Consider the following 144,179-nt stretch of genomic DNA (forward strand, 5'->3'; position numbering starts at 1 on the left):
TTTCTTAGATCCAACACTGAAAAGCACAACCAACCAAAGAAAGTAGTTCACTCAGAACATTCTCAATGTGAGAAGGAATGAACTTCTCCATCACAGGTCTATATTCAAAGCACTGTATTAAACACAAGAAGTCATAATGAAAGCCTACTTAATATGATTTTGTTAATTTGAAAACCTACATAGGTAAATTCACAATGACAGAAAAATAAACAATAGTGAGGGGCTGGAAGTAGGTCAGCAAGTGTGTGTTGATGGGCATGGAGTGCCTTTCAGTGCCTAAAAAAGTTCTAAAATGTACTGTGGTGTTGACTGCATAATCATAGAAAATACTAAGATGTGTGAAGTATGAACTGTAAACCCATGAGCTATATGACATAGGATGTTTCTCAATAAGTCTGTCTTATAAAAGCAGGCATGTGCCTATGCTAATGCCCTGACCTACAGTTCACAGTACAGAAATAGCAGCAGATACCACGGTGTTTGCAGTAACTAACATTAGCAGTACTCAGTGTCACAAGGGCACGCTGAGCCCCCAAGCTACAGTCCCTGGATTCTGACCTTAGTCTCAAGGAAACACTGCTACTATTTTTATAGAGATCAGCCACGATGACTGGTGGGATCAGAATCCTGTGCCCACCTCCAAGGTCTGAAATTCAGGTCCTGGGACAGATAGTCTCTCATCTAGCCAATGGCCCTTGTACTTATGAACTTTAAAGACAGGAAAGAACTACTGTGTGATGTATAGTTAGAGCATGTGCCCAGCATGCTCCGGGCCCTGGGTTCCATCCATAGCACTACACAAAGAGAGAAGTGGGAGCAGAGAGGATAGGCCAATGTGGTATGTGGGGAGGAGAATTTAAAAAAATTATTGCATTGATTTGTTTCGTGTGTGTATGTGTGTGTGTGTGTGTGTGTGTGTGTGTGTGTGTGTGTGTGTGTGTGTGCACAGTAGGGCCTGTGTGTGGAGTCAGAGAACAACTTGTTTGGGTCAGTTCTTTTCTTCTACCATGCAGGACTCAGGATCTAATTCAGACTGTCAGGCCTATCGGCAAGCATCTTTACCTTTAGAGCTGTATTTCCAGCCCAAGGAGGAGGACTTTTAAAAACACAGTGGCAGCCGGGCGGTGGTGGCACACGCCTTTAATCCCAGCACTCAGGAAGCAGAGCCAGGCGGATCTCTGTGAGTTCAAGGCCAGCCTGGGCTACCAAGTGAGTTCCAGGAAAAGGCGCAAAGCTACACAGAGAAACCCTGTCTCGAAAAACCAAAAAAAAAAAAAAAAAAAAAAAAAAAGAACATAGTGGCATTGAACATGCTTCAGTGCATAACCATGGAGATAAACATAGTGGGAAGCCATGGAAGACACAGAAGAAATGGAGCCCAATGATAGACCCAGGCCATCTTTGTATCCCATGTCCCCTCAGAGAAATGTATTCAATATAGAATCTATTCTTCCTAGACCCTTGGAATATAATCCAGGCTCTTTAACTTTCCCTTTTAATATGTAGGTAGCAGAGTTGAATCACATCTGTAAATCACATTATACTCTATAAGGTAAGACGTCAATGCCGAAGTTGTTGTTAACACTACAACGTTCATTAAAAATAAGATTTCTTGCTGGTGTGGTGGTGAATGCCTTTAATCCCAGCATTTGGGAGGCAGAGGCAGGCAGATATATCTGTGAGTCCAAGGCCAACCTGGTTTACTAGTGAGTTCCAGGATAGCAAGGGATACATAGAGAGACCCTGTCTCCACAGCAGCACCCCCCAAAAAAGGTGTGGTATGGTGGCACCATGCCTGTAATCAAAGCCACCCAGGAAAGTGGGAGCAGGAGGGTCAAGAGTTCCCAGCTGTCCTCAGCAACATCGTGAGTCCAAGGCCATCCTGGGCCACATGAGAATTTATCTAAAGAAGTAAACTAAAATATGAAATGCAAATTTAAATAAAACAAGAGTCCCCTGCTTCCTGCTCTACAGGACTGGTGTGTGACAATCGGACCACCCGCCTGTGCTTCCTGCTCTACAGGACTGGTGTGTGACAATCGGACCACCCGCCTGTGCGTCCTGCTCTACAGGACTGGTGTGTGACAGTCGGACCACCCGCCTGTGCTTCCTGCTCTACAGGACTGGTGTGTGACAATCATCGGACCACCCGCCTGTGCGTCCTGCTCTACAGGACTGGTGTGTGACAGTCGGACCACCCGCCTGTGCTCCCTGCTCTACAGGACTGGTGTGTGACAGTCGGACCACCCGCCTGTGCGTCCTGGGCAGCTTCTTGTCCACTGAACTCCCCCATTCTCTGCTGACTCCTCCTCGTCCCTGGAGCACCAGCACAGGGGAGGAGGGAGACAGAAGGTGCTCGGCCAGCTGGGTGCTATTTTAGGACGGTTTCAGGCTCTGATTGGCAGGTGCCAAAAGCTGAGTGAATCCTTCTTAAAGGTGGTCTCCTGGGTTCTCTGTAGACCATCCTGTAGATCTGCAGCTGTGGCTCCCCCACTTCAGCCATTCCGATGCTAGATCCCTGCAGCTGCCGGAAACAGGAGCCCATTCCTCAGAATCTTAGAAAAATGTATTGGTGTAAGACATTAATTATATAGTTCCCTATCAATTACATTAATTAACCACAGTTTTAAGATATCTGCAAGACAAAAGCACTCTCCCTGGTAACTCCCCTCTATTTTTTTTTCTTCCTAGTGTTCTTTTATTTTTGAGGGGAGATATGCTAGTTGTTTTTTTTTTTTTTTTGTTATTTTTATTTCTTTTAGGGAGTATCAGTGGCACTGGCTTGGTGGCTAAATCTTAGTGTTCCTATAGCCTCATGAAGAAGAATAACAAGAAACTTACTGACTCCTTATGATACTGAATAAGAAGTGTAATGATGGGGCTGGCATGTTCCTTCCACCTCAGCACCACATAGCCCAGCATCAGAAAGGTGGTGGAAGCCAGAGGATCAGAAGTTCAAGGTTGGCTACACAGCATGTTTGAGGCCAGACCAGACTATACAAAACACACTCTCAGAACAAACAAACACAAAACCTAGTGAAGAATTACTTGTTGAAATATTGAGAGCTGGAGTTGGGGAGATGGTTCAGTGGGCAAACTTATAAACATGGTGGACCTGAATTTTGGATCCTATCTTAGTTACTTTTCTATTGCTATGAAGAGACACCACGACCAAGGCAACTTACAAAAGAGAGAATTAATTGGGGGCTTGTTTACAGTTTCAAAGGTGAGTCCGTGCAGGATTGGTGCTCCGGTAGCTGAGAGCTTACATCTGATCTACAAGCACACAGCAGAGTTGCAGAGAGAGATCTGGAAATGGCAGGGGCTTTGACACTTCAAAACCCATCCCCAGTAACACATGTCCTCCAACAAAGGCCACACCTCCTAATCCTTCCCAAGTAGTTCCACTGAGGCCCAAGTATTCACATACATACTATGGGGCCGTTTTCATTCAAGCCACCACGACTCTGCGGCTCCCAAGTCAAAGCCAGGCACAGCAGTACACATCTGTAACCACAGTTCTCTTGGGAAATGGAGACCAGAAGATCTTCTTTGCAGCTTGAGGCCAGCCAGCCCAGCCAAAACTGCAAGTTCTGAGTTCAGCAAGAGAACCTGCCACAAAAAATAAGGTAAGGGCCAGGTGTGGGGGCCCACACCTTTAATCCCAGTACTAAGGAGCCTGAGGCTGGAGGATCTCTGTGAGTTCGAGGCCAGCCTGGTCTACAAAGTTAGTTCCAGGACACCCGGGACTACACAGAGAAACCTTGTCTTGAAAACCAAAATAAAAAAAAAAATGGATAAATAAATAAATAAGGCAAGAGTGACACTGGAGGAGGAGGCCTAACAGACCTCCCTCCTCCACATGCACCTGAACATACAGAGCACACTCATGAATATCAGGAGCCTTAACCCAAATCCAACCAAAGGCAAAATTCTCAGACCTTTCTCTTTAAACCGCCCTAATTTTTTCCTGAGTCAGCAAATTTATTTTCACTCTATTCTGGAAACTAAATAGAATGACCATGTGTTTTAGGCAGTAAGTTATCTATCTGCTTTCAAAACTAACGAGAAATAAAAATATTCTAGAACAAAGAGCAATGATTTGGGGCTAATCTGTGTGCCAAACTAAACACAAAATGAGCCAAGATGAACTCTAAAATAATTGCTATTTTCAGATTTTTTTTAATTTCATAAAATAAGTCACTAATATAGTCTATTATAGAAATTCTAACAATTCCAAAGTCCACACACACATAGTTATGCAACATTACATTTCTACAGGAATAATTTATTGTGAACATAATTTTCTATGGCTTGGGCTCTGAGCTAATGATTCGTTCTGAGAAATTTCCAAGGCAATGAACAGAGCTCATGTGAACAACTACATAATAGTCCGTAGTGGACCACATATAATGTATCCATCCACAGCTATTAATGAACACTTTCACACCTTCCGCTTTTCAGACTTTACAGGAACCAGTGCAACAAAAACAGATGCTCCTTTAGTCAGGCCGTTTTTGAGATACTATCTCTCACTGTTTAGCTAAACTGTTTTCAGACTCACAATTCTCCTGCAGGAGGCTCCTATGTGCTAGATTTATGGGTGTGCAACACCATGCCCAGCAGCCATGTATTTCCATAGAATTAAAAAAATACAGAGTGTATTGGTAAGGTAACAAAATATTCCGTTAACTGGTGCTATACATTGGCTTGCCTAAAGGAGAGCTTTGATTACTCACACCCCATCTGAGCCAACATAGCACTTCCTGAACAGACAGCACCCCAATCCTTAAAAAACCAGTTCAGAATAGAGTGCCCAGTTCCTGCAGTGGCCCACCCAGGCCAGTGCAGACCGACGCTGGGAGCAGTTTGTCCCTTCCTCCTTTGCCTCCCTCCTGCACCTGTGTGTACCAGTAGCCAGTTGTTCAGAACGTCAGGACACGCCCCTCCAGTCCAGGTTCCTCTGCAGCAGATCTGGGGGATGCCTCAGAGGTTTTGGCAGCCACCGAGAGGTGCTGATTTCCAAGCCATATAAGACGCAAAGGTCAGTGGCTCTCTTTTAAGCAACAGCACTCATTACTAAGCCAAGCCACCGTGCTTCATTACAAGAGAAGACTTGCATTCCATTTTTATTGGCTGAAAGAAAACCCTACCATGCTTGGCCTGTTACGTGGTCTATAAATAGACGTTCTCATTCAGCAGAAAGGAAGCAGAAATACGATCAGTTTTACATAAGGTTCAGGGTCACCGTGGAACACCCGCTCCAAGCCTCCCTGACACCGCAGCAAGCCTTAGCCACAATTCTCCACCTGGCAACTGTGGAAGAAAACTGTAAGACAACCAGGGTCCAAAGGTATCAGAGAGTATTTTTAGATTTCTGTGGAGTCATGAGCTATTCCTTTTAGGTGTGGGTTTCACATATTAAAATCCAGTCATCAGTTTTCCAGATTTCATAAAAACCCTTTGGGAAATGCTCATACAGAAAAGCACCTGTGGGGTGGGAGGTGGGGTCCACAGGGCCCCTCTGTAACCAGAAGCACATGTTTGAATTCACCTCAGCTTTGCTTCTGTTAGTGTTTCTGCCTGTTTCCTGTTGTGCCCTGGGTCTTCCCAAGCCACTGATTGTAATGGCTTCTGCTGTCTGGCCGGTAGCCCTGGAGGAATGCACACCCTTATGCCCTGCCAATGAACACAAATGCCAGGTAATGAGTCAGGCGAGGGCAGCCGAAGATAGCATTCCCTGTTTGTGTCCGAGGAAATTGTTGAACAACGTTTCCTACAGGGTTGAATTTAATTTCACCATGGGAAAGAAATCAAACTTTCAGGGATTTTGTAAATAGTTTTCTTATAGGGGTGTAAACATGGCTCATGTCTCTTGGTTAAATGTTTTGTTTGCTTCTTTGTTTTTAAAGGTTCAGATGGGAAATGTCTCAGTGGGTAAAGGCACTTGCAAGATTGGCAACCTGAGTTCTACATAATTGTCCTCTGACCTCCACATGTGTGTTGTGGCATTGGTGCACACACATGCACACACACACACACACACACACACACACACACACTAGATAGATAGATAGATAGATAGATAGATAGATAGATAGATAGATAGATAGATAGATAGACAGATAAACAAAATGATTTTTGAAGGACTTAGCTATGCTCTAAGTTTTCAGACTGACACTCAGATCAGATCCCTCATTCTTGGGACACGGTTAGACACTGTCCTGCACTGTGGCCTAGAAGTAGAGTTGAATGCTGAGTAGACATGGGCCTTGGGTTCATTCCCCCGCACCAAATAGATACACGATATGTAATACAGGGACTTGCCTTTGAGAAGACCAACCCCAGTCCTCAGGTGCTTGCTTTGGGAATGCCTTTTTCACTCTTGGCCCTCAGGCTTAAAAATCCACATGAAACTTCTTAATAAACTCCAACTATGCTTCAAAATACACATATATAAAAAAATGAATGAGAACCAAGTTTGAATTGGATTTCCAAATGCATATACAAAATTAGAGAAAATTTTAAAAATATATCAGTAAATCCAGAGTAGATTTTGACTGTAATTCTGGTTTATTCTAAAAAAATCTAGGCACCTGCCACATTTTACAATACTTGTGTTTTACGAATAAATGCCTTTAAAAATTCTCATTGTGTTCTGAAGTTGTGGTTCAGCATTATTCAGTTTTATAAATTGTTTACTTAAGATGATTGTGTTGAGGCCAGGCATGGTGGCGCACGCCTTTAATCCCAGCACTCGGAAGGCAGAGGCAGGCAGATCTTTGTGAGCTAGAGGCCAGCCTGGCCTACAAAGTGAGTTCCAGGACCATCAGGGCTATTACAAAGAGAAACGCTATCTTTAAAAAACAACAAACAAACAAAAAGATTGTGCTGCTGTCAAGACAAGGTTTCACTTTCTATTCCAGGCAGGCTTCAAACTCACAGAGTTTGTCTCTGCCCCTGAGTGCTAGACTTAAAAATGATTCTTATTATTCCATAATAAAAAAGAAAAACTACATATGTATACACACAAAGATGAATGGGTTGTCAGGTGTTAGTGCTGCAGGAGAAGTTAACATTTGGTTCCTGTACAGGGCTACTGAGGTTGAAGTTACAATTATTACTCACTTTCTATTATGGAGATGTGACAAAATTTGCCTCCAAACTTTGGACATCTCCTTTTTATGATCTAAGGCATGGAGATGGCTAATAACTCACCCAAGCTCATACAGCATTTAAACGACAGTGCAGAAGTCACTATTTGGAAATTTCAGAGTGTGAGTTATAACAGAAACAGCCAGCTTCCTAGACAGTCCACCAGAGGTTTCTCTGCAATATTGGGGCATCATCTTTGGCCTACAGGTTTAGCATATCTGACAGACTCATTTGTGAAGCAGGATGTACACAAGGCCTACAGCTCGATTCCACATTCAGTGCGAGTATTCCATGTACCAGATAAACTTGAATTTCACCAGATTCGTGTCATGATTCAGGATTTTAAATTCTGGAAATTGCTGGTGTTTTGGAATTCGACTTCCCATTCTTTTTGGTTTATGGGTAGCTTCATCTCATTTACTACATACCAGTCTACCATTGAGAGGTTAGACTCCGGCCGCCTAGTTACTCCTCCAATAATAACTTTCAGCTACTGTTCCACTGTACACCAGAAGCCATTGGCCCACTGCCTGCTCAGCTGCCTTTGAAGGAAGGGGCACTGTATCCTTTCTGAATTGCAAAGCCACATTAGCAACAATGTCATATTGACCTAGCCTCAGAGGATGCCTGTTGCCAAAGCTGCAACCACACTTGTCTTGGCAAGGATCGGTAGTCCTTTGTTTTGTGTCCTGCTTGCCCATTTTGGACAGTGTACTGTCAGCAGTCAATGCAAGGGCACTTTGTTGCCCAGTGGCTAACTTTTGCCACAGTGAAAGTAAACTTCATATGCAGTTTCTTCAATGCCCATCATCTTCTCTGAAGTAGATTAGTGCTGCCAGGAGCAGACATGTTTCACAGTCATAAAACAAGAAAAAAATCTATGTTATTAAAACATTTTAAATGCCATATTCTGTAGATCTCTGAAAGGTTTGAAGATGACCTGTCTATCTAAAATATATCTCTGCTTGACCTTGAAAACATACCTAATACGACTACAAGTTCAATTGTAATGTCTAACTACTAACTTTCATTTCTTTATATCCTAATAGTTGGTAATAATAACATTCAAGGATCAGAAAGTTGCATTACATTGTTAAATGAACTGTATAGGTATAATATTTGGAACAAGATTAGAAATATATGTACAATATATCAATCTCAAATTGGTATCAATATACACAATTTGTATATAATATAAAAAATCCAATCCAATGTAAAATATTTAAAACCAGTAGTTGCTTTCTAAAAAGTAGATTCAATAATCTACCTTTTATCTATATTGTATCTATATTCTCTCTTTTTTCTTTTCAGAGTAGATTCAATAATCTACCCTTTATTCTACCATTTCTATATCCTTTTTTTCAGAGTAGATCCAATAATCTACCACTTATCTATATCCTCTTTTTTCTTTAAACAAGAAATAAAATATCACCACATTTCAGCACAAATAAAATGTCACCATACACAAGCCCTTGAGAAAATGGGGCAGGAGTCTGGTGAGTTTGAAGTGAGCCTAGGCAACAGAGTGAGTTCAAGTCCTGCTTGGGCTATATCGAAAAACCCTGTCTCAAACAAGCAACCAAGAACAGGGGCTGTGGGATGTCTTTCTGTATGCAGTAAATATGTGTGGCTCCCATTGGGTAATGAATGAAGCTGTTTTAGCCTATGGTAAGAAAGCTTACATCCAGGTGGGAAATCCAAGCAGAGATATAGAGAAAAGAAGGGCACCACCCAAGGAACAACAAGATGTCAGCAGACTCGTAACACCACGGTCACGTGCCAACACATAGATTCATAGAAATGGGTTGAGTTAAGTTATAAGAGCTAGCTAGGAAGCTTGAGCCATAAGACATAGAGTTTATAATTAATATAAGACTGAGTAATTATTTTATAAGCAGCTGCAGGACCACGGGTGGGAGAGATTCGCCTGGACCTCGGGGCAGGCAGGACCGGAGAAACTTCCATCTACAAACAGGAACAAAGTGGCAACAGCAATCCTAAAATACTAACATAGCTGATGGAAGAGAGATGTGACCAGTTCGTACAGTGTGGGGACTGAAGAACCCAGGGCTTCATGCATGCTAGAAAAGCACTCTACCAGTTGAGTGACATCCCCAGATGTGTTCTTTGTTTTATTTTGTATTTTCTGTAATGTTCACGAATTCAAAGCAAAATTGTGTGGGCTTGTTATCATAGATAAGCAAAAGATCGTTGTTAGTTATCTAGTAAAGGCAATGCTTTCCAAACAGCAAGTCTTGACCCATTTATGTCATCAACTAAGCTTAGTTAGCAGATTTCAGAATTTTTTTTACCACCCCCCCACCCCCACCCCCACCCCCACCTCACCCTCTGCCGCTGGAGCTGAGGACCGAACCCAGGGCCTTTCACTTGCTAGGCAAGCACTCTATCACTGAACTAAATCTCCAACCCTGAAGTTGTTGTTTTTTTGTTTTTGTTTTTTTTTTTTTAATTAGAAAAGATACAATGGATCAAAAAAGAATAAAAACTAGGAAAGCATTTGTAAGCCAAGAGCTATGCATGCCAGGAAGCTGTGTTTACTGGTGTGTGTATGTGTCTATGTGCTGGATCACCTTGAAAAGTGTGCTTCTGACTCTGGGTTTAGACTTTCAAAGGCTTCAAAGCGGTCACATTTACTTATTTGTTCCTTTGAAAATGTTCCGAGACCTTTGCATAGGATAAGAACATTCATGGCAATCAGATGTCAATCTGAAGCGACTCCACTTACCACTTACATGAAAAACCCACAAAGTGAGAGTAACGTTATTGAAAGCTTGAGGTACAAAATTCACTGAAAACCCAATGACTGTTGACCATCTTGACATCTCTACAACTAAAGAAAGAAGGTAATGCTAGCCAAACAAGTCTGTAAAGGAAACATTTGATTCATTCTCCTGTTTACCCTATTTATAGAAACCCCATTACATCTGCTGAGTGCCAGTAAATTGAATTTAAAACTTCATCTCATACTATATACTGACCACATGTTTGCTCTGCACTTAAGATAGATATGTAACTACCACATAGTCCTTGATCCTAAGAGTTTGTGATTTATAAGAGACACTTTTATAAGAGGATAGAATTAGCAATACTAATGGGCACTTTTGCCTCCCAGCAGTCTAGTGTTTCTGTTTCTCAACAGAAACTCAGCTGGTTTATTTTATAGCTTTTCAGGCACATGACTTGGTCATATCTGCAGGTCCTTAGGCGTGCTTGGTTGTTAAGTTTCCAGCGGTGGGTATGGGTATATACTAGCTAGTGCCAGCAGCGGCAGGATGTTTTCCCATTCATCTGTGGTTCCACTCAAGTTGACACAGGAACTTTGGAAAATGGACCAATGCTCTCTCACACACACACATTAATAGTAATAAATAAAATGAAATGAAAAGAAGTTGTTTCTTATCACAGTAATTACAGTGTGTGTGTGTGTGTGTGTGTGTGTGTGTGTGTTTGTGTGTGCACGTGCTCACCTATGTACCATGTTGTACATGTGAATGTGGAGACCAGAAAACAACTTGCAAGAATTAGTTCTTCACCATGTGGGCCCTTGGGATTGAACTTGGATGACCAGGCTTAGCACAGGTGCCTTTACCCATGATCCATCTCACCAACCCCCAGAAGAAACTGTTTTGAAATCTAGGGTTACTTGGCTAAACCAAACTAAACCAAATCAACGACACTTGTCTGCTGTACTTCTTGTTTCAGAAGTCTACTCTCAACTTTAGGTGACAAGAATCTACACTTTCTCATCGTTTTTCTCACTGTGTTCTGAGATTTCCTAGTTAGTAGAATATTAGACCTTTTTAACTGCCTTCTTTTTAAGTAAAAAATAAAATGTGAAGTTTGCTTCTTGGAAAGAATGCCTGGCTCATCTAGGGCTATGTGAGTGTGCCTTGCTCCAGGCTGCGTGGAGCCCAGCCCTTCTCTGTCTGGAGCCTCCCTTAGTGTACTGTATGGTCATCCTGTGCTTGCTTGCCTGTTATGCACAAGCTTATAAAGACGAGAGACTCTATACATCCCACAAATGCAGCTTATCACACAGTAGAAGTGTGACAAATTCTTGTACGGAGAACCAAATCTGGACATGTTTGTGAATTTCTCACTATTGAATATTATCACTTAAAGACACATATTTAGAGCCAGGCATGGTGGTACCCATGGTAACCTCTGCCACTTTCTGGGCCAATGTAGGAGAATTCCTGAATCCTAGGATTCTGAAACCAGTGCCCATTTGGAATGGGGAGTACCCATGCAGGCCCTGAGGTGCTGTCCTTCATGTGGACATTTTTACATTGATAACAACAGAAATAAAATAATGCCGTCAAAAACAGCCTCCACAGTATTTTTGTCTAGAAAGCTGGTGCCTTTGTGGTCATGGGTGTTTTGTGGTTTTTGCTGTTGTTTGTACAGCAAACCCAGGCCTTTGTGCTCATGGGTGTTTTGTGGGTTTTGTTGTTGTTTGTACAGTGCTGGGTACCAAACCCAGGCCTTTGTGGTCTTGGGTGTTTTGTGGTTTTGTTGTTGTTTGTACAGTGCTGGGTACCAAACCCAGGCCTTGGCCCAACCAGCACCTTTGCATGAAGGATCAAGAAGACAAAATTGGTAAGTTGCTCCCCAGAAATGCCATTTACCAAAGACACACTTTTCCCTAAGAAGATAACTCTTAGTAGATGAGAAAAAATGTTTCTCTTCCTCAATTTCCTTGAAAACTGTTTATAAAGTAAGAGTAGAAAACAAAAGCATAATGTCATTGGACTTCCAGAAAACCAACCGTGCTGGGCGGTGGTGGCACACACCTTTGAACCCAGCACTCAGGAGGCAGAGCAAGTGGATCTCTGTGAGTTCGAGGATAGCCTGGACTACAGAGTGAGTTCTAGGAAAGGCGTAAAAGCCACACGGAGAAACCCTGCCTCAAAAAAACCAAAAAAAGAGAAAGAAAGAAAACCAACTGTGATGGAATACCAGGCCTGTTTGGACGCAGTCATGACTGACTTCTTTCACTGTTTTCCTAGAGAAGTTGCTTTACTGGGTCTTTTTCATGACAAGCGAATCCTCATTTTAAAAAACAACACAGGCTATTAAAAAGAGTATTTTACACATAGTGTGGCTTTATTTTTCTTTCGAGACTAGCTATCACTCAGTAGCTCATGTTGGTCTTGAACTCCAAGTTCTCCTGCCTCAGCCTCCAGAGTGCGAGGGTTACAGGCTACACTCTACCTGGTGAAGGAGTTTTACTTATGGATAAGTGCTGAACTTCATTCAGTATTCCTCATTTGTGTCCTGTTCTCATGATTTCTTCATAACAGTGAGCTGGTATCCTTGCTGCGTGCACCTGTCTGTCTATCTATCTATCATCTATCTATCTATCTATCTATCTATCATCTATCTATCTATCATCTATCTATTTATCATCTATCATCTATCATCTATCTATCTATCAATCATCTATCTATCATCTATCTATCTATCCATCCATCCATCCACTTGCTTGTTTGTTTTTTGTGACAATATCTCATGTAACCCAGGCCAGCTTGAACTCCTGATCACCCTCTTTTCATTCCCAAGTGTTGACATTACAGGTGTGCATTACTGCTATTTCTTTCTTTCTTTTTTTTTTTTTAAGGTTTATTATGTATACATTTCTCCTCCTCTTTTTTTTTAAAGGTTTATTTATTATGTATACAGTGTGTTCTGCCTAAATGTATGCCTGAACACCAGAAGAGGTCACCAGATCCCATTATAGATGGTTGTGAGCCACTATGTGGTTGCTGGGAATTGAACTCAGGTCCTCTGGAAGAGCAGTCAGTGCTCTTAACCTCTGAGCCATCTCTTCAGCCTGATTACTGCTATTTCTAAACTTGCTTTTTGTTTTGTTTTGTTTTGTTTTGTTTTGAGAAGATAGAATGAAAAACTCACAAAATAAAAGCAAGCAAACTAGTTAAACCAGATAAAATGTTTCACTAAATCTTAACAAAAAAAATTAAAACAAAAGATTCTCTGAGCAACTCAGCTGGAGCAGCGTTTTCATCCACCTCTGCCCAGCTGCATCTCCCTGAGCCAGCGGGACGCTCCTCACACATCACCCAGTGTGTACTTAAAGCAGAACATTTTAATCAAACTCACATGCAGATTAAATGGCTCTGGCCAATTTCTCTTATCATAATCGACCACGCTTCTGCCATGCTTTATAGAGCTTTAGAATAACTTTCTTTGATGCACCTTTCATATTATTATGAAATATAGCCTTTAAAAATGTGTTTTAGAAAACCAATTCCCTATCCTCTTATTAACTTGTGAAAGCATTAGTCAGTAAAAGTTTTTCAAGTTATTTATTTTCTATTTTTTGGCTTTGAAATTTCTCTTATATCCCTCTTGTATTGGAAATTGGGGGGGGGGATTACAATTAAATTTCACCTGTGTTTCTAAGTAATTTTACTTTTTATCCCAAAATACATTAAGCAAGTCTAATGTCTGTATCATTTGTAACTACCTTTCAAAATGTCTCATGGAGACAATAAAATCAAAGTTAGTAAAGGTGATTAATGTCCAAAAAATGTGGTAAAATTGAAAATACGTTTTTGTTACTTTTTTGGTTTTTTTTTTTGTGAGAGTTTGCCGATAACCAGCAAGATGGCTTAGCAGATGAACAGATGAAGGCTCTTGCAGCCAAGTCTGAGTTTGATCCCACATGGTGGAAGGAGAGAACCAATTCCTGAGAGCTGTCTCTGATCACCACACACTCACCATGGCACAAGAGTGCCCCCCATTACACACATACACACACACACACACACACACACACACACCATACACACATATCACACACAAACACACAGCATGCACACATACACACACATCACACATACACAAACACAATAATAATAAATGAAAGATAAAAATTAAAACACTTCTAGAAATTAATAATATAACAAAAAGAAAAGCTAAATAGAGAACTTGAAGGAATTTTTAGAAAAGAAAGCAAAAACCATTTTAAAGTAGAGAAATAACCCAGCTCAGAAAGAGTGAATTGCATAAAATATTGATGTGGCAGAACTCCCCAGGGGACACTGAAGGAAGCTCAGAGGTGAGCTGGGGGAGGGGGAGGGCACCAGGCCCCGAGGAAGGGGGCTGTGAGGAGGGAAGCAGCAAGAAGAAGGGAGCTGAGCCTCCAAGACATATGCACTGATTACTCAGAGACACGAGAGACGGCAAAGCAACAGGTTAACCTAAGGGATGGCTGCTTCAAGCTTTGTAAAATGCCTGGAAAATTTATTGATTCTTTTGTTGGTAAAATTTTCTATTACAAAATTAAAACTAAAAGGGGGAGGTGGATTTTTTTCCAGAAGAAAGAGAATATTGTATACTCTATAAAGTATCTAGACTGAGATGCGTCACCCAAGACGAAGTCTTGAGTTAGTAGTATCTTAGGGGCTGAGGAGTAGTGCAAAGTTCAATTCCACTCCCAAGGCTTAGTTCCTGGCTTTAGAGTCCTAATTACACATCCACACTCTGTGTGTGTGTGTGTGTGTGTGTGTGTGTGTGTGTGTGTAGGTCAGAGGTCAACATTGGATGTTATTCCTCAGGCACCACCTGATAAGTTTTTTGCACCCTGATAGACCTCTCTGACGATGCAGCAATCCAAATCAGACCAAATTAGGAAAAGGCCCGGTTTAATGGATAAAGCGTTCCCGGGTGATTCCGGGCTCCTCAGAGAGGAGGCAGAGACAGAGATAGGAAGAACCACATCTGGGATGCAGTTTAATATATCCCCTGTGGGAGTGGTCTTGAGCCTCTCTGGGGGAGTTTGGTGGGCTTTGAGGGGACAGGTTTAGGGAAAGAGATGGGAGAGGGGAGTGGAGATAGATCGTCCACCAGAACATTCCAGACTCTTTGGGTGTAGGGATGCCAGCCAGGGTGCTGGGGCTGAGGTGGAGCTCCACCCTCATTTTTTGAGACAAAGTCTCTCACTGGGCCCTGGGCTCCCTGGTCAGGCAAGGTTGGCTGACCAACAAACCCTAGGGATCCTCCCCAATGCTGGAGTAAAAGGCATCAATCACCAGACCTGGTGTTTTGAAGAACAGAAGATCTGACCCAGGGCTTCCTGACTGCTAGGGAAGCACTTTACCTGCTAAGCCACATCCTCAAGCCCATTTTTGCACTTCAGCTAACTTCCCTTTCATTCTCTAGCAGCACCTCCCATCCAACTCTCATTCATAATCCCCCTTAATTAACTGTAATTACACTAAGATGTTGTCATGTCACAGTAAGGAGCATGAACTTTAGAATTGGAAGGATTGGGTTGAATGCTAACTTGACTTTATTTGCTATATACCTCTGTTGAGTTGCAAAATACAGCATAATAGTGTCTGTCTTAAAGAGGTAATGAGAGGGTTTGATGAAACCATATAGATAGCTGCCGTGTTCCTGGCAAGCCCTTAATTATGACTAAGCTTCGCAAGCCTTTGCTGCTAGAATCATATTAGGCACGAGACTAATTTACTAATATTTTCTACTTTTTTAAACTGTGAATTCTGAGTCATTATTGGATCATAAAATTAATTCACTGGATTAAGACCCAAAAGAAGACAACAATGAATAAATCCAAGTACTTTGCCGTAAGTACTTGATTTCAGTGTTCAATGAATGTTGGCCTAGGTGCTATTTGGAAGTAATGATGGCTCTCTCTTTTTAGATAAAAGCAAAGTTATAGAAAGAGATATAGAAATGTTGTAAATAGTTATATAAATTGCTTGAAGTCTTTTTTTTTCTTTTAGATTAAGACAGGATCTCTTTTTTGTTTATTTGTTTGTTTTGGTTGGTTGGTTGGTTGGTTGGTTGGTTGGTTTCACAAGATAGAGTTTCTCTGTGTAGCTCTGGCTGTCCAGTGCATACCTTTAATCCTAGCACTTCCAAGGCAGAGGCAGGCAAATCTCTATGAGTTCGAGGTCAGCCTGGTCTACAGAGCAAGTCCCAGGACAACCAAGCCTACACAGAAAAACCTTGGCCTGGAGAAAAAAATAAAAGTCAGGATCTCACTATGTAGTTCTAGAACTCACAGAGATCTGCCTGCCTCTCCCTATCGAATGCTGATTAAAGGCACACACAACCATGCCTGCCTCAAAGTCTTTACTATAATAGTAATTATATATTCATAAAAGTCAAAGGTCGAGTCCATGTTCCATCAAGAGAACATCTAATTCTCAAAACTACCAATGTTCCAAATGTACTGTTTGTATTCCTTGGAATTCTAGTTCATTTTTTTTAATGCTGAAGAATCAAATTCTGAAGTTTATATGTTTAGTTCATAAAAGGTCTTTGTTAAAATTTTCATATTCTAGCTGGGCCTGGTGGCACATGCCTATAATCCCAGCATTCAGGAGGCAGAGGCAGAGGCAGGTAGATATCAGTGAGTTCAAGGCTAGCCCCATCTACATAGCACGTTCAGGCCAGCCAGGACTACATAATGAGAAATTGTCTTAATCACCTACCTCCCCTCACCCCCCCAAAAAAAATCTGTATTCTGAAAGAAGAAAATATGTTCCCATCATTAGACCTCTCAGTTCCCCAGTGAACAGAGTGAGGTCTCCTAGTAGAAATGGGTAATTCCACAGCCCAGGAAGGAAAGTCTAAAATGAGTCTGAAACATCCAATGTCACAAAGATACATATCGCTCAGATATCAAGATGGGCAATGGTGATGAGCTCATATGGCAAGTTGAAGAAGTCCCATTTGCTAAATTACGACTCAAAAACTTGGAAAAATAAGTTATTCTAGGGTCAGGGCAAAAAATATAGAAAATAAACCAAGAGCATTTTATAAAAACGGAAATCAGTGCCAGGAGATGGTGGCACACGCTTTTAATCCCAGCACTTGGGAGGCAGAGGCAGGTGGGTCTCTGTGAGTTCGAGGCCAGCCTGGGCTACAGAGCAAGTTCCAGAACAGGTTCCAAAGCCACACAAAGAAACCCTGTCTCAAAAAACAAAACAAAATAAAACAGAAATCAAAAGCATTAAGACATAATAAATTAGGAGTACATCAGAACATGCAGAGCCCAGGCTGAGGATGCAACTTAGTGACATAGGATGCTGCCTGGCACACACAGTGCCCTGAGTTTGATCTACAGTTGTGCAAAAGAAGAAAAAAAGACCTGAAAGTGATGCGAATTGGGAAACTGTAACAATCAGCAAAGTGTCAGAGTGGGGTGTGGCAGTGCCAACCGGCAGTCCAAGACTCAACAGGTTAGGTAGAAGGGATTTGAGTTCCAGGCCAGTCAGAGCAGCACACGAATTTCCTATCTCAAGAGAGTAAGTTGGTAACAGAGTTTATTATGGAACAAGTAACTGTGAGTCTTCAGTGAGCTAAAGGAAGTGGATTAATCAACAGAGAAAGGTCTGGGGTTCACTTGCCAGCTCCTAACAGCAGTGAAGGAACACCATTTTCAAATTCTACCTGTGCGCGCCTGTCCTGGAGGTAGGACGTGGCTGCTCTTCTCTCTCCCATTCTCCTTGAGTGCAGGTCAGACTCAATGACAGCCAAAGAACAACGTACAGAGAAGACATGGTAGTCCTGGACAAATCTTCGCCAAGTGATCGGGGCTAATATGTCATCTTAGTGACACTCCAGGGTTAATGTGGTGAGAAAGGTACTTCCCTGCAGGGTAGCCTTCACCTAAAGCACAGTTCCAGTCTGATTATGAGAAAACCATTAATCAAACCAAGTTGAAGGACATTCTCACATTCTGAATGCTGTCAGGATCATGTAAAACAAGGAAAGAGCTGGGGGTGCTGGTGCACACCTGTGATCCCATCAGTTGGGAGATGGAGGCGGCAGATTGTGGCCTCAAGGGTACATTGGGCTACAGGGGAAGTTGAAGTAGCCTGAGCTACACAGTAAAATTTTCTCTCACAAAAGAAAGAAACAAGCAAAAAGCCCACATGCACACACAAAATATAAACAAAACTGTTGTAGGTCAGAGGAGACAACAACATGTAACCAAATGTAATTTGACGTCCACATCTGGATGCTTGATCAGTTAAAAGAAGAAAGGGGTTGGGACAGAAGAGCGGGAGGGAGGGAGAAACAAAAGTGTTTGGGGTGGGGCTATAGACACTTTAGTAAAGTCTAGAATTTAATTTTAGCTAGATTTCTTGGATTTGACAACTGTAGCACAGTAATCAATCCATTAATGTTAGGTTAAACCAGAAGAGCACACACAGGAATTTTATACTGCTCAGACAGCTTTTCTGTAAATTCAAAGGTATTTTAAAATAAAATATCATTTACAGAAGAATATTATTTAAAATATTATTTAATAAAATAACTAACAAATAGCCAAAATTTAAGAACTCTAGAATAAGGTGAGTCATAATTTTCCACGTAAACTCTAAAAAATATTCAGAGCCACGTGAGAGGCCTAACTTTTTAAAAGGATGACGACAGCATCCAGATCGGAAGACCGTAAGGTCATCTGTTTTCAAAGCCAGGCTTGGTGGTGCACATCTGTAATCCTAGCGTTTGGGAGGCAGAGGTGGGTGGAGTAGAAATTCAAGGTCAGCTGCAGCTCTGCAGTGAATTTGAGACCAGCTGGGTTCTATAAGATCCTGTCCAAACACAATCAATCCGTCAATCAAGCAAGTCTAATCTAGAGTTCAGCTTCCCTAGCATGCACTGAGCTCTGGGTTCATGCCCAATGCCATATAAATTGGGAGGCGGGCTGGAGAGATGGTTCATCGGTTACTGTCCCAAGGCTTACTGTTTTTGCAGAAGACCCAGGTTCAGTTTCCAGCATTCACATGTGTCTCATAGTCTACTGTAACTCCAGTTACAGGGAGTCCAATGCCTTCTTCTGGCCTCAGGGGGTACCTGTGAGGCCAACACACATACACAATAAATAAATAAACCTTTAAAAATACACAAATAAGCCCGTTTGTTGGTGTTTATGCTTCCTCAGCTCTAAGGAGGTACAGGCAGGAAAATCAGGAGTTCAAGGTTATCTTCAGCTACAAGGAGAGTTCAAGGCCAGTCTGGGATGCTCTGGCTTAAATGAGCAATCAAAATATATCTTCAGAGATGTTCAGCAAAATTATGCATTTGTGTATCAATACAGCTGTAGCTAGAGTTTTCCTGCCTGGCCCACAGTCAGGACAAATCTCTCTCACCTGCCAGTCCCACAGGTGCTCAGACCCAACCAAGTAAACACAGAGACTTATATTGGTTACTAACTGTATGGCTGTACCAGGCTTCTTGCTAACTGTTCTTACAGCTTAAATTAATCCATTTCCATAAATCTATACCTTGCCACATGGCTCATGGCTTACCGGCATCTTCACATGCTACTTGTCGTGGATGTGGCTGGCAGTGTTTCTCTCACCCAGCTTCCTGTTCTCTCAACTCTCCTCTCTGTTAGTCCCGCCTATACTTCCTGCTTGGCCACTGGCCAATCAATGTTTTATTTATTGACCAATCAGAGCAATTTGACATACAGACCATCCCACAGCACTTCCCCTTTTCTTTTTTTTTTTTTTGTTTTGTTTTGTTTTTCGAGACAGGTTTCTCTGTGTAGCTTTGCGCCTTTCCTGGGACTCACTTGGTAGCCCAGGCTGGCCTCGAACTCACAGAGATCCGCCTGGCTCTGCCTCCTGAGTGTTGGGATTAAAGGCGTGCGCCACCACCGCCCAGCTCTTTTTTTAAAAAAAAAGAGTAAGGTTTTAACTTTTACACATCTCCAAAGCCAGCTTGGTATATTTGGGAATTTGGGCATAGCTTCTCTTACTACTTCCTGCTGGAGGGGGGCACTGTATCTTATGGGGACACAAAGAAAATTTTAGGATTATGGAGTAGTCTGTGAGGGTGTATCGTCTGAGCCTTGAAACGGTTCTGGATGTTGGATCATCTGGGCCATGGTGTCATCAGAGACCTTTCAGGTGGTCTTGGCTAGTCAAACCTGATATATCTTAACCTGGAACAAATCCATAGCCTCTGGCTCTCTGTGGAAACAAAAACAGAGCCTCCTTTCCAAAGCAACATATCCTTACATCCAAATTTTGAAGTCAAAGTACCTTTAAAATATACATTTTGGCATAACTCAACAGCTTTTGCAATCAAATGTTTTTCTTCAGTTACGAATATCAAAGAGAACATAATCCAGATTCTCTGTGTGGTAGCCATCTTTACGTGGCTTATTATATTACCTTGAGCCTATTGCTTTAAACTGAACCATTCTAAGACTGAAAGGCGCTGTGGTTGCTGGCTCCGCCCACTTCAGCTTCCCAACATGGCGGTGGTACATTTACCACCAGCTCTGGGAGCTATCATGGGTCTATGCTTTTATCCAAGCAGCATGTAGCCCAGAAACCTCTTTTTTTGTTTTGTACTAGCAAAGGCTAAATCCACCACACAGCTTAATGTGCCACTTGCAGAGGCCTCATTCCCGCCATACTGCAGATCGAGCGCGCACGCTAGGAACCGCCAGTAGTTCAAACCGGCAGCTGCCGCTCATTTGAGAGAGACAATTAGGAATTGTTTTTAGCTCCGTTTTAGAATCTTTTTTCTAAGTTTTTAGGTGGAAACTCTTGCCACCACATTGGACGCCATCTGTAGCTAGAGTTTTCCTGCCTGGCCCACAGTCAGGACAAATCTCTCTCACCTGCCAGTCCCACAGCTGCTCAGACCCAACCTAGTAAACACAGAGACTTATATTGGTTACTAACTGTATGGCTGTACCAGGCTTCTTGCTAACTGTTCTTACAGCTTAAATTAATCAATTTCTATAAATCTATACCTTGCCACGTGGCTCATGGCTTACCGGCATCTTCACATGCTGTTTCTCATCATGGCGACTGGCAGTGTCTCTCTCACCTAGCTTCCTGTTCTCTCAACTCTCCTCTCTGTTAGTCCCGCCTATACTTCCTGCCTGGCCACTGGCCAATCAGTGTTTTATTTATTGACCAATTAGAGCAATTTGACATACACACCATCCCACAGCATACAGCTATTTATAATTTTCATCAGTCAGAAAGAGAGAAAGTAGGGCTGGAGTGATGTTCACAAATTTATTCCATCCCTTGAGAGTTTAGGTGAGACTTTTTAGTATGTTTATTGTTCACTATATTGGATTTTATGGCTATTACTTATGTCCTTTCTCCAATTTTCTATGAGATTATTTGCATCTTATAATGTAGAAAAGATCATTGTTACTAAGATCAAGTATTGAGATCAAAGGTATGCCAGCACCGAGCAGAATGCAGCTTGATCTAACATCAGAAGGTATAAGTGACCTGGAGATGGCAGTTTTTACAATGTCACTGTTTATCTCAAGAAAGTAGACAGCTCAGCCTTTAGAGTACAGGTTGCTCTTCCATAGGATACAGGTTCAGTTCCCAGCATCCACATGTTGGATCACAGCTATCTGTAATTCCAGTCTCAAGAGACCTTACACCCTCTTCTGGGCTCTGCAGACACCAAACATGCACGTGTACATAGGCATACATTCAGGCAAAATACCTGCATACATAAAAAATAATATAATAAAAACAATTTTTAAGGAAATGGCCATTTGGGCCAACAAGATGGCTCAATGGATAAAAACACTTGTTGTCAACCTGTATTCACTCTTGGGACCTACATAAAGGTGTAAAAAGAGAACCAACTCCACAGAGTTTGTCCTCCGACCTCCACACAACTTCCCTGTCATGAATACCCCCTACTATACACACACACACACACACACACACACACACACACACACACACACACACGCGCGGTAATGATGATGATGAATTTTTCTTAAAGAAACATCCATTTTTCTTTTATATGATTTATTTTCATTGCCATGCCAGCTTTTGATTATGCTCATGGCAAGTTTTCTCCCATGTGAGAAGTTTAAAATATTTAGTTAGGTATCCAGTCTTGAACAGTGGCTTCTGGGTGTTGAGCTATTGCAGAAGTGATTTGAAAGAATAAAATTTTCCCCATACAGTAGTAATGTTGCAGGAGTCTTTCTGGAACAGGTACTCTGCCACTAACGAGAGTGGAAGAGAGGAGACATCACTACTGGACTGAAGCCAGGATGCTCCTAAAAGGCTTCAACCCTGGGTCTAGTTTATATTCCCATTTCATATTTTAAAACCACTAGGTGGGACAGGTAAGCAAGTGAACCTTTACAGAAGCTTACATGGCAGTCAGCAGGTTGTTAAGGGCAACAATCCATTGTTTCAGTTACTTCTCCAGGTCATTCTGTTCCAGGTAGCAAGTGAAATCATGCTTGGCAAATAGGCAGTACAAACAGTGCTTTAAGTAAGTCACTAGATAAATCAATAAATCAATACCCAATAATTGGTTCTCTCTACCTTATTCTACTCCAGGAAGGATGTATGCTATCAGGTACAAGGTCCTTGGGTTTAATCCCAAGAATCATTAAGAAAAAAATATGCATACAACTGGCCCTCTATATCTGAGGATTCTATGTGGTTTCAATCAACCTCAGTTCAAAAATAATAATAAAAACAACACTGTGTCAGAACTGAGTTTCTGCACACCTTTCTTGTCAGTATTCTCTAAGGGAGATACTGCCACAACTCTTTATTTGCATAGCATTTATATTGCATTGGTTACTGTAAGTACTGCAGAGATGATTTATATAACACACACAGGGCTATCAATGGATCAGCAGGTAAAGGTGTTTGTCAGTGTAGCAGCCTCCCAGACCTTAGCACTACTGACTCCATGATGAAAGTAGCATTCAGACCATAAAACTCAGCACATAGACAGCACTATCTGTCAAAATGAAAACAAAGACCTAACTCTTAAAGTCCATAGTTCTGAGAAGATCTCTAAATGTACTGACAGAAGGTCTCTAAATGTACTGACCTTGCGTTTTGGCTTCTGAAGTATCCAGTATAGTTGCAGACTGACTAATAAAGACTTTCTATTGGCTTAAACCTGTGTCTGAGTAGTTTTCTCTGGTGGTCACCCAACAACAGTCACCAAGCCTGATGACCTGAGTTCAACCCCCAGAACTCATGTGGTGGATGAAGAGAATCAGTCCCTACAAGTGTCCTGTATGCTGCACCTGCCCCCGACACAAAAATAAATGTAATAAAAATTGTATCAAGTATAAAAGACAGTGTGTATAGGTTACATGCAAACACCTCATTTTTATTTCCTGTGAGGTATTAGGGCACCTGCAGACTCATGTGCTGTTGAGTACACTGTACTCAGCCCTCTCACGTGTGCTACAGGCCTGTATCTGCTTGTACAGTAGTCATGGGTACTTTTTTTTTTCTTAAATCTTTGTTCCTGCTAGAAAAGTTTTTTTGTTTTTTGTTTTTTGTTTTTGTTTTTGTTTTTTAATGTTTAAATTTTGAGACAGAGTCTCACTATGCAGCCCTGGCTGGCCTGGAACTTGCTATAGAGACTAGTCTAGCCACAAACTCAGAGGTCACTCTGCCACTTGCTGTGGAATATTATTTTAAGGTGTGTTACATTCATTTATGGTGTGGAATATTTGTTTAATGATGCAAGGGTGTGTCTCATTCTTTTATGTTGCATTTGTTTAACTCTGTGAAGCTGTGTTTCTTTGCCTGTCTAAAACATCTGATTGGCCTAACAAAGCACTGAATGGCCAATAGTGAGGCAGGAGAAAGAATAGGTGGGGCTGGCAGGTAGAGAGAATAAATAGGAGAAGAAATCTGGGAAAAGAAGATTGAGGAGTGAGAAAAGAAGGGGCCATCCACACAGCCAGACATGGAATAAGAAGGGAAGAAAAGATATACAGAAATAGAGAAAGGTAAACAAAAGGTAGATGGAATAATTTAAGAAAAGCTGGCTAGAAACAAGCCAAACTAAGGCTGAGCATTTATAAATAGGAATAAGACTCCATGTGATTATTTGGGAGCTGGGTGGCGGGCCCCCACAGAGTAAAGAGTAAGAGTAAAAAAGCAACAACTACAGCCTCTGCTGAGATTAAAACTGTGAAGAACTATGTCTGATTTCAGAATAGATTTTGATGAAAGTAATAGAGGAGGGCTGTAAACTTGTTAAACCAATTCTAACTCCTGTGTTAAATAGCCAAGTCTTTGTGGATTAACACTAGTAATAGTTTCATATAGTCCAAACTAGAAAGATGACAGGTGGGTTGTTAAGTGAGTACACCATGCTTCCAACACTCGTCATTCACAAGCCACCAACCCAGAAGCTCACCAAATCACAGGGTTGACAATGTGTATGCAATTTGTTTCTAGGTCCTTCCCCTCCTATTCTGAGGTCAGTGAGTTGATCCGGTTGAAGTACCTATTTTAAATTATTCCTCTTTAGCCTTTGATTATTAGTTCTTCACAAAATTAGGTACAATTTGTTCTAGGAGCTATTTTTTGAAAACTCAAAAGTTATTTCAGGCATCCCAATTCTTAATTTCTTGAGGGAGGAAAACCATAGTTTTAATTTAGACAAGTTTAATTTATTTCCAAGTGTACCACTTTGGGAAGATTTAAAATAAAGGTAGTAGGTAGCATATTTTTATTTTTGCAGAAGTGAAGAACACATTTCCCCCACGTTTTGCAACATTTCATTAAGACAACTTAAAGTACTGTCACAAAATTGGTCAAAATCTAGAGTTTTTATTTAGGGGTGTGTACAGATATCAAAGGAAAATGATCTGGTCATGGTGGCACACCTGTAATCATAGCACTTGGGAGGCTGAGCCAGGAGCATGAGAAGCTGGAGGCCAGTCTGGGCTACACAGTAAAAGAGACCCTGTCTCAGGAAAGAAATGTTTTGTGTGTGTCGGGCTGAGGATTCCACAGTGTCTCTACCCTAAGAAAAAATTCCTTCTCTATGGTAACCCTGGTTCACACAAACAGAGAACAAAATGACCACAGTATAGTTTACAGCTCTTGTTTGGCTTCTTTATCATCATCACCACCACCACCACCACCACCACCACCACCATCACCACCATCACCACCACCATCACCACCACCACCACCACCACCACCACCACCACCACCACCACCATCACCACCACCACCACCACCACCACCACCACCACCACCACCACCACCACCACCATCACCACCATCACCATTACCATCACCACCACCCCACCATCACCACCACCACCACCACCACCACCACCATCACCACCACCACCACCACCATCACCACCACCACCACCACCACCACCACCACCACCACCACCACCATCACCACCACCACCACCATCATCATTGTGTGTGGAGTCCAGAGTTGACATCAGGTGGCTTCCTTAATTGCTTCCTACTTATTTTTTATTACTGTGTGTGGATGATATATGGTGGAGGCGTATGTGTGTGCAGCACGCATGGGGAGGTCAAAGGACAAATTTCAGGAGTCAGTTCATCTGCTGAGAAGTCAGGGGATCAAACTCAGGTCACCAGGCTTTAGCAGCAAGTGCTTTCACTGAGCCAGCTTGCTGCCTCACTTCAGATTTTGAGACACTGTCTCCCTGAACCTGGAGGTCACTGGTTGGGCCATGCTGACAGAGCAGCAAGCTGCAGGGATCCTCTCGTGTCCAACTGCCCTGTGCTGGAACTGGGCATCCATTTCCATGCTCAGCTTTTACTCCAGTGCTGGGGATCCGAACTCAGGTCCTGCGTCTGCATAGTAAGCACTGGGCCACTGGGACCATGTTCTCCAGCTGATTTTAGAACTGGGTACTGTAGACGAACTTCTAAACAGTCTTATTACATAAGAAACACAGAGCCAAATACAGAGGTGCAAGCCTTAGAGATCAGAGCAATAGCCGCCAACTAACCTTAGCTCACCACATCACCATAGCTTCCCAAGAGAGCCTCTTCCTGTCTAACCTGCACCTTTATTGCCTTGCTGTTCTGCCTTCTCATTGGCTCTTCACCCAGCTCATCACTGCCTGTCTATACAGATCTCCAGGTCTCTATGGTTGGTACTGGAATTAAAGACATGTGTCACCTCGCTTGGCTGTGTCCCTAAACACCCAGAGACTCTGCCTGCCATGTGATCGGATTAAGGGCGTGTGCTACCACCACCTGACTTCTGTGTATGTCTGACTATGACCTCTGATCTCCAGGCAAACTTTATTTATTAACATACAAATAAAATACCACATTTCAGCACAAATAAAATACCACCACAGGGTACCATTACTTCATTCCATAAATTACAGTAAATGATGTATTTGATGAGCTGGTTTTATAGACAAAGAAGCCTGGAGAGAGCAGAAACAAAGCACAAAAAGAAGATAGGTCAAGTCAGTCACTTTCCTTCTACGATGGAGATTAAAACAAAGTCAACCAACTAAACAAACAAACAAATGGACAGATGACCATCAGATTATTCCAGACTTCTTTCCGTAATGATTAAAGGTCAAAATTGAAACAGAGGGCACCTCCCTTTCAGGCTCAGGGCTGCTGGAAAATGTGTCCTCTTAATTTCTCAGTGAGTCAGTCAACAACTTAGCTTGGTTTAAGTCCATGGAATTTCAATGTGGGTAATTCCATTTTGATTTTCAGCCTAGTTATTGGGGCCCAGTACAGCGGTTTAGTCCAAAGCAATGGTGCCTACACTTTTTACTTAACAAAAATCTCACTATGAGTTCAGTTTAATGTATAACTTTAAAAAAAATTAGCAGTGCTAACTTTTTATTTTATTTACTTATGTTTTTCTTTTTGAAGTACTGTTGTTTAGTGTAGAAAACTTGAAGAACACAAGAAAGTACAAAAAAAAACCAACCATAATAGCAGTGCTGTAAGAGACCACAGTCAACATTTGAGTCAAAGCCCCCATGCCCCTTGGTGAAGGGAGGTGAGTGCCCTACCACTAAGGTACATCTTCACCTCTGCAGAAGTTGTTACAGCACATTTTCAGCTATTGTATACATTATTTATACAAAATGACTCCATATATAGCATTTGTCAGCCTGCTTTATATAGTTAGGTAATAGGCATTTTATTGTATCTGTTAAAATCCCCCCATCACTACTTCTTCCCTCTCCTCTGTTTTTTGAGACAGTTTCATGGAACCTAGAATGGCTTCAAACTTGTTGTGTAACCAAGATAATCTTGAACTTCTGATAGCCCTGCCTGACCCTATATCCTGATTGCTGAAATTAGAGTCATAAGAAACTCTGCCTAGTTTATTTGGTGCTGGGGATTGAACCCAGGGCTTTGTGCATGCTAGGCAAATATCTCTATCAACTGAGTTACACCCCCATCCAACAAAATGTTTTCTGTAAGTTCATTTCTAGTGGTTGTAGATTTTTTCATGGTATACCATTTAAGAATGAATTTTCTTATCTTTTGGTAGTCATATATGTTCAATGCAAAAATTTAGACATCAAAACTTTAAAATATGTTTGTTAACCATAGTTCATATTCTGTCAATATTTGGGAATATTAATGCCCAGTTACACACACACACACACACACACACACACACACACACACACACACACACTCTCTCTCTCTCTCTCTCTCTCTCTCTCTCTCTTCTCTTTAAATGTGTATGTTATTTTGTAGCTTTTTTTCATTTTAATAATGAATACCTTGTGAAGATGACAAAAAAAAAAACCAGACTAATGTCACTAGTACAGGGCATATGACTGACATTCAAGCAACTAGGGAGGCTGAAGAAATTTCAGTTTGAGGCCAGCCTGGGCAACTTGGCTAGGTCTGTAAAAAAAAAAAAAGTAAAATAAAATTCACCAAAATTTAAATGCATGACTCCACCTACATAGACATCTTGGTTACTGTTTTGTTGCTGTGGGAAAGCATGACCAAGACAACTTACCAATAAAGCAGTTTATTGGGTGCTTACAGTTCAGAGCATGAATCGATGACCATCACGGTGGGGAGTTTGGAAGCAGGCAGGCAGGCATGGTGCTGGAGCAGTAGCTGAGAGCTTACCTCTTAAGATGCATCATGAAGCAGAGAGAAGGGGAAGTGTAGCAGGCTTTCTTGGACCACCAGCCCTCAAATCATGACACAGACACTTGTTATTAGTTATGAAAACTCGGCCTTAGTTTAGGTTGTCCCACTAGCTCTTATAACTTCTACTAACCTGTTTCTCTTCATCTACATTTTGCCTTGAGGATTTTTACCTTTCTTTTATTCTGCATGTCCTACTTTTCTGCTTCCTCTGTGTCTGGCTGGTGGCCCTGGGTGACTCCCTCTCTTTCTCCCTTGTTCTCTTCTCCCTTCTCTCCCTCGAGTCTAGATTCTTCCTTCTACTTATTCTCTCTGCCTACCAGCCCCACCTATCCCTCTACTGCCTAGCTATTGGCCATTCAGCTTTTATTATTATTTTTATTTTCTTATTAGACCAATCAGGTGCCTTAGGCAGACAAGGTGAAACAGCACACATCTTTACATAGTTAAACAAATCCAGCATTAAAAAAACACATCTTTGCCTAGTTAAACAAATATTCCTCAATGAGAGAGAGAGAGAGAGAGAGAGAGAGAGAGAGAGGACTCACTGGGAAATGGCATATGTAGTGATGTAGTGGTTTGATTAAGAACGGCTCCCATAGGCTCATATATTTGCATGTTCTGAAGTTGGTGAAACTGTTTGAGAAGTATTTGGATGTTTGGCTGTATTGGAAATGTGTCACTGGGGGTGGGCTTTGAGGTTTTAAAGCTCACAACATTCCCAGGTGGCTCTCTCTTTCTCTGCCTTGTAGTTATTGTCTCAACAAGGAAGCCCTCAGCTACTGCTCCAGGGCCATTCCTACCTTTCTGCTTCCATGCTTCCTGCCATGATGGCCATGGGCTCTACTATGGGAGACTTATCATGAGCATGTCAATCTATGTAACCTATATTTATGGAAGGTGTCACATATAGTCAATCTATAGAAACAATCTTTAGGGAAGATGTTATATGTACTTTACAAAGAGTTCCAACATAGTCATGTCTTAAGCTTTACTGTGCACGTGGGATGAGTTAATTGTCATCAAAGTTTTCACCAAATTGTGCTGTGGTTTAACATGTCTAAAATAAATTACTTGGGAAGAGGCTCCCAAAGTTTGAACCAACACCAGCTACTGAGTCATGTTGAACGGAACTACCTTCTTTCCTCCCACAGACCATTATTCTGGTGACCATGGTAGTCACAGAGACCACCACCACTCTACCACTCTGGACCTGTGAACTCCGAATTAAATGCTTTCTTTCATAAATTGCCTTGGTCATGGTGTCCCTTCACAACAAGGCCACACCTCCTAATCCTTCCCAAATAGTTCTATTAACCTGGGACCAAATATATGAGCCTATAGGGGCCATTCTCATTCCATCCCCTTTCCATTCTCTGGCCATATCATAATGCAAAGTGCAGTTAGTCCAGCTTCAAAAGGCCTCATAGTCTTTCATAGTCTCAACATGGTTTAAAAGTCCAAAGTCTCTTTTCAGCTTCAAGGCAGTCTCTTAATTGCCACAAAGTAATCCCTGAAAATCAAAAAGCAAATTACATACTCCCAAGATATAATGGCATAGAATTTACACTACCATTCCAAAAGGGAAGAAAGTAGGCATTGTGGGGAAACACTAGACCAAAGCAAGACCAAACCCCAGCAAGAAAAACATCAAATCTTGTAGCCCTATGTCCACTGTGAAAGGGCTTAGATGGTTCTACCCTAATGACTTTGTCGACTGTAACACACTTCTCTCATGGACTGGCTCCACCCCAGGTGCAGCTCTTCTTGGCGGATGTCTCATGGCTCTGGCATCTCCAATGTCTTGGGGGGTCTCCCATACAATCTAGGTTTCACTTTCATAGCTTCATGAAATAGACCCTCAGGGCTTCCATAGAGTGACTCTCCTGCTGTATGGCTGGACTCATTTAGAACATTAGAGCAGTGGTTTTCAACCTTCCTAATGATGCAACTGTTTAACACAGTTCCTCATGTTGTGGTGACCCTCAAACCATAAAATTACTTTCATTGCTACTTCATAACTGTAATTTTGCTACTGTTATGAATTGTAATGTAAATATCTGTGTTTTCTGATGGTCTTAGGTGACTTCCATGAAAGGTTTGTTCAACCTCCAAAGGGGTTTCGACTCACAGCTTAAGAACCACCACCAGGGTTGGGGATTTAGCTCAGTGGTAGAGAGCTTGCCTAGCAAGCACAAGGCCCTGGGTTCGGTCCTCAGCTCTGGAAAATTTAAAAAAAAAAAAAAACAGAAAAAAAGAACCACTACCGCCGGGTGGTGGAGCATGCCTTTAATCCCAGCACTCGGGAGGCAGAGCCAGGTGGATCTCTGTGAGTTCAAGGCCAGCCTGGGCTACAGAGTGAGTTCCAGGAAAGGTGCAAAGCTACATAGAGAAATCCTGTCTCGAAAAACCAAAAAAAAAAAAAAAGGAACTGCTACTTAGAGGAAGTTCCAGAACCCCCTCATTCCTGAATCTTTCGTGACGCTAAAGCTAGACCACACAAACAGCACTGCCAGACTTGACTGTCATTTGGATGGAGCCTGGCCCCTCCTTGAACCACACTGCATAAGCTTTTCCTCGCTGTTGCTTTTTAGGGACCCAAGTTTCCAGGCCTTTTCTTTTCCCAAGTTGGAAGCTTACCTGGGTAGGTCTAGTCCTGATGGCACCAACCCCTTTATTTCATTTTTGCATGAGGTCTCTCATTTCTTTCAGGACAAGCTTTTGTTCCAACATTAAATTTCCCGGGGCACTGTACATTTTTTATTTCTTTTTGCTCTGCTTTCTCTTTTTCATGGTAGACCCCGATAAGAGTGATTACTAATAACCATGTTACAGATTCAATGTTATATGCTGTGTTGAAATCTCCTAAATTAGTTCCAAACTTTTCAATTTACCTCAGGTAGTCTTAGGATATAGGCAAAAGACAGCCACATCCTTTGCCAAAACAGAGGAATGGTCCCAGCGCAGTTGCTGACATTGCTTCCCTCTGAAACCTTTTGAGCTGGGTCTCCATATTCTCCATTGCTCTCAGCAATACTATCTTCCCAGCTCCTCCTAGGACGGCCTGTTGAACCCCACTTACAACGTTCAACCATTTTCCTAGTCCAAAGTCCCGAAGTCTTCCATGGTCTTCTCTCAAACAGCACAGTCAGGCCTACCTGAGCAATATGGCCTACTCCCTGGCAAATACTATCTTAGTTACTTTTCTATTGCTGTGATAAGACACCAGGACCAAGGCAACTCATATAAGAAAGAGTTTATTGGGGTTTACAGTTTCAGAGGGTGAGTCCACTACTATCATGGTAGGGAGCATGGCAGCAAGCAGGCAGGCATGGCACCAGAACGGTAGCTGAGAGCTCACATCTTGAGATGCAACCACGAGGCAAAGAGAGCTAACTTGGAATGGTGTGGGCTTTTGAAACCTTAAGGCTGAAGCCCGGTGGGACACCTCCTCCAAGGCCATGCCTCGTAATCCTTTCCAAGCTGTTCCTCTAACTGGGGACCAAGTATTCAATATATGAGTTCAGGGAGGGGGTTCATCACCTAGAACCTCAGCATGTTTACTAGGTACAGCACAGGGAGAGGGGAAGCTCATCTCCAGAGGCTAAATCTCCTCTGGGAGGAGGAAGCCCAAGTCCCTAGTCTTTTCACACACTGATCATGAGAGGAAAACCTTGCCATTCCTCTTGAGCCTGGTTCATATGGGCAATGATGGCTTTGCCAAGTTGTACCATGGGTCTGAGGCCTTGGAGTCCTTGGCATTGCCCTGCCCATGGCAACAATACACATTCACTCACTCACATTTTCCTCTCCTCCCTACATAGCAGCATCATTCATTAAAAATATGTTCACTTCATGCTTCTAAGTGTTTTGCTAGTATGTATGTCTGTGCCCACATGTGGGTCTGGTAACTTGGAGATCAGAGGAGGGTGTTGAATTCCCTGGAACTGGAGGTATATATGCTTCTGATTGCCATGTAACTGCTGGCAATCAAACCCCAGTCTTCTGCAAGAACAAGAGTTTTTTGTTTGTTTGTTTGTTTTGTTTTTGTTTTTTCAAGACAGGGTTTCTCTGTGTCGTTTTTGGTGCCTGTCCTGGGTCTCACTCTCTAGACCAGGCTGGCCTTGAACTCACAGAGATCCACCTGGCTCTGCCTCCTGAGTGCTGGGATTAAAGGCGTGCGCCACCGCCGCCCAGCAGAACAAGAGTTCTTAACTGCTGAGCGATCTCTTCTGATCCAGCTTTTTTTTTTTTTTTTTTTTTTTGGCAAGATCTATGTAACTCTGGCTGTCCTGGAACTCACTATGTAGACCAGGCTGGCCTTGAACTTAGAAATTCTCTTGCCTCTGCCTTCTGAGTGCTGGAATTAAAGGTGTTCACCACCACACTGGGCACCCACACCAGCAGCATTACTTTTAACAGCTGGAGGAGAATATGAGTCAACTATCAACGGGGTTTTTTGTTTTGAGACAGTCTCATGTAGCCCAGACTGGCTTGGAACTGGTAATATAGCTGAGGGTAACCTTGAATTCCTGATCCTCTTGCATTCTCCACTTGGCCCTCAAATGAGTGATGAACAAATAAAAGGGCTTAAGTGGATGGTTACGTGGATATCTTTGTGACAGAGTGGATGGTTAGGGTGTGCACCTGGTTTCAATTCTCAGCACTCTGACCCACAAACACACTAAAAAACCACCACCACAACAGTGTAATGTGATGTGCTTATACAATGGTAACACTGTGACAAAAAGATTCCTAGTAATACCTGCTACAACATGAACCTTGGAAATAGTCTAAGCGAAAGAAGTCAGTCATAAAAACATGATTCGGATGTGAGACATAGGCTAGGCAAATCTATACATAGAAAACAGATAGGCAGTTTCCAGAGTCTGGGGAGTTCAGGCGAACTAGTAGTAACAGCAAGCACCAGTGTTGTTTTGTTTGTAGTGAAAATATTTTAAATTGGTCATGGTGATAGCTGAACTTTGTATTCTAAAATGGGTTAATCTTATATATTTTAAAAAATGTAATTAAAAAAAAAGTCTAGCCGGGCAGTGGTGTCGCAAGCCTTTAATCCCAGCACATGGGAGGCAGACAAGCGGATCTTTGTGAGTTCGAGGTCAGCCTGGTCTAAAAGCGCGAGCTCCAGGACAGGCACCAAAACTACACTGAGAAACCCTGTCCCGAAAAATAAATAAATAAATAAATAAATAAATAAATAAATAAATAAATAAATAAATAAATAAATAGCCAAGGAGGAGCTGGGTGTAGGGGCTCCCACTAGTAGAAATTGGTAGGTAACTTCGAGGCCATCTTGGGCTGCTTAATGAGACTTTAGTCTCAAGCAAACAACCAATATCTGTGTGAGCAGCTGAGCAGTGACAAGCCTATAATCCCACCCAGCACCTGGAGGTAGGAGGCGGGGTGGTCAATTTGAGGTCAGCTGGGTTACAGCGTGAGATCCAAACAAAGCAAACTATATATTATCGACTTTCCTTTGAAAACAGTCCTAGAAGAACGCACTTCCAAACGAATTCCTCAAGGACTATTTCCAAAGCCTTGCTTTCGGAAGTTTGGTATTAACTTTTCACAATAAACCAAGTATTAGTGTCGTTATGGTCTCAGGGCTGGGGTAGGTTCTGGTAAAGTCACACAATGTGGTTCTTGGATCCTGTTTGCAAAACTTCCCATGTGTTATGCATCAGGGGGAAAACGACTTTCTCATTGTTTTTTAAAAAGTCTTTGAAAAGTAATCCCAGCACTCAGATGGCCGGACGGGGGACTCTGTGGGTTCGAGGCCCCCCTGGGCTGGAGAGACTGCATCTAAAGCAAACTCCCCCACCGAATTGGCTCAAGTGTCCCGAGTCTTTCCTAACGCCCTGAAGTAACCGTGCTCGGTCAGGAACAGGTGCTGAGCCGCCTTCGCGACGAGCGAGGCCCGGGCACCGTGCGGCACAGCGGCCAACAGCGGGCCGCAGCGCCGCGTTCCCAGGCTGGCCGTGCGGAGCGGCTCCTCCCCGGGACGGCCTGAGGCGAGGCCGCCGGCCCGAGGCTCCACAGGGAGCTCCTGAGGGGCAGGCTCCTGAGGAGAGGCTTCTCCTGAGAGCTTCGGCCGGCCACGTGCTCCGGGAGAGCCCGAGCGCCCGCAGGCCGCGGCTGCTGCCGGAGGAGCCCGTAGGGAGCGTCGGCCGGCGGGCGGGCGGGCGGGCGCGCGGGGCCTGCGGCGAGTGCGGCGCCGGGCGGGTCCGCCTCCCTCATTGTGCGCGAGCCGGGACGCGCGGGAGTGGGCGTGGGCGCTGCGGCCCGCCGCGGGGAAGCCGCCCGAGGACCCGCGCAGAGCGGGCGCCGCACGCCGAGAGCCCGGGAGCGGGCCGGGGAGCGTCCCGCCCTCCTGCCCGCCCCTCCCCCGCGGCGCTCGCCCCTCCCCCTCCTCCCCTCGCGTTGGAAAGTTTCTAGAATCTCTTCCCGGCGGCCTTTGCGGTTCCAACATGGCGGAGCTGACGGTGGAGGTTCGCGGCTCCAACGGGGCTTTCTACAAGGTGCGGGCCGCGGGGCGGCCGGGGCGGGAGCTGGGCATGGGGAGCGGGGGTCGGGGACGCCGGGGACCCCGGGGGCCGAGGCGCGGCGGCGGGCGGCGGCGGGGGACAGCCGGTCCGTGCTGCTGGCGTCTGCCCTCGGCGCGGTTTAACGGTCTCGGGGCCCGGGCTCCGTTATGTTTGGAGACAAGGCGGCGGGCGCTGGCTTGCCTCCTGCCCGGGAGCGCCCGGGGTCGAGGTCTCCGGGACGCGGGCGGGCGGGCGGGCGGGCCGGAGCCGCGGGCCGGGGTGCGGGCGCGCCGGCGAGGCCTGGCCGGGCGGGGGGCGCAGACGGCGGCGGGCAGCTCACTGCGACCCCGGGGCGGCCGGGCCTGCCGGGCTGCTCTCCTCCCCGGCTCGCCCGCGGCGCCGTGGCGGACTCCCTGGCCTCCCCGGGGTCGTGCCGCCCCGGGGCCCCGCGAACCCTCGGCGTCCGCGGGGGAAGCGGACAGGCGGCGGCGGGCCCCGGTGCTTGCGGCCTGGGGAGCGGGCGGCCTCTCCGCCGGGGAGAAAAGCGAGTTGTAGGGGAGGAAGGGTTCAAAGGTGAACCGAGGCCGGGCGGCAGGTGGGAGGGACGCGTGTCTTCACAGCCCTCGGGGAAGGTGGCTTTTGTTTTGAGTTATTTTTCTTTTTTCATCCTCTTTCATGGGGCTCTTTTTGTTTCCTTTGAGAGGAGGCCGTGCATTGCTGTGGAGTCTGGGCCCGGAGACGGAAAGAGTGGAGTGGAGGAATTTGTAAGGGACTTCCATTCCAAAAGGGTGGGGGTCCACCAAGTTGAACACCAAGCCCGAATAGTTTCTTTTTCCCATAGTAACGGTCCCTTCCCTCGCCTTACTCCCTTTTTCCTAAGTGTGCGAGGATCTCAACAAATCAATACAAAACCTCCCCAGCTGTTGTCTGTCAGTCATTCTCTAAGCCAGCATCTCAGATGTTTGAGAGTCTTGGCTATTTTTATGAAGGCCTTCTTCTAGTGCATGAGTATTGTGTGTACGTAGAATGGTTTCGCGCAGGTTTTCATTTCAGCGCATCCTTTATTCCAGAGGATTTTATTTGGTCTTAACGATTTCCTAATTTGCAATGTTTTGTTTTCCCCCTTTTAGCTTGCTGATTAGCTCTGTGGATTTGATTTGTCACGTGGTAATAACATAGGCAGCTGCTTGTTGACAAAGGTTGAAAGCTCTAATATATATTTTTAATTTCGTGATTGTGCATTTCCTCAGGTGGCCAACAAAAGAGTTATAGTGATTGTTGGAATCTTTAATATGACCTATTAGCATGTAACTGGCTTCGTCAGTGTCCCAGGTTTAAAAACTCGATGTCAACTAATGATCCAAGCAATATCTGAGTAGATACTTACTTTGTTCTTACCGAAATCTAGTGGGTACCTTCTCTGAAAAATTGCAGATATGGTTAGCTGAACCACAAGGAATGGAATTAAAAATATTCTTCCTGCCTAGATAAGGTTCATTATCATACATCATCTTTCTCACCTATGGAAAAGTTTCGGTTCTTACTATTATCAGTACAGTTTTTAGGTGATACAGATAAGCATTTCTTTTCCTTGCACATTAAAAGTGTTTTAACAAGTTATTTTGCATTGTGTAGACAGTCGAAAACCACTTCTTTTACTGTATTTTGTGTCAATCTGAAGTAAAATACAGTTTGACTTTTTGTAAAGTGTCTTTGCAATCTTTTGGTGTCTTTTTTTTAAGTCAGTTGTATCCGTGCTAGAACTCTGAAATATTAGTAATTGATTATGGTTGTATTGAGGATTGAACATAGAACTTTGTACATACTAAGCAAGTGCTTTTTACCATCAAGCTCAGTTTTGACCCTTCTTTTTTTTTTTTTTTTTTTTTTTTGCTTTGAGAGATGGTCTCAGTAAGTTGTCCAGACTGGCCCTGAACTCAACTGTCGTAGTTCATGCTGGCCTTGAACTTGTAATCTTCCTGCTCCAGCCCCTTGGGTAGCTAAAATTACACGTCTGTACTGTAGGGGCCCAGTTTATTGATCCCCTTTCATACTCTACAATCTGGTTCTCCTTAGACTAGACTACGCCCATTTTTATTCAGAATAAGATGGGGATTTGATGAGGTTGGGAAGGACATTAAGCCACTTTTTTTTTTTTTTTTTTTTTTTTTTGTATTTGAACGTTTGCAATTTTTCCTACCATAGTCGATTGTGTGTGTACTTTGTAGAACATAGTTTTCAGGACCCTGGAATATCAAAATGGTAAAGGGGAAAAATAACTAGAATAAACAAAAGGAAATTCTAGATTCGTACTTCGTTATCATGTAATGGATTCATGTCAAATCATGGATTTGAAGTTCAGTGGTCTGAAATATTTTTATACAGTGAAATTATCCACTTGGGTTGTGTCTGTCCTCCCTTGCTTTCCCCGAATGTAGGTTTATTAAGGAAAAATGAAGAATCATCCCCAGGGTGGAAAGGTCTCCCAAGAGGAGGAATGCCTTTTTCTTAACTAGTAACTGAGATGACAGGCATGTATCACCATCATACTTGGCTGAAAAAGTTCTTCACACAAAAGCTCATCATTTTCTGGCACTTCAGTTTTTAAAGTGAGGTTAATTTACATAATGCAAAACAGCTTTTGTTTCCTTTTTCCTAAACAAACTTTCTAAATGTTTGGATACATTCGGACACTTGTGTGCAGCCACAACCCCTGTGGGATGAAAGCATAGAATAGTTGCACCATCTTCTACATTTCCCTGTTCTTTCAGCCTCTAGTGTGAACTGTCTTCATAGTTCTGTCTCATCTAGAATTTTGTATGTATAGAAGTAAGCAAAACAGTATGTATTGGTAGAAATATTAAGGCCACTCCACGTAGTTAAAAGGGAGGTTTATTTTGTGGGGTAACTCACAAGTGGTTACAGGGTCCGGGAAAGGTGTAGCGCAGTCCAGCGGTGTTCTCTGGAGAACTCTGCTCCATCTACCTCCAGCGTCCAGGATCCAGGAACCAAGAGAGCCGGCCCATCCGGATCTCGGGTCTTCAGGGGTCCTGTCTCAGCCCCGCCTTGTAGGTGTGACAGTTACCGAAGCCTCAATGGAGGTAGTACTTCCAGGTCAAAGCTGGAACGGCTGCCCACTACAAGTATGCAGTGTTTGAGCTTGGCTTCAACCAAGCGTAGAGGAATTTAATTTTTTCCAGTGTAGAAGATAATAGTGAAGGAATTTTGGAAATGGAAAAAACTAGAAGTAGAAGTTGTTCAGAGAGTCAGGAGCTGTTAACATTTTACTTGTCCTTTTTCTTTTTAGTGGTGGTTTTCAGTGTATGGGTGATTCTGAAATTCTGAATTCACCACCTGTTAACACACTCTACTTCTGGAAATGCAAGGACACAGGCCTTTGACCCTGTGAATTATCGTTTGAGAGTTTGAGAGGCAGCATGGTGCTTTGAGCTTTGTGGTCAATATATTATTGCCTTGAGGCACTGCTCTTAAACATTGATTAAATGGACTAAAACTTCAGAAGTTTAGAGTTAGTGAAGAGCTGAAGATTTGAAGATAGTAACCAATGCCATGATAGCCTTTTCTTTAAAAAAAAATACATATATCGTAGCATGGTAAACATGCTAAACAATATGCTAAGCATTGCTTTGCTGCTAACAGTGTGTTTATAATTAGAGCTGTCTCTTTGCAGCTCTCTAAATCTAGGAATGGGAAAAAGTGGGAAGATGATGTAAAACATGTGGCGGCGGTTTGTAATTTGCTATAAAATCCTTGCTTCTATCCATTTCTACCTAAAGCAAAGTGCTTTTTTAGAAAACTCAGGTGTAATGTATGCACGCCTAGCTAAAAGGCCAAAAAGAGATAAGAATGTATATTCTCTAAAGTTTATTCAAACAGAATGGCTTGCTAAGAAGAATACTTAAAAGTTGTGTATCTGTTGTAACAGTCCTGTTACATGCTTAGTTTTGTTTCCTATTCCAGTGATAAAATACCCTGAAGGAGCAACTTAAGGGAGAAAGGGTTTATTAGACTCACAGTTCAAGGTTATGGCCCATCATGAGGAAAGTCAAGGCAGCAGGAACTTATTCATCTCATCCTACCACATCTAGTGAGGAGTAGAGAACAGTGAATTAATGCATGTACGTCTGTGCTCAGCTCCTTTCTCTACTCCTCCCTGGCCACCCACAGTAGGTGAGTCTTCCAGCTACTCAGAATAGTCCCTCACAGACATACCCGTAGACCTTACTAATCTAGACAGTGTTTCATTGAGACTGTTCCTGGGTAATTTCTAGATTGTCTAAAATTGATAAACTAAAACCAACTATCACATACTCCATTACTCCAAAATAAATCTTGCACCCATTTTCATCATTAACATGCTTTTTAGCTGATGTATATGACACTAAACTTTGAGGTTTCTGGTTTGAAAAGAGCCTTTGGACTCCTGTGATTCTCTTGTCTTAGTCTCTGGAATAACTTTGCAAGTGTCGTGCCTAACCCAGTGACATGAAATTTTGTAATGTCACTGCATTGTAGAGTTTTGGACTGAACATAAAATGGTTTTATGGTAGTTGCGCTTGCAGCTTTAATGCTTTATGTCTGAGGTGTATACTGCCACATTAAATAACAATTTTAAGTGGACGTTGAGCAAGTCACTCAATTTTGGCTCTTGTGGAGGAATTTTTCTGTCTGTACAGGTGAAATGAAATTTGGGGCCTTTTCTATAGTAAGTAGATGGAATTAATTACATTTAGAGCTCTTTGCTTTATATAATTGACATATCTCCAAGTATTGTAATAGATCCATAATTAATTCCTTATTTAACTTACCATTAAAAGTAAAAGTTGAGGTCAATAATGAAGTTGTGAAGTAGGTATTTTATCACTAATGATGAACTAAATTAGCAGTGAAGAAGTGGTGTGCTAAGGGCACACCACTTCAGTGAGTACAGAATCTTAGTTGAAAGCCAGGCCTGGTGGCACATGCCTGAAATTCCAGCACTTGAGAGGCAGAGGCAGGAACATCAGCATTCTAGGTCAGAAAAAGAACAGTAGCTAGAGACATGAATCAGCGGGTTAAGGTGCTTGCTTGCTGCCAAGCCTGACAATCTATGAGTTTAATCCAGGCAGTCCACATGAAGGAAAGAGAATAGATTCCCTCAAGTTCTCCTCTAACCTCGGACCAGGCTGGCCTCAATCCCACAGATTCTCCTGCCTCTGCCTCTGGAGAGTGCTGGGATGCACACACAAATAAACAATACATTTCTTTTTTTTTTTTTTTTTTTTTTTTTTTTTTTTTTTTTTTTTAAATTTCAGGCCAGTATAAGCTAAATTAGTGATGCTTATACAACCATGTCAACCAACCCCCTCACCAACTGAGGGAGAAATGGTAACTAGATATTAGGTATTAGATAGAGCTCTTTGTTAAAATATATAGATTCAGATATAATAAGATGGTTTTGAGTTGTAAGTATTTAAAATATGGCTTCTGTAAATGTTAAAATTTAAGTGGAAATGAATGGTCTCAATAACTTTAGGGTTTTGAGATAGAGTTTTATGTAACTTTGGCTTTGAATTTGCAATCCTGCCTTACCTACTGAATATTGGTTGGGATTCTAGGCCTGTACAACCGTACCCAATTTACAATTTTTATTTTGTTCAGCAATAGTGGCCAAATGTGGCTGTTGATAAGGGGGAAAGAAACTGGAGGCTTGTTATTTTGAGACAGGGTCTGGAATATTTCAAGATGGCTTGGAACTTGCTATATGTTTAGCTCAGACTACCCTTGAATTAATGATTTTCCTGTCTCTGCTTCTCCAGTGCTGGAATTATAGGCATGCACCACTGTACCTGACTATTGGATGATTCATTTTTTAAAAATACATAAATACCCGTGGTTTCATTTTTTTTTTATGTATAGGAGAAATGCATAGTAAAGCATCTGAAGACAAAAGCTATAAGAACTGTCTAGAAATAAGTAAGGCTCGACTGTTTTTCTTCATGTACCTATATATTTATGTATCATGTTTGTGTGTCTTTTGTAAGAGACTAGCTTGACAGCCTGTTATTAGATGTTCTTTTAAGCTTCCACATGTATTTCCTGCATACTCAGGGATTTCATGAGGTATGGTTTTGTGTGGGTTTTTTTAATTTTTTTTTTTTTTTTTTTTTTTTTGGTTTTTTGAGACAGGGTTTCTCTGTGTAGCTTTGCGCCTTTCCTGGAACTCACTTGGTAGCCCAGGCTGGCCTCGAACTCACAGAGATCCGCCTGGCTCTGCCTCCCGAGTGCTGGGATTAAAGGCGTGCGCCACCACCGCCCGGCCGGGTTTTTTTAATTTTTGAGACAGGGTCTCACTGTGTAGCACTGGCTGGCCTGGAACTCATTATAGATGTGTTAATCTGGTAATCAGAGATCCACTTGCCCCTTCCTCTGGAATGATGGGATATAAAGGTGTATCCTGCCATACCTGGTCCATGAGGTATGCACTTACTCATTTTATATTCAAGGAATGATGATGTAGTTTGTCCAAGATTATGCTGTATCTTAAGTGGCATTTAACTCTGTTTTTCACTTCCAGTTACTTAGTTTATGATACTTTCTTAAACTTCTTGAAAGGATAGTTTTGAGCAATGGACTTTGTATGTGTTTAAATGTGGGTAAGTGCCATAGGCACCAGTGTGGAGGCCCAAAAGCCAACTTTATGGAGTCACTTCTTCAGGTCACTAAGCTTGTGTGGCAAGTGCCTTTACCTGCTGAGCCATCTTGTGAGCCTGAATTTAACTAGATTATGACTTAGTGATTGTGTTTTCTATCATACTATTAAGAATGATTCTTAGTTTTGTAGTGGTAGTTGTGAGGTTTTAGTTTGTTCATCTGCAGTATGAGATAATTGTATTTTTCTGACATTTGTAAAAGTTGATGAACATTGAGAAGTTTTGTGAGTTTACTAGAGCCTGTCTAGCTCTAACAACAGCCTGTACTTTGAATTCAGATTGCTTCTTAGATGCTTCTTGGAGGTTGTACACATGCATTTCTAACTTAGTTTCAACCACACTGAGACAAATAGTAAACACCATTTGGGGAAATCAGAAGCCCTGTTGCAGCTCCATAAATCAGGTTGATTCATAATTCCTAGTCTGGTTTTGCCTCCCTGGAGCTTATTTTCTTTAACTGTTATTTAGTAGTTTCTACCCTACTCCCCACACTATGTTTTGAGGTAGGTCGTTTAAACTTGCTATGTGGACGAAAATGGTTTTGCATTTCTAATCTTTCTGCTTCTGATTCCTAAGTGTTGGGATTATAGGTTTGTGCTACGATGCCCAGCTGTATGGTGTGATTTTCTTAAGCAAAAATAGGTAGTTCTCAAAATTATTACTAGTTGTAAATTATTAATAAGGTAGGAATGTGGAGGACTGAATTGGGATGATTGCTGCAAAAAAGAATGAAGCTGATTTCTATCACTTTTGCTTTCTAAGAATGTGCTCCTTTTCCAAAATGGTAGTTAGCAGCCACTGAACTGAAATACTCTAGTCAGAATTGAGGTAGTTTGAAAAAGAATACAAAACATTAACAGTTTTAAAAATACTAAATTACATATTGAAATAATACTTTGGGCATATTGGGTTTTAAGTATGTTAAAATAGCACCTGTTTTCATTTAATATGGCTATATTAAGTTACGTACACGATTCATATTTTATTTCTGTGGGATGGTTACATCTTCCACAGTTGTTCACCTTTGTGTTACTGAGTATGTAAATTACTTTGAAATACTTGAAAATGCACATATTTGTTTAAATGAAGTGCTTGTTCAGAATTTTTTTCTGGCCATGCTAGAAATGGAACTCTGAGCCTTGCCCATACTGGGCTTTATCTCCAGCCCTCAAGTAATGTTCTTATGATCCAGCATCTCAGTAATTTTGCACTTAGTATTTTTGAATATCAAGACTTTAAAAGAGTTTTGGGGGGGGTGCTTAGCTAATGAAGAGGAACAATTTGCTGAGGCAGCTTTTCTAGGACTAGGTTTTCAAAATACTAGCTGGAATATAACAAAATTAAGCAAAGAAAGCAGAGCATTGCTTTGTTAATCTGAATATCTATGCGTGTGTGTATATCGTTTTATAATTCATTTGTCTTTCTACTAGATTGAAAGCCATGGTAAAATTGAACTATCATTAATTCTCACATTGTATTAATAGTGAATATCTGTTCGTTTGTTCATTGCAAACACAATTACTTATGGTATCAGATTTTTTTTAAAAAAACTATTCCTTTTTGCTTCACCCTTACTATGTTTGCACATTTGTTTTGGGACTGGAGAGTTCTTGGTAATAATGATCAAGTTTGCAGTAGTAGCTTCAGTATATATTTGAATAAATAAAAAAAAATTGGTCTTGGTTTCTGGGCACAGGTAATTTGTTGTGTCATCTTAGTAGTTCTCTGTAAGTTACATCTTTTTGATTTGGTTCAAATTGAACGTTTTAAATGGCTTTTTTAGGTTATCTATTGATCTGGTCACAAATTCTCATACTGCCACAACTTTATGGTGCACACGGGTAACTGGAACTTCGGTGCTTTGCAACAGGAAAGTTAGGGGAGTTTTGGGTAGCCATGTGGAAGCATTAAGTCATTTTATTTCAAGAGCTCTTCAAGCAGTGGTAGATGTCCATATGGTCTTGTCCTCATGGCCTTGTATCTAGAACAGTTAAGTGCTCAGTGCTGATGCACAGGCTGTTGTTATTATGATTTTTGTTTGCTTGCTTGTTCTCAGGATCCAAACCAGTACCTCATGCAACTAGCAAGCAGTCTGTCACTGAGCCACACAGCCAGCTCGTGAAGGGTTGCTTTAGAAAGTTTTTTTCTTTACTAGAATTTGTTCAGTAATGATGTAATTCTGTAGTAATGTTTGCAGACTTTATTTATAGAGTACGTATTCATTGATTTTAAGTAATTTTTACTTAGATTTGTTCTGTAGCTCTTTCAAAATAAATTGTTTAAAATTAGCATTTCTTTTGAAAAAAGAGGTTCACTATGTTGTCCAGGCTGGTCTCAAACTCCTGGACCCACGTAATATCTTCTAAGCTCCTCCACTTCCCTAACCGCTGGGGATATTGGCTGCTGTGCTTGACTAAAGACAAAAAAAATTTGTTGTTAAAAATTAGGGTTTCACTATGTAGTTCAGGCTGGCCCCTTAACTCATGGTCCTCCTATCTCATCTTTCCAAATTGCTGGGATTACATGCCCAACAACACATATTTTAAAAGATAAGACACCTGTGTATATCAGTGTTCACATACAATCTTTACATGTGTAATTTATTATTGGTGTGATGTACAAATTGGATTCAGTCGAAATGTTTTCCTTCTTTATTCCTCCTGGTGGTGGTTTGTAGCACAAATCTTAAAAGGGTCTTATTAATAAAACAAACCTGAAGCCAGGTATTAGGGTGAATGCTGGAAGATCAGAGAAACAGAATAAGCCACAGCTTCCTCACCTCACCAGTTCCTCATCTGATCCTGTTTCCTCCTGGAAACCTCTGAGTCCTCATCCAAATGGATCTCAGCTGAACTGTTGCTCAAAAGCCTGAAAGCTTAACCAGGCAAAAAGCTTCTAGCTTCTAGTCTTCACGCCTTATCTTTCTGCTTTCTGCCATCACTCCCTGGGATTAAAGGCTCACTTTCTGGGATTAAAGGTGTGTGTCACCATGTCTGGCTGTTTCCAGTGTGGCCTTGAACTCACAGAGATCCAGAGGGATCTCTGCCTCTGGAATGCTAGGATTAAAGGCGTGAGTGCTACCATTTTCTAGCCTCTGTATCTAGTGGCTGTTCTGTTCTTTGACCGCAGATAAGTTTATTAGGGTGCACAATATTTTGGGGAACACAATACCACCACAGTGGTTGGTGTTTTTTTGTTTCCCCCATTTCAGGTAACCCTGCCAATAGCCAGATAGGTAACCTTGCTTATAGCCAGATAAATGTGATTCCAGCTCTATGCTCAGCATTATGTATGGATGCACATTCAGAAACAAATGTAGGGGTTTTCAGTACGCCTATAAAAAAACTGGAATCATGTACTTAACCTTTTGCATACAGTATAATTTATAGCGATTACATATTTGTAAGAGTAAAATTCAGACATTCGTCAGTAATCATCCCCCAGTATCTGTGTTTCCATTGGGTAGATTTCAAAGAAAGCAGTAGTTTAGGGACTAGGGAGATAGCTTAGTGGATAAAGTCCTTGCCGCGGAAATAATAAGAACCAGAGTTCGGAAATTCAGCACCTATATAAATGCTGAGCGGGTGTGGCAGTCTGCCTGTAATCCCAGTACTCAGAAGACACAGTCTGGGGAATCCTAGAGGGTAAGCTAGCTGTCCAGAGTAGCTGAATTGATGAGCTCTAGGTTCAAGTGAGAGACCTTGGCTCAGTGAATAAAGTAGAGAATGATTAAAGGAAGATAACCTTATGTCAACTTCTGGTCTTAATGGGCATTGCTCACTCAAATACATGCATGCATGCATACAACATACATGCAGAAAATAATAGTGTATTTTAGAACGGAACTTAACTGCAGAAAACAAAATAAGCCTCTAATATTAAGTGCTTTTCTTTTTAAAGACAACTATATTTTTTTCACCAGTTGATAGCTCTTCCTCTTTATGTCCCAGCCAGAAAAATGTTGACTTGCCTTTTGAATTTGTTCTTCTACAGTTTGCCTGGCCTCTTGTCCGTTTTTTCTATTGGGATGTCTTTTTTCAGTTGTTGAAATCTGTTTATTTGTGGATATTAACTCTTGACTTAATGTAAAAGTGCATTCCCACAAAGATAGGCATCTGTGCAAGCACCAGCTATTTAAATAATAAGCAGTAGCTTAATAGTTTGAAAGAGTTTATTTGCACACGGAGGAAATAAATACCTATTCATAGCTTTTTACTTCCAGGCTTGGAATGAGTATCATCTGGCATCCAGGATGGCTGGATTCACCCCTTGAATTGTTTCACAAAACCTTGGGTGACCTAGGAAGACTCACAAAAGGCTTAGAAGTGGGAGAATAATGACTTGCTTGTTGTGAAATAAAACTAGCCAAGGAATATTATTTCTTGGGTTCTCTGGTTTATTTATCACATGTCGCATAGTGGATTTGAGACAGTTTTAATGGGGAAACTTCTATATCGTAGTGTCACTATTCAGTGAAGTTCTTTTTTCCTTGTTTTGATAAGGGATTTTTTTTCTTCTGTATCTCTGACTATATAGACAGTCCAGAAATGTAAAGTGTTTTGAGTCATAAATTAGTAGACACTGAAGATTAAAGGGAGGTTTACTGCAGTATTTTGAAAGTAAAAGAGTAGTAGCATGAAGTGCTCCGTGGCATAGCATTGAGTATTAGGGTATGGTACCTCAGTGTAAAGAAGCTCCAATCTTTTGCAAGTTGTTTCTTTGTTTTGTTTCCTTTTTACATAAAGTTTTGTCCAGGTCTTGGAAGGCATAAGACAGTTTCAGTTGAGGTTCTCATGTGAGAACACTTAGATAGTATTATTCTAGAAGTGTGAGAAAGGTGTTAATTCATTACACACAGTGGATTGGATGCCTGACTGCATTGGGCTATACTGGAACTCTGTTTATAAAAGATAGCTGTTTTTCCTTTCAGAAAATTCAATACATGTGTGCATGTAGGGTAGGAAACTACAACGTGATATTCTAACTGTGTGCATCTTTTTTTGTTTGTTTTGTTTTTCGAGACAGGGTTTTTCTGTGTAGCTTTGCGCCTTTCCTGGATCTCACTCTCTAGACCATGCTGGCCTTGAACTCACAAAGATCCCTCTGCCTCCTGAGTGCTGGGATTAAAGGCGTGAGCCACCACTGCCTGGCAGCTGTGTGCATCTTGATCTGAAGTGTAAGCCATGGTCAAGAGATTAAAATAGTTGAGCTAGGTTTAGAGTCCAGGGAGTCATTTAGGTGTGGTAACTCAAGCTTGGGAGCTTAGCTCTTGAAAAGCTGAGGTGGGGAGGTTTCTGCAAGTTCAAATCCAGCCTGAGATTGCAGAATGAGATCTTAAAAAGCAACAACTAACCCAGAGGAATAGGTTGTTTCCACATACAAGTTTGGATGTTTTGTGAGAGATCCATGCCATTTTATTATACCTTAAAATGATGCCAGCTGTAAGAGAAAACTACTCTGGGGTTGGTTATCTTTTAGTACTTACAGGAAACAGTCTTTCATTTAGATACCTAAAATAGGAAATGCAGACTAAATACGTTGCTTGAAGCACCATTAAACAGTTTATTTTCAACATGTCCTCTTCAGTGCTTTGAAGATCATTGTTGGAAAAATATTTTAAAAGAGTGCTGTTATTATTGCCAGGATCTCTTGAATGAATTTTCACTCTCTCTGCAAGTATTGATGCTGGTACTTGATTTTTTATCATATATCAACAACTTTCTACTAAGAAGCCTCAGTCCTTCCTTAGAATGGTACTTCATTGGTTTACTGATTCAAGTGATACAGAAAAATTCCAAGCAAACCAAGTCTGAGCATGCCTAAGTGGTGACATGTGGTTGTCAGCAATTCTAAGATGCCCTCATTTTTAAGAAGCATCCTGGTTTCAGAGACGCTGGATTGTCAGAATTGAGTCTGGAAGTTACACAGGAGCTGGAAAATGAACCTTTGAACAGACCATTAATTGCCAAAAGCCTTGCAAGTCATAATCCAAAGCAGTTCCACCAATTCAAGAAGAACAGAGGCTAGTCTTGTGTAAATTATGCCAGCAGTGGTCTTTAACTGATAGGATGAAAGGGAAAGACTACAGTAGCTTCTGACACTGAGCCTAGTGCTTTTAGTAGAGAAGTTAATTTGGTTTTAGAACTATTACTTCACCACAAGTTTGCTTTAAGTCAGGAACTGAGCCTTGAAAGAAGTGTTTTTAATTACCTTTAATAAGAAGTCAAATACATAAAATTATTTCTGTTGCACCAAATCTAGAAAAAGTTAAAATTTCATGCCAGGAACAAACATGACAAAAAAGCCAATTACTAAACCTGTAAGACTATTTCATTGTTTGAAGGTAATAGTAGTGTCAGTCTGAAAATGTGAACTGAAGACTAGATTTGTGACAGGTTCCATGTTTACCCATGATGACTTAACATTTTTTGAATGATATATTTTTGCTTTTAAAATCACAATTAACAATTATTTTAAGAAACGATCTCACTATGTAGACCTGGATAGCCTAGAGCTTCCTATGTAGTTGAGGCTGGCCTGAACTCACAGAGATCTTCCTACTTCTCTGTCTCCTGAATGTTGAGATTGAAAGTGTATGTCATTACACCTGACTAGTTTTTATTTTAAATTAATTGATTGATTTATAATTTTTTGTTTTTGAGATAGGGTATCTATGTAGCTTTACCTGTCCTTGAACTTGATGTTTAGACTGGGCTGGCCTTGGGATTAAAGGCACGTGCCACTATACATGGCTTGTTTCTATTTTTAATTATGTATGTGTGTGTATATGTGGGAATATGTATGTGAGTGCAGGTTCCTGGGGAGGCCAGAGGCATTGGATCCTGTTGGAACTGCTCCTAAATTTTAAAATTACATTTGTGCATGTGCTCAGGCCAGAGGACTTTTCAGAAGTTAGTTTTCTTCTCCTGGGAGTTGGGGGTGGCTTCCTAAGATAGAACTCTGGTGGGCAGGCTTGGCAGCAAGTGCCTTTCTTTACCCATTGAGTCATTTGCCTGCTCAACCAATGAGGGTTTTGAAATTTAAAGATTGAAATTTAGATTGAAATTTAAAGATCAGAACCACTATAGGATAACCACTATAGGAAGCTGGAGATGGCTAAGCAGTCAAGATTGCTTACTAGTCTTGCAGAGGACCTGGATTTGGTTCTCAGAACCCAGGTGGCAGTTCACAACCACTTGTAACTCTACTTTCAGCAGACCTAGTGCCCTCTTCTGGCCTCCATGGGCTTCTGCATGCACATGAGGCACACATTCATTCAGACTCTAACACATACACACAAAAAATAAGCAAGTATTTAACGTGATACACAAATCACTTATTCTTTTATTTTTTTTAAGTTAAGGATTAGGCCAAGGCTAATGGTTTCCTCTTTAGGAAGTTGTATTTGTTTTTGCTCTTTCCTTTGCTGCTAGTAGTTTGTTTTGCAGTAGAAAACTTAGATATAACAAGAAACTTTAAAATTTGAGTTTCTCTAGAATGTAAGTCTAGTATTTTTTGATCTAGGCTACTATTCTAAGCTCCATTTTGAAGCTGTTTAGTTCCTGATTATATATAGTTGGTTGTTTGTTTGCAGAGAGCTTTGGTGTTTTATTTTCTGTTTCCCCTTTTGTAAGGAGTGTAAATTAGTTTGTAGTGGGTTGCATAAGTGGAAGGCATTTGGTGGGTTCTTAAACAACCAAAAGTTAATAGATGAGCATGAAGTCAGTTACTTTACAGTCAAGAACTTTTGTAGGTCCTATAATGCTCCAAATGGATTTGGCAGTGGCGGTGGGTCCTGGGAGCTGGAGACACTGCTGCATACTGCCATCTGCTGCAGCCTGAGAGTTCTTTTAAGAGACCTGACTGAGTTAAGAGATTATTAGGAAGAGATGTTAACACAGGCTGTTAATACAAAGGTGCTCAAAGAAACTAGGAGATGCACCAAAGTGAGGGTGCGGGCTTCTTGAGAGAGTCTCAGCAGGAGAGAGATACATAATTTTGGTAGCTCTCAAGTTACCTTGATGCTAAGATGTATCTATTAAAGGGATGCCAAGATCCCTTCCCTCATTCTCAGTCTCTTTCAGAAAATGAGGTTATAGAGTGTCTCTGGAGGTACTTTGGATGGGATTATAGCCTGATAAGGTAAAAATCATACATCTTAAGGTTCTCATAAGAGAGTGTAGACTTATCCTCTGTAAAGTGGAGTTTTTGTGAGACACTTCCAGAATTGCATGCTTACAGCTGAAAAAAGAGGATAGCTGTATTGGTCATACATATCTTCAGGCATTAAGCATAATTCTTTGCTATATGCAGGCAACCTTCTTAGCAAATGTTAATTGGGCTGGAATTCTTTACTCTTAGCTGGCCAGAAATTGATCAAGCTGACGGCTCCTTCCCTTTTTCATGTCTCCTTAATTTCCTTGTCCTCTTCTGCCTCATGTTTAGTGGCAATGTATCAAAAGGGTGCATCTCTACAGCCTTTTTATTTTTGTTTTGGTGAGGGGGCTGGTTGCTAAGGAACTCCCTTAACTAACCAAAGATGACCTTGAGCATCTGATACCTGATCCCCCTGTCTCTAAGATTTATAGATTTTTCGTGCATAGTAGCTGTAGCTAAACCTCAACTATGTTGATCAGTATTTTAAACATTAAAGTTTATTTTATTTTAACTCAAATTTGTGTTGGGAACATAATTGTGCTTTCTTGTTATGAATTGGGTTTTGGCAATTTGTTCAGTGATTATGAAAGTCTTAACCATTTCTACTGGTAGTATAGGTATCAGATTTAGTCCTCATTTTGCTCCTTTATGGAAAGAGCTCTTGAAAGAATGAGATTTTTTTTTTTTAAACTATGTATAACCTTCCAGGGAGTGAAACTTTGGGTTTGTGTTAATGTTTTGCTGCAGTTGTGTCTTTCTCTAAAATGAGAGGTCTGAAAGGTTCATAGATTAATTAACTTTTTTGGAACCAAGGTTTACAAATGTTCTGCTTAATATTAGACTTTTAAACTCGGAAAATTTACCATGACTCCTGGCTCCTGGGTGTGGGATCCTTCTTTATGAACTGATGGGACCAAGTTGAAAACTTTTTTGTTTATATTCTGTAATTTCAAAACGATATGTTGAGTGTATATTCTGTGTTGTACTGTGTTCTCTCTTTAAGCCATTATGCTTCCACCTCAAAATTGCCAAGTACCTTAGGCAGATGATTTGAAAACTGAAGAAAAGTTGTATATTCATGAAACAGGGGGAAGCAGGAGGGAAAAAAAGCAAAGGTAGAATAAATTGTAACACATGTAACATCTTAGAAGTTCTGTATATTAAACCTTTATTTTCCCCCTCTAAATGAACTGTTCCCTCTCACTGATGTTCTTCCTGACTGGAGAATAACGCTCAGTTCACAGTTGAAACCACCCTCCTGTTCTGTTCTTTGTGATTATCATGGCTCATTTTTAAGTAGGGGTATGTGTGTGCTTGTCTTTTAAAAATTTTTATTAGAAAGGACTCCTTACACTGGACTATGAGTAATTAATTCACTCACAGTCACTCATGTTTTCCCCCAGATATTTAATTTTATTTTCTCCACCCCTTTTTTTGGTTTGGTTCACTCTGGCTTCAAGCTCACTATGTAGTCTAGACTGTCCTTAAACTCATTACTCTCTTGCCTCGGCATCTTGAACATTGGGAATTATAGGTACGTGCTGCCACTCCTGGCAGAATTTTTAAGTTGTTTAGCCATTTATTTTGTGACGACAAATTTTTGGTGGTGCTGAAAATTAAGTACAGGGACTTAACACAACTAAACAAGCACTCTACCATTGAGTTAGAGTTTCCATCCCTGGGTTATTTTGAAAACTAGATCCTTTTAGTCTTGGTTGGCTTTGAACCTGCTCTGCTTCCTAAATGCTGGTATTAGAGCCCTTGTGCCACCACGCCCAGCTTCATTTTTCCATAATAAATAACCAAACATTCCAATACCACTTAAAAACAATCCATTCTTTTCCCATTTTAAAATTCTTCTATAAAGCTACACGTTGTGGCATGTGCCTTTAATACCAGTACTTGGTAGACAGAAGCAGGCAGATCTCTGTGAACTTGAGGTTCCAGGATAGCTGGGACTACATGCCACCCCCCCCCCCTTCTTCTAAATAACTGACTTGTTAGAGAAGCATTTTTGTAGTCCGTGTTCTATATTTTAAAATGTCTTCCCCTGTCATGATCATTGAGTTTTAAAGTAGGCATTATTATTTATTTAGTATATTCTTGTTACCTATGGGCTCCCTCTCCACAATTAAAAAGTGCTTTGTTTTTGAGAGAAGACTTCAGTTAGTATTTTTTTCCCCAACAGATCTTCTGTTGCTGTTGTTAGTGGAAGCCTTTTGTCCCTTTTCTTTTCCAGCTGCTCATTGTTTACATGTTACAAAGTACATTGGTTGTTGGTTAACTTGCAGACACACTGACTTACTAATTTTTTTTTCATTAATTCTTATTTAAGGTGAATTGCCACAAGTTTGAGGCTTCTAGGGCTCAGTGGCAATTATCAGGCCAGCAGCAATTACTTAGCAAGACTACTTGAAAACAATAACAAAAATTACTGGTCCTGTATTGAACTAAATTTATAAAGATCTGGAGATTAGAAATAGCTTATAGAAATAGAATTAGCCATAGCTTAGTATACCTACAGACCTTGGGAGAGTGGGCAGGAGGAAGCTACTGATTGGTAAGTCATTTAATAGTCTTACAGCTTGTCATACTGTGTTCTAGTGAGTAATAAATAGTCCCATCTGCTACTTTCTCTGAGACTGACTGTTTAGTTGCAAAGATTTTTTTCTAGGGTTGTACTAAGCTTGCTGTTTGGTTTTCCTTCTGCTGGTTTATGTTTTGTAGTCTTTAGTTTGTTAATTGATCGTAGACGTTTAAATATTGCTCTTTTAAACTGCTTTGTTACTTAACAAGCAGTTGCAATTTTTATCTTTGTCTTTCGTGAGTTATCTGGGCATGAACTTTAGTGTTAAATAGATTTTTTTTTTAAAATTTTTGTTTTTCCTTTTTTTTTCCTTTCCTGGAGCTGAGGACCAAACTCAGGGCCTTGCGCTTCCTAGGCAAGCGCTCTGCCACTGAGCTAAATCCCCAACCCCATGTTAAATAGATTTTTAAGGGAGCATAAACAGAAGTATTCCTTTATGTTGTGCTTTGTCCAAGTACTAAGTGCATGTGTCTGTGTGGGTAGTCTTCAGTGCACGTTTTGGAGTTGTATATGTGTCGAGAAGAGTGTTTACTAATTGGCCAGTGGGTTAAATTATACATGGAAGTACTGGACTAGGATTGAAGGATTTGCAGCTCTGTTTGGCAGTAATGTTAAACTTTTTTTTTTTTTTTTTTTTTTTTTTTTTTTGAGCTGAGGATTGAACCCAGGGCCTTATGCTTGCTAGGCAAGCGCTCTACCACTGAGCTAAATCCCCAACCCTATGTTAAATGTTTTTAAATGCTAGCTGTAATTAACCGATTGTCAAGTAGTACTGCTTGCTTCAGGTAAGAATTTAAACAAGCCAGTCTCCACCATAGTCCTTTGTTGTTCCACTTAAATATGTTATACAAAAAGTAAGTTTCATTATGCTTTTTTCTTTCTTGACTATCTGGTGTTGGTTGGTTGGACACTAACAAAAACAACCTTGCCTGTTTGCTTAGCCATCGAATACTGAGAGTAGGGTTGTAATGACTACTGTGGTATTAGTCAAATGAAGGTAAGCACACTAACTCTGAAGTTAAAAGGCTAGAAAATGATGATTGCTTTCTTTTTTCCCCCCTTTTCCTTTTCTTTTTTGGTTTTTCGAGACAGGGTTTCTCTGTAGCTTTGGAGCCTGACCAGGTTGGCCTCGAACTCACAGAGTTCCACCTGCCTCTGCCTCCCGAGTGCTGGGATTACAGGCGTGCGCCACCACCGCCCAGCTTCCCCTTTTCTTTTTCCGGAGCTGAGGCCCGAACCCAGGGCCTGCACTTGCTAGGCAAGCGCTCTACCACTGAGCTAAATCCCCAACCCCGATGATTGCTTTTATGTTGATTGATGAGCTGGGATGGTTTTGAGGCAGTATATTAACTATTGCCAAATTTGACAAAGAAAATTATTGTGTGTGTGAGTGCAGGCACTGGTATACTACAGCATGCATGTACAAGTAACAGAACTTTTGGAGTCAGCTCTCTCTTCCACTGTGAGTTCCCAGGATCAGACTCAGGTTGTCAGATTTGTATGGTGGGTACTGGCTCTGACTCTTTTAAGGGAAAGAAAAGTAGATGGGAAAAACATGTCTAAGATAATGCTAGTTTTCAAAATGTCATGTTTTACTAGAGTTGGGCTGTAATTTAATAGTTAGAGTGGAATTGAGTTCTTAACTTTGTTAGGTACTTTGTTGAATATTATTTAATTTCTGATATATAAGACCTAATTAAGTACATTAGGTTAAAATTATGTAAGTTACAGAGTTAAGATGTTACCTGGCAAGAAGAGTTTGAGGTCATTAACTCTTAAAGTACTAAATTACTGACCTCTCAGTCACCTTAGTATTACTTCATCCAACTAATGCCTGTGTTCCAAGGATGAGTATGTGCTGTGTTTCTTTTGCTTATTTTGAGGTAGATGATAACTGTGTTATAACCAGAGTTCAAGGGGGACTGAAGAACATCTTTTTACAAATGATAGAATTGAAAACCAAATTCACATCTCACAATTTTTTCAGTCCCTGTGGTTGTTTTGGAGTGTGGTGGGTTTGTTTGTTTTGTTAGAGTGAGTGAGTGAGTGTGTGTGTGTGTGTGTGTGTGTGTTTGTCTCTCTCCCTCCCTCCCACATCTACCCCTCTTCCTTTTCAACCCTCCCCCCAATTTCTTACCCCATCCTAGGCTGGCTTTCAACTTCCTGTATAGCCAAAAAATGACCTTGAATTTGTGATCCTCTTGGAGTTTGCTATCATACTCTTAAATTATGGAGGGCTTTGAATATGCTAGGCAAGTATTCCACAAACTGAGCTGTATTTCTAACCCTGGATGTTTTATTTCTCCCCTTCCAAAGACAGGGTCTTGTGTAGCCCTGCCTTGTCTGGTTTTCACTGTGTGGCCAGGCTGGCCTGGCACAGCAATCCTCCTGCCTTAGCACCCATAATGCTGGAACAGACTTGGGCCAACTGGTCTTCCTTGATCTGCGTACTTTAATCAGTCTACAGTTTTTATATCTATTATAGGTTTTTAGAGTTAGGTAATAACATTAATACTGATAAGACTTTTTGTTTTATGCAGGGATTTATCAAAGATGTCCATGAAGACTCCCTCACAGTTGTTTTTGAAAATAAGTAAGTTATTGACAGATTTTAATTTTTAAGATTGTTAATATTGAGTGTTCCTAATGATGCCAGTAGGAAAATGATTCTGCTATGGAGTGGGAATGCTTTGAGGGTTTTGATCCTCATGAGTTCTCCATCCAGTTTTGATAACCCTTCACTTGTTTCTGTATCTACAATTTACCTGCTATTTTCATGTTGTTCTTTGTCAAAATATGTATGAATATGATTCACTCAGCTATTTACAGAAGTAGATGGCACAAATAACATGGTGGTAAAGGCCCACCAGGTTGAAGTGGTTACAAACGGCCTTCCAAGTAGTTACTAGTAGTGAGTTTGAGGCTATCCTTAATTGCTTGATACTAATAAAGAATTGATAGTAATTCTCTTGGTATCCCAGAGTCCAGGCAGTCTAAAAGTGAGGAAGACAAGTATACTAAGCTTGGTTGGGAAGAGTTATAAAAGGATCTGTTAACTTGAATATTGAACTGTGACTGCCTGAGTGTCTAACAGCTACTTCATGAAGAGACAGATATTCAGCTGGCTTCTTTTTGAGAGCTGCCATGCAAACAGTAATGTAAAAAGAAAGGACCTTGAAATCCTAGACTTAGAGTTGTCTCCTTGCTCAGCATTCTCCTTAGTAATATTTCATGTGGGATATGCCTTCTAGGCTTGAAGTGGAAACTTGAGAGCCAGGTAACAACAGCTAAATTAGTTCATATTGCTACAAAGATTAAGCCTTTTCTAGATTCTAATATTTTCTAGCTCAATTAAGAAACTTTTAGGGGGATGTTTGTGTTGAAATTGAACCATGATGCTGTGAACATGCTAAGTACAAAGAAGTTCTCATCTGGGCATAAACTGAGTTTGAACTGTAAACTTTCAAAATATCCTTTAAAATGTATGTATATGGTTGTTTTTCATGCATGCATATCTGCATCAAATGCATGTCTGGTTGTCTCAGAGGCCAGAAGAGGGTAACCCCTAGAACTGGAGTTAAAGGCATTGGGAGCTACCATGTGTGTGCTGAGTCTTCTGGAAAAGTAGCAAGTGCTCTTAGCCACTGAGCTCTCTCTTCAGCCCCTAAACTACTAATATTTGTATTACTTTTGTGAACATGTACACTAAAGTTACTTAGTTTTTATTGCTTTGTAATTTATAAAATTGTGGGGTTTTTTGACATAATAATTTGATGGCTGTCAATATTATTTTGAACCTTAGTCATTATTAATAAATTAGCCTATTTTGTTTGCAGGGTGGTGATGTATTTGCCATTCTTAGGATAAGTAATTTGGAGTGAGTTTATAAAGAATCATGCAAAGTTCTGTTCCACCTCAACATATTGAAAAAATTAAAGAACTAAGATTCTTTGTTTTTTTTCATTGAGACATTCTGAATGATAGAATTAACTTAAAAATGTATTTAAAACACTAGGCAGAGACTATAACTTTTCCATATTAGGATGTGCTAGACTAAAGATAAATTTTTTTTTAAATCTTTAGTTGGCAACCAGAACGCCAGGTTCCGTTTAATGAAGTTCGATTACCACCACCACCTGATATAAAAAAAGAAATTAGTGAAGGAGATGAAGTAGAGGTATGTGTTTTTAAGTTTTCTTTATGGTTCCTATTTTTTTGTTATAAATAAATATCCTTGTGGGAAAATCTGTAGCTGATGAATAATCATTCTCCTTTTCCTGTTCTTTATTGGCAATGACAGTAACGTAGTGTTACTGGAGATGTGGTGTTAAGTGAGGAATAGATTCATGTGTCAATGCTACTAATTTTAGCTTTGGTGGACTTGATAAAGTTTTTCAAAATGAAAGTTTCTTAAAACATTAAGAATGATGATGCATTAATTTTTAGAGAAATCTAGTACAGAACCATACAGTGTTAGTAACTTTCTAAAGCTAGTTTTAGTGGTTTGTCCTTCACTGTCTTTGGTTATTGCTGTGAAGAGACACCATGACCACGGCAACTCTTATAAAGGAAAACATTTAATGGGGTGGCTTACAGTTCAGAGGTTTATTTAGTCCATTGTCGTCATGGCAGGAAGCATGGAGGCATGCAGGCAGACATGGTGCTGGAGAGGTAGTTGAGAGCTCTGCATCTGTGTTGGCAGGCAGCAGAAAGAGTAAGACAGTGGGCTTGACTAGAGAGAGCATCTGAGACCTCAAAGCCCATCCCTAGTGACACTTCCTCTAACAAGGCCACACCTCCTAACAGTGCCACTCTCTTTGGGTATATGGGGGCCATTTTCATTCAGACCACTACAGTTCTGTATGTATGTGTTTATGAACTGCTTTATGGAATATTGTAGGAATGTCTGGAATGTATATAATCCTAGCACTCCTTTGAGACTATCTTGAGCCATATATGAAATTCTGTCCTTTGAATACCCACCCTTCAGGGGAAAAAAAATTGAAAATTATTATCACAATAACGGTGAGTTAAGATACCTAATTTTATTTAAGTTTTTTTAGTTCTTTTGAGAGTTTTGTACAATATTTGTTGATCTTATTGATATCCCCTACCTACCCTACCAACAGCCCCCCCCCACCCGTTAAACAACAAATCTTTAAGACCAGTTTGTGCTGCCCAAATACTCTTAGATTGCACTGGAGATGGTTATGGTCTGAAAAATATCTCTCCCTCTCCTAGCAGCTAACATAATAGATCTGTGACAAGGGGAGGGATCGCTTGGTGAACTCCCCTCTCCATGCTGGCATGTCTGGCTAGGGCTTGCATAGGTTCTGTGAATGCTGTCACAACTGCAGGAGTTCGTATGTACGGCTGCTCTGTATGTCCAGAAGATACTGTTGGATTGTAGTCATCCACTGCCTCGGATACTTAGATTCTTTCTGCCTCTTTGCCACAGTGACCCCTTAGCCTTGGGAGGAGTAGCTTCAGTATACATGTTCCGTTTAGGGACGAATAGTCTGCAATCTTGTAGTCTTTGCACTTTGCCCACTTGGGGGCGTCTCTGATGATGACCATCTACTGTAAACAGCAGCTTTGAGAAATGCATTGATCTGCAGAAGATATGCTGGAAGGCTACGATACCAAATTTTAAATTTTTAAGAAATTAGTAACATTCTAAATTCCCAGACACTTAACGTATTTGTCACAGGAAGCTGGTGTGGTATTACTCAAGAGATTTTTTTTTTAAAGTCTCTTTTGTGCCTGGTTTATAGGGCTAGATAGTATATTAACCATTTCTCACTGCAATATCTAACAAGCAACTTAAAGATGAGTTTATTTTGGCCTTTGAGAGTACAGTTTATATTGGTAGGGAAGGCATGGTAGCTGAAATTTGAGGCTGCTGCTCATGTTGTGTCCACAATCAATAGAGGAGAATGCTGGTGCTCAACTCACATTCACCGTTTTACTTGGTCCAGGATCCTGGGCTATGAGATAGTACTGTAGGGTCAGTCTCCACAGCTCAGTTAATCCATTCTGAAATCTCCATCGTAAACATAGCTAGGGGTCTGTTCCCCTTAGTGATTCTTGATCCTGTCAAGTTGACAGTAGTAACCATCACAAAGAATAAAACAAGTGGGTCCACTATTTTGCTTTTGCTAGGGCAAAACTCTGTTACAATTTTGTGTCAGTGCTATAAGCCCACGCAAGCAATGTAGTTACTCCTTTCTTATAGTTAATTTCCACCAAAATTAGCACCAATAACTTTGTAAGGAGACTCACAAACTATAATCTAGATGTATGTGGTCACTTGAATGAGAATGGGCCTCATAGGCCCATAAAATTTGAATGCTTGTTCTGAAGGTGGTAGACTTGTTTGAGGTGGATTAGGAGGCGTGGCCTTGTTGAAGGAGGTGTGTCACTGGTGGTCAACTTTGAAGTTTCAAAAGCCTTTGTCTTTCCCATTTCTCTCTGATTTGTGGTTGCTGTTTCAACATGAAAGGTCTAAGCTCTTGCTCCAGTACCATGCTCCCTGTCACGATGGTCACAGACTCAAACCTTTTGGAGCTGTGAGGAAATAAATACTTTTTAAGTTACCTTGGTCATGGTAATAGGAAAGTAACTAATACAGTATACTATAGTAGTGTTCTTGAGGCATTGGGAAACCTGAGAAAATAGTACCAAGTGACTTCCATGCAGACAGCAACTGTAAGGGGAGGTGGTTAGGAAATAGTTATGGCAGCGATGCTTCAAGTTTCCATGGTAATTTGTCTTTCTTAATATATATATCTTTTTTTTTTTTCTTAGATGGCCTAGAATTTGAGAGCTTCTTGCCTCCGTTTTCTTAGTGTTGGAATTAACAGGCTCTACATTACCATGTCCTGGTTTCTATAATTTTTTTGCTGTTAAGATAACTATTGTAAATCTCTGTAGTTGGACTTTTCCTTTGTGCTGCTGTCTCACCAAAAAAATGACATGGGAGGCAAAAAATGACATGGGAGGCCGGGCGGTGGTGGCGCACGCCTTTAATCCCAGCACTTGGGAGGCAGAGCCAGGCGGATCTCTGTGAGTTCGAGGCCAGCCTGGGCTACCAAGCGAGTTCCAGGAAAGGCGCAAAACTACACAGAGAAACCCTGTCTCGAAAAACCAAAAAAAAAAAAAAAAAAAAAAAAAAATGACATGGGGACTTATTATTAATTAGGAAAGCTTGGCCTATAGCTTAGGCTTGTCCCACTAGCTCTTAGAACTTAAATTAACCCATTCATATTAATATACATTTTGCCTCAGGGCTTTTTTATCTTCCATCTTGTACCGCCTGTTTCCTCACTGTGTCCTCTGGCGTCTCTCCCACGCCTCAATTCATATCTTTTCCCTCTCTTTCTGCCCGGAAGTCTCCCCTAACCTCTTCTTGCCTAGCTATTGGCCATTCAGCTATTTATTAAACCAATCAGAAGGCACCTTGACAAAGATACCTCTCCAGTGTACAAAAAGATTATTCCACAACAAATGTCCGATTTAAGACGAAGTTGGGGGTAGAGTGAGGGGGTGGGGAGCCCAACCTAAATCAACAAAACCACAGCTCAGTGAGGTGCTGAGGATGTTTTATATAAGTCTTTTTCCAAATCTGTGTTGAGGTAAGCTCAGCCTTACTCTGAACCATCTGCAGCCTGTTTCTCTAGTTGTGATGAAAACATTCACGTCAGAGATTGAGAAACCATTGTTCCTAGATTGTTATTTCATTTTCCGTTTCATAATTCAGTCCTGGTAAAAATTTGCTCTACATTTTTGTAAAACATCACAAATTAAGATATAATCAAACTTTGCTCATTTTTGAAATTTTAGGTAAAAAGTTTAATTTTGCCTCCTGTAGATTGACCAATCCTCCCTTCTTCCGAAGCCTCTCATCATGGATTGAAATTTTAAAAATAATTAGTGTTTAGATGTTTTGTCTTCATACATGTCTGTGAAATGTATGTGCCTAGTGCTTGGGAGGCCAAAAGAGGGCATGGATCTCCTGGGAATGGAGTTACATACAGACAGTTGTGAGCTACCATGAGGGTGTTGGGAATCAAATCTGGGTCTTCTGGAAGAGCAACAAGTATTTGTAACCGCTGAGCCATCTCTCCATCTCCTGAAGTTTAAGTTTTAAAAATAAGTGAAATTAGACAAAACTATAAAGTAGAATGAAACCACCCTTTTAGCATAGATGTGATGTCCAGTTGATCCAGCTTGTGTCAGCTAGAGTTGAGTGCCTCTATAGATTCTTCCTTTGCATATATAAAGAATTTTAAGTTGTAACAACTGTGACTATATTACATCGTGACTTTTGTATTAATAATTAGAGCATCATAAGATACTTTCATGTTTGCTCATACAAATTTATTTTTTTATTTTTAACCAAATATAATACAGTTCCTTGTTATGGATGTATCCAAAATTTAGATCAGAAGTACTACTGTTAAGATTTGGCATAAGGACATGCTTTTTGTTTTAAGAGGGTCACTTGTTAGGGAGAGTTGGCCTAGTGCTAAAAGCATTTGTTGCACAAGTGAAGACTTCAGTTTGGATCCCAGCACTCAGGTAACAAGCCTGGCATTGTCTTTGTCAGCTGTGGGGAGAGGAGATGGGTGCTTACTTGCCTCCAGCCTGCCTGAAGAAAACAAGTTCTAGGTTCAGTAGAGATCCTGCATCCGACTAATAAGACAGAGAGTAATAGAAAAGAATACTTGGCACCATATCACAGAAACAAACTCACAGAAGAGTTAGAAAAGCCTTTTTTTTTTTTTTAAGGTAGCTTGTGAAAACAAAATGCATGTGTATTTAAGATTTTGATACTACCAAAATTACCATTCTTTAGTGTCCAAAAATGTTTGAATTAGTAAAGTCTTAGAAGTTGGAGCTGAACTAATTTCTATTGAATTTTTTTTGATTGCTAGTGATTCTGAACACCTTTAAAATTAAGTTTGGTTACTGTTGATCCTGTGTTGTGTGACTTGTCTCTATTTTTTTTTTTTAAATATACGTAATGTTTTGTGCTACAGACAAATCTAACCTAAGATTTCACTCATGCTAGGCAAGTGTTCTACCATGGGCTGTGCACTTCAGCCCCTAAAGATGGGGTTTTTGTTCTGTTTAAACGTCTCATTGTGTGGCCCTCCGTAAACTTTCCATCTTCTTTTCTCTGCTTCCTGGGTGCTTGGATTACAAATGTTTGTTAGCATATGGCTTTTATTTTACTTACTTCAATTACCATGTCTTTATATATTTGTTGTGTTTTGTATCTTGTCTTTATCAGTCATCAACCAGAATACTGTTTGAAAGCAGGATACTTAAAAAAAGTACATTGGTGTAGATAACAGATTTTACAGTTTTGCAATATCAGAGATTGGAACATAAGTCTTTCTTTGTTCATGTGAGGCTAGCACTTTACCCCCAAACTGCTGTATAGCTTGACAAGTTTTGTTTGGTTGTGGTTTTATTTGTGTGTCTGTATGATTCTGTAATTGAACAGAGGACCTCATGTGAGGTGTATTTTTTTTTTTTTTTTTAATTTAATTTAATTTAATTTTTTTTTTTTTTCGAGACAGGGTTTCTCTGTGTAGCTTTGCGCCTTTCCTGGAACTCACTTGGTAGCCCAGGCTGGCCTCGAACTCACAGAGATCCGCCTGGCTCTGCCTCCCGAGTGCTGGGATTAAAGGCGTGCGCCACCACCGCCCGGCTGAGGTGTATTCTACTCCTGAGTGATATGCTCAGTCCTTATTTGATGGTCTTATGAATACATTTTTTTTCCTGTGGTTTTTTTTTTTTTGGGGGGGGGGGGTTTCCGAGGCAGGGTTTTCTCTATGAATGTTCTTTTGTTTGTTTGTTTTTTGTTTTTTGAGACAGGGTTTCTCTGCGTAGCTTTGCCTTTCCTGGAACTCACTTAATAGCCCAGGCTGGTCTCGAACTCACAGAGATCCGCCTGGCTCTGCCTCCTGAGTGCTGGGATTAAAGGCGTGCACCACCACCGCCCGGCTCATGAATGTTCTTTTTAAGTCTTGAAATTTTGCAGGTTAGCAGAGGTTAGCTGATGTTCTTCAAAGACCCTTCTAGAGTAGATAAGAAGGCTTGTTGATTTACTGGTTAATTGTAAGGGATCATGGATAGACAAATGGAAGGAATGTAGAAGACAAGGTTGGGAGATAAGAACCCAGCAATCAGAACTTCTGTATCTTTTGTGGTACATCGTACTACCAGCACTTCAGTGTACTTCCCAGTACAGCAGCTCTACTGATGTACTTCTTAGGCTGAGTATTTCAGGTAAATAAGTAATTTTTCCTTTTAAACTCTGAATACTTTTGTTGGTTCCAGGACCCACTTTGCTACGAAATTTGAGACTACAAAACACCCTCATATAAAAAAATGATAATGTGCATATAACTCAATCTCCTGTATGCTTTGATTCATTTCTACCTCACTTATATTGAACACATGGATGCTCTGTAGGTAGTTGTATTCGACTGTTTATGGGAAAGGCACATTTCTTTTGAATATTTAAATCTGTGAAGTCCTTATATGAAAGATTGAGTTTGCCAACCCTGTAGGCATAAACAGTTTGTCTATTTATTATTCAGTGTCTTGCTGGGTAACCCAGGTTAGCCTTTGTACTATGTTTTCCTGGCTCAGCTTCCTGAGTGCTGTGATTGTAGGCGTATATTACCATACCAGTGTAAATTAAAACAGAGCAAAAAATAACACAAAAATACTACCAGAATTGTGATGTTTTCTGTTTTAGTACTGATAGTTTATAAAATGGCTTGGGGAGATGGAGACAGGAGGATCAGGAATTCTAGGTCACCTTTGTGACTGGCATGTGGAGTTCAAGGCCAGCCTGAACCCTTAGGAACCCTGTCTGAAAACAAAGCAAACAACAGTGACAAAATTATATAATATAAAATTCATATTTTTTTGTTTTTGTAAGTTAAGTTTACTATGCTAGATGAACTTAATATGTCTCATTTTACTCTTCAGATAAACAGTTGTAATACATTGGATGTCATGTTTTTAATAGTGTTGGTTGTCTTGAGCCTTCTTATTTTTAAAATTGGATTTTTAAGTCCTCAAAACAGTTCTTAATTTTGATGACTAGTGTTGGTATATGTTACATATATTTCCTACAGTCACCTTGTAAGAAGCATTTCTTTAAATTTATTTAAAATTACTTCAAGAGGTGTTTGGTAAGATAGATTTCCAAGAAGCTAAGTTACTAAGCTTTCAGCCTTATTTTTAGGTAATAATATCTATCGACACTTAAAGTGCATTTAGCTTGCTAGTTTCAGCAATAACAATTCAGTTTAGTTTAAAGAGATTTTACATTTACATCTATAATGTCAGGATCTTTTGGGATGAATAGATAAAGGAATGTTTTTGCTCCTCAGGTATATTCGAGAGCAAATGACCAAGAGCCATGTGGATGGTGGTTAGCTAAAGTACGGATGATGAAAGGAGAGGTAAGTGACTGTTTTGCAAGGAAACACCTTAACTTTGGGTTGCTGTGACTATCACCCTTTGTTTTCTTTTTAAATTCCCACCTCAGATGTAGTTGATCAGTTATTTGGAAAGTTCATTTCAATGTACTATAGATTAAAGTTAGGTTTTTTTGTTGCCAAATACCAAGGATTCTTTCTATAGGCATGCTTCAAGACTATATGACCACCAAGGTTCATACTTGTAAACATTTATAATCTGGCTTAGGTAAATGATATTGATAGTATAAAGGTATACTTAATGTTTGTATGTAAGTGGGAGGGTCTAGAACATCATCTAAAGGTTAGTATTCTTGTTCACATGAGCTTTTAAAAGAACTTTGTCTTTTAGTTTTATGTCATTGAATATGCTGCTTGTGATGCCACTTACAATGAAATAGTCACATTTGAACGACTTCGGCCTGTCAATCAAAATAAAACTGTCAAAAAAAACACCTTCTTTAAGTGCACAGTGGATGTTCCTGAGGATTTGAGAGAGGCGTAAGTAATTTTATTGAACTCTTTTATGAGCTAATCTTAAAGTGTACAAAACATCATCATTCTAAAACCAACCAACCAACCAACCAAAACCTTATAGAAATAATCTTTAAGGAACTGGAAAGATGCTCAGCAGATAAAAGCACACACAGAGGACAAGTGTTCAGTTCCCAGTGTTCTCATTTGTGGGTAACTCAAGCTCCAGTGCATCTGGTTCCTCTGGTTGACACTGGCACTCATGTGCACAAAACCACCACAGAACACACATAATTAGAAATAATAAAATAATCTTTAGAAAAGAGCTTTTAAATTCTAATGGGAGAGATCAAAATGAAATACTTAGACTACATTATGCTCTTCCTAGATTTAATCCATTACTGAAGTGTTGCATCCACGTTCCTTTCTCTTTAGGTGTGCGAATGAAAATGCCCATAAAGATTTTAAGAAAGCAGTAGGAGCGTGCAGAATTTTCTACCATCCTGAAACTACCCAGCTAATGATACTGGTAAGATAAGACCATATTTTAAGTTAATGACCAGATTCCTTGTTAGATATTTCAATGGCTTATTAAGCTTTTGTATAATGAATTTACTAATAATGTATCATGTTTTTTTTTACAGCTATGTTAAATTTTCTCTCCTTTAGTAGGAAGGAACGGATGTTTTAGTTTATTTTTTTGTTTGTTGTTGGTTGACTTTTTGATACAGGGTCTTGCTATGCAGTCCCAAGCTGGCTCTGACTAGTAGCAGCCATCTGGTCTCAGCCTGCCAGGTGTTGCAATTAAAGTTGGACTCTTAATGACATTCATAACATCTTGAGATCATCCACCCCCTAACCCCACCTCCCAGGGTTTCTCTGTAACAGCCCCGGCTGTTCTGGAACTCACTTTGTAGACCAGGCTGGAACTCACAGAGAGCCTCCTGCCTTTGTCTCCCGAGTGCTGGAATTAAAGGCACACACCATCACGGCTAGTGCCATTTTGAGATTCTTAATGTGTAAAAAGTCTTGGATTTTTTTTCCCCTAACACACATCTGAGCAGCAGATGTAACTTAAGTTCAGGAGTTCAGAAAAGAAAGTAAGATTACATTAGAGAGGGAGAGCTTAGGATGAAAAGAAATAAGTAGCAGGTAAGAAGAACCAAGGATGGCTTCATTTAGAAGATTCTATTCGAGTTTGCTTGAAAAAATGATTAAGTTTGTGAGTGATTAACATGTTTGTTTGTAGTCGGCCAGTGAAGCAACTGTGAAGAGAGTAAATATCTTAAGTGATATGCATTTGCGAAGTATTCGGACGAAGTTAATGCTTATGTCCAGAAATGAAGAGGCCACTAAGCATTTAGAAGTAAGTAGGTTTGCTTTTGTGTCCCATGAACTTTCCCGTGTCTCAAACGGCATGACTGGTAACCAAAAACCATCCAAGACCTAGATATTTACAGCTAATACCCAGAGTCCTTAGGAAAATTAATTTTCTGTTTTACTTTTATTAAATGTTACATTAGTTTTGCTAAGTGCCTCTTGTTCGGGCTTAGAAAATAGGTGCCAAAGGGCTTCAGAAATTAGTAATTAGGCATACCCAGAAAAACTTGCTTTTCTTTACTCTGCCTTTAATCTGAATTTTACTACCCTATCACCTGTCAGATGTGACCTTAGTTCTCCGTAAACCCAAAGGAGGGTTAAAGATAGGCACATAGAGCATGCTTTACAATATGCTGCTGCTTTGTCTCCTGGGGCTCTCTGTCTTTCTACTGTCTGCTGCCAACACTATGAGGGTGCTGGTTCTGCACACACTGTTGCCATCTGAATATGTATGTGTGCACACATGCTCGTTCCTAGAGAAAGGGAGGCATTTTTATTCCTCAGCTTGTAACTTCCTTTATGTGTTCTAAACAGAATGTATGAATGCATTTTGAAACAGCCCTCTGAGTTGGAGAATTGCTGGCATTTTACTGTTGAAAGTCATTTTAGAATTAACTGTTTTCTGTGACTGGAATTAAAGACTGAAATATTTATTTTCTTCCATTTTATGATGAGCTTCCTTAACTTTGTAAGACACTCATTGTTGACCTTGTTAAATTTAGTTTTTTGTTTTGTTTTGAATTTAAAAATAAATGCAAAATACTCAATTTATTTAATTTTTTTTGAGACTGGCATCTAATTTATGATCATCCTGTCAGTATGTCCAGTTAAAAGTTTTACACTTTAATTGAAAAAGAATTTTCCCCAAGTAATGAGATATATCCCAGTGCCTTGCATATGCTAGGCAAGCTTTCAACAGATCTTTTTTTAAAAACTTGGATAACTTGTATACATAAGTGTAATGTTTTTAGGGTAGCATTGCTAATGTTCTTGGGGTTCATCCATTTGCTGCTGCATTGTATGAATAACCCAAATTTGTTCACCCATTTATTAGTTGGTTGACACCCTCCCCTCCACCCTCATGGTTATTTTGAGTGATGGTATGAACATCAGTATTTTTAACAAATAAATGAAAAACAGTTATAAAAGAAAAATCCTAACTTCCCTCTTTCAAATAGTGCACAAAACAACTTGCAGCAGCTTTTCATGAAGAATTTGTTGTGAGAGAAGATTTAATGGGCCTGGCAATAGGAACCCATGGTAGTAACATACAGCAAGCTAGGAAGGTTCCTGGAGTAACTGCCATTGAGTTAGATGAAGATACTGGAACGTTTAGGATCTATGGAGAGGTAAGTTATCTGCTTCCTGCCTTTGCTCACTTAATAGTCTGTTTTATCTTTTTTTTTTTTTCTGTAATTTCATTTTTCAGTAAAATACCTTTGAGGTAAGAATTCACATAAAATCAGCCTAAGTATCATAATATAATTTTTATTTTTGAAATCTTCAGAAGTGGCCAGTGTAACATCATTATGAGGACAGACTTTGAGCCATACTGCCTAGAGTAGAGTCCTGTGTCTAGAGAGTGGGCTTGGAAATTTACTAAACTTTTCTGTTGTAACATGATTGTGTTTACAGTTCATGAAGGAACAAGCAATGGTTAATGGTTATGGTTAAGGAACAAGCAATAAAAGAAAGTAATCATCCGCAGAATCATTCTAATCTTAAAAAGCTATACCCAATAGGATTTAAAGCCTAAATGATCATATCAGTAGATCATCTTTAAAAACGTGTCTGTGGACAAGCAAAGCAGCCTTGTTTTATGCAGACGGGGTCTTGCTGTGTAGAACAGGCTAGCCTCACTTGCCAGCAGTGATTCTTTCCCTCTTGAGCTCAGAGTACAGGTCTGCGCTCCCATGCCCAACTTGCAGCTTTTTAATTTTTTTTTGTTTTGTGATACTGGGAATAGAACCCAGGGCTTTTTTACAGGGCAGGCAAGTGCTTGCCACTGAGCTATTGAACAAATGAACATTGGGAATCCCCCTCCCCCTCCCTTTTTATATGTATTTTGGGTATGGAGTTGTTCCAGGATATTAACAGGGGTTTATATTTGTCTTTCCTCTGTCTAGAGTGCTGAGGCTGTAAAAAAAGCTAGGGGTTTCTTGGAATTTGTGGAGGATTTTATTCAAGTTCCCAGGAATCTTGTTGGTAGGTACTTGTATAAAAGTTAAATGTGAATATAATTAATGTAAATTAATTTAATTGGGTGTTAGTTTTGTAATTTGCTTACCAGTGTACCTGTAATCTGAGCTGTTTATAGACAGCAAATGCTGTGCTTTGTTGGTGTGTGTGTGTGTGTGTGTGATTGCATTTTATATGTCTTGTACCTTTAATATTTTCGTCCTAGAAAGTAACGTGTATTTGTTCTGTGTTATTAAGACCCATAATTTGCGTAACAATTTGTTGAAGTTTTTCTTAAGTCTTCTCATCCTTTGGCACTTTGCTATTTCCTGTTTAATGTTTTTTCATTTATGTCCACCATTGTGATAATTAAGGTCTTAAGGTATCTGTGATATTTTTCATTGGTTTGTTTAGAGTGCAAATTAAAGTAAATCTACACTAACAATAGAATAATATCTTTGTACATAGTAGGTCCTGAATAAATGATAATTGGTTGTGGCAGTAGCATAGCATAAGGTAAGAAGTGTTGGGCAGGAGAAAGGATGATGAGATGAGGAGAGCTTACACTCTTGTTTATCACCATCTGTGAATATTACTGTATCGACGAGCTACAAGTTATCTGACGACATTTTTTGAGTTTGCTGTGATTAACTTACGTTTAGGTATATTAATTAATGGTGGTGCTGTTGATGTGCTCTTTGTTCCTGTGCCTTTGAGAAGCTGAGGACCATACCATACCCAGGGCCTCCTGTGGTAGCAAGTGCTATACTACTGAACTATCCCGTGCCTCTGATGTCATTTTGGTTGCTACTTGATGCAGATAGGAAAGCTTTGGGTATATAGTAAGTACTTAGTGAACTCCAAAATAGTAAGTGTAAAATTAATGCTAACACTATGGTGGACTTTACTAGCAAGTCATGCAGTTTTGTTTTCCTTTGTCTACTTGTTTTTGACCCTAAGGAATTGTTTCGAGACCTTTGGGTTCCATTAGAAGGTAATTTACTGTCTTTGCATGTGCCATTTGTCACATCTTGTAAAGTAAAATTGGAAAAAACCACTTCCCTTCTTAAAATTAGTTGTTTCATCCCTTACTGAAGGGTTGGGGATAGGGCTCACTGAGGAAAGTGCTTGCAGTCCAGACTGAGTTCAGGTCCTTTGCACCTCGATAAAAGCCTGTTGGGTTACCCTGGTGTGACGGAGACAGATCCTGGGGATTTGATGGCCAGTTAGTCAAGCTGGAAAAAAGTGGATTCCAGGTTAAGTGAGAGACCTGTCTCAACTCAAAAGAGACAGAATCATGAAAACACCCAAAAATTGACCTTTGACTTCCACGTGGGTGAGTGCACACATAGGAAAAATGGTTTATAGCAGAAAAGTTTGTTCTTGTAATGCAACTAACTACTAGAAGTTATGTAGGATTTTCAGGGCTCTTAAATAGGTAGGATACACTGCCAGTTAATGCCAACTATAGTTAATTACTAGAGAGACAAGTTGATAATAAAATTGAAGAATACGATATCATTTTAGTAAACATGAAAATGCAAAACTTTTTAAAATAAAATTATTGTTGGAAAAATGAGCTACTTTTGGATTTTTAAAAATTGATATATATGTATGCTTGAGCATAGTCATGCTGTCTCTGTAGGTAGAGGTCAGAGAACTATTGTGTAGAGTCAGTTCTCGCCCAGTACCTCCATAGGAGTTTGGGGGATCAAATTCAGGTTGTCAGGCTTGGCTTGTGTGGCATGTGTCCTTACCTGCTGAGATAACTTGCTGCCCTGCCATAAAGTTTACTGTCCTGCTATTTTTTTTTTTCTTTATTTTTTTCCCCTTCTCTTCCTTCCAGAACTAGGGTTTGAACCCCAGAGCCTTGTCCATGCTAGGTAGGTCTTCTACCACTGAACCAACCATACTCCAGCCACAAGGGCTGCTTTTGAAATTGTGTGGTATTCTTTTTTTTTTTTTTTTTTTTTTTTTTTTAAATTTAAAGATTTGTTTATTTATTATGTATACAGTGTTCTGTTTGCATGTATGCTTATAGGCCAGAAGAGGGCACCAGATCTCATTCTGGATGGTTGTGAGCCACCATGTGGTTTCTGGGAATTGAACTCAGGACCTCTGGAAGAGCAGATGGTGCTCTTAACTGCTGACCCTCTCTCCAGTTTCCATTTTTTAAATTTTTTTTTTTTTTTGGTTTTTTGAGACAGGGTTTCTCTGTGTAGCTTTGGTGCCTGTCCTGGAGCTTGCTCTGTAGACCGGGCTGGCCTTGAACTCACAGAGATCTACCTGGCTCTGCCTCCCAAGTGCTGGGATTAAAGGCGTGCGCCATCACCGCCTGGCTCAAATTTTGTTGTATTCTTTAAGACATTTATTTACATGGATGAAGTGCTAAGATTGTGGTAGCTATTCTGAGAGCATTATTTAACTCAACTAAGGCTTCCTCACTTATAAAAAGGTTTTGATGGTGCTTTTATGAAAAGGAAATCAAGTTTTGTCCAGCTTAATTTTACAGAGATACGACTTGGTCTTCCAGGGTTTGTAGTATTAGTCATGATATTTCAGAAGTAAGAAAACTGGATGTATCTGTAGTTCTGGTTCTGATCTATCTACTTATCAGTGCAGTGATGGGAATCTATGCTATGTATCTTTTGTCCACTATCCTGACTTGGTTGGCCTTTGTGATTTGAATTGCTTATGTGCTGTTTAGAAAGCATACATTAGCAGGAGAAACTTCACAGTGGTGAAACGCTAGACATTCTGTTGCTTGTCGTGTGTAGTAATACACTATTTCCTTCAAATGTTTCATGGGTTAAGAAGTCTTTTGAAAATTAGGCTCTTAATCCAAATGAAAGGAAAACTGAGGAATAAAAGGGAATAAGGACCACTTGGTGGGTAAGTTCCAGAGAGGATGGATTGCTTTACATGTTTGAGGCATTCTAGTTGATCATTCCCACCTGTCCAAAATCAAAGAAAAAAGTATTTCTTCAACACTAATTTGAAAATGGATCAAAACCATTCACCTTTTAGAAGCTGCCTTTAATCAGTTCTTTACTTTGTCCCTTCAACGTTGATACTCAATGCTCAATTTATACTACAGGTCTGCTTCAGTTTGTCAATATGCTCTGGAATTTAAACTGTGGAAATGATCATTATAAAATATTGAAGGTCTCTGGTGGGACTAAGTAAGACTTGAAGGTAGGTCCCTGCCAAGGACCCAGAAGGGTGATGGATGTTAACTCACCACTGGTGTAGTTCCAAAGAAGCAAGTGAACAAGATTCTGGGGGAAGGGCTCATGTGCATCAACTTCATTTTTGTTTTCTGAAAAGACATTTGCTTATTTTTAGCAGGATGGAGGATGAAGCTGCTGCTTAAGCTTCTTTGTGTAATCTGTGAAGGTTGCTTGTGATGGGCTGCTGCTAGGGCTTCTCGGAGAAGACACAGTCATGTGACCTCTGATGTCTGTTTTAATTAACCTCTTCAATTACTGCTTTTTAAATTGAGGCTTACTGATGGAAGGGGGTTTGAGATTAGGAATAAGATTTGGAAAAAAAAAAAAAAAACTAGAAAAAGTGTTTGTGCATTTTTTACCCAGTTGACTGTTGACATTGTTCCTTATGTAATGGAAACTGTTCTTTCAAGCACACAGCATGACAAACTTACTTTATCTCATTTCAACTAAAAATTAAGCTTTTATGAAAAATGACCTAATAAAAAAATAATTGTGAACTTGATAACTTGATAAGGCATATTTCTATTACTTATATCTCAAGAATATACCAGAAACTTCAGTTACACATTGATTCTTCAGGTTAATCTTTGTAATAGGGAAAGAGCACCTCCGTGTTCCCTTTGGAGTTTTTCTTTTAAGTATTAAATACTCAGTAGTAACTGCTGTTTGAGTGACAGGTCAAGTATGAAGAAGGTATGAGTTTTCTCTCATTTTATAGTTTGTCATTATTAGCAAGACAGCAGAATATACATGATATATGCACTTATGTAAAAATATGAAGTACTTAAAAACACTTGGTGTACAATGTAATTTTTTAGTTTGTAAGAATATAAATGTGTGGATGTGTGTCTTCATATGAATGAGATGAACAAATTGACATGGTTAATGCCAATTAAAATTGCTTTCTCTTATGTTCAATAGGCAGGGTTTTGAAATGGATGAGTTGATATTTTAAAGTATTAGAAATGGCTCCAACGTTTAAAAATGTTTAGGCTTGGAAATTGTCTTGCATATGAACTGCATTGGACTATTGCAGGCAGTAGCCTAAGTCATACTTCAGACGGAGTTTAGCACTCTTTAGGTGAGGTTATTAAAAGTGAAAAGAATCATCTTTGCTTGGTGTTTATCATTTGATAGGAATGTCATAAATAATCTAGATTGGTATTGGATGGATAAATCAGTTTTTAACTTACGTTTGTTTTCTTTTACTAAAGGAAAAGTTATTGGAAAAAATGGCAAAGTTATTCAAGAAATAGTGGATAAATCTGGTGTGGTTCGAGTAAGAATTGAAGGAGACAACGAAAATAAACTACCTAGAGAAGATGTGAGTATCTAATGCTATTTATTTGCCTATTTTATGTTAACTTCTTAGTTTCCAATACTGTGGATATTGGTTTTGAAAATTCCATTTCTTTGGATTATTATTTCACATACTTAGAAAAATCAATTAATTTTATTATGATTTTTTTTTTTTTTGAGCTGAGGATCGAACCCAGGGCCTTGTGCTTGCTAGGCAAGCGCTCTGCCACTGAGCTAAATCATCTTTCAGTTATGTGGACTGTGGCTTCTTAGTTGGTTTGTCAGTACTTAAGCCAGTTTTTGTAAAAGTTTCAGTTTGTTAATCTTTTATTTTTTGGTCCTCCCCCCTTTTTAGGTTTATTTTCTTTGAGTGTTTTGCCTACATGTAGATAGGTGCACCATGTGCGTGCCTGGTGCTTGTGGAGGTCATAAGGCATTGGATCCGTTGGTATTGGAATTAGGAAGGGCTGTGAACTGTCTCATGGGTGCTAGGAACCAAACCTAGGTCCTTTGCAAAAACAAATGCTCTTAACTAACTGCTGAGCTGTATCACTCTAGTTCCATTTTAGATCCTTTTTACTCTTGAGTATAAAGCTGTGAATTTGATGCTCATTCAATGAAGCAGTCTTCCAAGAATAATTCTTGATTGCTCCTTGGCCATTTCTCGGTCTCTTCTCATGTACTATTTTGCTTACAATTCTGTTATCAGCTGCTTACACATCAAGGTGTTTATTTAGTCAAATTTGTGGGTTCAATGGTCAACTTGGTATAGCTGATTTGGGGCTTTAAAGCCTGAAAATAAGCCAAGTGTTGTCCCTAAAATAATCAACCAGAATTCAGGACACTACAGTTTCTTCAGTTTTGCACAGTAGGGTACTGTTCAGAGAACTGGCTAACTCTCAGAAAGAATCAATCTTTTAAAATAAGTCAGATCATTGTCTTGATACCAAGTATTGGGTGTCCCAAGATGGCTACTGAAGGTAGCACTTCTTTATTTATTTGTATTAGAATATGGAGTTGAAATACACTTAAAAATAAATATACTTAAGTATTGTACATTGATTTCACAAGGGTCAGGACATTTTTCTAGGTAATTTCATCACACTGTTTTAAAATGTGTTGTGTCACATAACTTCTGCTTGCTTCATATGATTTTAGGATGTCTTTCACAGATAAGGATTAAAATAGTGTCCGGCATGCTAATCTTCACTTTTCTCATATACCTCGTATATAACAGCAATCTCAAGTCTGATCTGAAGGCTGTGATAGTCTGGACCATTAAACAGCTCAAATACAACCTTTTTTTGGTCTTTGTTTTTGTTTTTCTGTTTTGTTTTTCAAGACAGGGTTTCTCTCTGTAGCTTTGGAGCCTGTCCTGGTGCCTCCCAAGTGCTGAGATTAAAGGCGTGCACCACCGCTACCGGCTGCAAATACGACTTGAAGTTGATAGTCAAAGCTAGTTCTTCCTTGGCGTGCTCCCACTTGCTTTTCAGTATTTCCATTTCAGTGCAGATTTATTCTTCTTGGTGGGTTCTCCTTGATAAAAAAGAACTTACTGTACTAACCTCTCTGAGTAGCTTGGCTGTTGTTATTGCTATTTCCAGGCCTGGGTTAAGAAACGTAAATACATCCCGGGTGTGGTGGCACATACCTTTAATCCCAGTACGCAGGAGGCAGAGGCAGGTAGGTAGATCTGAGTTCTCAGCCAGCCTGGTCTACAGTGTGAGTTCTAGGACAGCTAGAGCTACACAGAGAAACCCTGTTTCAAAAAAGCAAAACCAAACCTAAGAAAGAAAAGAAACAAAACGTAAATGTATTGCAGAGGGCTCCCACAGTTGAATAGTCGGGTAAGGAGGTTGGATGTGTGGGAATGAGACTGCTGTTTTCAACACAAGCTGCTTGGGTTCATTTTGGTTGCTGTGTGCAATTGCCTACCTCATATGCTGCTCTAAAGTGTCAAGTTTTTATGCTTTGAAATGTTTTGTGGGGTTGAGGTAAGTGACGTGGTTCAAAATGTAGGTCAGAAGCTTGATGACCGACCCTAGTTCCATCCTTGAAGCCTACGTTAAAGTAGAAGGAGAAAACCAGTTCCACAGATTTGCCCTGCCCTCCACATGTGGGCAGGCATGGACACACGCACACGCTGTATTCCCTCTTGGGCTTTGTCTTGGTTTGTACCTTCATAGTTAAAATTACTTCACAGTCAGTGCAGCTTTCTGTGCGGGACCCTTAGCAACTGTCATGGTGTATTGTCTACTTTTTAAGCAACTATATCTAAGTAAGTCACCTGTTAGAATTTTTAACAAATTGCTTTGAAAATATATTCATAAGTAGAATAAAAAGGTGTTCAGATAGTCTATTTAAAAGGAGGTATTTTTTGAGAGGAGAAATGCAAACTGGCAGGGAATTATGGCTGTACTATGATTTTTCTTAAATAGTAGGAAGTTGATGTATGTTTATAAGGCAGAAAATGTTGACTAAGCCATCTTGATTCTCTTTATTCTTGCTTTTTAAAAACATGTATTTTGTGTGTATGGTTGCTTAGTGTGCATGTATGTATGTCTACCTTGTATGTGACTGGTGCTTTTGGAGATGAAGGCATCAGATCCCTTGAAACTTGAGTTAAATATGGTTGTAAGCCACCATGTGGGCACAGGGAACTGGACCTGGGCCTACTTCAAGCTCAACAAATACTTTTTAACAACTAAGCCATTGTTTATTTCATCCCCTTTTCGCTCTACTTTTTAAAGGCCTCTTGTTCTGAAATTTAATCAAATAAACAACAATTTGGAATAGTTGTCTGATTATTTTTTGTTTCTTGGTATCTGCTCTTCAGTGATTTTCTTATTTTTACATTGTGTAAGTAATAATGCTCTGTAGTCAGTGTCTTTCTCGTGTGTGTATGTGAGAGAGAGAGAGGGAGAGGGGGGAGAGAGAGAGAGAGAGAGAGAGAGAGAGAGGGAGGAGAGGAGAGAGAGACACCAGCCCTGGAAATATGTCTTTAGTTTTTGTTTTTCTAGACGGAGTTTCTCTGTGTAGTTTTGGTGCTGGTCCTGGATCTTGCACTGTAGACCAGGCTGGCCTCAAACTCACAGAGAGATTGACCTGGCTCTGCCTCCCCGAGTGCTGGGATTAAAGGCGTGCACCACCACTGCCTGGCAGAATATGTCTTTAATGGTCAGAAGCATCTACATACTCAGCTTTTTGGTTGTTTTGTTTTTTAAATTTAGATAATAGGATCTCACCCTATTGTTTTATATTGAACTAGTAATTTTCCTCTTTCTTTAGCCTCCAAGTGCGGAGATTTATGGGCATGTGCCGCTATGCCTTTTCAAGGAGGTCTTATCTGAGCACTTACTATAGGGATAACTTGTCTAATATGTGTTTGGTTTATAAAGCTGTGCCTGCTGTGATAGTTTTTCTAGTCTGAAAGACCATGGCCAGTTGGTTTGTATTCCTGGGACATTAGATTGATTAGAAATCAGAAAACTAGCATGAACTGATTTTTAATTTTTTTTTTAAGCAAACAAATGTAATTTTGCAAAAATAAGGCATTGAAAATCTGCTTTTCAGATTAATTACTGTGTACTGTAGAAAAATTTGCCAAATGATATAATTAGTGTGTTAAATTGAAGGCATTGCACTTTCTTATAGGGAATGGTTCCATTTGTATTTGTTGGCACTAAAGAAAGTATTGGAAATGTACAAGTTCTCCTAGAATATCACATTGCTTACTTAAAGGTATGTATACAGTTCACATTGTATTCTTATTTCATCTCTGCTGCATTTACTGTGTGAATGTTCTTACTGTAAATAAGGTGTCTACATACTGAACAGGCTTGTTTATGGTGATGGTTGGGTATTTAAATATTTTTAATTCAGTTTTGCCTGGTTTTTGTTGAAAACTTAGAGAATAAAGTGTTCTTTACCCTTATACTTTTTTGGGGGTGGGGGGCTCTTCTCTGTAAGTTTTTAAGTTTCTTTTAAAGAAATTGATCATTCTTTGGGTTTGTAGAGCTTGTCATTGTTTACAATAGCTGTGTGCTCTTTATTAGGGCCAGTTTGTTTCCATTTTCGCACTTTAGCCATCTGCACACAAGGTGAAATTTGGGCGTCTTTGAGATCTCTGGTATTGAATCAGCTACCTTGCTCTCAATAGATGTTGGTTCCATCAATTCTAAGGGTGGGAGTGAGTTGCTGGAGATGCAAACCAAAGCCAAGTGCATAGTAAACAAAACAGGAATCGGCCTCTGAGCTACACCCTCAGCCGCCATTTGTTAGATTTGAAACATAATGCACAAGAGTTATAGAAGTGCCTCTAAGTTAGTAAGCATCATAGTTGTTTTTCGTTTTTTCTTTGGTTTTTTGTTTTTGTTTTTTGTTTTTTTGTTCATAGAAATATCCTAGAATGTTCTCTACTTCTAGTATATTTTCCATCCAGTCTCTGATATCAGTGTTATACTAGTACTTTATGTCATTCTGTTTCTTTGATTTCTGTCAATTCTGGCCTTGTAAACAAATGCCTCATCTTATGTATTGTACCTCCAAACCAATAGTTCTGTTTAGACGGGTTACCTTCATATGTTGTAGGACTTCAGTTTCTAAATGAACAAGTCTGCTTGTCTATTCTAGGTCCTAAATAATTAAAAATGTTGCTAATCTGATAGTAAAGTAGCTCATTAATAATGCCTTTAAACAGACTATTAACTCCCTGTTAAAGAGACAGTATCTGGCCAGTGAGCTGGCTCAGTGGCTAAAGGTATCTGCAGCTAAGCCTTACAACCCATATTGTGGAAGGAGGTCTTCAAATTGTAGTTAGATCTCCACAGGCACACGGTAGCATACACATTGACGTGTGCACGCATGCATAAGCTCTTGAATGCTTGAAAAAGGACAGTATTTGGTAATATGATTAGCAATTAACAGATAGGTTAAGTTTATTATACAGTCACTTGAAAGAGAAGTGTTTATACTGTATGCATATAGCTGTTTTGGACATACTCCAAAGCATTCAGTGTTTCTTGAGTTGACTAGCAAGTGACATTGTGTATACAATGCTGCTTTATGAGATGATTTCAAACATCAGTTTGTTTCTTTGGTAGATTGTAAAATTCTAGCTCTAGGCTAACACACACACACACACACACACACACACACACACACACACACGAAAAAAAAAAACCTGTATAGAACTTGGATCAGTAGGTAGGGTAAAGGTATTTGCTGCAGGTCTCACGGGGTCTGACCTGTACATGTGCACAAATAACAGAAATGCTTCTTTGCTTTGTTTGTAGGAAGTGGAACAACTAAGAATGGAACGCCTTCAGATCGATGAACAGCTGCGACAGATTGGTATGGGTTTCAGACCTTCTTCCACCAGAGGGCCTGAAAAAGAGAAAGGCTATGCCACTGATGAAAGTACCGTCTCTTCTGTACAAGGTTCTAGGTCTTATAGTGGAAGAGGCAGAGGTCGTCGGGGCCCTAATTACACCTCCGGTTATGGTAAAAAGAACATTATTGTATTTCTGTACTAGTGTGTAGTAGTGGTTCTAGTTTAGATGCTGCATACATTTTCATTCTAGCTCTGAGTTGTTTTTGAGGGTGAAGGTAATTCTGCTGTTACATACTAGTGACAGGGAAAGATAGTTTACAAACAGTTACATAATAAAGCATAATTTTAAGCTGGTAATTCATAAAGAATATGTATAAAGAGTGGTATAGAGCCTGTGTTCTGTACAGTGTGGTTTCATAATTCCCTATAGAATCCTAGTATGTACTGCTACCTATAAGAAAAACACAAATGAAAAATAAACTGATCACTAGATCAGCGTTACATACAATAAATCTTAAGTAGCTTTGAAATAGACTTTGCTGATTTGGCAGGTTTGAGTGTTTTTGCACCTTGTGTACAACTGTTTTATGTAGTAACATTTTGTGTAGCAACTAAAGATGAAGGCTTATAAAGACAGGTAATATTTTATTAATGAACATCTTTATCAGCTATATTTTCACTGTGAAGCTAGGGCCTAACCTGGGTACGAACAAATCAGTGGATCCTGTGGCAGTTAACAGTTCTCTAATCTTAACTTCTTATTTATTCTTGTTTAGCTCTGGAGTTGTTCCTCTTTCTCCATTTGGACTTGGATCTTAGCAGTGACCTGATCCTTCTGCCCATCCCTCCTCATTTCCTTCTCTGTTCTGTTACTCTTTTTTCCCTGTGTTCATCTTGTTTTGAGGAAATACTGTGAATGTAGGCCAAAATAGGAAGCATTTCCAGAAGGTAGAGATGAATGCAGATTTGCACCGTGCAGGTTCAGATCCAGACTTGTTGTTGAACTGAGGAAGCTAACGATGCTAGAGTTGTACACCTGTCCTAGCTTTCGTTTGTTGTACAGGTGGAAGGCTAAGTATCTCTTCTTTAGTATTGTAACCTTTGATGCATTTTCATAAATACAGTATTGAAGTTTCTAAATAAAATTCTAAAAAAGTAAAAGATGGAGAATTGTAAGCTAATGCTGTATTTTCAAAAGTATGTTTAGTACCAGTAATTAAATAGAAATCGGATATATTTGCATTTTTAATTCTAAACACATAATCAGATGTGACTTTTGATTGACGAGAATGAGAAAAGCCATTGAACAGCTTTGAATAGTGTCTGAGACCTTTGATTATTGATGAGGGAGTCACTCTGGTAAATGGCTGAGGAGTAAATAATAGATGTATGGGGAAATGGCACAGGAATCTTCTGTGTTGGAGAACGCTATACAGATCCTTCAGTAGATGGCAGACTTAACCTTTGTGGAACTAGAAATGTGTTTCTTGAAGTAACTTGAGAGAGTTGAGAATTTGAATTACAGCTGTTCTTGTACCTATCAAAAGGACTACAGTAATAACTGTAATAAGCATTTATTAGTAGAACATGTGTAAAGTTGTGCTAAATTTAGTTTGAATCTTGGAAGCTTATCCCATCTTGGTTATGATAAAACATTTTTAATGTAAGCTTTTATCACATGATGATTAAAATGATGGGAACCATCTTGGCTTGGTAAGAGTGGTAGTTAGAAGTTTTGTAGGGAAAAGCCTGATTATGAAATTTGACTAAAAGGAAGTTGTGACTATGAGTGTCATGGCTCATTTTTAAAAGCTTTTCTGGGTTTTCTTTGCTTGTATCCTGCTTGTACTTTACAAGATGGAAAGGTTAAAATGGCTATATTGTTTTCAGCAGAGCAGTAATGAATAACCTACAGCAACTTAGAGGTGTGGGTAGTACAGCTTTATCACTGTAAAGCTGACCATTGCCTCATTGGGCTCACCTCTTACATGTCACCTGGCTGCAGGTTTTGTTTTTTTGGAAGTTTGACAGAACCTGCTTGCTTGACATTTCCAGATTCTAGGGAACACATTTGTTTCTTCGCTAATGATCACCTGCCTCTATTTTTTTTTTTTTTAATGTCAATGGCTTATAGTTCTCATGCTGTCATCTTTATAACATGAGGAAGATTTAAAGGCCTATGAGATACATAGTTGAGGACCACCTGGATATTTTAGGACAATTTCATCTCATGGTGGAACCTTATACTGGACTTTTTGTGATCAAAAAACACCCAAGTATTAGCCTGTTTATCAACAACTTTAGTTTTTTGTAATGTTTGTCTCACAAAATAAATACTGGATTTATGTTAAGTAGTCATTTCCTTGCTTTTCTCCTTGGGTAAGATAAAATAGTTTCCTAGGCTTATCCACCTTTACATCTTAACACAGATTTGTTTCACTGTTCATGAAATGATTATTGTCTATATTTCGACAGTTAGAGGATACAGTTAATGTTTTTGGCATTTGAACAACTAATTGTTAATGGGTACTTTATTCTTTCTATGAGGTTTCCATTCCAAACAAATACCTGAGAGTGAAAAATAAACTGGATTTTTTTCTAAACTTTTGTTATCTTTTCCTCTGTAATTTGTATTTGTAAAGTTCTTACTTTATTCCTGCACCTCATTACTTGTTTACTATCTAAGGAGTACTAGTGTTTTATTACTATTTGTAAATATTCGTGGAGTTTAAATAACAGTCAACTTTTAGGTATTTCATGCAACAAATTCATGTATCAAGGGGGAATTTTTACACATTATGACACATTTGGGACACTGAGATTAAGTTTTGCCTTTTGACATATATACCAATTGTAGATCTATAGAGAAAAAATACACATGGCATGGTAGACAAACAGTACTTTCAGTGAAATGTAATGTTTTCAGTTAAATTGTATAAATTTAAAAATCAATTTCTGAACGAGATAGTCATGTGGACTTTTATTTCATTGGTCCTGTCTCTGTTCTATTAGTTGTTAGGTAGTAGTTGTTTTCTCAGAAACATTAATGTTATACTAATCTGCGGTAGCAGTAAATAAAACATTTTATGTATATTAACTGACAAGTAAACTCCCAGCCATTAAGAAAGACTAGCAGTTATAAGAACTGTTCTGATTTTAAAGATGTTAAAATGTGAGAGAAAAAAATACACACTGGAGTCACTGTTGATTAAGACTTAAATTTTTCTGAATGTGATTAAATTTATCTTTAGGTATTAGTAACATTTGGTGTACCGATGATTTAAGCTATCAATTTAAAATGAGCAGAAACCTTGACATTAATTGCATTTTCATAGTGTACGCTTCCTCTAATTGTTAGTTGAATCTGATAATTGCATATGAAATTTAAAGTTTTTAATTTTGCTCTCTTCTGAGCAATTACTATACTTATTTTAAATGATGCTCAGCAGACAATGTTTTGAAAAATTTTAAGCATCTGTATATGTGACCTAATTATTTTACATACTGTCTCTCTCTTTTTTTCCCACCCCAAGGTACAAATTCTGAGCTGTCTAACCCCTCCGAAACAGAGTCTGAGCGTAAGGATGAGCTGAGTGATTGGTCATTGGCAGGAGAAGATGATCGAGAGAGTCGCCATCAGCGAGACAGCAGGAGACGCCCAGGAGGAAGAGGCAGAAGTGTTTCTGGGGGTCGAGGTCGTGGTGGACCACGTGGTGGCAAATCCTCCATCAGTTCTGGTAGTCTTTTACATACTATGTCAGTGTTCATGCTTTGTAAACAGTATAACCCTACAAGAATTACTTCCTCCCTCAGAGCCACACATTTTTCAGAATTTGTGATTCTGCTTACTGTCTTAGAGAAAATAGTAGACTGTGTAGCCGTTAGTTAATAGAGACAAAGTTGTGAGAGCAATTCTCAGTGAAGGTTTACATAGGAATATATAGGTTAGAACTTCCAGTTGGTTGTTGTCCTCTGCTTTGAGAATCATATTTATCCCTTCCCATTTGGGGTGTTTGGTAATTAGGTAATACTTTCTTGTTTCCCAAGAATTCTTCGCTACAGTTTGAGGACAGTAAATTCAATTGTTTTATTGAGAAATTGAACTGTAAAGAGGAACATAGAGGGACTGGAAAGGTGGCTCAGCAATTAGGAACAGTTATTGCTATTGTAGAATAGGGAGCTAGGCTCCTAGCACCCATGGTGGGCTACTCATAGCACTGCAACTCCAGCTCAGCGGGATCTGATGCCCTCTTGTGGCTTCTGTGGGCACATCACATGTTCATAAATACAGTGTAGAGATGAAGAAGTCATACACGCAAGCATCTGTTGGCTGTGGTCATTGGATTTTTTTTTTTTTTAACACCATGGAGTGGTATTGTTTCTAGAATGCTCTTTCTGAGCAAATGAGTGTTATTACTTACATGTCCTTTAAGAAGGTCATACTTTATAATGATTAAATATCTCATTTTAAATATTTTAAAAATATTTAAATCCTTTAGAATGTTAGTCTTTGCATATTAAAGCCAGGCCGTTGTGGTGCACACCTTTAATCACAGCACTCAGGAGGAAGAGGCAGGTGGATCTCTGTGAATTCAACACCAACCTGGTTTACAGAGCAAGTTCCAGGACAGCCAGGGCTACACAGAGAAACTTTGTCTCGAACCTCCACCCCCACCTCACCCCAGAAAAACCCAAATATGTTAACATACAAACAATGAAACAAATCAGCATAAAATGAAGGGAAGTGTATTTAGCTTCAATTGTTTCTCAATTTTCATTGGGTCCTAAGTTTAGTTTTATTTAGGAAAGTTTAGCTTAGTCTTTTCAGGGAAGTAATTTTTGTATTAAAATGTACACTACATGCTGTTACTATTATACAATTATATTTTGTGGAACTTCAAAATAAATATTTTACGTAGTGTTTATAATTAATAGATAAACTTAGTATCTTCTGCAAAGATTCTAGCTGTTACCAAAGGAAACAATAGTAATAGTGATTAGGTGAATTTCTTCTGTAATTTGAGTAATTTGAGTGTTGGAAGTAGATGCACATAGGAAGACAGGTGTTTTTCTTTTACTTTGTATCTTGAAACCATTCTTTTTAACTTCACTCGATGCTTTGTTTTTAGAGTTAGAATACAAGTTAACATCTGTTTCATTGTCCTTTTCATAACCAGTTACTAGTTCAGCCTGGTTTAGTTTGTGACACCTCTGTAGACTTGTTTTGGTTGTTTCAGTTTATAGTTAGCTGATTTTTCTTAGGTCTTGGGTGCAGATGCTGAATTTTATTTGGAAATAGTTGGGTAGCAGCAGTCATCTTAACGTAAAGAGAAACAAAAGGCTCTCTTAGATTCACTACATTGTAGCTGAATATTATTCTTCATTTTTATTTTTATTTTTCTACCCTCTGGGTAGGATTATCTTAAGAGTGTGAATGTCAGAATTAGAAAGTACAGTATTTTCTGATATAGTCATCCTTCAGTATCTATGGGGGATTGGTCTCAGTAACCCCCACAGATTTTCTTTTTAAATCCTTAATGAAAGGTGATACAATATTAACACATCGTCTGTGCACACTGTTCTATATCATCTCTAGATTACCTGTGTCTGCGAAAATGTCATGTAAGTAGTTTGCATTTATTTGAGGGACAGTAGTAAGAAAAAATTATGTAGGAATAAAACTACGTGTTTAATACAGATACATCCCCTTCTATAGTTTTATGTGAGGATGTAGAGGGCTGACTATTTGTAAAACAATTCAAAGGAAACATTACAAAGCTAAGAAATAACCTTTTGTTTTATTTACAATTTTTCATTCCCATTAAAATTTTATTTAATCATCTTAATTTTCAGATAAATTAGTGATAAGAAGAAAACATTTTTTATTTCAGGCCTATATTTTTATTGGGGGGTATTAGAGTTTATTTACAATTAGTTGATGTAGTTCAGTAGATCAAGCATTTTAAGTGCAGTCCTCTTAAATGACTATTTCTTGCCTCTGACATGAATATAGTGCTCAAAGATCCAGACAGCAATCCATACAGCTTACTTGATAATACAGAATCAGATCAGACTGCAGACACTGACGCCAGCGAATCTCATCACAGTACTAACCGTCGTAGGCGGTCTCGTAGACGAAGGACTGATGAAGATGCTGTTCTGATGGATGGAATGACTGAATCTGATACAGCCTCAGTTAATGAGAATGGGCTAGGTATGTAAGCATTGAGGGAAAAGGTGTGTGTGTGTGATTGTATTATACTGGTAATAGATGAGCCTTTTTGTTTTTTAAGTATGCAATTCACAAGTGATTTTTCAGTCTTTAAATGAGGGAGATAACTTGCTTGTCTTGGGTGTCTAGTTTTCCTATTTGTCAAACTATCAGAAACTGGGAGGATTAATTAAAGTGCCCTTTTATAGTGTTAAATCAGTACAAATACTCAGTTGATCTTATTGTCCACAAACAAAACTAGCACCCCCTTTTAATAATTATGGTACATTTGGGGAGATGCATAGTGTGAGCATTTATTATTAAGGGGCTAAAATGTCATTAACTTTGAAACTCAAAATATGTTGGAGAGAAATCTCTTTCTGAATGATGGTGGTAGTTTCAGTTACATATGACAGTTTGCTTTATTATGAGTTAAAGCCCTCTTAATTTCCGGAGAGGAATGCTTTATGCTACAAAAGTGTATATAATACTTTGTTGATTTTGTATGCTTTACCTTCGACGTTTAATTAAAAGTTTCTCTTTCCTTTTCTTAAATAAGGAAAGAAGTTTTTTGTTTGTTCTTTTTTGTTTTGTTATTTTTTGCCAGAATAGTTGATGGTAAACTTTGCAATTACAGATGATAGTGAAAAAAAACCCCAGCGACGCAATCGTAGCCGCAGGCGTCGTTTCAGGGGTCAGGCAGAAGATAGACAGCCAGGTAACTTGAGTGGGCCTGTTGGTGTCAGGTCACAAGCATGAAAAAAATGTCATGTGTCTGCATTCTAAATATAGTTACATGTTCACATGTGTGTATATACATTCAGAATTTGCATTGCATAAGCTATTCAACTAATGACACTGCTAAGACAATGCATTCTTCCTTCACAGTATCAATGTTTAGTATCCAGTCTTAAGTGAACTAATGTTGTGTCTTAATTTCTTACATGGAAATACTTCCAAGACTTTATTCATTTGGCAGTATTCCTCAAACTTAAGGTGGGGACTGCCATTGCAGGGGCTGTGGTGTGAATTGTGTTTAAGGTTGATTGGCAAAACTAGGCAATTTTTGCATGGTGCCTGCTTTTACTATATCTAGATTGGGCGCCTCATTTTGGTGGGAATTAAAATACTCAAAATTTAAAAACAAAATGTAGAAGTGTCTTTTTCCTTAAAAGAGGATGCATGTTAATGTTTTTGTGTTATTGTAGTGTGGTGCGTTTTCCTTTACACATACTAATCATTCAAATAGTATTTACTTAGTTTCATTCAATATTTTATGTTGTCACAAGTTTTGGTAACTGGAAAGAAACATGTTTGCTATGTCTATATTTTGAACACAATTCATTTCTTATTGTACAGAGAATCACTGTATATTCACCATGAAGAAATTGTGTGCAGTAGAAATAAACCCCTTTCAAACCAATCCATTTTTGCATTCTTTCCAAAACATGTATTTTCATGTGTTTCCCCCCAAATAATGTAAACTGTAAATCTTTATTTTGAGTATAGAGGTTACAGAGACATTTGGGAAGTCTAGGTAAGGGCATTAATTCCCATTCTGAAGAGTTCATGTTTTAAAGATAGATGGACATGTAAAAAAGAATCAAACACTATTGAAGAAGTTGTTTTCCTTTTATATTTCTTCTTCCCCTTCTTAATGTTAGAACTGTGTTTTAGTTGAAGAGGTTGTGAATTTCAGTTTTGAAGGTGGCACAGCAGTGAATATTTTCTAGCCCTACGTTGTAAATAAGAAAATCCAGGCTATCAGTATGGGCTTATTAACCTGGACTACATTTCAACGTAATTTAAGCCCCAGTGATCATAGTTAAGTGTACAGACATAAAAATATCAGAACAGGATTTCTTCTAAGTTAGATGAATTTGAATGGAATTCACTGAAATGGCTAATTTGGAGTTTTGATCATTTGACCGTAATGTGCTATTGCATACTATATCTGATCCTGTCTTCACTCTTACTTGGAACCATTGTGTTTCCTCTTACCAAATTCCTTTATTTCCAGTCCCTCACAGTTTCTTCGTGCCCCAGCAAGGGAGACAGCCCACACACAAAGTTGATAGTTGTTTTTCCTTTTCATAGAATTTCTAGCTGCTCTTAGTTGTATATAAATTATCCATTGAGTGGTCTTCCCTGTGCTTAAACACTACAGTGGTGTCAATTGAATTCCATGGTGCTGATTATGCCACAAAATTGTCTATAGTTTTTCCTTGAAATTTCAATTTCTATTGAAATTTAAGGGGCTGTATTCCGTAAGAACTATAAAATAAGTTACTTAACTGGCTCCTTTTGTTTGTGGCAAGGAACAGAACTAAGTGCTGCTTAGCTTTGGAATCACAGCTACATCAAAGTTTTCATTCTATGTAGGAGTAGGTGAAAGAGTCTAAGAACTGTTGGCACACATTTCCGTTGGATAATGTCTGCAGCAATGTCTTGAAGTAGATGGATTCCTCCAAGTGTCACTGAGGTCTGCACTATGAAAACAAAATACTCATTGGCGTGTCCCCTACCCATGGTTACAGTCATTCTCAAGACAGTTCTGTTGCCCTGTAGAGTACACAAAATGAGTAGATTATATTCCTCTCCCAGAGTATTGCGAAACATGTTTATAAATTTCTTAAAAGTGATTTTAAAACGAGGAGCCATTTAAAGGCTTCAGAATGAGCATACTGAATTCCTTATAATTTGGAAGGAAAGCAGTTTTAGATTTGAAATATCTGTAGTTTTCTAATAAGTCTTGATTCAAGATGCTTATAAGGTGATGAATTACTAGAGAGTTCTTCAGTCTTAATGTTAGCACATGCATTATTAAGATGAATGAATTGTAAAATACAATTCAGCCTTTTAGTAAGTGATTTAATTTAATGGACTAATTAGATTTATAATGGTCTTTTCCCCAGACGTGGTGGCTTTAAATAATGTAAAATTGACTTGTTTTTAATTTTTACAAATGGAGGTTTTTCTTAAAACTGGTCTGTGATAGAAAATAATTATGTAAAATTAATTATTTTGAGTTTCAAGTCCTGAGGCCAGTGCATGATACTAATATAGGTCATTTATTAGCATGATAGTTTACTCTGTTTCCTAATTCGTTACTTAATATGATTATCTTATGTTTAAGACCTAGCAAGAGAGCAACGTTGATGAGACAGCATCTCTGTATTTATTTACTCTGTTCTTTTCCCACCCTTGACAAGTGTCTAACCACATTAGGATTGTGATTTTTTTGTCTTAGTTTGCCTATACTTCTTAAAATCTGAACATCAGATAGATTAAATGCTGTCTAGCATGAAATGGTAGGAAGGAACCACAAAACACCACACTTCAACACCTTAATTGTGCTGTTTTTCTTGGGCCAGAGGGACAACCAAAAAACATAAAACATTAAAATTTTTAACCATCCCATCATGATTTGTGCCAACATTGCCGCCCACCCCCCACCCCCAACACATACATTAATGGTGGCCGACACCACCCTGGACTTAGAACACTGCCCTGCAGTACTTGTGGTGGTTGCTACACCAAATTCGTCCCACAGTCTTAGACTCAACCAAGAGATAGCTGGATTCTTGGGGGAAAGGACTTCAATCTAGATTTCCTCAAGTTCCAGCTAAATTTTAAAATCATAGGCACATTTTTCCAAGCTATGTTTTTGTTCAGAGGTGGATACCCAGCGTAAATTTTTGAAATTGGGTGACCCACCTTTAGTTTACTTTAATAGTGAAATTACTCTTTATCCATAATAAAATTTAGAAATATTTTTCAACACCTGTAATTTTTTTCTCATCTTTAACAGTCACAGTTGCAGATTATATTTCTAGAGCTGAGTCTCAGAGCAGACAAAGAAACCTCCCAAGGGAAACTTTGGCTAAAAACAAGAAAGAAATGGTAAGGAGAATTTAACCTGTAGGTTTTTTTTTTTAATTATTATTTCCGTATTGTTTAGATTTATTTATTTTTTTATTTATTACTGTATGGTCACTTGTTTCCCCTAAAAGATACTTAAAGAAGATCCTTGGTTTATCCCAGGCCCCTGATGCATGCTTGAGCGTGAGACACTTGCCAGATAGATAGCACGTCAGCATTTACTTGATTTGCTATATACCTCTTGTCAGTAGTGGGAATAGACCCTTTAAGTTACAATTCTTTTAAATGTTTTCAGTGATTAATACATAAATAGGAGTTTCAGAAAGGTGAGTAAAATGGGTGATTGTTGTTTTACCCTACTGTATTGACTACTTACACCATTTATATGGTGAACTCTCCACTGGTTTAACAATACTAGTACAGGTTTCATTCAATAGTGCAGGTGCTTTTTGTGATATGGGCACTCATAGGTACTAGAGATGTTGTAGTTTAAAAACCCCGAGACTGGAATGCATTGGTATTTGTTTTAAATTTAAAATGCTTTCTGTATGGCATATGAAAGTTATCTTTTTTTTTTTTTTAAAAAGTAATGTTTATGTAGTTATTTTCTTCCTCAGCTACAGATTTCTTTATAAAGATGTTGAAAAAGTTGTCTCCCTTTGACAGGCAAAAGATGTGATTGAAGAGCATGGTCCTTCAGAAAAGGCAATAAATGGTCCAACTAGCGCTTCTGGCGATGAAATTCCTAAACTACCGCGTACTCCAGGAGAAGAAAAGACTAAGAACTTAAAAGAAGAAAGCACTCAAGAAGCAGCGGTCCTGAATGGTGTTTCATAACTGAAGGAAGTTCCTAGTTTACAGTTCTTTTACATTACAGTTACAATAGTGCTTGTACAAGCTTGCCAAAGATAGAATATGGATCGCCAGTCTTACATCGCACTTTCAGTTCCTCCATTTGGAATTCAGAAAGGGGAGGGATCCTGAAGAAATCATATGTTAAACATACTTTGACACCTACTGTGTTAAAAATATATCATCAGATGTGCCTTGAGAATAGTGTATGTAACATTAAAAAAAAGTTGCTGGCTATAGGAAATGTTATTTTGTTTTCAAAATATGGCAGAGATGGGGGGAGGTGGGTGGGGTGGGGTCCCAAACGTAATATTCTTTATGAAAGCATTAGCTGCTTTTGTTACATTTTTAATAATATGCAACCACTTCTTCACCTGAGGAAAACTAGAATGAAGCAGTTTAAAAATATTTTGCACTGAATTGTAATTTTCTTCATTAGTTTAGTCTGGAAACTGGTCTGTTACGTGTTTTTTAAATGCTGTTTGTAGAGGCAAGTCTGCAGACCACTGGAATACATATGTTAACTCATCTGCAGGGACACTGGGTGATATTGGCAGTGACTGTTCTACATTGAGGCTTTGTTTGGTTTATTTATTAAAGTGTACAGTATTTAAAGAAATCAAACATAGCTTTAGTTGAAACACTAAGCTGATTAGTCATGTCCATTCAGACATAGCCTGAACTACTGAAAAGATCAATTTCCAGAGGGTTTATTCTGTATAAACTACATGTTTAGTCTTCAGTAGAGTATCTTTCACATTTTCTTCCCACCTCTTTTTTTTCCTTTTTTCCCCCTTTTTTGATTTTGGTTGTTTGATGTGCAATATGTTTTTGTATGCAGGTAGTAAATAAACTTTGATCTTCCATTTGCTGATTTTAACTTTCTACTTTTTATGCCAATTGTTTTAAAGCAGTAGGATTACTTCATAGGCCTAGAATAGAGAGCGTTCTTGGATTGCTTTTCAAAAGCATTTATTCTGCCTCAGATCTAGTATTAAAATGCTAATTGCTTAATCATTTTGTAATGAACCCTCTAAAGTCTTAACACTTAAAAATTTGGCTGTTAAATGGTTTTGAAAATATATGTCTTTGCTGTTGGAGAAACCTCTTCATATTAAATTCTAATCAAAAGTAAGTTGTGGAAGATATGGGAGGCAGAAGATAAGCATTTTACTTTTGCCTTTAGTTCTTTATTAAAAAACTTTTTAACATGTGGTAAGCAGTTTTTAAGTAATAGGCCAATAATGTGCTTTTTGATTGACAAGGAAATGATTTTGAAGGTTCTCATACCAGTGATTGAAAATCAGTAATTAAAAGTTTAAAAATATTCAGAAGACTTAATTTTATGAAGAGATTTTTTTTTTTCAGATGGAAGTTTAACGATAAATGTATATTTCTGTGGTTGTTGAGCAAATGAAATATTTGTGGACTTAGGATTTTGCTCCATGTGTTACATAGACTGCTGGAAGTGCTTTAATTTTGTCATTTGAAGTTTTTTATGTGCATAATTTGTTAATTATGTTCATAAAAATGTTGAGCTTGTTTTATAAATGAACTGAGGGATAATTCACATATAGTTACAAATGGACAATTTGCTCATTAGTATGTGTAGCCATAGCCTATCACATACATTCTAATGGAGCTTAACATGCACTGAGACTAGATTTTTTTTTGAACTCTTTAATAGTCCTGATAATAGAACTTTTAAGTGAAATTCTTGCACTTTGTATACCAGATTAAATAACCATAACCTCATTTTGAAAAGTTTTAAAAACAAGTTAAATAATTGGCTTCTTAATTACTTAGTTCTGTGTACGTGGGTCACAGATTTAACTGAATTATTGGACAAAGAATTTTGTGTCTGATGGGAATTGGTGTTTTACCACTATGCTACATCCCTAGCCCACAAAAAATTTTAATTCCCAAGCTGTTAAAAATCAAGTATTGATGAAACATGGGAGGAGCAGGATTTAATAATTAGTTCTTTAAGATAAGAGCTGAGATTTCATTACCTGAAAATAACCACCCAGTGACTTGCTCTTTAAGAATCAGCACCAAAGAACTGTCAGATTTTTTTTTTTTTTTTCTTGCAGATAGCTTGGTCAGAGCTTTATATAGTGTCAGTGAAAATCCACCTCCCCAGAGGTAACAGGTTGATTCAGGTTGCTTCTGGTACTTTGGCTGCTACCTTGGTTAGATTATGAGTGGGAGTCCTTGGTCTAGCACATACTACAAAATGTGAATGCAGAAAGTATAATCTGAAAGGTTTTGGCAGCTCAAAACACTGAAGTATGGAGGCCCATGAGGTTACATGTAATTTTGAACTGAATATGAAGGAGTGCAGATTACGTTAGGGGCAAAAATGATCTGATTTCCTGATTCATTGGGGTGGGGGTGGGGGATAAAGTAAGGATTCTGGGATTCTTGTGCACCCCACCCACCAAAAGTGCAAGCAAGGATGAAAAAAAAATTCTTAGTTCTAAAGTTTTCATGTGGAACTGAGCAGCATGTCAATCCAATGAGTTCTTGGGAAATTACCCGAGGTGCTGCTCAGACAAAGGCAAGGGATTTTGCTGAAATGAGTTTTTTTTTTTTTTTTTTTCTTTAAAGTACAGATGATAATACTTGGTAAGCTGAAGAAACCAATGGTGAGGCACTGAGTCTGAAGTGAGAAGCTGTAAATGGTTTACTCTTGAGTCTTAGCACCGTTAATCCAGAGTGATTGCTGTAGCTATGATTTGACTTGGGCATTGTAACCCGAGGAAACTCTGGATAAGTTGATATGTCCTCTGCAGACATTCCAATTTTCTTGTGGCTCAAATAATTAGGATTCTTATAAGTCTGTGGTATATGTATGCTAAGGAAAAGCAAATGGGAAACTGACCAGAATGTGTGAAGACATGGGTCTTGTCAGTAAAGGAACATCACATTTGTACCTAGAATTTTGTAGAGTTTGAAAAGGATGGTGTGTTTTTTAAATCTTATTCAGTCTTAATTTGCTTTTTTATGGCTTGGATTCCCCCATATCAACTCATTACCTCCTAACATTTTTAATTGGGGTGTCATAATTGCTCCTAACCTTTTTAATATGGTAAGAGTTTAGGTTTAATCTGTTGGAATTAATTCCAGTTGGATACACCTAATCTTTGAACAAGTGGTATTAACTTGAAAGTATGTACTGCTGATTGAAACATACTTGTAGATTAGGGTTGTTATTTCATTGTAAATTATTACTCTTAGGGGGTCAAAAATGACCAACTACTGACAGTTTTTTGTCAACCTAATTACATGTTTTAAGTAAAAGCACTAGAAATTTAGTAAGGGGTTGGTGTTGTCCATTAAAGCTGGATGGTAGAGGCACATGTAATCTGTAATAAAGTAATACCTTTTTTAAAAATTCCACTTTTGATGATACTGGGAATTGAACCCAGGACCCTGTGAAAGAAGTACTTTGAAACAGTTGAATCCTTAGCTTTTCTTCCTGCCTCAGGTCTTTAGTGCTGGGATTACAGGCATGAGCCAGCATTTCTACCTGGCTGTACAGATTTATTTAAATGTTGACCAGGTTTGGCCTTCACTTTGGTTCTACCCTTCTGAGTACTTGAGAGTACAGGCAGACCTGACCATGATTTTCCACAAACCACTGTCTAATTCTTATAAATTTGAGATGTTATAGATAAAAAGCATATAATTAGGAGCCATTGTGTCTGTTATTCTCTATATGTAAGGAGTTAGAAGTAACATTTTAACCATATGTCCCATAACCTTGAGAGTGTGAAAATACTTGTAGTGGTGTGTGTTGGGTATGTCCATTCCTTACATTCCAGTTAGGCTCAACACAAAAAGAATTCTTACACAGCCTGGCAGCCCTAAGTAGCACTGCTACACTTAGTAGATTCTTAACTTTCTCTATATTTTGGTAGTTGTATCTTAATGAATTCTAAAATTACTCTATTTACTAATCTTGCAGTTTGAAACCATTTTTAGCAAACAAAAGCTTTCTACTAGGCATAAACTAGTTCATATTTATTGCCTGAACCTTATATTAATTTGGATGTCTATGTGGGTTCTGGAGTATATTCAGGTTGCCAGGCTGGCCCCAAGTACCTTCAACCAGTGAGCCATCTTGCCTAGATTTGTTGCTTTTAAGCAAAGTTATTTTTAATTCCACCACCAAGGACTACTATTATGGTAGCATGTGTTAACAGGTACCAGATTACACCATAACAGGACTCGCCCTGTCATTGGGTCACAGGGATTGGGAGAAGCACTAACATCCCATTTCTGCCTCAGCACAGTAGAACTGTGGGCATTGATGTCTCCTGTACTCAGGGTTACTTGCTCTAGTGTTCTTAGCCAATGAGTGTATTAAATATATTTTAACATAGCGTGTGATTTATGTGCTGTTTTTTGAACTTGAGTTATGTAAATTTCTCATAACTATTACAAGGGTGACGGCATTTAATTTCAGGTTTCTGAATTGAAAACTCACCTTTATAGGTCATTATCAGAAAAAGATGTTATGAATTCACATATCTGAGAGTACTCTAGTCTAGATAGTAATTTTTACTAACACTTACTTGAGGTGAAACATTGTCTTGTTTATTTTAATCGTTTGTGTGTAAGGTTTAAGGTAGGACATAGTCAAACTTAGAAGGATTGCAGTTTACAGGTTTAGGGTTTTGCCTGGATTTTTTTTTTTTTTCAATACATTTTTGTAAGTGGGATACTTGTGCCATGGGACACTTGGAGGTCAGGGCATCTTGGGGGATGTTCACTCCATCAACTCTGAATTAACTGAGCTTGCCAGGCTTGCAGCAAGTGTCCTTAACCCACTGAGCCATTTACTGGCTCTAATTTTTACCTTGTAATTTCCCCTAGTACTTCTCAGTGGTTCAGAATATGCAGGTGTAAAGGGTCTTAGATAACTAACTTCTGGAATAGTGGTTTACAAAATTTGACAGTATCATTTTTGTATCAATGCTTCCTTAAGTACTCTTGGATTTGCTAAAAATCCATGGTTGCTAAAGATGTGATTGACTTTGAGGACTACTACAATTTCTAAAGACAGTGAGCTAGGGCTTCTGTCCTAGCAATATCAACACCAAAGGCAAGCTGTGGACAGAAAATCAAACTATAAATGAATATGATAAACTGGGAAAGACAGGTCCAGGGTTCAGTCATTTCATTAGCTAATCGCTTTGCTCTTCATAGTCCTTAAAATTTTATTCCATTTATCCTTTTGTTTAGAGACTTGCTCAAAGCTACCTAGGGTCTGGGGACGCAGCTGTCAGTGAAGTGCTTTCATGTAAGTGTGATCTGAGTACAGTCCCCACATTAAAATCAGATGTTGGAGTACAGGTTTATAATCCCAGCACTGGGAAAGTGGGCACAGATTGTTGGGGTTCAGGGGTGTCGCCCCAATGAAACCCTCTCAAAAACAAAGCTGGATGGCTCCTGATCGAAAACATTCAGGGGTGGTATCTGGCCCCCACACCTTAGCCTTACTGTCTGATTCCTGTGGCCCCAAGTTTAGGCTATTGCTTTGCCACTGATCTGCTCCTGACCCTTTGTCTCCATTTACAGTACCTGACAGAGGAATGTTGGCAAGTGCTTGCCTAGCTTATGGCAACAGTCCAAACCTCTGCACTTTGTATGTGTGTGTAAACAATTGGATGCTTAGCAGATGATTGGATTAGAACTGTGAAAGGTTAACGACAGAAGTTAGGGGCATGGAAGTGTGAATATGAAAAGAAACAGGTTTTCCCACTCAGCCCTGTCTCCTTGGACATGTCACTTCACTAAACCTTGGTTTCCTTGTGTTAAACACATAGTAGTTGAGATACACTAAGAATGCTTAACACAATACAGGAGGCTTTAAGCACTTAGAAAAATAGTACGGAGAAGGCCCTTTTACAGATCCTATTTCTAAGAGCCCTTACAAGTATGGCATTTAAACGTTACACCTAGAGCTTTCAATGAAATACAGATTCTTCAGCTTGGAAAGGTAAACCTAGAGAAAAAAAACATTACTATCAGTGAATGGTTGTGCTCCTTAGTATATGAAAGGCTTTCAATGCTTTGGCGCCTGTCTTTAACAGGCATGCACAGCATTTGACACTCAAAGGTACTTGTGCCTACAGTGCTCAGTCCTTTGCAGTTAATGGGTGACTGCTCGGGGGCATATTGTAATACTACTTGTTTTTCAAAAATCTGCTTTTAAATCTTAACCAAACTCTGCTTTATTATTGTTCATAGAAACACCATTTTTATTTTGTATATATGGGTGTCTTGCCTGCAAGTATGTCTGCACCATGTGTGCAGGCTGTGCCCAAGGAGGCCAGAAGATGTTATCAGATCCCCTGGAACTGGAGTTATAGGTGGTTGTGAACTGCTATGTGGGTTCTAGGAATCAAACTGGGTCCTCTAGAAGAGCAGACAGGGCTTAGTGGATGAGCCATCTCTACAGCCCTGAAACATTTTTTTTTATTATTAGTTCAAATGGCCAGATTAAAAAAAAGGTTAATACTTTGGATTATAAACCATAATATTTTAGATACCCTCATCCATGGATTCTTTAAGTGCATTGACCTGCTTGCTAACATAAAACCCACATCAACACTTAACATGCTTTGCTGATCATTTCTAATACCATGAATTCAGATAGGGCAATGCAGTGTGTACACTGTGTGCTTTGTATTGGTGGTTTCTCTAATCCTCTTAACTGTAGTGGTGTAGTGCTGTGTCCTTCAAAACAAGAAAAGGCTGTATATGCCAAAGTTAAGCTGTAGTGCTTCCGACTTTAATAATGAAGCAAGAAATATATTAAATAAGTCTTGTTCAAAGAGAGGCATGTGCCTAGAAGCTCACAAGAACCTGTTCCACTAGGAACACATAACTGCTGTGAAGAATGAACTGTAGTGGGCTGCAGAAATGGCTCAGTGGTTTAAGAGCACTGAGTGCTCTTCCAAAGTACCCAGGATCAATTCCCAGCACCCACATGGTAGCTCACAACTGTAACTCCAGTTCTAGGAGAGCCTGTGCCCTCATACAGACATACCTGCAGGCAAAACACCAATGCAAATCAAAGAAAAATATTTTTAAAAAGTGAATTGAAGCTGGGTGGTGGTGGCACACGCCTTTAAGGAGTCAGAGGCAGGCGGATCTCTGTGAGTTTGAGGCCAGCCTGGGCTACAAAGTGAGTGCTAACAAAGGTGCTAAAGCTACACACACAAACCCAGCCTTGAAACCCCCCCCCCCCCCAAAAAAAAAAAGTTACCTCATCAGGACTTGGCCTCTTCCCTAGTGTGACCAGGTTTGGGAGACTTACCTCATCACAAATTTTTAGCACTTGCTTATAAGGACTTTGAGCAAGGGTATAAAAATAATCCAGAGCTATTTGCTAGTAATTAGTTATCATCTACTGTTAATCCCCTTAGTGCCCTTGACCACATTCAAACAGCACCTTGTTAACCTCTGCATGCTCTGATTAACTGAAAGTTGAGGCAGTAAAATGCTGACAGGATTAAATGCTACAGGGACCACCAGCTAGGGATTGTACCTCCTGACCTAAGTCCTTACATATTTGAATGTTGGACTCAAAGTTACCTGCCTTCAAATGTCCCTTGGATTTACAGTATGTAAAAGGTTGAGGCTGAAAAACAAAAGCACTTGCTTTTCACATGCTGGGGTTAAAAGCATGCTCTGCAACTGGCTCTCAATATTTTAATATTGAGAGGATTTTATATTCACAGATAAGCTTGGTCATAACCATTTTAAATGAATTATGTAAAAAGCAAAGCAGGTACAACTTGGACTAGCTAAGAATTTTAAAAATTAACAGGGCCCATACACTGAAATTATTATAGTTTTAATGTAGCTGGGTGTAGTGGCATACAGCATTCATCACTGCACCTGGGAGGCAGAGACAGTGGATCTCTTGAGTTCAAGGCCAGCCTGGTCTACATAGTTCCACGACAGCCAGAGCTACATAATTTAAGAGACTCAGTCTTAATTTTTAAAGAAAGTTTTAATGTACTGAAATTTAACTGCCAGTGAACTACCTAAGAAATGTCTTAGATGAAAGTTCTAGCTAAATTAGTAATTTTGAATTAGTGTTCAATTACCTAGGCCAGTTGTACCTTGAGTTTTACCTCCCAAAGAATCCCTGCTTCAATAGTTAGGTTGTCTGAGTAGACTGCAGTGGGGCATTCTCAGAGCAAAGCCTTAGCCTTGAAGAGTAACATAAGTACCAAAATTTCTCTAAATAATGAACAGTTTATATTCAAATGGTGTGACTCTGTACTCATAATTGCTAATACTATAGTCTTAATTTTGAAATCCTCAAATTTGAACAAAATAAACCAAGACATTGATTTAGCTTATGCCAAGCCATTTACACAAATTATAGCTCTGAGGTATTTTATTACAAAAACATACTCATACATAGACTAATGGACTTAAAATTCATCACATTTATTTCTTAGCTTGACCTTCTAGTAAGTCTTTAGCTTCATTGATTTTGGCTGCTATATAAGGAGATCCTCCTATAGAAGAAAGGGGAGGGGGAAGACATAGTTTAGAGCACAGATTCTAAATCTGTCAAAAGCTACTTGCATTTCGAGGATCCCGGGCATTAACAGAAATACTATCTTCATTCTCTAAAAAGCAACTATGATAACTATAAATAGGTCACCAAATTACAGGGTAAAATATCTGACCAATGGGAAATGAGGTGTTTTCACACAAAAATTTTACCTTTAAAAACCTTAAAATCTGACTGAAATAAAATTTAGCCCTTCCCACACAAGTGCCTGAAACTAAGCACTTGTGAACATAATCCACTGTGTTACCTGTTCTCAGGGGCTTCTGAGCTTATGTTGGAAAGACCTATTTGTTTTATATCCTTTCCCGCTTCAATTTTCCTCTCTTGATATTAGCTGACCCTTTCTATTATCTAGATTTGCTGTTTTACTAACCTGATGGAGCAGCTAATCAGTCCATCGAAGAACATCAAGAGAATGCTGGTAGAATATGTATGAACTCTACCTAAGCATCTTGAACATCAGAAGACCTTAAGTATTTCAAGCTAAATTCCTTACACAGTGAAGTCAAATACTAAACAGTTGTCCTGTTTAAACTTATCAATACCCTTTTTCCTATAAGCAAAAAGATTTGTGCATGACAATAGATTTTTGTGTGGTCTGTTAGTCAAATCCCTTGCTTTTACCAGTTAAGGTTACTTAGAAGTTCATCAAAAGCAAACAGCTCAGCTCATAGGTTTCCAAATAGGTAATTTCCTGTTCTAAGTGTCCACTATAAATGGAAGCCCCTTAAAAAGTTTTCCTTAATTAAAACTTAGCACTTGTTTATTTATGAATATTTATGAATCTATGCAAAAATATAGCAAAACTCAACAAATAAATAATAAATAAAACTCAAAGCCAAGAGTTGGGGTGTACGCTTTTAATCCCAGCATTTGGGGCTGAGGCAGAATGGTCATGAAGTTTACATAGCAAGATGTCTTAAAAACAAGCCAACCAAAGTATTTAGTGTTTGTGATCTCCATTATTGGGAGATATCTTATCAAACACAGAACCTAAAAGCAGTATTAATGTTTATTATTACTGCCAAATCACAAAGACTCTTACATTGCTGATTATACCTTTGTTTCGGTGAGAGAAGGTATCCCTTGCAACCCAGGTTGGCTCTTGATCCTCTTGCCTCAGCCCCCTCTGAGTGCTGGGACTACAGGAGTATGTCACCGTATCTAGTGGATTTCATTATTTAAGACACTACAATGTGATCCACGCCTGGGAGACTGCTCATATGCACGTTTAGACATTCATAACTACCAAGAATCAGTTATCCTATTAGTAGCAGTTAGTCCAACATGTTTAATAAAAACTGAATAGTTACTTACCCTTGTCTGGGTGGTTTAAGAGCATAATCCGTCGATGAGCATCCCTGATCTTTCCTCTATTGGCAGTAGGGCTAATTTGAAAAGGGAAACAATTTGTTGCTTCAGTTTACTTAAAATCACACACACAGAAACTATACAGAAGGGCCATATTTAACACTAAGCCTCACACAAATGTAAAATGCATTTTCTAAGTCAGAACCAAATTATAGTGCTTAAAAACAGAACTAAGTGTAGTTGACTTGACAATTCTTACTCAACACTTCATTTGCAAATGGGGGCAGAATTTCACTACAGGTCACTCGAGGCAGCAGTGAGCACTGTCATACATAACCTGTTCTTTCAGTGAAAGCCCTGTACTTCTATAGGAATATTAGGCTTAAAGATTCTCATGGAAGGAGTTAACCAACATAAAATCAATGTCTTCTTGGGACAAAGTCCCGAGGAACTACCTTATTCTCAATTGCAGGAAAATACTAGGAATTACCTTACACATATTAAGAGCGAACAGAACGCTTACCTTACACCTAGTATTAATGCTGCCTCCCGTTTTGTCATCTTGGGTTCGAACCCACCTCTATAGTACCCACCACTGAAGGCCTGAAAGGGATATTGAATTGGAAGGGAAGATTAATGAAGTAAATGGAATGTTGGTTAAATCAATAAAGACAATAAAGAAAAACAGTACATTTCAGAGAACTACAAGTGTATTTCCCAAGGTATTTTAGCTTGATAAGTTACTACAAGTATCAAGCATACATTTCTTCTAGTCAAACTAGAACAAACTGTTGATTTAAGACAAGAACAAAACCAGGAGTGAATGCAGACCATTGTCACCCATATTCCTCATAAAAACTTGATTCTCATAAAACAGTATCATACCTGGTTCAAGGCAACCACTAAAACAAGACTTTATGATAGTGTAGGGGAATTAGGCCATCAGGACCTTAACCTTAGCAGAAATCATGCACACCAAGCTGTCCATGATGCGGACTTTGAAAAGTCCAGAAGAGCAGCAGCTGTGTGCGCTGTATCCAGTTCAGATTCGTTCTTCATCACAACAGGGTGTGATGCTTGAATGTAGTTCTAACAGCACTGCAATGCTACCTGTGTCTCGTTTGACAGAGCAGATGAGGGAAGGCAGGCGGTCAACAGTATGTGAGTAGGAAAGACCTGTGAAGGTCACCCACCCTCAGTTGTCACATGTGACAATTGATTCCTAGTGTGGCACCTCTGCAAGGTTTGTAGCTCCTCACTGAAATTCCTGTGGGATTCAGGCTACAGGACAGCTCCAGGCTTCAAATACAGGCAATACATTTAGCAAAAAAAAATTAGGTCTTACAGATTTTGGTAGGCTTTGAAAAACTTGTTTTACTTGAGGCTCCATATGCTTCATGGCTTGTAAAACATAACGGCCTAAAACCAAAATCAATAGAGTAAGCAAATTAATCCATAACCAGTCTACTCTTCCACCCCCAAACCATAGACAAACCTGCAAATCCTGCAGCAGCAATGGTCAGTCCAACTGCTACCATTGTACTGGCCTGGTAAGGGAGGAAGAGAGTAAATCTGACGGCCACCTAGTCTGCATTCAAACACTTCACAACCTTCATTTCAGTAAAAGGTGGGCTCCCCCCCCCCCTCTTTTTTTGTCAGGACTAGGGATGGGACCTAGGGTGTCACACATGCAAGGCGCTATACTGGTGGGACTACATCTCCAGCCTTTGTGAAAGTTCACTTTTATTCTGAGGTGGAGTCTTGCTAAATTGTCCAGGCTAGCCATGAATTTACGATCCTTCAGCCTCAGTTTCCTAAGTAGCTGGAAGTGGACAGAGTGCAGCACCAAGCCTGCTGGAAGAAACATTTTGTTGCTGTTCTTGTTGGCAAAAAGAAGGAAAAAAAATCTTTAAAACACTGCACTTTGACGCTGTGCACGATGGTGGCCTTTTAATATCATTTAATCCCAGCCCTTGGGAGGCACTGGCAGGTGGATCTCTTGAGTTCTGGGACAGCCAGGGTTACACAGACCCTGCCTCAAAAAATTAAAAACCACTGCAATTTTCATACACAATTTACTGTCGGGTGTGGGATTTTCACTAAGAAGAAAAGGTTAAGTCAACCTGCTTATCCACAATAAGGGTGATTTTTTTTCAGACGTCCAAGAGAACTTTAACCCACAGGCCCTTGAACCTCATTAAAGTTTAAACAAGACCGGTGGAAATAAGATTTCTGCTGGATTAGGAAGCAGTGCTTGCAAAGGCTCGCTGCAAGATTCTCAAGGCTTTTCCACTGTGAGGGATTTGTTGGGGGCCTTAACAGGCCGACCTCCCAGGAGGCGCACACGTTTTCCTGCAGCAGAGATCGGGGCTGGAGCCAGCGGGAGGCCGGCAAAGTCTGTCTGCGCGTCCGCCCGGGCCGCTCAGCGCCGGCCACTCACCATGACTCCGCTCCGCGGCCGGGCACCGCGCGGTCATCCCAGCGCGAGCCCACCGCCACAGAACGTCTGTGTGGACCGCTGCGCTCCGGCCGACACCGCCGCCAGGTCCAGCAGCGCCGCGCAACACGGCAGGAGCGCCGTAAAGCGCGTCGGGAACTGTCGCGCAAGGTGTTGCGAAACGGGCCAAGGAACTGGGGTTGTGAAAGGTCTGACGGGGCGGTACTTGCTGTGCCCTCCGCCCTGGGCTTCTGATTTGGAAGTCTAATGCCCGGCCCTAAAATGAGTTTCCGGCTAAAACATATCGCGCTAACTTCGCTTTATATAGGTTTTTCCGTCCACACTGTGAAAGTAGCGCTGTTTTTCAGATGAGGGTATTCTCAGTACATTTTTTTTTTTTGTTTTCTCTCCACGTCTCACGTCTCTGCATTTTTTGCTACCCTGTTCTTGATATCAAGAAGCCAGGAGACTGATCTTAATGGCCCGCAGAGATATCTTTCTTCTGACTTAGAACTTAGGTCTATAAGTAGATAAAAATTATATGGGAAGTTAGTTTTCCATCTCCTTTCTTGGTTGTCTCCTTGAGGCTACATGAGTTTGTTCACTGAAGAACACTACTGCTGTGTGTGTTCACTGTCTGTTCTCTCTCTCCTCTGGTGTAGCCTGAGTTACTACTTTTCTAATTAAAAGAACTTCTATATCTGCATTGCCCTGAGCATGTGGTTCGTTGGCCCAAGAACAGCAATGCACTTGACCAGAATGAAAGTGACAAGGAGGTATCTTTCTGTGTAAAGGCTCTAGGTTGTGAGACAATATAAGCCATGTGTAATCTCAGCAGAAACTAGAAAACTAAGGTAGCTTAAGTAACTGGTCTTTTCAAATGAAATTTCCTTACCGACTCTCCATTTCATTTATCACTGCATGTCTTTGGCTGCGGCCTCCCTAAACTCCCCTCCTCCTTTTTAGCCAGAGGTCCATTATATGAATGTATCATATTTTGCTTATCTTTTCATTTGCTCATGAGTTGCTTCTGTGATGTAGCTATTGTGAATGTCGTTTTTGTGGGCGTGGGATGTATATAAACTAGTCTGATACTTTGATTTCAATTCTCTTGCCTATGTAGACAGAAATGAAATCCACGTATCCTGTGATATTCTTAGTTGCTGTAATGGTTTGACTCTGAACTGCCTCTCAGAAGCTCATGGTTGTGTGTGCACACGCATGTATGTTGAAGGCTGGGTCTGGGTCCTCATGGCAGGGATGTATAGAGTGTTGGGGAGGTAACTGGATCATGAGAGCTCAATGGATTAATCAGTGATGGGTCATGGATTGGTGGACTGTTGGGAGGTGATGGAGACTTAGCTGAATCGTAGTTATGCAGAGCAGGTCTTTGTCTCCAGTTCTTCCTTTTCTCTCTCTGCTTCTTGGCCATCATTCATCTCTGCTGTGAGACTCTGTGTTCCTACCCTAAAGTTCTGCTTTGCCACATATCCAGAAACAGTGGAACCAGACAATCATGGATTGTGAGCTTTGAGACTGTGAGCAAAACAGGATTTTTTTTCTAATGTGAGTTAATTCTGTCAGTCATTTTGCTACAACAAAGGAAAGGCAACCAATATAGTTGCTGAACTACTTTACATTCCTGTTAGTTGGTAGATGAGGGCTTTGATCCACATCCTTGCACACATTTGGTATTTTCTGTTTTTTATTTAATAGTAGTCATGCTAACAAGTATGAGGTGGTAACTCATTGTACTTTTGAATTGAGTTTCTCCTGATTTTTGTTTTATTTGGTAATTTGGAGTGATTTTTTTTGTGTGCTTGATAAACATGCACGTACCTTTTTGAAGAAATGTCTATGCAAGTCTTTTGCTCATTTTTTGGGTTGGAATTTTTATTTGTTGTTAAGATTCAGGAGTTCGCTATGTATTTTGGGTATCAATCCCTTGTCAGTTACATGATTTTCCGTTATTTCCCCATCTCTATGATGCCATTTAACTCTGCTGGCAGTGTGTTTTGAGGCAGAGCATTCTAAAAATTTTATAAAGTTCAATTCTCTGGCTTTTTGGTTCTTTGTTGTTACCTTGGCCTTTGATACCCAAAGCTAATGTCATGAATGATTTGCCCTACGTTTGCTATTAGGGATTTCTGTCTTTGATCCAGTATGAGTTGCTTTTCTGTTCAGCATTAGGCAAGTGGTTCCATCATTTTACACACATGTGAGTAGTGTCCCAAGCATTGCTTGTAGAGACAGTTCTTTACTTTTTTAAATGGTAGATACTGTGGAATAATCCTCTTGTACACTGTAAAGATTTTTCACCCAGATTGGTTTAATAAAACGCTGATAAGCCAGTAGCCAGGCAGGAGGTACAGGTGGGGCGAGCAAACTAAGGGGCATCTAGGTTGCTTCCAGGTTCTGGCTATTACAAATAATGCTGTTATGAACATAGTTGAGCAAGTGTCCTTGTGGTATGATTTAGCAACCCTTGGGTATATGCCCAAGAGTGGTATCATTGGGTCTTGAGGTAAATTGATTCCCAGTTTTCCGAGAAATTGCCATACTGATTTCCAGAGTGGCTGTACAAGTTTACACTCCCAACAGTGGAGGAGTGTTCCTCTTGTTCCCCACCCTCTCCAACAGAAGCTATCATCAGTGTTTTTGATCTTAGCCATTCTGACAGGTGTAAGATGGTATCTCAGAGTCATTTTGATTTGCATTTCCCTGATGACTAAGGATATTGAGCATTTCCTTTAATGTCTTTCGGTCATTTGGGATTCTTCTGTTGAGAATCTGTTTAGATTTGTATCCCATTTTTAAATTGGATTATTTGGTATTTTGCTGTCTAGTTTCTTGAATTCTTTATATATTTTGGAGATCAGCCCTCTGTCAGATGTGGGATTGGTGAAATCTTTTCCCATTTGGTAGGCTGTCGTTTGTCTTATTTACTGTGTCCGTTGCTTTACAGAAGCTTCTCAGTTTCAGGAGGTCCCATTTATTAATAGTTGCTCTTAGTGTCTGTGCTACTGGTATTATATTTACGAAGTGGTCTTCTATGCCAATGCGTTCTAGGCTACTTCCTACTTTCTCCTCTATCAGATTCAGTGTAGCTGGATTTATGTTGAGGTCTTTGATCCACTTGGACTTAAGTTTTGTGCACGGTGACAGGTATGGATCTATTTTCAATCTTCTACATGTTGACATCCAGTTATGCCAGCACCATTTGTTGAAGATGCTTTCTTTTTTCCATTGTACAGTTTTGTCTTCTTTATCAAAAATCAGGTGTTCATAGGTGTGTGAATTAATGTCAGGATCCTCTATTCGATTCCATTGGTCCACATGTCAGTTTTTATGTCAATACCAAGCTGTTTTTATTACTATAGTTCTATAGTAGAGCTTGAAGTCTGGGATGGTAATGCCTCCAGAAGTTGCTTTATTTTAAAGGATTGTTTTAGCTATCCTGGGTTTTTGTTTTTCCATATGAAGTTGAGTATTGTTCTTTTGAGGTCTGTGAAGAATTGTGTTGGGATTTTGATGGGATTGCATTGAATCTGTAGATTGCTTTTGGTAAGATTGCCATTTTTATTATGTTGATTCTACCTATCCATGAGCATAAGAGATCTTTCCATTTTCTGATATCGTCTTCAATTTCTTTCTTCAAGGACTTAAAGTTCTTGTCATACAGGTTTTTTACTATTTGGTTAGAGTTACCCCAAGGTATTTTATATTATTTGTGGCTATTGTAAAGTGTGATGTTCTCTGATTTCTTTCTCAGCCCATTTTTCATTTGTGTATAGGAGGGCTACTGATTTTTTTTTTTAGTTAATCTTGTATCCTGCCACATTAGTGAAGGTGTTTATCAGTTGTAGGAGTTCCCTGGTAGAATTTTTGGGGTCACTTATGTAGACTATCATATATCATCTGCAAATAGTGAAAGTTTGACTTCTTCCTTTCCAATTTGTATTCCCTTGATCTCTTTTCATTGTGTTATTGCTGTAGCTAGAACTTTGAGTACTATATTGAATAGATATGTGGAGAGTGGACACCATTGTCTTGTACCTGATTTTAGTGGAATTGCTTTCAGTTTCTCTCCATTTAATTTGATGTTGGTTGTCAGCTTGCTGTAAATTGCCTTTATTATGTTTAGGTATGTTTTTTATATTCCTGATCTTTCCAGGATCTTTATAATGAAGGGGTATTAGATTTTGTAAAAGGCTTTTTCAGCATCTAATGAGATGATCATGTGTTTTTTTTTTTCCTTTCAGTTTATATGATGGATTACATTGTTGAACATCCCTGCATCTCTGGGAAGAAGCCTGCTTGATCATGGAGGATGATTTTTTTTTTGATGTGTTTCTGAATTTGGTTTGCCAGTATTTTATTGAATATTTTTACATCAATGTTCATGAGGGAGATTGGTCTGTAATTCTCTTTCTTTGTTGCATCTTTGTGTGGTTTGGGTATTAGGGTAACTATAGCCTCATAAAAAGAGTTTGGCAATGATCCTTCTGTTTCTATTGTGTGGAAAATTTTGAGGAGTATTGGTATTAGCTCTTCTTTGAAATTCTGGTAGAATTCTGCACTGAAACTTCTATTTCCATAGGAGTTATAGGTCTATTTAAATTGTCTATCTGGTCTTGATTTAATTTGGGTATATGGTACCTATCCAGACAATTGTCCATTTCTTTTAGATTTCCCATTTTTTGTGGAGTACAGATTTTTGAAGTATGACCTGATGATTCTCTGTATTTCCTTGTTAGTTGTTATGTCTCCCTTTTTGTTTCTGATTTTGTTGGATATTCTCTGTCTTTTGTTACTTTGGATAAGGGTTTATCTATCTTGTTGATTTTCTCAAAGAACCAACTCTTTGTTTCATTGATTCTTTGTACTGTTCTCTTTGTATTTTATTGATTTTAGCCCTTAATTTTTTATTATTTCATGGCATCTACTCCTCCTGGGTGAGTTTGCTTCTTTTTCTTCTAGAGCTTTCAGGTGTGCTGTTAAGTTGCTAGTGTGAGATTTCTCCAACTTCTTTATGTGGGCATTTAGCGCTGTGAACTTTCCTCTTAGTACTGCTTTCATAGTATCCCATAAGTTTGGGTGTGTTGTACATTCATTTTCATTGAATTCTGGGAAGACTTTAATTTCTTTCTTTATTTCTTTCTTGACCCAGTGGTGATTCACTTGAGCATTGTTCAGTTTTCATGAGTTTGTAGGATTTCTGTAACTTGTCTTGTTGTTGAATTCTAACTTTAAGGCTTGGTGGTCTGATAAAATACAGGAGGTTATTCCAATTTTTTTGTGTCTGTTGAGATTTGCTTTGTGATCAAGTATGTGGTCAATTTTAGAGAAGAATCCATGGGGTGCAGAGAAGAAGGTATATTCTCTTGTGTTTTGTTGAATGTTCTGTAGATGTCTATTAAGTCCATTTGAGTCATAACGTCTATTAGTTCCCTTATTTCTCTGTTAAGTTTCTGTCTAGCAGACCTGTCCATTGGTGAGAGTGGGGAGTTGAAGTTTAAGTCTGGTTTTATCATGGAATATCTTGTTTACTCTGTCTATGGTAATTGAGACTTTTGCTGGGTATAATAGTCTGGACTGGCATCCATGGTTTTTTAGTGTCTGTATAACATCTATCCAGGACATTCTGGCTTTCATATCTCCATTGAGAAGTCAGATGTTATTCTGATGAGTCTGCCTTTATATGTTACTTGGCCTTTTTCTTTTGCAGCTCTTAATATTTTTCTTTATTCTGTATTATTTCTTTATTCTGTTTAATGGTTTGATTATTATGTGGTGAGGGGACTTTTTTGGCGGGTCCAGACTATTTAGTGTTCTGTAAGTTCCTTATATCTTCATAGGCATTTCCTTCTCTAGGTTGCGCAAGTTTTCTTCTATGATTTTGTTGAATATATTCTCTCTGCCTTTGAGCTGATATTCTTCTCCTTCTATCCCTATTATTCTTAGGTTTGGCCTTTTCATGGTGTTCCAGATTTCCTGGACATTTTGTGTTATGATTTTGTTGGCTTTAATGTTTTCTTTGACTGATGAGTCTATTTCCTCTATTGTATGTATCTTCAACACCAGAGATCCTCTCTTCCATCTCTTGCATTCTGTTGGTTATGCTTGCATCTGTAGTTCCTGTTCGTTTACTCAGATTTTCCATTTCCAGCATTCTCTCGTTTGTTATGGTGATATTTTATTTGTGTTGAAATGTGATTTTATTTGTATGTTAATAAAGTTGCCTGGGGATCAGAGCTAAGAGCAAGCCATTAAGCAGAAGTCTGGTAGTGGTAGCTCACGCCCTTAATCCGATCACATGTCAGGCAGAATTTCTGTGTGTTCAAGGACACAGCCAGCATGGTGACACACGCCTTTAATCCCAGTACCAACCATAGAGACCTGGAGGTCTGTATAGACAGGCGGTGACAAGGAAGTCATGTGGTTGGGTTTAGAACCAATGAGAAGGCAGAACAGAAAGGCAATAAAAAGACAGGACACAGGAAGAAGGTCTCTCTCTCTCAGGGGAAGGATGGCAGTGAGTGGTAAGATAAGGTGGTCTTAGCTCTTGGCTACTGCTCGATCTCTGGGCTTTTAACTCTTTATTTGGCTCTGTGTTTCTGATTTAATAAGACCGTTTAGAATTACATCTACAGTTTGTCTTCTTTATTGCCTCTATTTCAGTTTTCAGGTCTTGAACTGTTTCTTTCATCTGTTTAATTGCTTTTTCTTGGTCTTCTTTAAGGGATTTATTGATTTCTTCCAGTTTCTTGTTTGTCTTTTCCTTGATTTCTTCAAGAGAATTTTTCATTTCCTCTTTAAAGGCCTTTATCATTTTTTTAAAAAGTCAGTTTTAAGGTTGTTTTCTTCTGCTTCTTCTACGTTGGGATGTTCAGGTGTTGTTGATGTAGAACTGCTAGGTTCTGGTGGTGCTATATTGCTCTTTATGTTGCTGAATGTATTCTTGCACTGGTGTCTACCCATCTTTTCCTCCAATTGGTGCAAATGGTGTCTGTGTCTCAGGGAACCACTCTTGGTCCATCCAGAGCTCTTGGTCCAATTGGAGCTGGCTGAGTCTGTGTCTCAGGGAGCAGCTGCGGTCTGGAGGATAGGTGGGTTTGGGGGGTGGATTGGGACTTTGAAACCTGTTTATCTCTTAATATGAAGCTTGTAAGTAAGGCAAACCTGTCTTCCTTTTGTTTTTTAAAGAGACCTAGTTGCTTTAATTAATTTAATTCTGATATTCTGACGTTGCTAAGCTGATAAAGCTCTAGCTAGCCTAGTTGTCAGGGCCATCAGAGATCTGAGAAGGACAAATTCTGAGTGCAGACTAAACATTTATTTTAAAAAATGACAGACTATCCATTACCCAGACTGCCATCATCCCAGGCTCCTGTAGTCTTCATAGCATTGGCAGGACAGGAGTCAGGACAGCATCAAACCTCGGCTGCCAGGTCCATAACATGAAATTTCTCCCTGTGGAGGAGGAACTTGCAGAAGACTGATCTTATTTTGTCAGTGTCTCATTTGTCCAGTCTGGGCCGGATCCCTGGAAGCAGGTGTTGAGTTGGGGCATCTTGCCCAGTGGTTGGTGTTGTCACCAATTCAGGTGACACCTTCCTGTCATTGTTCCATATCTTCTTTGGAGACCCTGCGAGTCATTGCTAGGAGCTGGGAGTCTCTGTTTGCTATAATAAGCTTTTTATTAAGTAATTTAAATGCCATATTCATCAGATCTTTGATGGGTATGAGGACCATTATCTATTAAATATATCTGAGCCAAACAAATCTGGGCCTAATCTTGAAAACATCTCTGTTTGGTAACAATAACCAGGCCAATTTGTTATCCTGTAGATAGATTAGTCAAATGGACCTCTCAGGTTTGTTTTCCTCTTATAAGTCTATTATAATAGAAAGCTATTCTCTTATAAGTATATATACATTGTATGAGCAGTTAAACTGCAGTGAAGAATCATCAGTTTTTTAAATGAAGAAAACCAACCAGAATTAACCCAATAGGGTTAAATCCCCAACAACTTTTATAGTTTTCCTTCATATTCAGTATAGTTTATATCCCATCTAGTCTTTTGTAATTTTTCATGTACCTTTAGGTCAGGCCTTTCCCTATTCTGGTACAGCTAGACATCGATAAAAAATTTTTTTCTTTCCTTTCATTATTCTAGTTTTTTTCCTTCTCTTGCTTTTCAGACAACATGCAAATTTCCATCTAAGTCCTTTTATGTGGTTTCTTCCCAGCAGTTTAGAACATTGCATAAGTACAATATTTCAAATAAAAATAGAAATATATATGTATATATTATAATAAAACATTTATATTTATATTAATATATAAAAACCTGTATCAATGTGAAACATTTGATATTAGCAGCAGTTTTTAAAAATTTTAATCAATAGTAATTTGTAATCAATTTTCTTAAGTGATGACAAGTATTTGTAACCCATTGAATCCAAATGCAAATGACCAAAATCCATGTCCCCCCATCCTTACCCCTGTGGAAACAAAAGCATAATTTTTCCCAAACGTAATGTATCTTTGACTCTTATTCCAAAGTCAAAGCTTTTTTAAGTATGTAGACGGGTAATTTAATATTTTTTCCAAGCAGTATCAGGACAGAGAAGGGTTAAGGTGGAAACTGCTGGCCAGAAGAGGTGTTGATTTTATCATGGTTCTCTGTTATGTGCTGCTTGTCAATCGCAGGCAGTAAACTCCCTACTGCCTGTAGCTCCCTGGTCTCTGCCGGCCTGCATGGAGTGAGCACTCCCACCCTCGGGGAGAGCCACACAGCTTGCTGAGGGCTACTCCTGCAGGCCAAGACCAGCCTCGCCCGCCCGCCCGCCCGCCCGCCCGTGCTGCGGGCCTGATAGCAAGAGAGTTATGGAGGGAGGTGGCCCTCATTATGCCTCTCTCTCCTTCTCTTCCAGGAAAATGAGGGAGGTGAGCAGACAGAAACAAGTAACAATGACATAGACAACCAAGTACTTGTATATCAGTACTGAGAGAACTGGCAGGAGCTACTTGCTTATCTCAGTCAGGGGGACCCAGTCCCCTTAAACACATGGAACAGAACAGTAACATAGTAACAGTCAGAACACAGACCCAGACCAAGACCAAGAGTGCTCATACATCTATTGACAGTGCACAGGTCTGAAAATGAGCCACCTGACTCTTGGTTTGCCTTTGTGACCCTCTTAGCCTCTCCAGAGAAACCAGGGGAATCCAGTTCTCCCCAAAAGGGCCTCCTGACCCACCAGAGGAGCCCTGGGACATCTCCCACGACCCCAACCTGTGATCTGCCGGGCACATCCACAATAGATCTTATGCGGGCTTCACAGAGGGTGCTCCCACTGCCACAAATGATCACAAACTAGGAAGAAAAAAAAAACCTCGCCTGGGCAAATGTGAAAGTTACCTGATAACAGGTGCCATAAGACTCAATGGAGGGTGGTTGTGGTGGGTTTGGGATCTCTGTGGGATCTCCAAAAGGTTGTACCCAGAGTCCCTGAACGACCAAGGGACCAAATCTGGTGCAAAAGTGAAGAGTCTTTTTATTGTTTTGAGTTAATTCGGATTTCTCTGTCCATCTGATGCAACAGCTGAGCAGAAGAGACCCCAAGGAGCAATCAAGCAGGGTTTTTATAATGGTTAGGGTAGGAGGTCTGGGGGAATTCCAACTCTATATAGTTACAAGCTCAGGATTGGTGCTTACTTAAGGTTAGAGATGGTTGATTTGAACTGATTGGGAGTTGCAGCGGCAAAGAAAATTGCCAAAATCCTCTAGCAATCTATGTTATTGTATCCATTTGACCAGCAGACCCATTTCCTCTGATAGTTGGACATCCCATTTTTATCTGCAAGAAACTCATTCCCTCTGACAGCTATGGTGTACAATCTATAACAGCAGGAAACATCCCACAGGACATATCTGGTGCTTTGTTTATTATGCCAGTTATGTTATATCATATCCTTTAGGTTATGGCAGGAAATGTCTGGTGTGCAGCTCCTAATTGTTTGGGTCTAGGGCGAAGGAGAGCACACCTTCTGGTTTTTTGTTCGTTTGTTTGTTTTAGGACAATTTGTCCCAGGGCCTGCTGCCCACTGTCTGACCCTTCTCTAAGATGGCTGCAACCCTGGCAACTTCTCACACCACTTTGTGGACAATACCACTTCTGGGCCCACATTATTAGATACTACATGAAATCAGGCTGAGCAAGCTGTTGAAAGTTAGCCAGTAAGCAGAATTCTTTCATGACCTCTGCATCAGTGCCTGCCTCCAGGTTCCTGTCTTGAGTTTCTGCCCTGACTTCCCTGAATGATGGACTATATGTTGTAAAATGAAATATACCCATTCCTCCCCAAGTTGCTTTTGGTCATGATGTTTGATCATAGCAATAGAAATTCTAACTAAGACATTGGATATACCTGTGGGGATTATCTTGATTATGCTAATTGATGTGGGATGACCCACGGAAACACCTGGCAGCACCATTCCCCAGGCAGGGGGTCCTGAACTGTATAAAATATAGAAATCATTTTACAGAGCGAACAGGACAATAATGCAAAGCCCTAAACCACCATCCTGTAAGGAACTGTAGTGGGATTGTGGAGATAACTTTGGTGAAGCACTTTGAAAGTTTGGTATCATCTGTTCTGAGCAAGTGTCAGGTGTAGCCAAATTTCTAAGTGGTCTTATTAAATAAAAAACACAGAGCCAAATATAGGAGTGAAGGCCTTAGAGATCAGGGAAATAGTGAGAGCTACCAGCTAACTTTAATTCACCATGCCGCCATAGCTTCCAAAGAGAGCTACTTCCTGTCTACCGGCGCCTTTATTGCCTTGCTATTCTGCCTTCTCATTGGCTCTTAGTCCAGTTACCTCACTTACCTACTGCCTGTCTGTACAGACCTCCAGGTCTCTATGGTTGGTACTGGGATTAAAGGCGTGTGTCACCACACTTGGCTGTTCCCTAGTGTGTCCTTGAACACATAGAGCCCCTGCCTGCCAAGTGATCGGATTAAGGGTGAGTGCTACCACTGCCTGACTTTTGTGTTAATGGCTTGCTATTTCCTCTGATCTCCAGGTAAACTTTATTTATTAACATACAAATAAAATACCACCACATTTCAGCACAAATAAAATATCACCACAGTCAGGTGATCATAGACATTCACGACTAAGAAGACACTAACCTGTTAGCAAGATCTAATGCAGCATAAAAATATTTTGTTTATTGGTATCAATTATCTGTCTGTTTTATTCTGGGGTATTTGTGAGACCTCTGTTTATCCTTTACCCTGATGAACTTAATGTAACTGGCGCTGGCTGCTTAGTCTAGCCTAGGTCAATGGAGAAGTAGTCATCTATCTCTTTGTGTATGCCTGCACCTGTATCCTTGTCTGGGTGAGCAGTCTATGTGCCCAGAAGAGAAATCTACATAGTTTACTTGGAGGAAACAGCTGTCTTCCCTCAACAGGCTTAATCTCTTTTGCCTGCATTGTTTGACACAGATGTTTAGTAACTGGTACTTAATGCCTTTGACACCTGTGGAGAATCCAGGAACTGAGACGTGCCTGCTTCTAGCATCCGCTGAATCCAAACTATTTTTTAATCCTTAAATATTTGTTTACGTTATGTGTTTGAGTGTTTTGCTTTCACGTTTGTGTGGGCACAATGTGGGTGTGTGATAGCCATGGAGTTTAAAAGAAGGCACTGAATTCCCTGGCACTGGAATTATGGATGATTGTGAGCTATCCTTGTGGGTGCTGGGAACTGAACCCCCAGGTCCTCTGCAAGAGCAGGCAAGGGCTCTTAACCACTGAGCCGTCTCTTCAGCCACTAAATATTTCTTAATATTAACAGAATACTAATACATTTACAACTAACCAGGGCCTTTCGATCCCCCTTCAAGGCCCTCACCTGCCCGTGGTCACTGTTAGGGAAGGGCCTGGGGATGTTCCCACCAGTGGAGACCTCCTTCCTCTGTGGCAGCAGTTCTCAGCTTATGGGTCTCAACCCTTTCACCGGGGTCGCCTAAGACAACTGGAAAGCACAGATATTTACTTTATGATTCATAACAGTAACAAAATTACAGTTATGAAGTAGCAACAAAATAATCTTATGGTTGGAGTCCCCACAACATGAGGAACTGTATGAAAGGATTACAGCATTAGGAAGGTTGAGAACCAGTGCCCTATAGGGAGTTGCAGTAGGAATCACCTGCAATCTTCCAAGATTTTGGCTTTTTACCACTATGGCGAACTGTTAGTGAGCCCCAAAGTTTCTCCCAAAGACTCACTGACACCAAATTTGGTCTTTTATATCCTTATTTCCTAGGGATTCTGGTTTGTGTAAATCTGCCCACAGTTGTATCTAAGTGACATGTTTGACTTTTTTTTTCACTTGTTTTAGCACCTTGCAGAGCTTGTTTGCATGTTGACCCAAGTAATTCTGGTCTGCAGCAACCCACCTCACTTTACAAAGATCATGTCCTAACATGGGACTCACCAAAGCCACTAAAGCTCCTTTCTGGTCCCAAGGTCCCTGATAAATCCATCCCTTTATCAACTCTTTTTTTTCCCCTATTTTCTTTGATATAGGGTCTCTCTGTGTAGCCATTGCTGCTCTGTAGACCAGGCTAGCCTCAAACTCACAGAGATCTGCTTGCCTCTGCCTCCCAAGTGCTAGGATTAAAGGTATGTGTCACCGCTACGCCTGGCTTCCTTTATCAATTCTTATATGAACAAAGTCATCTCTGACACTGTGGGCTGAGCATCAAATACTGATGTTTTCGTGTTTAGTTTTTTATTATTATCTTTATCTTATTTTTTCTCTCTCTTTACTATCACTCTTTCCATGGGTTCTAAGTTTTTGGATCCAAGAAGTGCTCTTTAGCACAGATTAACTGCTACTTTTTCTTGTCTTCTTCCAACTCTAACAAACAGCATGACATCATCTGTGGTTCATCTTTTTACTGAGCAAATCCCCACTGAGCCTTTGACTCGTCCTGGCCTTCAGGCCCATGTTCACTGCACACAGCAGTGGCCACCTTGAGCAGCCATCTTGTCCTTAGACACAGGTGTCACACATTGGACACTACTCATCAAACAGACACGCCACCCTGTAACACATAGAAGATGACAGCCTCACTGGGACTTCCCCGTGGACTCCCCACCCACATTTTTCTTTTGCATGGAAAACTCAGCTTTGGTAGAGTATCTCAGCACGCACGTGTAGGAACCATGCAATGGCTAACATAGAAAGCAGGCATACTGTCTCATACCAGAAAGGAAAAGGTAGGAGCCATTTGAAGATGCTGGGAACTGAGGAAGACTGAAGCGGATGGTGTCCTGAGTGAATGTGTATTAGTGACAAAAACCAATGTCTCAGACCTTTGGGAATTGGCAAAGCCTGCCTTTGGTCAGGTTCAGGAGATAGGCTAAGCCTTCTGGTATAGTATGTGCAAAAATTAGCAGCTGCAGTTTTCATCTCCCAGATATTTACAGCTTGAGCTTGTTCCCCTATAGAACCCTCCTACCGAGACCGGTTAACTCCTCCTCCCTGGGCAGTACATAGTGTGTCTGTGGGGGGGGGGGGGTTGTGGGTTTCACAGTTGGTGTGGCCCCATCAGAGGGAGCACAGATCACCTCATCTCAGCTTTTCTGTACACGTGTCTGACCTTTCTTCATTCTGTGGTTGTCCCAGTCAGGTTTTTAGGACCAAGACACGTGGGACAAGGCAGATTCCACTTTGTGGATGACCCACCCCGAGGCTCTTCAGCCTCACTTCCATGAGTTGCTACCCCAACTCATCGTTGATTCTGTCGGTCCATGTTCAGGCACCGTTTCTATTTGCGTCACTATTTGTGGAGTGAACGTTTGTCTACGCATCCCAGATAGTGAGTCGACGACAGATCAAAGTATGGATGCCACCAAAGGCCGACTTGGTGAAGCACTGGGTTTTATTCTGTTTCTTAAAGGATTACAGGAGCAGAAACAACTCAACCATGGCTGCATCTGCAAAGCCCACCCCAGCATTAGTGACAGCCCATGAAAGTCAGAAACCTGGAATGCATTGCATAATCTGCAGGCCCCTTGACATGTTGGAGAGCATCCTTTCTAGGTAGCTCTGTTGCTGAGTCTCTTCTAGGCACCTTGGCTGCTCTCTGCTTCTCCAGGCAGCTCAGCTTGTCTGAGAGAGTCTCTCCGCAGTCCCCACTGCTTAGACAAGCCCAAGGAGGGAGGGGCCTAGTGAATCTGGTCATTTTTAAGACTTTTCTGAAGCTATTGAATTCTTTACTTCCTCATTCTAGGGAAGCTCTTCTAGGGGCTGGAGAGATGGCTCACTGGCTAAAGGCTCTTGCTGCTTGATTCCAGGCACCTACCTAGTGGTGGGAGAAACTGACTCCTCAAGTTATCTGTGACTTCCACACACATGCTGTGGTACTCACATCCCTCATATTAAATAAATCAATCTGTCCAGCAATTGATAAGTATGGGGGAAAAAAAACCCTTTAATTTAAAAGAAATAAGAAAGAAAATGAAACCAGTCACCAAGATGTTTTGCCCATGGTGGAGCTTGAGGGGAAGAAAGATTTGGGACTGTCAAACACACACACAGACACACACACACACACACACACACACAGACACACACACACACACACACACACACACACACACACACACACACACACACCGGGATGGGGAGCTAGCTCATTTGGTAAAGTGCTTGCCACATAAGCTTGAGGACCTAAGTTCTGTCTCCAGAACCTGTGTAAAAAGCAGGCATGGTGACATGTGCCTTTAATCCCAGCAGCGGGGAGGTGGAGATAGCAGATTCCTGGGGTTCATTGGCCAATCAGCTTAGTTTGCTTGACAAGCTCCAGGACCCAGTCAGTCTCTGTCTCAAAACTGGGGCTGAAGCAGGGTACCCAAGAAACGACTTGTGAGATTGACCTGTGCGTTCTACCTGCACGCTCACACACACCCCCTCCCCTAAAGCTGGTACAAAGGTAACGGCTGGGGGTTGGAGTGATGGCTCAGTGGTTAAGAGCATGTCCTGCTTTCGGAGAGGACCTGGGTTGGATTCCCAGCACACATGTCAGGTGGCTCACAACTGCCTGGAACTCCAGCTCCAGGGGATCTGAAACTCTTTTCTGGCCTTTGTGGACTCTGTACTTACATGTACAAATGACCAGCAGACAGGCATGCAAATGCATAATTAAAAATGAAAATACATTTTAGGAAAAGTATATATAAGAGCTAGAATTTCAGCAAATTCTTCCAGGCTGACTGAGTTAGCAAATGGATCTGTTCCAGGTATGATCAGTCAGACCAGGCCACTGCTCTGTTTTTTGTGGCCCTCCCTTGGACACCACGGGAAGGGTTTGGGGAGGATAGATACTGGCTGGCTTCCATTAGTGTTTTCCAGCACAAGTTTCACCATCATTTCTTCCAGTGTTCCTTTCACCCTGCCCTAGAGGTGGTGGATCTTTGCCTGACAACAGGACTTGCCTTGTCTCCCATTAGCCACACATGTTTAGGTTTTATTCTAGAGGAAAAGCAGTAACCTGAGCTGAACTCTCTGGGTGTCTTTACAGCGAGGGCTCTGAACGAGAAGGAAAGACATGTAGATCCCCAGACAAAGGCAACAAGGCTGACTTACACACACACACACACACACACACACACACACACACACACACACACACACGAGGGGGGGCTTTAATGAGATGTAATCCACCCAGCATATATAGGAGCTTTAGGAGCTCAGTTTAATAGTTTCCATCAATTCAACATTGCCAGTCTCATGCCAGAACATTGTCCTCACCCTTCCTCAAAGGAAGTCATGCATCCTGTGGTGGTTTGAATGAGAATCCTCCCCCCACACACATACACACACACACACACACACACACACACACACACACACACACACACAAGGGCTCGTATATTTGCATGCTTAGTCCTCAGTTGATGAGCTATTTGGAAGGATTAGTAGGTGTGTCCTTGTTGGAGTAGGTGTGTCCATGTTGGAGGTGTGTTGCTGGGGGTGGGCTTTGAGGCTTCAAAAGCTCACATCAATATCTGGCTCTCTCTGATTGCTACCTATGGATCAGTATGTAAAGCTCTCAGCTTCTGCTCCAGCACCATGCCTGTCTGCTTCCTAGAATGACAATCTTGGACTCACTCCCTGAACCGTAAGCTATCCCCCAATTAAATGCTTTCTTTTCTAAGAGTTGTCTTGGTCACGGTGTCTCTTTACAGCAATAGAACACTGACTAAGACACACCCCTTAGCCTCTATTCATTTAATGCCTCCATCTCCCCCAGTCCTAGGTAGTCATTAATTTACTTTGCATATGTTGGACATTTCAGATGAAGGAAGGCATGTGAATGTGTGGTCCTCAGCGACTTGCTTTGCAGTGTGGTGTTTTAAGGACCACCATGTTGTAACACATGTCAGACTTTCTTTTTATTGTTGTAATATTCTACTGTATGGATGTGCCACAAGCTTTTTTGTTTGTTTGTTTGTTTGTTTTTTTGAGACGTAGTTTTTTCTTTGGAGCCTTTCCTGGAACTCACTCTGTATCCCAGGCTGGCCTCGAACTCACCAGATCCGCCTGCCTCTGCCTCTCAAGTGCTGGGATTAAAGGCATGTGCTACCACCACCTGGCACTTTTTTTGTTGCTATAAACAACTGTGCACATGTTTTTCTGCATGGGTTAGGTTTTTGTTTCTCTTCGCTATGACGCAGAATTATACTCTCTCATTTGTTTGGTAGCCCTGTGTTTACCGTTTTGAGAAAACGGCAAGCTGTTCTCCAGAGACCTCTAAAAACCCACTTTCCTGTAGAGCAGTGTCTACTGACAAATCCTAAACTCATTCGGAACTCAGAACTCGTTTAGAAGAGTAAAGAAATCATAGAAGCGGCTGAATGTCAGTCAGAATGCTTGTTTTGGGGGCCTTGCTCCACTTCCGCCCTCCTTTATCAGCTCCACTATAGCTCTGACCACCGCAAGGTCTGTAGTCAGTGTTGGTATAAACCAGGAGTAGGAAAGCCTTTGTGGTGGATAGCCGGGTTCAGAAGTCTGGTCACTGGAACCTACATTTGATAGCCCTAGAAAAGCCCCATTCCCAGGCTGGAGTTGTGATCCCCATCTCCAGCGTGTTCTTCAAAGGCAGCCACAGGTTTCACACCACAGTTGGCCGCGGTGCCGAGACCGGTTAGAACCAAGCAGCTGGTCCTTCGTCGGGTGCCAGGCGCTTTGAGACAAGTGCGTTCTATGAGAAGTTGAGAGTTAAACCATAGGTTGCTGGGGGTCCATGTCACGCCCATCACTCCTCCCAATGCTGCACCATGCCTCAGGCAGTCCCTGGTTGGACTCCTGCCTCAGCCTCCCAAGCTGGGATATAGGTATTCATCACTATAGCTAGCTTAGGAACCACTCTTCCTTTAAAGACAAGAGAAAGGAAGAAAGAGAGATGGAGAGAGAGAGGTGGGGGAGGGAAGAGGAGGGAGAGAGAGAGGAGGGCAGGCTCCCTCTCATGAAGAAAGCTGGTGCTTTGAGGTAACTTAACAAATAGCCTAACCTTCATCTGCTGTGATGGAGACTGGAAACGTGTGAGGAGATGAAGTTTTTGTAAGTCTGAGACAGGTAATTCCCCTCCATGTTTGCAGCAATGGATGTATTTGTGAGAAAACCAGCGCCTCCAGCTGACCTGGCGGCATTTCTACTGATGGGTAGTGGGGCCAGCTTTTGCGGATGCCTGCCAATGTGAAATGGATTAGACAAGGGCTGTAAAGACAACAGTAGTTCCCATTTATTGAGCACTTACTAAGGGTGTGTTTGTGCTAGCTGTTCATTAGCTCGGTGGGGGGCTGACAAAACCAACAGGACACGGGATTGAATGACCTCTATGTGACCTTCAGCCCCAGGACTGTGAAGTCAGAAGCAGCATTAGGCAATTTGTCCGCCATAAATACATCTGTTGGCTCTTATCTCCATTATTATCTTGGAAAATGCTCTCTGTGCCTCTAACCCCCTGTGTAAAGCTTGAGGTTGGGTGGCAGTGGCTGGTCCAACCGATGCTTTCTTTTGCCGCGCTTCCTTCCCCATCCTCAAAACCTGCAACATAAGCGTGTCATGAACCATCTGAACTCTTAGCTGCTTCCGCAGAGAACCTTGGGAGAACATGTCTCTTTCTTAGTGTTGGCCACAAACAGAACAAAAGGATCCATTTGCATGCACCCGAGAAAGGGACACCTCCCTGGATGGTCTTGCTGTGTCTTCTCAGTAAAATTATGACCTGCCTCATGATTAGATAAAGGAATGGATGTCTCTGTCATCTTTTGTAATCACCCTGGTTACCTTGGAAGTTTTGGGGTCTCTTGCCAAAATATACCCACAATGACTTGCAAACCTATGCTGCAAATATGGATTTAACAAAATTGTTATTTTCTGATTTGATCTTGGGTTGTTTTTTTTTAAGGTACTATTTTATATGTTCACATCTAAGTTCCTGTCACTTGTTTAATCCCTCCAAGTCCTTTTTCCACAATTAAATATCCCAAAAGATGTGTAAAACCACTAGCTCCAGACTAAACAGAACAAAAAGGTGATATTTAGATTAATACATTTTTAATGGACATTTTTTGGAGGGTTACAGACACAGGAACAAAAATAAAATTGCTATATGGTTGCCACACTTCAGAAAAAGAGTCAAGTTTGATGATAAATACGGCCTTAGAGAACCAGCCAGAATGGGTAGGGTCTGAATAGGATTTAAAAACCCAACTGTGTGCAGAAATTAGAGTTTTGCCCTGAATCATATGGAATTACAGTGCTGGGTGCATGTGCCATGCCTACACAATAAAACCCAGAGGAAGCAGCTATTTCTGTTGGTTTTATTAAACCAACCAAGCAATTTAATTCTTTTGTTCAGGAGAGTTCTACTTCATTGATTAACAAAAGCAGGGATATAATTTTTTCAGCCTTTTTGAAAAGCCTGAAATGTCAAGCCTTTTAAAGCAGATTATTGTGCCTCTGTGCAGTGAATACAGCCAGAGTAACCTTTTGTCTACAATTAAATATTCTAGCATAAATATAAAAGAAAATCAGAGATGGGAAAGATTGACTCACAAGAGATTGGAGAGGTAGATCCCCACACTGATAGTGCAGCAGCTCGCTTCTAATTAAATATGCGGCTGACTCTCCACGCATTTGCTTTCAGCCGCACAGAGGAGAAGCGGCTGAGCAGTGGAAGGAAGGAGTCTATCACACCATCTCTCTGTCCACAGGCTTTCCTTGGGGCTTATGAAGGTATTTTAGAATTTTTATATTGGCATTTTTCAGGGGAGATAAAGGTGAACCCTCAAGGGCAGTCAGACCTCAGTCTTGAAAGTTTAGGCTTGCTTGTTGGTCCGCCAACCTGACTTTCATAGCTCTCTTATTAGTCAGAGACCAAGGTTAATAGCGACGACTTTTGTTTGGAAGGTTGAAGCCATCCAGTTAGGCTGCAGCACGAAGTGACCTTTTGTTATTTTGAATTGGGGCTAGTTATTGATTTTCCTCTTCTTTAGCCTATCGCATGATAAAGTCTTTAATGCATATTTTGGTATTTGTACCATAAGAGTATGAACCCAGAAAGCAAAATTCCAGTATCCTTTAGCTGTTTCTAACAAAATGCATTTTAGAAAATGATAAGGTTTGCAGTTGGACTCGGGTTTATTGATATTCATAAGCCTTTCATCTTCATACACACTCACGGCATCTTCAGAGAACTACTTAAACATGGCACTCAGAAAATGCTGATGACATGGAATACGGCTGATCCTCTTAGGGTCTGCTGCTTACACAGAAAAACTGGAAAATAATAAGAACTGAAATCTCTACCCCGTAACTTTGCCTTTCCATTCCAGGTCCTGACATTACGGGGGGACTGGGATTACTCTGAGGAACGCTCGTTGCCTGTTGCGCGTCTTATAGGCACATAGAACCTTTCCCGTTCGTAGGTGAAATTTATGCTCGGTTGTGAAAATAATTGATGGCAGATAGGCTTGAAACAACATCGGAACTCAGTTGGCTTTTCCTTTGTGTATGTGCTGTAAGTGTTCCCCGGGTTGTGGTTTTGAATACAATCAGACACCTGGTGGCTTTGGGAAGCGTGCCACTGAGAAAGGTTCCATATTTGTAAATTAATAGTTTGTACTACTCAAAAAAACCGGTGGGGGCAATAATTGAATGTTAGGAATAAAGCTTAAAAAATTTCCACCTTGTAAGGTTTCCCCTCTTTTAATAAGCAAATTTTTCAAGTAACAGGCTCCACTGAAGGGAGGCACAGTCTCAGTAAGTCTTAATGTGCTATTTACCTTTCCTCTTATTAGTAGAAAGAGTGTGCTCAATGCAGTGTTTAACGAGGACTGTTTAAGCCAGGGTTCAAACTTAGCTTTCTGACAGAAAACAGGGAAATGTCTTTGGTTGCCAAAACTAAATTGTTAAAACTTCATACATAAAACATCAAGTCACATTAGAAATTAGGAATTTTTAAATGACAGGAATATATTTGATGATTTAAAAAATTAAAATGTGACAGGCTGGTTTATAAAGACATATTCCATCAAAGGTAGCAATCTTCATACCAATTTGTCTTTCCTAAGTGGGCTAAGATCGTCACTGAGGCTTTGTGTGTTTAAGGTGGATTTTTACACCTGGGATCAAGCATATAGTATAGATGTAAATGTATAACATGCATCTGTCTTGTATGTCTATGTAAAATGTGATGCATGTCTCATATTACCTGCTACCCTTCTGATATAAGCGCGTCAGTTGTTTTACCAGTAGGAATTTAAACATGCTGGTATTCTCTGGGGAAAAGATCATTTTACTAAAAGGCTTCCCCCACACCCCAGGTGAGAGATACTATAGTGATCAAGTACTATTTCTCTGGCCAGAAATAAATAATAATAGCAAGCAAACAAAAAGTATAAAGTACCAACAGCTACCTTTAAAATGATAAGATATGAATCTTCCAACCCCACTGACAATTGCTAGGATTTCATCCTTGACTTTATCTTTTTTTTCTGCATCTCAAATGTGCTGTTGTCTTTGATATATATGTATATTGTAAGTAATTTAGCATGCAATTGGCCATGTCTCTGTTCTTTTGAAGAGCATGTATTTATGCTCTGGCGAGGGGATGAGTAAACTATTGAGTTATTTCTAAAGTTGTTTATCTCCGGTGAGGCAAGGGGACTCGGGTATGCAAATTGAAAATGACTCTGCTTTGCAGGCACATGTTTGTCATGCTCCCCTTTCACGATTTTACATTTAGTTCACCCAAAACAAAAGATGACCTGTCACCTTATCTGTGAATATGTTATTTCTAGCAGATCTGAAAGCAAAACGAAGTTCCAGTGACTTTGGCTTTATTTATCATTTCCTTTAAAGCAAGCCAGTGATCTACAATATTTATGCTTAAAACCCAAGTTAAATATTGATTATTTCAAAATGCCTAGAGACTTTTCTCATCAGACATCAGGGTTGCGTTAGTGAGTTCCAGCCACCGACTCAGTGTGATGGGTTGAGAGGGTCCTCTAATAACAGAGTGAAGCCACAGAGAGCACATGCTTCCTCCCACCTCCTCACCGGGGCTTCCTGCTGCCAGTGCCTCTGATTCTATCATTATTTAAAAAAGAAAGAAAGAAAGAAAAAAAAAAGAAAAATACATTATAATATTTGGCTTAATTTTTAAAAATACTGTAATTCATGGGATTTAATTTTGAACATTTGCAGTAGGGGAGTCAAATTAATTATAAATGACAGTTCATGTTCATTTACATTTATTCTTATGACCAATTTAAAATCATGATTTAAATTGTATTTAAAAACAAGGTTTGATTACATGAAGAACAATTCAGGATTAAAATTATGGGACTGAGGACAGGAAAGCTGGGCTGAATCACAACACAGAGCATGTTGCCATTTACTCTTTGGTGTGGTATGGCTAAAGTGATCTTTATTAGGGATAGACTCTTCACAATGCAGGGACACCGGGGTGTGAGTACTAGGGAGATGCTGGGGAGAAATGGGAGTATTTTCTGTTGCCAAGCACTCCTCCGGCTGTGCAGGGCGAGTCTCAGCTGAACACCAGCTGAGCACATCTGCAGAGAAGGCAATACGCCGGCACCACTGCAAACCCTTACTGTACATTTCTTGATTTAGAAACCGTTCCGTTCCCTCCTCTTCCTCCGCCATCGCCACCTTCCCTCACCTTGAAAACTTGGAGCCGTCACATCAAAACAGAATTGAAATCCATAAATTTAAAAAAGCTGCGTAACATTTCCTACGGATTTAATTCATCAAAGAAGTAAATATCCAGGACCTTGCTTTGGGCGCTGAGAACACACGTTCTCCACAGTGCCCGGCTGCTTTCTTTCTCCTCTGCTTCTGAGAGCTCCAGCAGAGGAGCTGGAGGCTTGGACTACTCCCATATTTATGCCATGGCTTCGGAAGCTGGTGCTGAGTGTCCCTCTAATGAGTTACTATCTTGACAAGGGACCAGATGTGGCTGGGTTGCAGTGGGCAGAGAAGCTCAGAATAACCTCAGAGGTCTGTGACTCACCAGTGTGTGTGTGTCCCTAAACAATGTTTTTATTCAAATGGTGCTTTAAAATACTGATAATATTTTGCCTCCTCTTGAATCTTGTGATGATCAACTGTGGATTCTCAGGAAAAGTAGCACAGAGACTGGCCAGAAGTGCACATCACTCAGGACCCGCAGTGACAAGGAGCACTGGTCAGGGTTCACTCAGGACTCCATAGAACTGAGGGAAACAATCATTTAAAGTTTGTGTCTGAGGAACCCATTGGTCTAGGCAGATAAGAAGGCAAGCATTTGGCATTTGTTGCTCCACATCATTGTGGCCTTTCCTACACAGATGATCTACTGTGCTTTTCTGTGTTTGTCCAAAGCTAATGAACAAAGTATTATTCTCAGTTCCCAATCTGAGTGCTGCAGGGCCAGGGCTACAAATACACACAGCCGGCAAGATGTGTTAGGGAAGCACGGAGGGTTGGCTTTATGTTTCCTGGGCTTCCATTTCCACGGGATTTTATAGTATTAGGAGGGGTGTTTATTTTCAATGTGCTTCATTGATGCTTTTAGCGCCTATCATCACTTTTGGGGGTGTTATGCCCAGAGGCTTGGAGGGGGGTTTGGACTTTTTGAGGTCATGCCTCACTTTGGGGAGGGAAAGAGAGGTCTCTGGTATTTGTTTTGGAAAACAGGAAGAAAGGGAATATGTGTGGATGAGTAGAAGAGGAAATGGCTTTTCAGGAGGTACCTGAGGTACAGAGGCAAAATTCTCTACATCTCTGAAGAAAGCTCAGATGTATGACGCTCAGAAATCCAGTGATTTTTATTTCATTTTAAGTTTAACCATCAAGTAGGTTATATTCTTCAAATTATGAAACACTTTTTGTCTTTCCCTTGAAGTGCTGGGGCCATTAGAGAAGTAGTAACTGAACTCTTGTGATGGGCTATATGTTTCCAAGTACATTTATATGTATTAATATACTTTTAACCTTGTGTGGTAAGTGTGTGTTGTATGTAGTGTATGTACTTTTAAGTGTGCATGCACACATGTGTGCCTCGAGGCCGGAGGTCAACATCATGTGTCCTCCTCAATCAGTCTCCACCCTGTTTTTGAGACAGAGTCTCTCATTGAACCTGGCACTCAGATTCTGCTAGGCCAGCTGGTCAATGAGCTTCAAGGACCCACCTGTCTCCTGCCCCTCCCCTGTAAGCTGGAGTTACAGGTGCACACCACCACATTTGGCTCTTTTGTGGGTGCTGCAATCTGAACCCAGGTCCTCATGTTTGCAGGGCAGGCACTTTGCTGACTGGACCGTCTCCCCAAGCCCTATATAAAAACCTTTTTCTTCTCCTTTGTATAAGTGACAGCCTCACATATCTACTCTTCCTCAAGTAACACATTCAACTCTTCTTAATCATAGGAATTGGTAAATGATAAGAGGATCCACTGTTCTGTGTTTATGTATTTTTATGTTTGCTTTGTGTATTTCACTGGGGATGCTCTACAAACCATGGAAACAGTTGCTCCTAGATGCTTAGGTTGCTTCCAATCTTAGCTCTTATTTAAAAATGTCAGCACACTCATGCAGGGCTAGTCAGAATGTTGCAGCCACTGTGGAAAACTGGTGATTCCTTGAGCCTCAAACACAGTTACTGTGTCACCCAGAAAGTCCATTTGTAGATAAATAACTAACTGAAAGCGTGTAATCGAGGATTCTGGGGCCTTATGACGTGTTTGCTGGCGCTCACAGTAGCATTATGAACAGCATGATTATCAACAGAAGAATGGGTTGACAACAGTTAATCTGCAAATACATTAGTATATTACTCAGCCCTAAACAGGAAGCAGATGTAAACATATTCCAACATGAGTGACCCATGAAAACATACTGAGTGTAGTAAGCGGGACAAAAGAACAAATGCTTATGAGAATAATTACATGAAGTACAAGCTGGGTGTGGTGGCACGTACCTGTAATTCCAGCACTTGGAAGTCAGAGGCAGGAAGATCGTCTCAAGTTCAAAACCAGTCTGATCTGCATAGCAAGTTCCAGCTCAGGCAGGGCTACACAATGAGCCCCCGTCTCAAAACAACAACAAAATTTTATCAAGTGTTAAGGAAAACACATATGCTATTCACAGGGAAAGGAGGGAATAATGGCTGCCAGCGGCTGCACAGGGAGCCCGAGGCCACCTGTTTAAAGGACACAATTCTTCTCTAAGAAGATGAAAAGGTGAAGAAAATAGATAGTGTTGAAGGTCGTGTAATAACAGGACTGTAATCAACAATGCTAGTCAAACACTTAAAAATGTCAACACTGGGGCCGGGAAGATGGTTCAACAGTTACAAATGTGTTCTGCTCCAGCAGAGGTCCCACACCGGGCAGCTCACAACCATCAGAAACTCTGGATCTGGGTGACTGAGCACCCTCTTTTGGACCCCATGGGCACCTGCATCCATGTGCACAAATCAAACACACAGCAAAATAAATCTTAAAAAAAAATTCAGCAATGCAAGTTTTACCTTGTTTATTTATTCATTACTTTTAGTTTTTTGAGACAGGGTTTTTCTGTGTACCTCTGGCTGTCCTGGAACTTGCTCTGTAGATGAGGCTGGCCTTGACCCCAGAGTTCTGCCTGCCTCCGCCTCCCACGTGCTAGGATTAAAGGAGTGCACCACTACTACCCAGCTTGTTATTTATTTTATTTTATTATTTTTAAATACTTATTTATTTTATGTATATGAGTGACCCGTCTTCATGCACACCAGAGGGAATCAGATCCCATTACAGATGGTTGTGAGCCACCATGTGGATGCTGTGAATCGAACCCAAGGACCTCTGGTAGAGCAGCCAGTGCTCTTAACCACTGAGTCATTTCTCCAGTTCCCTTGTTATTTATTTTTTAAGAATTAAAAATTTCCCCAAAGCAGGACAGAGAGGACGTAAAAAATCCATGACTTTAAAAATAATTACATTTATGTATTTGTATATGTGCACATATGCTACATCATGGCGTGTACGGGGTCAGAGGACAGCCTGGAAGAAGCAGTCCTCTTACCACAGGGGGTCTGGGGTATCCGACCCAGGGCCTCAGGCTTGGTGGTCAGCACCTTCACCCTGAGCCATTTTCTAGCCCAACACCTGTGACTTTGTGCACATAGGCACCCACTTTCGTGTGTGTGTGTGTGTGTGTGTGTGTGTGTGTGTGTGTGTGTGGTGGTGTGTGTGTGTGTGTGTGAGGGTGTGGTGTGGTGTGTGTGTGTATGTGTGTGTGTGTGTGTGTGGTGTGGTGTGTGTGTGTGTGTGTGTGTGGTGTGTGTGTATGTATGTGTGTGTGGTGTGGTGTGTGTGTGTGTGTGTGTGGTGTGTGTGTGTGTATGTGTGTGTGTGTGTGTATGTGTGTGTGTGTGTGTATGTGTGTGTGTGTGTATGTGTGTGTGTGTATGTGTGTGGGTGGTGTGGTGTGTGTGTGTGGGTGTGTATGTGTGGGTGTGGTGTGGTGTGTGTGTTGTGTCCCTTGCTGGCCTGGAACTGGCTATGCAGACAAGGATGGTTCAGACTCACAGAGCTCTGCCTGCTTCTGTCTCTGGAAGTTTGGGATTAAAGGTGTGCGACACATGCTCAGCATCTGTCTTCTTGATGTGTGCAGATGTGCACATCTGCAGTTATCCACCTCTTCACAGCCTCATGCTGTGCTGAGCAAGCTTTCAGATGCCCTCATACTAACAAAAGGACTCTGCACCTGTGAAGATTTCCTGGGGGTGGAGTTGGGATCGGGTGGCTCAGCGTTTGTGAACAGAGGTGAAACACATCTGAGCTTTAAGCCGAGTACTAACAGAAGCTGCCCCTCCCTTCCTCCACTCCCATCCTCTCTGCCTGCCTTATCTTTCCTCTTATTCTTTCTCTTCCCCCTCCCTCTCCTCCCTTCTGGTCTCTTTCCATCTGTCCATCCATCCTTCCCTCTGTCCCTCTTCCCCTCCCTCCCTCCTTCCCCCCTCCACTCTTCCTCCTACCCTTTTCTTTCCCTTCCCATCTCTTTTTTGGTTTTATTGAGACAGGGTCTCACTGTATAGTCTAGGCTGGTCTAGAACTTACTGTATAGGCTGGGTTGACCTTGAGCTTGCCATCTTCTGGCCTCTGCTTCCTGAGTGTTGAGACAGCAGACATGTGCCAAGTGGTACCTGTATTGTCAAAAATTGACTGTTCATTTGTAAACAGCCTCAGCTAGGGATGGGTTACAGAGTCTGCTCAGAAGGCAGATGTGGCATTACTTCAAACTCTGTGGTTTGCAATTTGATGGACTTTCAACTTAATTCCTGGTTATTAATTTACCAAAAAGTTCAAAATGTGATGGGGAACTTACCCCAGTAAGTGCTGATTGCAGTACAGGATAATGTGTGACAAGTGGAGCTCAGAGTAGGGTGTCCCTTCACAGTCAGTGACAAGGGCAAGACAGGCTTTCCAGAGAGGGTGTCTCTGAGCGGAGTCCTTCCCAACAAACAGGGCGAGGCCGAGGGAATCCTGAAGAGGAAAGCCGCAGGTTCTGAAGGATGCTGAGTCTCCAGGTGGGGTGGGGGCCGTGCCATCGAACTGTCCCTGGAGTTGGTTTGCCTGTGGAGTTTCTCTTGGGAAACATGATCAAGGTCAAAAATAGTTTTTGTATTTGGAAGTTCCTTTAACACCGGGGCTGGAGTGTGTAACAAATACACATCCCATTTCCTTTCTTTTTCTCTTTTCTCTGATCGTCCCCCCACCCCCATTCCTTCTTCAAACCCTCCCGAAATGCCCTCTGCACTCTCTGCCTTTCTCAGGTATCTTTCCTGTTGCCTCCCTCCACTTCCTTGTATATCACCCCTCTCCTGTGGTCAGTTGTAGTGGGGTGATTTTGTGCTGGATATTTGATAAATATCCAGCTGAACCTAAGAGGATGAGCGAGAGCAGTCCATGATCAGATCAGTGTTTTCTAAGTGTTGTGTTATACTGTTCTGGCATGATGGGGTTGCCTCAAGGTTACTGCAGGCTAGCTGGTGCTACTGCCCATGTCTAGTGTGAGGTTTGCTCATGTGTGCGCCCATAGCCATTTGCAGTGCGCAGGGAAATGTGTATTGCTAAGCTATTAGAGAGGAAAGAGAAAAGAGAGGAGAGAGAGAGAAGGTAGGAGAAAGAGAGAGGAGGGGGAGAAGGAGAGAAAGAAGCCCGGCATTATTTATGGAACACGTTCCTTGGGTAAGGGTGTTACAGCTAGCACCTGCTAACTTTTCTCGAAACTGTCCAGAGCATGGAAAGTGACATATGGGTGCTTTCTTGAACTGATTCCATAGCCATGGCATAGCACCAGCCTGAGGTTGCACACCACAATAATGTTTATGTTTATCTAGCATCCCAGAAAGCTCTGGACGCCCGCATTTGTGAGAGGCTTTAAAGGGCATGTTGCAATGGTAATGAAGGTGAGCTGTGCTGTTCACCAGATGAGCCCCCAAGGCTGTTTGGAAACTGGCACAGAATGCAAGATGGCTTGTGGACGGGGTGATGTGGCAGTTGACCTTCAGGGCCAGCTTTAGAAAGCTCTGTTCCTTGTACTTGCAAGGCTCACCAACCCTTCACCAATTGAGCTCTCTCCAACTCAGGTTATCAGATTTTTTGTTAGATTATTAAAATAAATGTTCATTGTAAAACCTGGAGACTTGGAGGAATGGTAAGCTCTGGCCTTTCTGCGCTGTGCCACCAGACTGCAGGCTCGTGTGTCCGCTCTCAGACATAGAGGATCTTCCATGAGCAAGTCCAAGTTGCCTGACCTAAAGTCAGTCAGTCTAGCCAAATCCACAAGCTCCAGGCCATTGAGAGAGTGGCAGCCAAGGATGTCCTCTGACCTCCACACACACCCACATATGCATGTGAACAACAATGATAATCATCTAATAACCTATAGCTACTTAAATATGGCAATGTATCAATTATGTTCTATCCAGCGAAAAGCCCTCACAGGAGTGTGGCATTATTTCCTTCTGCCCCCAAGGACTTGTTGATTCAGCATCTCATCAGCTTGCATTTAGAGAGCTTCTGGTTAAACCCACTGACAATGTGCAGAACACTCGAACGATGGTCACTTGAAACAGTTATACCGACAAGTTGGGATAGGAGGTCCTGCCAAGGTAGCAGCGTCTGCCAACTCAACCTTGTAACGGCTCTTCTTCAGTCAACTCAGCTGGATATAGAACCATGCAGGAGACACATCTCTGGGTCCGTGTATGGGGAAGGCCCTGCAGAGCTTTCGCAGAGGGGAGCAACAGGATTCATCTGTCTCTCTGTTTCCTGACGTGAGACGCAGTGTAACCAGGTACCTCTCATCCGGCTGCTGTGTCTTCCTGTTACCATGTTCTTAAGCCATGGCCTTCCTTAGGCTGTATTTGTCAAATATTTTGTTACAGCGATGAGAAAAGTTGCTGGTAAGAAGTCCAGCGTGGCTGTCCTTTGTGACTGCTTTTAGCCATGGCCATGTCCCTGTGTGTCCCAGTATCTGGGAACTCTATTGTGAATAACAGAGTACCCCGTGCTGCTGCTGAGGGGACTGTGTGTCTGACTTGCTGCTGTGTTCTGCAGGGCTCCTGTGGCTTCTCTGTGTGGTTGGTTTTTTTGGTGTTCCCCTGTTGCATTGTTATGCAGGACTTTTCTCTGCTGTCAGCATGGCTGCAGAATCCAGAGCCTTCCCTTGTGTGGAACCAGAACTTCAGCTTCATCACCCAAGGACTTGCTCAAGTCCTCTCCCTCCTGCCTGCCTTGCAGATTCATCCTGTCTTTTGAATCCTTGGTCTCCTGTGACACTCCTGCCCCAAAGTGTTCACCTACCCCCAAGCTGGAGCACTACAGCATTTTCACAGCAAAGGCAATTCTCTTATTAGAAAGAATTCTTATACCAGGTGCTAGGGGAATAAAAGTATTCTTCTAACCCCCCCCCTCCAGTAATGAAGCAACAGAGGTTGAGAGTGATTTATTTTCTTTTAAAAAATAAATTAGAACAGGCTCAAGGTTATCTTGGTAATAATAGCCCTGTCTCTCTCCCTTGCATTCCAATATGCTGCTGAATAGGAGTGGAAGCCGTCGGTACAGCGTGCTCAAAGGGAACCGAGTACGGGGTGCTATCAGTGCATTTCGGGGACAAAAGAGCTCCGCTCCTCCGCCTGACTCCTGACAGTCCTTATCTGGCATCTGTGTCTACATCCTCCCATAGTTGGATTTTCAGCCTCCCAGCAAGCACACAGTGCCTTGGGCAATACTGACAATTCACAAAAGTAATTCTTTGTGCGGAGCTGACACCCACTTTCTAGAGACTCTGTCTTTGTATTCTAACTCTATTTGCATGAATTCAGACCTAGCTAATTTCATTGTAGTTACAGCCTTGTAAACTATCCGTCTTATGCACAGATCTGATAAACCACTTTCTTGATTGAAATTTTCACTGGCTCCCCACTACCCAGAGGATAAGATCTTCCAGCATCCTAGAGAGGTTTGTTCGGACACTGCTTCAGCCTCCGCTCACCTCCACCTGTCTCCCGTTCCAGCCTGTAAATGTGTATGGCACTTTGTTTTGCTCCTCTTACTGTGTCTTCTTGTTTTTTTGTTTTTGCCGATCCAGATACTAACCAAGCCTAGTCCTGCTTAGCTTCCCAAATCAGAGAAGGCCAAGCACCATCAAGGTATATCTGTGGCTTTCTAACCAGCCCAGCTCCAGGGGTCCACAAATGATTTATTTATTTCCAGTGGTTCTTTAGCCTTCAAGCCTCGGGGACTTTGAGGATCTTCTAGATCTCTACTTCCCCGTAGCCTCTAGTCATGTGGCCCTTGAGCTCTTGAACTACAGGCCCTCGAGTTGAAGTGTTCTGTCAGTGTGAGTTACAAACTGGTTTAAAGACTTAGTACAGATTACAAATAGCTCACTAGTGGTTTTTAATATTGATTCTGTGGTGAAGGGACTAATTTTGTTATATTGCTGTATCTAGTTCATATTGTGGGATTCATTTTATATTCAACAAGACTATCACAGAATTTAAAATCACATGTGGTGTCACACTATGGAAATGTTGTTGGACAGCCCTACTTTAGTCTAGGACAGGGGCTCAGCTCTAAGCACTTTGAATCATCACCATTTGTATTTCAGTTCCTGTTGCTTCCACTGAAGTGCTCTGGGGTCAGGCACTCACCTTTCTATACGCATTTCTCCATAATTTAGTGGGTCTGAGTCTATGCCTTTAACTGCCGATCTCAGAAGGCAGACACAAGCAGATTTCTTTGAGTTCCAGACTAGTCTGGCATACATAGTGTGTTCCATGCCAGACAGGGCTACACAGTGAGACCCTATCTTGCTCTCTCTCTCCCTCACACAAATTCAGTGAATGTACATGTTCCCTTGGTGTTTCTATTGCTGTGATAAAATACCACCACCAAAAAGCAGCTTGAAGAGGAAAGGGTTTATTTTCATCTTACACTTGCAGGGAAGTCAAGACAAGAACTCAAGGCAGGAACCTGGAGACAGGAACTGATGCAGAGGCCATGGAGAAGTGCTGCTTACTGACTTGCTTTCCATAGCTTGCTCATCCTGCTTTCTCAGAGCACCCAGGACCACCTGCCCAGAGGTGACACCATTCACAATGTGCTTGGCACTCCCACATCGTTATCAATCAAGAAAATGTACCACAGGCTTGCGCACAGGCCAGTCTGGTGGGCCAATTTTCTCTATTGAGGTTCCCTCTTCCAAAATGACTCTAGATGAAATCAAGTTGATGTAAACCTAGCCAACATACATGTTAATGAAATAAAAGAGAAAGAGCTTTATCAGAAATCCCAAGTGTTTGAAGAAATCAGATAGGCAACATAGGACATTAACTGAGTTTAATAGACATTGAAATGCTGAGGACAAGCTAGAGATTGGTAGCAGGTTGGCAGGAGTGATGGCTGACTGAAGGCCCATTGCTGTTACTTTAGGAAAATGTAGTGTAAAAGAAATATCCATCAAAGTTGGACAGTGGGGGAGAAAGCCAGGACCATGCATAGGGAATTATAGCAGCACACATGGGCAGCCATGGGACAGAGAATTCTTGGCTTGTGAGGCATGAGGAAGTGCTTAGCTATGCTAAGCAGACAAAGGTAGCCGGGAAGATGTCTGGGCTGTCTTAAAAACTATTAAATTGTCAAATGTCAGTTGTGTAACAGTTCAGGCACAGAATACCTGGCAGGCTCTCCTGACAACTTTGTTAATCCGACAGACAGAGCCTGGAGTTCACGTCAGGATCATCTGATGGGCAAATGGCAGTCACTACCAACAAGGTTATCATCACATCAACCTGTGAAAGGCCCAGCCATTCCCCTGCCTCAGTTGGCTTATTCCTGCGTGCATATAGGCCCAGAATTACAAAAGTATCTGACTTTTCTAGTGGAACTGGATTTTTCTGTGAATTTTAACTTATTTTGATCTATGTCTTGATATTTAAAACCTGTGTGGGCCAACAAAAGCCTGGAGACAGGCTGGAAAAAAATGCCTGCTTTTTAGGCCAAAGAGTAAGGCTGTATCCTAGAAAAACAGCAGGGTTCCTATCAGGGGAGTTGGTCAAGAGCATAGGCGCTGTGTAGGCTTGAACCTGAAGCCGGTCGAAGGTCCCTGGTGCCCCCAAGGCTCTCAAGAGCTGTGTTTTTACATTTCTCTGTGTAGCTTTTCAGTATTTAGGTATTTAAGGAAAAACAGGGGGGTGTGGAGTATATAAAGTAAATTTTTTGTTTGCCTTTGTCTTTTCAGGAGTGTGAAACTGCCAACTTAGTGTAAAAGAGACTAAAATGTCTCTTATACCCTGTCTGTAACTACTTGGGATTTAGGCAATGGCCAAAAAAACTATCAGTTTCTGATTTTTAAGAGCTCTGAGGACCTGGGTATTTTCAGTGTGTCTTCCCAGAGTGCTTTCACACACAGAGGACGACACAGCTTGTGTAGTCTGCATGTTGGTTAAAAACGCACTGTTTTAAAATGCCGGTGTGCAAGCTCTGTGGAGGAGATCAGCTCTGCTTTGATGTTTCGTTTCTTTAAATACAAAATCAATAGACTAATACAAAAGACTCCCAGCTTAGAATAGATCCCTGGCAGTCATTTATTTTTTGTCATCCAGTAAAGCTCACCAGCCTGTCACAACACCAGAGTTGACAGTTAAGGGGTCGTCACGCCACTGAGCAAGAAAACAGGTGAAGACATGGAAAACTGCACTCCCATTTCAATTTCCTTGTTTTACCCGTAAAGCAAGCACCTGAAATCAGAGTCTGTTTATAATACTGCCTTTGAAAGTCTCCTGTCATAGGTTCACCAGTGGTAGAGAATTCTTAAAAATACCTAAATAAACGGAAAAAAGGGACCAGCTCTAAGAAGAATCAAATAGTTCGGTGTTCCCTTTTGTCAGGACAAGCATACATTTATTAAGAATGAAGCACACTTGTGAAGGAATCTGAAATGAGTTCGGATTACTTGAGTACTCCATAGTTTGGGAATTCCTTCTCGCTTGCAGAGAGCCTCTGCTCCGGTCCCCTCTGGGCCCCGAGTTTCCCCATCTGCACGTCAGTCATAACCATCACACTTATCACTCACACACACTTAAATGCTGGTACAACAGACGGTGGCCCTCTGGCAGGGTGGCCCTCCGAGCTGGGCAGACTGGTGTGGCTTTCATGTTTGCAGCATGAGAAAGTGGTAAATGTTGGAGAAGAGCAGCTTGGACATGCTATTTTCATTTTTTAGCATCTTACTGGTGACAAAATCAAAGAGCAGATGTTATAACTCAGTTCTAAAAACTTGTTATTAACACTGGAAAAGCTACACAAATTAAAATGACATGTGTCAAGTGTCTATGTGTATAAATGGTAAAATAGTGTCAGCATAGAACTTTCTTTATGGGAAAAACACACGGAACTCTACACAGCAAGAAAGAGAGCTGCACCACTTTCCAGAATACCTTCCAGTCCTGTTCCAGATGCACTTGACCTTTATTCAGAGTTTCTCTCACGGGGAAGAGTATTGTCCCTTTAGCTGTCATGCCACCTTACTTGAGATGGACCACTGTGACAAGAAACAGTCTAACTGGAGAAGAACAGCCATTGTGAACGTGTGTGAGTCACCCCAAGTAACAATGTCTTGCCTGGGGGAGGTTCAATTTTTGATGGTGTGTAAACAGTTTGCCTTCATCAGAAATAATACTAAATTTAGAGCTTTGACCTTTGCCCGGCTTTGTCATGTGTGCTGCAATAGGACCTTGTGCTGGGCCGTGGCCACAGCTCCAGGTGGGGGCAGATAGAGGAACCAGCATTTCCCGTTGCTAAGCTACTGTGGTGGAGAGGCTAGGGGTGTTCTACACCTTTTAGGGAGGAGGTCTTGATGGAAAAGTGCTTCTAAATATGATCTAGGGCTGGAGAGATGGCCCAGCAGTTAAGACTCTTCCTGCTTTTCTAGAAGACCCAAGTTTGGTTCCCAGCATCCATGTTGGACAGCTCACAACCAGCATTAACTCCAAGGGATCCGCCCCTTATTCTGGCCTCCATGGGCACCCATACACAGGTGGAATACACTCATATAGACACATAAATTTAAAAATGTATCTAACTACATTATATACATGATAAAATACTATAATGTTGCATGCATAGCTCTTTCCTCCAAGATGGAAACTTTCCCTTGTACAGAAGCTCCAAAAGCCAGAAGGTAAATGACTCAGAAGAGATTCAGGAAGTCCTTGAAACTGACCAGATTCACTAGATCCTTTTCTCTCAAGCTTAAACAATGAAGCCTGCTGAGAATCTCAGCCAAGTCAAGGTGCAAAGAAGACTGAGACCAGACCAGCTGCTGAGGCCAAACAGAGAGCAGCTGAGCACTTTGAAGGAACTCAGATCAACTGAGTCATTGGGAAGGAGGGTCTCCACTCTGTTGAGCTGCCTGCAGGCCGTGCAGGGTGCTCCAGGTCCCAGCTTTGCTGTCACCTGTGCTGGGGTGGTCTTTGGTGATGCAGCCGTCTTAAGTCATTTCTGCTCCTGTAAGTAACCCCTCACCCATATTCCTGTAAGGAACCTCAAGAAAACTCACAGGTTCAGCTGGGCAGTGGTGGCACACACCTTTAATCCCAGCACTGGGAAGGCAGAGGCAGGTGGACCTCTGTGAGTCTGAGCCCAGCATGGGCTACAGAGTGAGTTCCAGGAGAGAAACCCTGTCTTGAAAAACAAAAAAAGAAAACAAAACAAACACCAAAAACTCATAGGTTCACCAAGTTGGACTTTGGTTTGCTTTGGGCTCCCTATCTGGGGTGAGTAAACATGTGTTGCATCTACCTCAGGAAGTCTTGTCATATAACACATAATAAACCCAATTATTTTGTACAACTAATCTATGCTAATAAAAATAATTCAGCATCAGAAAAGAAAACAAATCAAGACTCATGCATTCCAAGCTGGCCTTGAACTTGTGTAGCTGAGGATGACCTTGACTACTAATCCTTCTGCCTCTATCACCCAGGTGCTGGGTTGTAGGGAGTGTTTATGTGATGCTGGCGTCAAACCATGCTGGGCCTTGGGCTTGATAGGCAAATACTCTACAAACTGAGCCACACCCCAACTTCTGTTTTGTTGCTGTTGGTATGCAAACACTCTACAAACTGAGCCACACCCCAACTTCTGTTTTGTTGCTGTTGGTATGCAAACACTCTACAAACTGAGCCACACCCCAACTTCGGTTTTGTTGCTGTTGGTATGCCATTTAAAGGAGTATAGTAAGGAAACTCTTGGGATGATGCTTGAAGAGATTTTAGTGAAGCTAAAGGATTGCACTCTTAAAATACTCTGCATGCGTTTCGGGTGTTGGTTCTCTCTTTAACAGTGGATTCTGGGATTGAACTTGGGTTACCAGGCTTGAGCACCAGTTTGTACCCTCCGAATCATTTCACCTGCCCGAAGGGTTGACCTCTTTACAGAGCAACACTGGACATGGAAAGGCTATTTTAAACATACTTAAGACTTTGAAACAAAGTCGGGCGGTGGTGGCGCACGCCTTTAATCCCAGCACTCAGGAGGCAGAGGCAGGCGGATCTTTGTGAGTTTGAGGCCAGCCTGGTCTACAGAGTGAGATGCAGGAAAAGTGCAAAGCTACACAGAGAAACCCTGTCTCAAAAAACCAAAAAAAAAAAAAAAAAAAAAAAAAAGACTTTGAAACTAATTTAAAAAAAAACCCCAACATTGTATGACTATTCTTCAAACAGCCATAAAACTATCAAAGCTTTGTCACCTTTCCATGTGCTGCCCCTGCCGACTGGGCACGAGCAGCCCAGAGACCAGCCTCCACGGGCAGAAATGTTAACACAGAGCTGTTAGGCTGTGCTGTTCTGCCTGATCCTGGCTGTACAGGACTGTCCCTCAAGCCCGATTGCCACCAGCTTCAGGATCTGCTGGGCCTGCTCGCAAATGATCATCACAGCTGAGTCTGTTGATCCTTGACCTTCCCTCAGAGAAGGAGTGGGCAGAGAGGATCATGGGACCCTCCCTTGGGTATCCAGCCACCCTTTCCAACCAGCTGTGTGCAGTTCTGCCCTGACTGCATGTGGTCTTGGGGGAGACGCTAGAGAATACAGGTGGGGAAGGGTGAGGGGAGGGACTTCTACATATCCTTGGGGTTGTCATCACCCCTGCTGGGTGCAGACCTTCCAATGTGGTTGCTTTAGGTCGCCGATGCTCCTGCCCATATGAGTGTGTATGGTCGGGTTGTAGAGGAGTGGGTCCTGCCATGGTGGACACACTGGCCCGGAACATGTGCTTCTGAACGTCTCCCATGAATTACTTCATTTTATTCCTGTTTATTGACGTGAACTAAGCTGATCCGTGACTTTCAATGGCTAGATTTTTCTTTATCTCTAGTTCTTTTGTTCTCAATAATGGTTTTGATTTTTATTATGAAAGCTTATACGTTTTAGAGTCTTCCTTCACTTTACCTGGTTGCTTAGAAACAACAGGTGTTTCTTTGAGATTTGTCTTAATTAAGCTGAGTGAAAAGGCAGGCAGGAAGGTTCTGGTAAATCTACCTCACTCTGGTATTATTATTATATTAATTAATTATTATTATATTATATTTATTATTATATTACATTATATTATATTAATTATTATATTATATTACATTATATTATATTAATATACCAGGTACTGTTTGGATCAGTCCAACACACTTTTCTTCTCCACTATTTATCATTTCCTATGGTGAGACTTCCTAAATCCTCTCTGCTGCCTCTGAGATGCTAGTAAGTGGCTGCTGTCTGTAGTGGCCCTTCTACATGGTGGTACCCACAGCTTCTTGCCCCTCTCTGACTGTAACTGGTACCCATCATTCAGCCTTTCCCTGCTTCTTCCCCTACTCTACCCTCAGCTTCCCTGAGCTCAGCCTTCAGAATTTCTGTGATGAGATCATTCGGTACTTGTCTTTCTGCACCTCCATTCCGTGGTGAGATCATTTGGTACTTGTCTTTCTGCATCTGGATTTACTCTTCTATGTTGTTGGAAATGACAGGACTGTGTTCTGCTTATGATTGAATAGTAGCCCAGGTGTGCGAGGCCACTCTTCTTTATCAGCCAGTGGCACTCGAGTGTGACTGCTGTGGATCTTACTGTGTCTCCTTGACATTCTGATTTCACTTTCTTTGGATTTGGACTCAGGAATGGGCTTGCTGGGTCACTGTGATGGCTATTCTTGGTTGTCAACTTGACTACATCTGGAATTAACTAAAATGCAAGTGGCTGGGTACACCGGTGAAGAATTTTTTTTTTTAATTAAATCATTTGAAGTGGGGAGACCCACTTTTAATCTAGATCTTTTGAGGTGGGAAGATCCACCTTTAACGTGGGCCACACTTTCTATTGGCAGCCTTATAAAGGACATGGAAGAAGGAAGCTTGTTCTTTTCGCCTGCTCGCTCTCCCTCTTTCTGGCAAGTCCATCCCTTCACTGGCATTACAGCCTACTTCTTCAGGATATATCCTGAAGACCAGCTGAGACATCCAGTCCTGTGGACTGAACAACTATTGGTTTCTTGGACCTTCCATCCATAGGCAGCCATTGTTGGACTAGCTGAACCATAGCCTGTAAGCCATTATAATAAATCTCCTTTCTCTATAAACTCATTTTTAAGGTTCTATTTCTCTGGAGAATCCAATTGATACAGATGTTGGTACCAGAAGTGGTTCTAGAACAATGGAAGTATAAAGATGAACTTTTGAAGTATCTGGAATAGGCTTTTTTTCAATTTGCCAACACCTACAATTATTGAAACCTCTCCTAGGATCTCAGAGAGTATTGAAAGCCTATGGTGTGAACTATTTTACAAATTTAAGGAGACAAATACATTTAATTGTCCTAATTGACCAATTTTGAGAGGTAAGATTTGGTGGCTCTATATAAAATTTTGACCATTTGTGGAAAAATAAGGAAAATAATGATGCTGTTTGGTTACTCCTAGCGTCTCCGCACAGGCAAAGTGAATTTTATGGTGGCATGACTCATATGGACCTTTGGTACTGGCTACTCAGTTATGGAGTTTCTAGGCATGAAATAGATAAGAAGCCTACTGCATTTTTGTTTGATCTGTATAAGCAGAGAAATTCCCAAACAAAATGAAAGAAAGGCTGCATTGGATCATGGCAAACAGGAATCTCAGCCAGTGAGCCCATTTTCAGACTTGAGCCAGTTTGCAGACCCAGAACATCTTGAAAGAAGTGATCATTCTCTACGTCCTGAAAATTCTGTTCCTCTTGGTTAAATCGGTGCTGTTGGGCTCTGTTTCTTCGGGAGCAGCTTAGTCCAATCAGTGTTAGTGGGTTCTGTCTCAGGCAGCAGTTGTTCCCAGTTGGTGCAGGGTGTGCTTATGGTTTCAGTGGTTGTTAGGTTCGTAGGTTTTTTTTTTTTTGGTGGGGGAGCAGGGAAAGGTAGCTGTCTGGTCCCTGGGACTCTGAAGGGTAGGGCCTAGGGGCTAGAGACCTGATCTGCCGGTCTGGAGATGGGGGCTTAACTGTTCCCAGTTGGTGTAGAGTAGGCTTATGATTCTGGTGATCCAGTTTGGTGGCTGGGCGGCGCCTTCTTTCGTGTTCTCAGGTCACGTTTTGCTCATTCATCATCTCCTCAGCTGCTCTTGTTTCCTCAGACTGCTGACTGTAGGATTCTGAATCCTCTCCCGAATGGATCTCAGCTGAGTAGGTTGTTTAGTAGGGTAATCTCACCAACACCTCCAAGTTGTTAGGTTTCATAGGATCGGCAGCTGGGCCCTGGGTTGGCCTCAGACAGTGTTCGGATCCATTCTGGTTCCGTCCCACGGAGATGGCTCCTTCCCCGGGTGCTGGGATTAAAGGTGTCCTGTTCCAAGCTCTCAATCTCCTTGTTTTCACTAACTCCTCAGCGGGTAATAGTTTAGTTTCTGGTCTTTATTACAACCGAGTCTCAGCCGCCGCTCTGCCTGCCTCTGCCGCCGCCGCTCAAGTTCTGTTCCTCTAGAGAACCCTGACTAATCCAGTCATGTTTTTGTACGCTCTTCATGCTGGCTTCTGTAGTGGAGGTTTCCTCCAACAGTATACGGGTTCCCATGTTCCATCTCCTGCCTGGAACTCTCTGTCTTTTTCTTATTAACCATTCTTGCTTGGGTAAGATGATGGCTTAGTGATTTTGACATGGGTTTCCCTGGTGATTGGCAACGTTGCTCATTTCTTCATGTAAATCTATATTTGTATATGTTTATGTATATAATGCTTTCAACTCACCTCAGCCCCTAACCCCTCCACCCCATTGCTCATTTTAAATTGAATCATTTATTTGCCATGGAAGTTTTGGGGTTCTTACTAGATATTCTGGGTATCACACATTGGTAGATGTATGCACTATAAACATTTGTTTCTGTCCTATAGCTTTCTCTGTACTCTGTTCAGTGTTTTCTTTTGCTGTGCAGAAGGTTTTTAGTTTCATGAAATCATACCTGTCTTTAATCACACTTTCTAGCTTTGTTCAATAAATACTTGTCTAGTACAATGTTTAGAAGTATCTTGCCTGTTTTCTTCTCATAGTTTCAGGCTTGGAGTTGGCCTTTGTACCTGGTGAGAGAAGTCCAGTTACAATGTCCTGTGGAGGACATTCAGTTCCCCAGTGGCATTTACTGGCCTTTGTCTAATGTGTGTCCTTAGCACATTTGTAAAGAATACCTCAGCTATCGGTGTGTAGGTTTGTGTCTAGGTTTTCTACTCCGTCACATTGGCTCATGTGTCTTTTTTGTGTGTGGGCCAGTGCCATGCTGTTTTATTAATGTAACTTTGTAGCATGCTTTGAAGTCAGATCATGCCTTTGTTACTTTTCTGTTGCTATGAAAAGATACCATGACCAAGACAACCTATAAAAGCAAGTACTGAATTGGAATCTTGCTTACAGTTTCAGAGGATTAGTCCATGGCAGGGAGGCACGGCACTGGAGCAGTTGCTGACAGCTCACATCTGATCCACAAGAAGGAGGGAGAGAGAGAGAGAGAGAGAGAGAGAGAGAGAGAGAGAGAGAGAGAGAGAGAGAGAGAGAGAGAGACTCTGGGAAACTTTTGAAACCTCAAAGCCCAGCCCTGCTGGGAAACCTCCATTATGAAAGTCTGCAGCATTCCTACATAGCCCTCCTCCAGCAAGGCCACGCCTCCCAATCCTCCTAATTGGTTCACCAACTAACATTCAAATACATGAGCCAATAGGGACCATTCTCATTCAAACCACCACAGATCACACAATGCCTTTATTCTTTGTTGTTGTTAATCAAAATGACTTTGCTTATTGGGGCTTTTTGTGGTTTCATATAAACCTTACAGTTGTTTTATATAGTTCTTTGAATTAGTATTTATGTGAGTATTTTGATAAGATTTTCGTTGAATCTGTCAATCACTTGAATCATATGGCTATTTTAACAATATTGATTTTCCAGTTCAAGAATGTGAGATGTCTTTCCACATCTTTCTTTTCTAACTTCTTTTGCCCAGGGTTTTAAATGATCTGTTTCAGAGGTCTTTCATTTATTTGGTTAAATTCATTGCTAGGTATTTAATTTCTTGGTACCTATTGTAAATGGGATTGCTTCCTTGATTTCTATTTCAAGTAATTTTCTATTGGTTTGTACTAATACCATTTGCCTTTGTATGTTTGTTTTATATCTTAAAATCTTACTGAATTCATTTATTAGTTCTAATAATTGTGGCAGAGTTTTAGGAGTTTTTTATTTAGAAGATCATGACAACCTCACATAATAGTGACAACTGACTTCTCTTTCAATTCGGTTCCTCTTTATTTCTTTTTCTAGATTAATTCCTCTGGCTTGGACTTCCAACACTATTTAGGATAAAAGTAAGAATATGGGCATCCTATCTTATTATAGACCTCCAAAGATAGATCTTTCAGCTTTTCCCATTCCCATTCAACACAATTTTAACTTTTGGCTTAGTATAAATGACTTTTATTGGGTTAAAATGCATTCCTGTTATGTCTAGTTTGTTCTAGATATTTTTATTATGTAGAGCTGAATTTTATCAAATGCTTGTTCTACGTCAATTAAGATGAATGCATGTTTTTTCCCTTCATCCCATTGATCCAGTGCATGATGAATTGGTCTATGCACGCTGAGCCATTTCTGCCTTCCTGGGTTGGATACCATTTGATCACGATGAATAACTTACTAATTTATTTGATATAGCACTGGCTATTGTAAGCCACCTAAAGACTACTAAAAGCATACAGGAAGATGCAAGTCACAGAAACCACTATGATCCACAAATAGTGACCTGAACGTCCCTGGACTTGAGTATTCCCTGGGGGCCTGGGAGCAGTCTCCTGTGAGCACTAAAGGAGGCCTGCAGCTAAATGTCTTGAGCAATTGTAAAATCTGTCTTAAAAGTCTATTTTCATTACTCATTGCTGGTATGCAAAAATAAAACTGACTTGTCTGTTGCCCTCAGAGTGAATAACCTTGAAAAATTATATGTATGAGTTATTTGTTTACATGAACGTATGTGCACTGTGTGCATGCCTGATGCCAGTGGGGGGCAGAAGAAGGAGTCAGATTCCCCGGAATTGGAGTTACAAACAGTTGTGAGATGATGCATGGGTGCTGGAAACGAAACCCAGACCCTCTGTAAGAGCAGCTACTGCTCTCTTTATATACTGATGGCTTTGGTTTCTGGGACTTTATTGAACATTTTTGTATCTATGTTCATCAAAAATATTGGCCTGTGGCTTTCTTTTATTATGTGATTATGGCCTCACATTTATAAATCTTCTGCCACCAATTTTTGTTATCAGGGATGTACCTCACAGAGACTCTAGATTCAAGGCTTAGTTTAATAATTTGTATTTGTGTCTATGTGAATTTGTCTATTAAATAGTTAACAATTTTGTAATTGATTAACCAATTTTAAGCTGAGATATCCCTTAAGATAAAAAGTCCTAAATTTCTTTGGTCTCATTTTTAGAACCACTCATGTTTTTCAAACTTAAATCACAGACTCCTTGCTCATCTTACCTGAAGCAACACCCTTTATGAACTCCATCACTCTAGATGTACAGGCATTTGCTCCCTGGTTCTGTGTGCATCTAGATGTCTTAGTCAGCATTCTGTTGCTGTGAAGAGACACCATTACCACGGCAACTCTCATAAAGGAAACATTTAATTGTGGTGGCTGGCTTACAGTTCAGAGGTTTAGTCCATTATCGTCATAGTGGGAAGCAAGGCAGCATGTGGGCAGACATGGTGCTAGAGAGGGAGCTGAGTGTTCTACATCTTGACCCCCAGGCAACAGGAAGTGGTCTGAATCACTGGGTGTAGCTTGAGTATACATGAGATCTCAAAGCCCACCTCCACAGTGACACACTTCCTCCAAAAAGGCCATACCTACGCTAACAAAGCCACACCTCCTAATATTGCCACTCCCTATGAGCTTATGGGGGTCATTTTCTTTCAAACCACCATGCTACAGTAAGAACATCTTGGTGTCAGAGATGAGATGTTGTTCACGGCTGTATCCTTGTGTAAGAAGTGATACTGAGGCTAAGAAGAGTTTATTACATACATGACTTTAAAATTTTAATAACTTCATCCTGTATCATGAGTTGTCTGATATTTTGACAAGACTATGCAACTTAGAACACTCCAGAATTTTAAGATCCTTAATGTGTACTGAAACTTAAAAAACCCCGCCTTTCATCTGTGTAGAAGCACCAATGCAAAGCCCTTGTGGGTGGGTTCATTTCTAGGGGGCTTCACCATGGTGGGGAGGGGTTGCTTTTGGGTGGACAGCCCCTAAATGCTATCAGCTAAGGATGTGGCAGCTGAATATTGCTTGGGGCAAACGTTTGCCAAGCCGTGGCTCGGTTGTGTCAAACAGGAGTGCTACTTTACAGGACTGTATGGGGAAATGAAGGGATGAGCTGAGTGGTGCCTTGCTGTCAGCCCTTGGCATGTTTTCTGCCATTAGAGCCTTTGTCTCATGCTTGGTTCTCAGGGTTCATCTCTAGGAGCAAGTGTCTGAGGATGGAAGCCTCTGTGACTTGACTGCAGGACTCTCTTAGTCACTGTCCACGTTTGCCTGGGCAGTGGTTGAGGCAGGTCCCTGGAACCTGGGTGCTAATCCTGCCTCACATCTCATTCGTTGGGTTTTGATAACTCATTTTGCTTGCTTGTTTGTTTTTGTTGCAACTTAATGT

At 40.6% G+C, this 144,179-nt stretch overlaps 2 protein-coding genes across 7 annotated transcripts; one reads left to right on the forward strand and one right to left on the reverse strand.

The window, feature by feature from the left end:
- The first annotated feature begins 34,515 nt into the window (after nt 1-34,515).
- Nucleotides 34,516-89,319, forward strand: Fxr1 (FMR1 autosomal homolog 1). Of its 5 annotated transcripts, XM_059265351.1 has the most exons (18): nt 34,517-34,648; nt 54,652-54,704; nt 56,195-56,288; nt 63,529-63,600; nt 63,968-64,116; nt 64,525-64,618; nt 65,339-65,455; nt 66,648-66,818; nt 67,596-67,674; nt 72,092-72,201; nt 75,831-75,917; nt 77,471-77,528; nt 77,616-77,678; nt 81,042-81,245; nt 83,522-83,722; nt 84,357-84,437; nt 87,531-87,622; nt 88,268-89,319. In XM_059265351.1, exons 1-18 carry the CDS (start codon nt 34,598-34,600, stop codon nt 88,436-88,438), a joined length of 1,947 nt encoding a protein of 648 aa, XP_059121334.1. In that variant the 5' UTR covers nt 34,517-34,597; the 3' UTR covers nt 88,439-89,319. The 5 variants fall into 5 exon arrangements, with proteins under 5 accessions (XP_059121331.1, XP_059121333.1, XP_059121336.1 ...); XM_059265348.1 differs by having other exon boundaries at nt 34,516-34,648; nt 77,471-77,678; XM_059265352.1 differs by lacking the exon at nt 84,357-84,437.
- A 7,538-nt stretch (nt 89,320-96,857) lies between these two features.
- Dnajc19 (DnaJ heat shock protein family (Hsp40) member C19) lies at nt 96,858-100,968 on the reverse strand. Of its 2 annotated transcripts, XM_059265354.1 has the most exons (6): nt 100,810-100,926; nt 99,865-99,916; nt 99,715-99,788; nt 98,893-98,972; nt 98,376-98,446; nt 96,858-96,999 (listed from the first exon to the last, which is right to left on the reverse strand). In XM_059265354.1, exons 1-6 carry the CDS (start codon nt 100,810-100,812, stop codon nt 96,929-96,931), a joined length of 351 nt encoding a protein of 116 aa, XP_059121337.1. In that variant the 5' UTR covers nt 100,813-100,926; the 3' UTR covers nt 96,858-96,928. The 2 variants fall into 2 exon arrangements, with proteins under 2 accessions (XP_059121337.1, XP_059121338.1); XM_059265355.1 differs by lacking the exon at nt 99,865-99,916 and having other exon boundaries at nt 100,810-100,968.
- Nucleotides 100,969-144,179: the final 43,211 nt, after the last annotated feature.

Source organism: Peromyscus eremicus, chromosome 6 (assembly GCF_949786415.1).
Source record: "Peromyscus eremicus chromosome 6, PerEre_H2_v1, whole genome shotgun sequence".
Classification (NCBI taxonomy): Eukaryota; Metazoa; Chordata; class Mammalia; order Rodentia; family Cricetidae; genus Peromyscus; species Peromyscus eremicus.

Coding starts and splice junctions, on each gene's coding strand:
- Fxr1 (XM_059265348.1), top strand. CDS start 34,598: ATGGCGGAGCTGACGGTGGAGGTTCGCGGCTCCAACGGGGCTTTCTAC. Junction 56,289..63,528: donor GTGAAGGAGATGAAGTAGAG/GTATGTGTTTTT, acceptor TTTGCTCCTCAG/GTATATTCGAGAGCAAATGA. Junction 64,117..64,524: donor CCTGAGGATTTGAGAGAGGC/GTAAGTAATTTT, acceptor CTTTCTCTTTAG/GTGTGCGAATGAAAATGCCC.
- Dnajc19 (XM_059265354.1), bottom strand. Junction 98,973..99,714: donor TTCAAAGCCTACCAAAATCT/GTAAGACCTAAT, acceptor TATCCCTTTCAG/GCCTTCAGTGGTGGGTACTA. Junction 98,447..98,892: donor GCATTAATACTAGGTGTAAG/GTAAGCGTTCTG, acceptor TTTTCAAATTAG/CCCTACTGCCAATAGAGGAA.